At 48.1% G+C, this 144179-nt stretch overlaps 1 long non-coding RNA gene across 1 annotated transcript; it reads left to right on the forward strand.

Moving 5' to 3' along the window:
* The first annotated feature begins 33151 nt into the window (after positions 1 to 33151).
* On the forward strand, positions 33152 to 78860 carry LOC141220797 (uncharacterized). The gene is made up of 3 exons (XR_012288938.1): positions 33152 to 33487; positions 36474 to 36560; positions 78515 to 78860. It is a non-coding gene; the product is annotated as an uncharacterized lncRNA (long non-coding RNA).
* The last annotated feature ends 65319 nt before the right edge of the window (positions 78861 to 144179 follow it).

Here is a 144179-nt window from a genome sequence, read left to right on the forward strand (position 1 = left end):
TGTGGGGATGCTGCGGGCTGTGGTGGCATGTCTATGGCTCTGGTGTGGGCTCCGTGGGCATGCTACGGGCTGGTGGTGGCTCTGGAGGAATGCTGCGGGCTTGTGTGGGCATGCTGCGGACTGGTGGGGGCTATGGAGGGATGCTGCGGGCTTGTGAGGATGCTGGGGGCATGCTGCGGGCTGTGGTGGCTCTGGAGGAATGCTGCGGGCTTGTGGGGGCATGCTGCGGGCTGGTGGGGGCTCTGGGGGGAGGCTGATGATGCACGCGTGTGGGGGCTCTGGGAGCTCTGTGGGGATGCTGCGGGCTGTGGTGGCATGTCTATGGCTCTGGTGGGGGCTCTGTGGGCATGCTATGGGCTGGTGGTGGCTCTGGGGGGATGCTGCGGGCTCATGGTGGCTCTGGGGGGGATGCTGTGGGCTGGTGGGGATGCTGGGAGCATGCTGCGGTGGCATGTCTATTGCTCTGGTGGGGGCTGTGTGGGCATGCTGCGGGCTGGTGGTGGCTCTGGAGGAATGCTGCGGGCTGGTGGGGGCTGATGATGCATGCGTGTGGGGGCTCTGTGGGGATGCTGCGGGCTGTGGTGGCATGTCTATGGCTCTGGTGGGGGCATGCTGCAGGCTGGTGGTTGCTCCGGAGGGATGCTGCAGGCTTGTGGGGGCTCTGGGTGCATGCTGCAGGCTCTGGGTGCTCTGTGGGGAAGAGAACAGGCATTGCTGGTCGGACGGAGAGCTGGGTGGTATCACGGGCTGCGGTCATGATATCCATCATCCGAAAGAGCATATGCTGTGACTGCCAATATACCGGCGGGAGATACAAAAAGCTGTGGGCCAACCAAAAGTTGGGGGACAGTGGGTATCACCTGGTACGGGACAGTGGAACTACTGATCCCAGGTTGGAAACTCAAGGACTAAGAGAATTGCCTGTTGGACATTTACCAGGAATTGCTCTTCACCGAGGTCGGAAGGAATAAAACTAATTGCATCGATAACCTGCCTAGGTGATTATTAAAATCCACAACCCCACATCTTTACAGGGCGGGCAGATGATGCACGCTTGTGTGTGTGGGGGGGGTGATGCATGCTTGTGGGGGGGGTGGATGATGCACGCTTGTGTGGGGGGGGCGGATGATGCACGCTTGTGTGGGGGGGGCGGCGTCCCAGCAGATGGCCCCCTGCAAACATTATATCCCCCCAGAGACCCCATAAGGAGAGTGTGCCCACCCCCCTGCAGCCCCCTATTCAGCCCTGGTAGCCGGCAACATCACCATCCCCATGGCCTCATAGCTGAAATCATGAACGTGGATTCAGCTTCCAAAAAGTCCACCAGCCTCACCTTCCACGGCTCCCGCCTTTTCGAATAGCTAGATAAGATGATCTCTAATGCCATGGGGGGTAAGAGTATTTGGTTTCCGCAACAGAGGGCCAAATGCCCTCCTCCCAATAGACGCACAGTCCAGTTATGGTCCTTTCGGAAATTTTCAGTGTGGAAAAGCAACCAAAAGGACAACACTCCGGCCCACCAGGAAAAGAAGAGACCTTCCTTTAGGCTAGCCCCCTCCTGGCATCAATGAACCCACCAGCGCTGGTCTGCCAGGCCCGGATCTAGAAGATTCCCACCTGGGATGTTTCTTGGGGTGGGCGGCCGTCTCCTTTGGTTCCGGGATGAGTGGCTCTCGGTAGTCAACAACGCTTGGGTCTGAGACGTTGTCGCCTACAGCCACAAAATAGATTTTTCCACGCTGCCTTGTTTTCGAGACCAATTTCCCTAAAGACCCCCTTCCCTTATTCCTGGGTTTTTCAAGGCTATTGATTTGCTATCCAAAGCAGCATCATGATCTCAGTTCCAGGACGCTGAGACATCAGACACCGGAGGCAGGCCGAGGGGTCGGGGCAAAGCCAAAGACCTTACCCACAATCCTCCCATAAATGCACTTTTATAAAATTAGAATTATTTCTATACATAATGGTAAAATGTTATTTCTATAATATTTCTACAATTAAACGTTTGAGATTTCTGTGGTAATGGTTATTTTGTTTCTTTTAAACCTGTTCTGAATGTAAATAAAACATTTCTCTGATTAAGTTTCCACATTGTATTTTAGCCTTTCATTTTACTCATAGGGCAGGAAAAGCCCATGATGCACCTGTGTAAACCATATAAAAGGTACTATAATAACATGGCTTAGACAGGTAACCCACTTTTCAAACAATGAAGTTCACTTGTACAAGCTGCATAGATGAAAACCTGCTTTAGGCTGTGTGCCCACGATGCAGAAATGCTCAGGATTTTATCCTGAGCGTTTCTGCATCGCCCTGGCAGAAAAAAATGCATGAGGATTGTCCATGCGGATTGTCCATGCGGATTGTCCATGCGGATTGTCCATGCTGTAAGGCAGCACTAGTCATCATCCTGGGGAATACTCGTTGCAGCGCGTCAATTAATGCACACCAGCAATGTCTTTCCGGTTTTCACACTTCAGCAGTTTATTATACTTCATAAACCGCAGTTCACACATATAATGTCCACGAGCCCAAGTGGCAGACAGGCCCACTTGGCTTCAGATACAGCCTTCAGCAAGGTAATACTATAGCAATGTCCATATAACAAAGTGTATTACCTTTGTCAGGTTTTAGCTGCTTCAGTCCATTTGGTTCCACCACCACTGTGGCTCTAGAGCTTACCACACGTGGTCTCCAGCCCTTATCCCGTCCAAGGCCACTGGCATCTCTCACACACACAGATCCAGGCTCTGCCCTCCAGGACGCTTATCCTCCAAAACCTCTGGCTCTCCAAGGCTTACTGGCATCACTTACACACACAAGGATCCAGGCTTCTCCCTCCAGGAGTCCACCAAGCTTCATCAGGCCTCACCAGGCGCCACACACACAGGTAACAGGTAACAGGCCTCACGCCTATCACACCCCTTGCACACTTCTGTCTCAAATTACCAGGGTTTTTATATCCTATAGAAACAGCCACAGGACCTGTGCTTATCTCACAGTCACGTGTCCAGACCTTCTGTTGTGCAAAAGGACCTGTGTGATGTCACAGTCATGTGACCAGTCAGCTGAGGGAGGTACGTGGTCCGTCAAAACACACACTGAACCATTAAAGGGATGCCTGCTGCATCACAATGCAGACTGTACATGCGGATTGTGCATGCGTTTTGCTGCCAGGGACAAGCGGAAGTGAAGCGTTCTTCACTTGCATTTCCGCATGCGGGTTGTCAAGCGCTTTCCAAGCGATTTTAGCATCACTTGGAAAGTGTTTGACAACTTGGTCACACTAAATAAATCCATGCAACCGGCATGGATTTATATAGTGTGACCGAAAGAATGGTAAAAAATAAATATATACTTACCCTCTGATGGCCCCCGGTGTCCTGCTTTCCCTCCGTTCTCCCTTGCCAGCAACGATACACTGAAGGACCTGCCGACGTCAGCGTCGCGTGACCTGTCACATGACTATAACGTCAGCGCAGGTCCTTCAGTAAATCGCGAACTGTCGGCATGAGAGGAGGAGTGCAGCGGGTGGCCGCCAGAAGGTAAGTATATATTTATTTTTTATTTTATTCTTCTCCTCTCTAGACCTGGGTACCATCCGCACACTAGAACGCATGGAATGCGCATCTACATATAGAGTGATGCGTAATCCATGCGATCTAATGCAAGTCAATGGCGGCGAAAATGCAGCACTTCCGCAAAATAATTGGTAATGCTGCGTTTTTTTCCGCAATGATAATCCGCAGCGGAAATTTCCGCATGTGCACAGTCGGACGGTACTAGATAGTGCCTGCCGTGCTTCAGACCACACGGGAGGACGGTACTAGATAGTGCCTGCCGTGCTTCAGACCACACGGGAGGACGGTACTAGATAGTGCCTGCCGCTCTTCAGACCACACGGGAGGACGGTACTAGATAGTGCCTGCCGTGCTTCAGACCACACGGGAGGACGGTACTAGATAGTGCCTGCCGTGCTTCAGACCACATGAGAGGACGGTACTAGATAGTGCCTGCCGCTCTTCAGACCACACGGGAGGACGGTACTAGATAGTGCCTGCCGCTCTTCAGACCACACGGGAGGACGGTACTAGATAGTGCCTGCCGTGCTTCAGACCACACGGGAGGACGGTACTAGATAGTGCCTGCCGTGCTTCTGACCACATGCTGCAGATAAAAAAATAAATCAAGATATGACTGAAAGAGCACCACAGCAACAAAATATAGTACATTGATAAACAGTGTTATAATTATATCTATAATATAATCAGCTAAGCGTCCCTCTGTCTGAAGCCTCGATAGACTGCACATGTGCGACGCGTAGTCTGGCTCTAGACAGAAGAACGCATGGAGCCGTTACAGGTAAGAGGAGTGTATGGCGCCGGCGATCGCGGTATGCCTAAACACTGAACGCATACCGCGTTCTCCGGCGCCATACTTATATACTTACCTGACCGGGAGGAGCGTTGCCGCGGCGCCTCTCTCTTCGCCGGAGACCGGGACAGGAGTGAGGCGTCGTTTCGGCGCATGCGCATAGCACTATCCGGCGCCATTTTACTGAAGACACATTTGCAGTGTCTCTTCAGCAAAGTGGCACCGGACAGCGCAGTATGAGCACGCGCGTACTCCGGCACCGCACTCCTCCCCCGGCAGAACAGGACAGAGCAGCGCTGGAGCACAGGGAAGAAAGGTGAGTATAAGTGTTTATTTTTTTGTATGTGTGTGCAGCGTGAAAGGGATGAGGGGGCCACACATACCAGGATTGGGGGGTGAGGGACGCCATGCATACCAGGATTGGGGGATGAGGGACGCCATGCATACCAGGATTGGGGGATGAGGGACGCCATGCATACCAGGATTGGGGGATGAGGGACGCCATGCATACCAGGATTGGGGGATGAGGGACGCCATGCATACCAGGATTGGGGGATGAGGGGTACCATGCATACCAGGATTGGGGGATGAGGGGTACCATGCATACCAGGATTGGGGGATGAGGGGCGTCATACATACCAGGATTGGGGGATGAGGGGCTCCATACATACCAGAATAGGGATGAGGGGGCCACACATACCAGCATTGGGGGATGAGGGGCCCCATACATACCAGGATTGGGGGATGAGGGGCGTCATACATACCAGGATTGGGGGATGAGGGGCTCCATATATACCAGAATAGGGATGAGGGGGCCACACATACCAGCATTGGGGGATGAGGGGGGCCACGCATACCAGCAATGGGGATGAGTGGTGCCATGCATCCCAGTATAGGATGATGGGGGCAGCACAAATACCAGAAGGGGGGCAGCACATACCAGCATGGGAGTCCATATACCAATAAAGATGCTCGCCACCCGGGTGTAGAACGGATTCAGTAGTGTGAGACAAAAGAATCCATCTTGTTTCTCTGTGGTATCCATTTTGTTTTCACTCTTATGTAATGGTCACCAGGTAACACTGATGGGCATTGAGGTTTCACATTACTATTCACTCCCTTAAGGTTACTATTGGTTCATAGGTCAGAGGGAACTATTCCTTTGTCTCTGACCCTATTTAAAGTGCCACATGTGCTAATAAAGCAGAAGTCTTTTCTAGTCACCATACAAGGCTGTGCTGTATTGATTTCCCGAGCGCTCGTAAAACAAATCTTATTAATTTGGAGTTCGGAAGGCGTAGAAGAGAGCGTATTTCGCTCACAGTAGCTAGTTTATTTATACGGGGCTGTTCACCGTATCCGGGACAGTTGGAACTAGAGCTGAGAGGATCAATTCTTGGGACGCTGGATAGGAGGCCACGAATCTCTTACCTATAGTGTTGCACGAGCGTGCTCGGTTTACCCTTTCACCGAGCACGCTCGGGTGCTGCCCGAGTATTTTCGGCGTGCTCGGTATCTATGCTCGGGCCGCTGGGGCTGTTAGACAGCTGTGACACATGCAGGGATTGCCTAACAAACATACAATCCCTGCATGTGTCACAGCTGTCTAACAGCCGCGACACATGCAGCCGCGGCGGCTCGAGCATAGATGCCGAAAATACTCAGGCAGCACCTGAGCGTGCTCTGTGAGAGGGATAAGAGAACACGCTCATGCATCACTACTAACCTTACCTCATCCGGCGTGACTTTTGAGGAGGCTGGCATGGTGTCATCTGTGCGTCGTGCTTCTTTCTCTTGGGATCTATGGATTTATTTTCTGTCCATTCCACTTTCTCATCTTTATGTAGCTTCACTATTTGACATTGGCTTTTTTGTGTCTGCAAGGCCGTGTTCACATGTTGAATAAATACTGTATTTTTTTTTTGTTTTCTGCAGATGTCCGCACCAAACTACACAATAACAATCGTCTCTGATTATTGCGTACTTGCTGCATTTTTTTATGCCTTTTCCCCCTTATTTGATGTTTTTTGGTGCAGATGTGAAGCCGCATTGTTCATTTTTTGTTATAATACAGAATGGCTTTGATTCTGCTCTTAAGGTAACTGCAGTCTTTTTACCTGCGTTTTCTCTCTTTTTAGGCTCCACATAGAAGCCTCTAGACGTAAAATAAACCATAACCGTACAGATCAGCAGCGTCTTTAGACCACAGAGCCGTTTTCATGAAATCACATCCACTTTTCTTGGCCATTTAAATGCTGCAAAATGACTGTTCCAAAAAAACAGCTGAAAAAACACAGCACTTATGCTACATCTGAACACGGCCTAAATGTGCAAGTGCAGTGGATGTGATTTAATGAAATCTACGCCTGCAGTGAGTCTAAAGACGCTGCTGAACTGTGCGGATTTCATGCATTTTTTTTATTTTTTATATATAAGCCTCTGTGGAGCCTGTAAAAAAAAAAACATTTTTAAGCTCAAAAATCTAAGTTTTTCTGTAGTATTAAAAATGTAGATTCACAGCTTCACCAAAACACATTTTAAGGGGGAAAACTCAAAAGAAACTCAGCAAACACACAATAATAAGATTGTTATTTTGTTGTATGGTGCGGACACCTGCATAAAAAAATGCAGTCTTCATGTTGTGTGAACTTGGCTTTAGTGTTACATTTTATTCAACTTTTTATTTAATTTTTATGGCTTTAATAAAGACTAGCACACCTTTTCATTTTGTGGGATTGAAATTCAGCTGTTATACAGAGCTGAGTGCAGAACACAAAAATATATTTTTATAATTTGCCAGTGTGATAGCGCAAGCTATAGTAGCCCACCTTATCAGTTTTTGGGGGTGAAATTGATTTGTATGCACAGTAAAAAAAATATATATTTTTTTCTGTTGCTAGCCAGAGTCCACCTAGTCCTTTTGTGGTGGTAAAATTCAGCTGTATGCAGAGACACCTCGTACACGTGCGGCTCTGCTCCACACACCTCGTACACGCGCGGCTCCGCTCTGCACACCTCGTACACGCACTGCTCTGCTCCATACACTTTGTACACGCGCAGCTCCGCTCTGCACACCTCGTACATGCACGGCTCCGCTCCGTACAGCTCGTACACGCAGGCTCCGTTCCGTACAACTCGTACACGCGCGGCTCCGTTCCGTACAGCTCGTACACGCGCGACTCCGCTCCGTACACCTTGTACACGCGCGGTTCCCCTCCTTACACCTCGTACACGTGCAACTCCGCTCTGCACACTCGTACACGCGCTGCTCTGCTCTGTACACCTCGTACACATGCGGCTATCTTCCGCACACCTTGTACACGCGTGGCTCCTCTCCGTACATCTCGTACACGCGCGGCTCAGCTCCAGCTCCGCACACTCGTACACGCGCTGCTCTGCTCAGTACACTTCGTACACCCGCGGCTCCGCTCTGCCCATCTTGTACATACATGGCTCTGCTCTGCACACATCGTACACGCGTGGCTCTGCTCTGCACACATCGTACACGCGCGGCTCTGCTCCGCACACATCGTACACGCGCGACTCAGCTCCATACAACTCGTACATGTGCGGCTCCACTCTGTACACCTAGTACACATGCGGCTCCGCTCCGTACACCTCGTACATGCACTGCTCTGCTCTGTACACCTCGTACACGCGTGGCTCCGCACACCTCGTACACGCGCAGCTTCACTCCGCAGACTCGTAATTGCGCGGCTCTGCTCCATACACCTCGTACACGCGCGACTCCGCTCCGCACACATCATTCAAGCGCGACTCCGCTCCGTACAACTCGTGCAAACTACTCTGTACACCTCGTACACACGCGGCTCCGCTTCGCACACTCGTACACGCGCGACTCCGCTCCATACACCTCGTACACGCTCGGCTCCGCTCCTTACAGCTCGTACACGCGCGGCTCCTCTCCGTACAGCTCGTCCACGCGCGGTTCCGCTCCGTACACCTTATACACGTGCGGATCCGCTCCGCACACTCGTACACGCGCTGCTCTGCTCTGTACACCTCGTACACGCGCGGCTCCGCTCCGAACACCTCGTACACGCTCGGCTCTGCTCCGTACACCTCGTACACTTGTGGCTCCACTCTGTACAACTCATACACGCGTGGCTTCGCTCCATACATCTTGTACACGCTCGGCTCTGCTCCAGCTCCGCACACATCGTACAAGCGCTGCTCTGCTCCGCACACATCGTACACGCGCGACGCCGCTCCGTACACCTTGTACACATGATGATCCGCTCCGCACACTCGTACATTCGCGGCTCTGCTCCGTACACCTCGTACACATGTGGCACCACTCCGTACACCTCGTACACACGTGGCTTCGCTCTGTACATTTCGTACACGCCACGCTCCGCTCCAGCTCTGCACACTTGTACACGCTCTGCTCTGTACACCTCGAACACGGGCGGCTCCGTACACCTTGTACACGTGCGGCTCCTCTCCAGCTCGGCACACTCGTACACGTGCTGCTCTGCTCTGTACACCTCGAACATGCGCGGCTCCGCTCTGCACATCTCGTACACGGGCGGCTCTGCTCCGCACACATCGTACACGTGCGACGCCGCTCCGTACGCCTTGTACACGCGCGGCTCAGCTCCGTACAATTCGTACATGTGCGGCTCCGCTCCGTACACCTCGTACACGGGCGGCTCCGCTCCACACACTCGTACACGCGCGGCTCTGCTTCGTACACCTCGTACACTCGCAGCTCTGCTTTGTACACGCGTGACTCTGCTCTTACATCTCGTACACACGCGGCTCCGCTCCGCACACTCGTACACGCGCGGCTCCGCTCTGTACACCTCGAACACGCGCGGCTCTGCTCCGTACACTTCGTAAACGCGTGGCTCCGGTCCGTACTCCTCATATAAGCGTGGCTCCGCTCCGTACACCTCGTACATGCGCGGCTCCGCTCCACTCTGAACACTCGTATATGCGCTGCTCTGCACACCTTGTACACGCGCGTCTACGCTCCGTACACCTCGTACTTGCGCAGCTTTGCTCCGTACACCTCGTACTTGGCGGCGTCTCTCCATACACCTTGTACACGTGCGGCTCCACTCTGCTCCGCACACATCGTACACGTCCGGTTCGCTCCGTACACCTTGTACACGCGCTGCTCTGCTCTGCACACCTTGTAAATGCGCGACTCTGCTCCGCACACCTCATACACGTGCGGCTCCGCTCCATACACCTCGTACACGCGTGGCTCCGCTCCTTACACGTCGTACACTCGCTGCTCTGCTCTGTACACCGCGTACACGTGCGGCTCTGCTCTGCACACCTCGTACATGCGCGGCTCCGCTCTGCACACCTCATACACGTGCGGCTCCGCTCCATACACCTCGTACACGTGTGGCTCCGCTCCTTACACATCGTACACTCGCTGCTCTGCTCTGTACACCTCGTACACGTGCGGCTCTGCTCTGTACACCTCGTACACGCGCGGCTCCGCTCCGCACACTCGTACATGGGCGGCTCCGCTTCGCACACTCGTACACACGCGGCTCTGCTCCGTACACCTCGTACACGCGCGGCTCTGCACCGTACAACTCACACATGCGTGACTGCTCCGAACACCTCGTACACTCGCGGCTCCGCTCCGCACACTCATACACGCGCAGCTCTGCACCTTACATCTCGTACACACGCGGCTCCGCTCCGCACACTCGTACACGCGCGGCTCTGCTCTGTACACTTCGTACACCCGCGGCTCCGCACACTTGTACACGCGCGGCTCCGCTCCGCACACTCGTATACGCGCGTCTCTGCTCCGTACACCTCGTACACGCGCGTCTCTGCTCCGTACACCTCGTACACTCGCAGCTCCGCTCCGCACACTCGTACTCGCGTGGCTCCGCTCCGCACACTCGTACATGCGCGGCTCTGCTCCTTACATCTCGTACACACGCGGCTCCACTCCGCACACTCATACACTGGAGACTCTGCTCCATACACCTCCTACACGCGTGGCTCCGCTTTGTACACCTCGTACACACGCGGCTCCGCTCCGCACACTCGTACACTGGAGACTCTGCTCCATACACCTCCGACACGCGTGGCTCCGCTTTGAACACCTCGAACACGCGCGGCTCCGCTCCGCACACTCGTATACGCGCGTCTCTGCTCCGTACACCTCGTACACGCGCGTCTCTGCTCCGTACACCTCGTACACTCGCAGCTCCGCTCCGCACACTCGTACTCGCGTGGCTCCGCTCCGCACACTCGTACATGCGCGGCTCTGCTCCTTACATCTCGTACACACGCGGCTCCACTCCGCACACTCATACACTGGAGACTCTGCTCCATACACCTCCTACACGCGTGGCTCCGCTTTGTACACCTCGTACACACGCGGCTCCGCTCCGCACACTCGTACACTGGAGACTCTGCTCCATACACCTCCGACACGCGTGGCTCCGCTTTGAACACCTCGAACACGCGCGGCTCCGCTCCGTACACCTCGTACAAGCGTGGCTCCGCTCCGTACACCTCGTACACGCGCGGCTCTGCTCCTTGCACGTCGTTCACGTGCGGCTCCGCTCCGCACACCTCGTAAACGCGTGGCTTTGCTCCGTACACCTTGTACACGCGCGGATCCGCTCCGCACACTGGTACTAGCGCGGCTCTTCTCCGTACACTTCATACACGCGTGGCTCCGCTCTGCACATATCGTACACGCCCGACTCTGCTTCGTACACCTCGTACACGCGCGGCTCCGCTCGGCACACCTCATACACGCGTGGCTCAGCTCCACACACATCGCACACGCTCGACTCCGCTCCACACACCTCGTACACGTGTGGCTCTGCTCCACACACCTCGTACACGCGTGTCTCTGCTCCACACACCTCGTACACGTGCGGCTCCGCTCCGCACACCTCGTACACGCACGGTTCCGCTCCGTACAGCTCGTACACTTGCTGCTCCGCTCCGTACACCTCATACACGCGTGGCTCCGCTCCGTACACCTCGCACACGCACGGCTCCGCTCCGCACACCTCGTCCACGCGCGGCTCCGCTCCGCACACCTCGTACACGTGTGTTTCTGCTCCACAACCTCATACACGCTGGGCTCCGCTCTGCACACCTCGTACACGCACGGCTCCTCTCCCTACAGCTCGTACACGCACGGCTCCACTCCTTAAATGTCGTACACGTGCGGCTCCGCACACCTCGTACACACGCGGCTCCGCTCTGTAAACCTCGTAAATGCGTGGCTCCGCTCCGTACACCTCGTAAACTCGCGGCTCCACTCCGTACACCTCATACACGTGCGGCTCCGCTCCGCACACTCTCCGCACACATGCTCTGATCCGTACACCTCGTACACGCGCGGCTCCGATCCGTACGGCTCGTACACGCGTGGCTCCGCTCCGTACAGCTTGTACATGCGCGGCTCCGCTCCGTACACCTTGTACACGTGCGGATCCGCTCCGCAAACTCGTACACACGCTGCTCTGCTCTGTACACCTCGTACACGCGCGGCTCCGCTCTGCACACTCGTACACGTGCGGCTCTGCTCCGTACACCTCGTACATGCACAGCTCTGCTCCGTACAGCTAGTACACGTGCGGCTCCGCGCCGTGCACCTAGTACAAGCGCGGATCTGCTCCGCACACTCGTACACTCACTGCTCTGCTCTGTACACCTCGTACACATGCGGCTCCGCTCCGCACACCTTGTACATACGCGGCTCTGCTCCGTACACCTAGTACACATGTGGCTCCGCTCCGTACACCTCGTACACGCGTTGCTTCGCTCCGTACATCTCGTACACACGCGGCTCCGCTCCAGCTCTGCACACTCGTACACATGCTGCTCTGCTCTGTACACCTCGTACATGGGTGGCTCTGCTCCGCACACATCGTACACACGCGATGCTGCTCCGTACGCCTTGTACATGTGCTGCTCAACTCCGTACAACTCGTAGAAGCGCGGCTCCGCTCTATACACCTCGTACACGTGCGGCTCTGCTCCGTACACCTCATAGACGCGCAATACCCCTCCGTACACCTCGTACACGCGTGGCTCCGCTCCGCACACCTTGTACACGTGCGGATCTGCTCCGCACACCTCATACACGCGCGGATCTGCTCCGCACACCTCATACACGCGTGTCTCCGCTCTGCACACCTCGTACACGCACGGCTGTGCTCCACAACTCGTACACGTGCGGCTCCGCTCCGCACACCTCGTACACACGCGGCTCAGCTCCACACACCTCGTACACGCGTGTCTCCGCTCCACACACCTCGTACATGCGCGGCTCCGCTCTGCACATTTCGTACACGCGCGGCTCTGCTGCGCACACTCGTACATGCGCGGATCCGCTCCACACACTCGTACACGCGCTGCTCTGCTGTGTACACCTCATACACACACGGCTCCGCTCCACACACCTCGTACATGCGCGGCTCCGCTCCGCACACCTTGTACATGCGCGGCTCCGCTCCGCACACCTTGTACACGCACAACTCCGCTTTGCACACCTCGTACACGCGTGACTCCGCACACTCGTACATGCGCAGCTCTGCTCCGCACATCTCGTACACGCACGGTTCCGCTCCATACACTTTGTACACGCGCAGCTCCGTTCTGCACATCGTACACGCACGGCTCCGCTCCGTACAGCTTGTACACGCGCGGCTCCGCTCCGTACAGCTCGTACACGTGCGGCTCCACTCCGTACACCTTGTACACACACGGATCCGCTCCACACACCTCATACACGCGTGTCTCCGCTCTATACACCTCGTACACGCGCGGCTCCGCTCCGTACACCTTGTACACGAGCGGCTAAGCTCCGCACACTCGTACACTTGCGGCTCTGCTCTGCACACCTCGTACACGCGTGGGTCCACTCCGCACACCTCGTACACGCATGTCTGCGCTCTGCACACCTCGTACATGCACGGCTCCGCTCTGTACAGCTCGTACACATGCGGCTCCGCTCCATACAGCTCGTACACGCACGGCTCCGCTCCGTACAGCTCGCACACGCGCGGCTCCGCTCCGTACACTTTGTACACTCGCGGATCCGCTCCGCACACCTCGTACACGCGCGGCTCCGCTCCATACACTTTGTACACGCGCAGCTCTGCTCTGCACACCTCGTACATGCACGGCTCCGCTCCGTACAACTCATACACGCGCGGCTCCGCTCCATACACTTTGTACACGCGCGGATCCGCTCCGCACACCTCGTACACGATTGGCTCCGCTCCGCACACTCGTACATGTGCGGCTCTGCTCTGCACACCTCGTACACGCGCGACTCCGCTCCGCACACTTCGTACACGCGCGGCTGTACTCCACACACCTCGTACACGCGTGTCTCCTCTCCACACCTCGTACTTGCGCGGCTCTGCTCCACATACCCCGTACACGCACGGCTCCGCTCTGCACACCTCGTACACGCTAAGCTCCGCTCCGTACACCCTGTACATGCGTGGATCCGCTCCGCACACTCGTACACGCGCTGCTCTGCTCCGTACACCTCGTACACGTGCGGCCCGCTCCGTACAGCTCGTACACGCGCGGCTTTTCTCTGTACACTTTGTACATGCGCTGATCCGCTCCGCACACCTCGTACACATGCGGCTCCGCTCCATACAACTCATACACGATTGGCTCTGCTCCGTACACCTTGTACACGCATGGTTCCGCTCCATACACTTTCTACACGTGCAGCTCCGCTCTGCACACCTCGTACATGCACGGCTCCGCTCTGTACAGCTCATACACGCGCGGCTCCGCTCTGTACACTTTGTACACGTGTGGATCCGCTCCACTCCGCACACCTTGTACACGATTGGCTCCGCTCCGCACACTCGTACATGTGCGGCTCTGCTCCGCACACCTTGTACACGCGCGGCTCCGCTCAGCACACCTCTTACACGCGCGGCTCTGCTCCACACACCTCGTACACGCGCGGCTCTGCTCCACACACCTCGTACACGTACGGCTCTGCTCTGCACACCTTGTACACGCCTGTCTCCACTCCATACACCTCGTACACGCGCGGCTCCGCTCCACACACCTCATACACGCGCAGCTCCACTCCGCACACCTTGTACACGCGTGTCTCCGCTCCACACACCTCGTACACGCGCGGCTCCGCTCTGCACACCTCATACATGCTCGGCTCCGCACACTCTTACACGCGCGGCTCCGCTCCGCACACTCGTACACACGCTGCTCTGCTCCGTACACTCGTACACACGCTGCTCTGCTCCGTACAGCTCGTACACGCGCAGCTTTTCTCTGTACACTTTGAACATGCGCGGATCCGCTCCGCACACTCGTAAATGCGCAGCTCTGCTCCATACACCTCGTACACGCGCGGCTCCGTTTCGCACACATCATACACGCTCGGCTCCGCTCCGTACAACTCGTACACGCGCGTCTCCATTCCGTAAAACTCGTACATGCGCGGCCCCTCTCCGCACACCTCGTACACGCGCGGCTCTGCTCCGTACACGTCGTACACACGCGCCTCCGCTCCGTACACCTCGTACTTGCGCAGTTTCGCTCCGTACACCTCGTACTTGCGCGGCCTCGCTCCGTACACATTGTACACGTGTGGCTCCACTCCGCTCCGCACACCTCGGACACGTGCGGCTCCGCTCCGTACACCTCGTACATTCGCGGCTCTGCTCTGCACACCTCGTACACGCGCGTCTCCGCTCCTTACACGTTGTACATGCGCTGCTCTGCACACCTCGTAAACGCGCGACTCTGCTCCGCACACCTCGTACACGCGCGTCTCCGCTCCTTACACGTCGTACATGCGCTGCTCTGCTCTGCACACCTCGTACACGCGCGGCTCCGCTCCGCACACCTCGTACACGTGTGACTCTGCTCCGCACACCTCGTACACGCGCGTCTCCGCTCCTTACACGTCGTACATGCGCTGCTCTGCTCTGCACACCTCGTACACGCGCGGCTCCGCTCCGCACACCTCGTACACGTGTGGCTCTGCTCCGCACACCTCGTATACGCGTGGTTCCGCACACCTCGTACACGTGTGACTCTGCTCCGCACACCTCGTACACGCGCGTCTCCGCTCCTTACACGTCGTACATGCGCTGCTCTGCTCTGCACACCTCGTACACGCGCGGCTCCGCTCCGCACACCTCGTACACGTGTGGCTCTGCTCCGCACACCTCGTATACGCGTGGTTCCGCACACCTCGTACACGCTCGACTCCACTCCGCACACCTCGTACACGCACGGCTCCGCTCCACACACCTCGTACACGCGCGGCTCCGCTCCGCACACCTCGTACACGTGTGGCTCTGCTCCGCACACCTCGTATACGCGTGGTTCCGCACACCTCGTACACGCTCGACTCCACTCCGCACACCTCGTACACGCACGGCTCCGCTCCACACACCTCGTACACGCGCGGCTCCGCTCCGCACACCTTGTCCACGCGCGGCTCCGCTCCACACACCTCGTACACGCGTGTCTCCGCTCCACACACCTCATACACGCGCGGCTCCGCTCTGTACACCTCGTACACGCGGGGCTCTGCTCCGCACACCTCGTACACACGCGGCTCCGCTCCGCACACCCCGTCCACGCGCGGCTCCGCTTCATATACCTCGTACATTGTTGAGTTGATCAAAAATGTTGTGACGTTTGGTGTTTTCACGTCAGTTTTGCCCAGCTTCACCAAAATGGGCAGAGTTGGGGCAGGATGGAAGTGTGGCACCACAGCTTGTCTAATTCATAGCAAACTGTGGCTTCCCTTACACCAGAAATCTTACTCCAGTCCGTGACTGGAGTAAGATTTGTGGCAAGGTGCACACACCACTTGTCAGAAGTGCATAATTCATGCGCCACTTAATGAATCTGGACCGTCTGACTCCAGCACGCTCCCTCATCAAGAGCAGCTTGAATATGGCCAGTCTTAATGAATCCGTGTCCTAAGTGCTTTATTAGTTAAAGAATAACCGTTGTTTTCATTTTTGTTTTGTAAATTAATATTACACATGAAAATAAGTAATTTTATCATCTTATCAGAGAAGTCTTCTTTTTCCTGCTGGATTGATCTTTCAGTCTCAATTCGCGGAAACATCTGTAAAATCTGTATTCAGTGAAGACAAACTTTCCTATTAGTGAGATAGATGACAGTTAGTGCTATTAATACTCTTTACAGAAGGAAGGGGAGGAGCTAGCGGAAGGGGGAGGAGCTAGCGGAAGGCACAGACCTTCTGCTGCAAGTTCTCCTGAAACCACAGTTACTTCTCCATGGAAGATTGCAGCTGGTGTTTATACATAGAATCCTAGAACATTAGAATTGGAGGAACCTCCAGGGTCCTAGTGTCCAACCCCTGCTCAATGCAGGATTCACTAAAGAATCTCAGACAAATGTCTGTCCAGCCTCTGTTTGAAGACTTCCATTGAAGGAGAACTCACCACCTCTCGTGGCAGCCTGTTCCATTGAAAAACGCACCAAATCTGCAGTGTGTGCACACAGCCTTGTTGTTCTTTTGGTCACAGGCAGGTCTTTGCACAGTCCTGAATGATAAGTACAGCACATACACGCTAAGGCTATGTGCACACGTAGCAGATTTACATGCATTTTTTCTGCCAGAGAGAAGTGTTTTTTCAGCATTTTTTCAGCATTTTTTCAGCGTTTTTTCAAGCACTTTTCCAAGTGATTTTGAGCATCACCTGGAAAGTGCTTGACAAGTTGGTCACACAATATAAATCCATGCAACCGGCATAGACTTATATTGTGTGACCAACTTAGATGCTTTAAATTCATCATCTATAGTAAAAATAAAAAACCCTGTATACTCACCTCTCCAGTCTCCTCCCGGCGGCGTCCTCTCTCTTCAGCGTCCCGCGGTATACTGGCAGGACCTGCGGTGACGTCATCTAGTCAGCTGATGGTCACGCGACCATCACCTGAATGCTGACGTCAGCGGTCAGGTGACCATCAGCTGACTAAATAACGTCACCGCAGGTCCTGCAAGTACACCGCTGGACGCCGAGGAGAGAGGACGCCGCCGGGAGCAGACCGGAGAGGTGAGTATACAGGGTTTTTTTATTTTTACCTTATTTATTTCTTTTTTTCACGGCTTGGTAGCCGGGATGAAGAGGAGTTGTAGTCTCTTCTTCATCCTGGGTGCCACACGCACCCCGATTACGCTGCAAATTCTCGGCCATTGAATTTAATTGAAATGCAGTAAATCCACATATACCTGCGGGTTTGCTGCTTTTCAATGGCCGCGTAATCGCGGTAGAAATGGTCATGCTGCGTTTTGCAGCGCAATGTGAATTTGGCGCGCTAATTAGCGCATCATGTGCACAGCACATCCCAATTCACATTGCTTTGCATGGCAGACGGTTTTACATGGGCACATAGCCTAAGAGCGGGGAGCGGCTCTAGTGTCACCTGCTGGGATGGCACAATCACTGTCAGCAGGATACAGGGGACATTATCAGAAAGGAGGAGATGACGTCTCTGCCCTCTCGCCTATCAGAGAATAGATTACTGTATACGGGGGGCCTTATCCTCCTCTATTACACAGCACTCAGCTCCTAAAGGGAATGATTTGACCATAATACAATATATTTGAGTGGGGCCAGTGCTCCAGGTTTACCTTCATAATGTTGAATGGAGATTGATCAGTTGCAGTGTGTCTGAACAGGGTCCGAGCCCACATCTCCTGAGCTCAGGCTTTACACTGAGCACCACTGTCACGGAGGTCAGATTAGAAGGGCATGGAGCACGATGTGGATGGTTGCCTCCGTATCCGCCATTACCTGGACTGCTAGCTTTCCCTGGACACTCTGGATCAGCTCCTCCGTCTTGTCGAGACCTCTAAGGGCCTGTTCACACAAGCAGATAAAATATCATTCAGAGTTTCATCCAGAAAAGTGGGAGAATTCTTTTCTCACTTGTCGTCCATGTGCAGTCCAGATCTAATCTGGCTTTTTAACCATTTACAGTTTCCAGGGCTACAGGATTGCAATGTATCTGTAAAAAGCAGATTTTTTTCTGTACCCATAGACTTGAATGGGTGAATCTTGTCTGACGGATGAAACGAGGACATGCTGCCATTTTCTTTCTTTATTTTTTGCTCACACACAGATTCGATCAGTGACAAAAAAGAAAAATGACTCCTCTGCACTTTCCCATTGAATCCCATTGGTCTGAGTGCCGTCCATTTGTTCCACAGACAACTTTCCTACTGAAAATACATTTGTGTGAACGAGTCCTAAGAAAGACATTGTAATTGGTTATTAGATGTTCACTGAAGTTTGGCTCTGAAAATGCCGGGCTCTTAAAGACGTTCTCTAATACTTTAATGCTGATGATTTATGCATAAAATAGGTGGTCTATATCAGATCGGTGTAGGTCCGACTCTTGGCTCCCCACCAATAAGCTGTTTATAGCTCTGGCAACGGCCGGATGTAACCTGTGAACAGAGCGCACCCCAGTGGCCACTGCCTGGTACTGCAGATCACCTCCGGTACTCCGCAATAGCTGGTCTGCACCCGGCAGCGGCCGCAGTGTACGGAGCGGTTTTGTTCCACTTTGAACATTGCCTGCATCTTGCCAGAGGTGATGACAGCTGATCATCGGGGGGCCGATGGTTGGACCCCACCTATCTTATATTAATGACCTATCCAGTGGAGTATAAAAGTGTTTGATAACTCCTTTTAAAATCTTGTTTCCATCCCATTGTCTTATACAGCGTGTATCTGTGTTCTTTCTGTAACCAGATGGGCCTGACCTCTGATGGTTCTTCTAGGCTTCTATTACAGCTCTTACAGTCCCAGCATGCATCATTTGTGCTGGAGAGGAAAATGAAGACGCAGGAGCAAATAGAAGAACAATTAGGAAAGCTTGGATTATTAGAAGAGCAAAAAATGCTCATAGTGGAGGTGAGACTATTATTATTTTTTATTTTTTAACTTTTTTTTATATTTTTTTATTTTTAGGACATTTGTTTCCTCTCTTCAGAAAATAACAGCAGATAAGATTGATTAAAGCTTCTGGAAAGGTGTTCAATAACGTCTGATCAGGTGGCTGGTTTGTAATGGTTGTCCCATCTTACCAATCCCTCTCTTCTACCATGAATGGGACATTGTGGGATGAATATATATATATGTATATGTGTATGTGTGAAAAGTTGTTTGCCCCTTCCTGATTTCTCATTCTTTTGCATGTTTGTCATACTTAAATATTTCAGATGTCAAAACAAATTTTAATATTAGACAAAGATAACACAAGTAACCACAAAATGCAGTTTTTAAATGAAGATCCTAATTATTAAGGGAAAAAGAAATCCAAACCTACAGGGCCCTGTGTGAAAAAGTGATTGCCCTCTAAACCTAATAACTGGTTGAAGCACCCTCAGCAACAACAACTACAATCAAGTGTTTGGGATAATTGGCAATGAGTCTTTTACAACACTCTGGAGGAATTTTTGCCCACTCATCTTTGCAAAATTGTTGTAATTTAGCCACATTGGAGGGTTTCCGAGCATGAACTTCTTTCTTAAGGTCAGGACTTTGACTAAGCCACTGCAAAGTCTTAATTTTGTTTTCCTTAAGCCATTCAGAGGTGGACTTAATGGTGTGTTTTGGATCATTGTCCTGCTGCATAACCCAAGTGCACTTCAGCTTGAGGTCATGAACAGATGGCCGGACATTCTCTTTCAGGATTTTTTGGTTAACCAGCAGAATTCTTGGTTCCTTTTACCACAGCAAGTCTTCCAGGTCCTGAAGCAGCATAACAGTCCCAGACCATCACGCTACCGCCACCATATTTTACTGTTGGTATGATGTTCCTTTTTTAAAATGCAGTGTTACTTCTACGCCAGATGTAATGGGACATGCACCTTCCAAAAAGTTCAACTTTTGTCTTGTCAGTCCACAGAGTATTCTCCCAAAAGTCTTGGCGATCATCAAGATGTTTTCTGACAAAACTGAGATGAGCCTTTGTTCTTATTGCTCAGCAATGGTTTTCGTCTTGGAACTCTGCTATGCGTGTCATTTTTGCCCAGTCTCTTTCTTTTGGTGTAGTCATGAACACTGTCCTTAACTGAGGCAAGTGAGACCTGCAGTTCTCTGGATGTTGTTGTGGGGTCTTTTGTGACCTCTTGGATGAGTCGTTGCTGCGCTCTTGGGGTAATTTTGATCAGCCGGCCACGCCTAGGAAAGTTCACCATTGTTCCATATTTTTGCCTATTGTGGATAATGACTTCCACTGTGATTCGCTGGAGTCCCAAATCTTTAGAAATGGGTTTAGAACTTTTTCCAGACTGATAGATCTCAATTACTTTGTTTCTCATTTGGTCCTGAATTTCTTTGGATCGCAGCATGATGTCTAGCTTTAGAGGATCTTTTGTTCTACTTCACTTTGTCAGGCATGTCCTATTTAAGTGATTTCTTGATTGAGAACACGTGTGGCAGTAAACAGGGCTGTGTGGGGCTACGGAAATTGAACTCAGCTTCCCAAAGATGTGACAAATCACAGTTAATTTATGTTTTAAGGAGGGAGGGGCATCACTTTTTCACACAGGGCCCTTTAGGTTTGGATTTCCTTTTCCCTTAATTATAAAAACCTTCCTTTTAAAAACTGCATTTTGTGTATACTTGTGCTATCTTTGTCTAATAGGAGTCTGCTGCTGACATTGGTATTGGGGTAATGTCCCCCAATTCTGTTACTATCCTCCATCCTGGTATGTATGGTCCCTCCTTCCTGGTATATGTGGCCCCCATCACATCTTGGTATACGTGACCCTCATCCCCATCCTGGAATGCATGGCACCCCTTGAGCCCCCAGTATTCATGGCACCCCTTTGATCAACCATCCCGGTATGTATGGCACCCCCTGATCCCCATCCTAGTTTTCATGGCACCCCTTGATCCCCCATCCTGGTATGCATGGCATCCCTTGATCACCCATCCTGGTATGCATGACACCCCTTGATCTCCCATTCTGGTATGTATGGCACCCCGTGATCACACATCCTGGATATATACAGTAACAGACCAAAAGTTTGGACACACCTTCTCATTTAAAGATTTTTCTGTATTTTCAATGACAATGAAAATTGTACATTCACACTGAAGGCATCAAAACTATGAATTAACACATGTGGAATTATATACTTAACAAAAAAGTGTGAAACAACTGAAAATATGTCTTATATTCTAGGTTCTTCAAAGTAGCCACCTTTTGCTTTGATGATTGCTTTGCACACTCTTGACATTCTCTTGATGAGCTTCAAGAGGTAGTCACCGGAAATGGTTTTCACTTCACAGGTGTGCCCTGTCAGGTTTAAAAAGTCTGGTGGATACACAGCTGATAGTCCTACTGAATAGAATTTGTACTATGGCAAGAAAAAAAGCAGAAAAACATGTCCCCAGCATGAGACACCCATTCAGGGCCGGCGTAATGGCAAGCAGACTAGGCATCTGCCTGGGGCCTCCAGCCCGTGGCGTGCCTCTATAGGGTCCGTGAGTTCGTCCCCCCGCATCGCGCATTGAACTGTATCGGTAGCGGGGGAATGACTGTGCCTGCAGAGTGGAGCTGCTGAGACGCTCTGCAGAGCATGGAGCAGCTGGAGAACGAGGAGAGGTGAGTATTGTATGTATTTGTTTTTTATACGTGGTGACCATAATACTGCAGAACTGGGGGGCTGCATTATACTGTATGGAGTGGCTGAATTATACTCTATGGTTGGGGCCGAATTATACTTTACGAGGACTATGGGTTGCATTATATTATATGTACTATATGTTTGGCTGCATTATACTATAGGGAGGCTGCATTATACTCTATTAAGGACTGAGGAGAATGCATTATACTATATGAAGGACTATGGGGAGTGCATTATACACTATGAAGGACTATGGAGAGTGCATTATACTATAGGGAGGGCTATGGGGAGTGCATTATACTATAGGGAGGGCTATAGGGAGTGCATTATACTATATGGAGGGCTATAGGGAGTGCGTTATACTATATGGAGGACTATGAGGTGCATTCCATTATATGGAGGATTATGGGGAGTATATTATACTATATGGAGGGCTATGGGGAGTGTATTATACTATATGGAGGACTATGAGGTGCATTATACTATATGGAGGGCTATGGGGAGTGTATTATACTATATGGAGGACTATGAGGTGCATTATACTATATGGAGGGCTATGGGGAGTGTATTATACTATATGGAGGGCTATGGGGAGTGCATTATACTATATGGAGGGCTATGGGGAGTGTACTATACTATATGGAGGACTATGAGGTGCATTATACTATATGGAGGGCTATGGGGAATGTATTTACTATATTGAGGAAAATGGGCCACATTATACAATATGGAGGGCTGTGGGGCACATTATACAATATGAAAGACTATGGGGAGTGCATTATGCTATATGAAGGACTATGGGGAGTATATTATACTATATGGAGGGCTATGAGGTGCATTATACTATATGGAGGGCTATGAGGTGCATTATACTATATGGAGGACTATGAGGTGCATTATACTATATGGAGAACTATGAGGTGCATTAAACTATATAGAGAGCTATGGGGAGTGTATTATACTATTTGGAGGAATATGGGCCACATTATACAATATGGAGGGCTATGGGGAGTGCATTATACAATATGGAGGACTATGGGGAGTGCATTATACAATATGGAGGGCTGTGGGGCACATTATACAATATGGAGGACTATGGGGAGTATATTATACTATATAGAGGGTTATGGGGAGTGCATTATACAATATGGAGGACTATGGGGAGTGTATTATACTATATAGAGGGTTATGGGGAGTGCATTATACTATATGGAGGGCTATCGGGAGTGTATTATACTATATGGAGGACTATGGGGAGTGCATTATACAATATTGAGGGCTATGGGGAGTGCATTATACAATATGGAGGGCTGTGGGGCACATTATACAATATGGAGGACTATGGGGAGTATATTATACTATATAGAGGGTTATGGGGAGTGCATTATACTATATGGAGGGCTATCGGGAGTGTATTATACTATATGGAGGACTGTGGGCCTCATTATACAATATGGGGGGCTGTGGGGCACATTATAAAATATGGAGGACTATGGCATGTATTATACTAAACAAGCAAAATGCTGCCTATTCATCGAGTAATTGGATTGTTTATGCCAGAACAAAAATCCTTGTTCTCAGCAGCACATCGGCCGGTGTAACCTGCAGATGTGCTGCTGATAACATGATGCTGTATGGGGACAGATTGATCTATTAGTGATTGTTCTGTATCCATCATTCTTCCTCAGCTGGTGTAAAGAGGTCGGGAAACAAGCGTCGAACGGCTTCAGTATTGTGGATTGCGCTCGTTTAGCGGCCTGATCTCAGCGCATGTACATACAAGCTAAATGTTTGTGTGGTGCTGTATGTCAGCATTTGGGACCCCACTTTAAACTTTTCCCCAGGGCCCCACTTTATGTAAAATCGGCCCTGCACCCATTTAAATGGTTCCCGTCCGCTGCACAGACTGGGAGAGAGAGGGGAGACTATTTGGGGCTTATGTAGTGGCGCTCAGTTTTGTGGACATCGGAGGGAAAGTTTTCTTTTAGTTTATGAAATTCAATTCATGTGCTAAATTTACAAAAATATTAGTAACAATTCAACTTTATTTTCATCCTTAGGTTATGGCTGAGGATCTTTTGGCAGAAAGAACAGAGGAAGGACAAATGGACACAAAAAACACTCCGACATTGGCCTCTTACATAATGGCGTCTGACGCCGAGTTCAGAGTCAAATGCTTTCAGAAAGCGACCACTTTCCTAATGAGCAGCGAGTAAAGATGATCAGCTCTCCGCCATCACTGACTGTCTGCCAACTGGAGCTTGTCCATCTCTAATCATTCCTGCTCAATGGGGGCCACAATATTTTGACTTCACAGTAATCACTGACATCTTTTCGGAGTATATTGTATACATAGTGATCTTTATACGGCTGGAGCACTTACAGTAGCCAATCAGATGGCATGCAGGTAGCGTTGTGCGAGATCCAGTATGCCGTCCTGCTTCTATCATTAGAGGGTCCTGCTAGAGAACAGCGGCCACACTATTATACTGTGTCCAGAGTTACAGGACTCTGTCAGATGGGGACTGCTACGTTGCAAAAAATGCTTAATGAGTTATTTTTTTTCAAACTGGATTGATATGCAAAATATTTTTAATAAAATCATTTTCTTATACTTGCAGGGTTTCTGTTTATTCAGTAATGTTGTAGCTGTTTTCTCTCACGCTGTGGATGATTGTAAATGAATACAGTTTCCTACATAATCATTGCAGCGGATCAGTTAAAAACGGGTGCCGTATGTGTTGTACCCAGGGCCGGCATCACCACCCGGGCAAGTGCCTGGGCCCTGAGCGAGCAGGGGGCCCACTCACCCTCTGGGACACCAGTGTGCTATGGGGCCCATGAGTCAGCGGGGCCTGATGCCAGCGAATGGGCACCTGCACTGGGCCTTCCCCAGTGCTTTAAACTGTTTGCAATACTTACCTCTCCCTGTTCCTCTGCTGCTCCTCTGTCTTCTGCTTCTTCTTACTCTGTGACATCTCAGGGCAGAGGGCGCGATGACGTCACTACAGAGCGCCCTCTGCTGAGCAGTCCCAGTGCAGAGAGTCAGAAGACGCTGATGAGACAGGCCTGCTTCCAGCATGGAACGGTGAGTATTTCATAGAATCATAGAATCATAGAATGGTAGAGTTGGAAGGGACCTCCTGGGTCATCTGGTCCAACCCCCTGCTCAAAGCAGGATTCACTAGATCATCTCAGACAGATGTCTGTCCAGCCTCTGTTTGAAGACGTCCATTGAAGGGGAACTCACCACCTCTCGTGGCAGCCTGTTCCACTCATTAATCACCCTAACTGTCAAAAAGTTTTTTCTAATATCTAATCTGTGTCTCCTCCCATTTAGTTTCATTCCATTGCTTCTAGTCTTTCCTTGTGCAAATGAGAATAAAGATGATCCTTCTACAATGTGACAGCCCTTGACATATTTGTAGACAGCTATTAAGTCTCCTCTCAGTCTTCTTTTTTGCAAGCTAAACATTCCCAAATCCTGCAACCGTTCCTCATAGGACATGGTTTGCAGACCAGTCACCATTCTGGTCGCTCTTCTCTGAACTTGCTCCAGTTTGTCTATGTCTTTTTTAAAATGTGGTGCCCAAAACTGTACACAGTATTCCAGATGAGGTCTGACCAAAGAGGAGTAAAGACCGATAATGACTTCACGTGATCTAGACTGTATGCTTCTGTTAATACATCCCAGAATTGTATTTGCCTTTTTTGCTGCTGCATCACACTGTTGACTCATGTTCAGTCTATGATCTATTAGTATACCTAAGTCTTTTTCACATGTACTGTTGCTTAGCTCTATTCCTCCCATTCTGTATATGCTTTTTTCATTTTTATTGCCCAGATGTAGTACTTTGCATTTTTCCCTGTTAAAAACCATTCTGTTGGTTGCTGCCCATTTGATTTTTTTTTTTTATGTTATGAGTATTATATGGGGCTTATTATCTATTGAACAATATATGGGGCTCATTATGTATGGATTATTATATGGGGCTCATTATCTATTGAACAATATATGGGGCCCATTATGTATGGAGTATTATATAGGGCCCATTATCTATGGAGCATTATATGGGGCCTATTCTTTATGGAGCAATATATTGGTCCCACTATTTATGGAGCAATATATAGGGCCCATACTGTATGGAGCAATATTTGGGCTCCATTATTCTGTATGGAGCATTATATGGTGCCCATTATGTATGGAGCAATATATGGGGCTCATTTTACTTTATGGAGCAATATATGGGATCCATTATACTGAATGGAGCAATATATGGGGATCATACTGTATGGAGCATTATATACGGTCCGTTATTCTGTATGGAGCAATATATGGTGCCCATAGTACTGGATGCAGGACCATGTGGTGCCCATAATACTGTATATGGAGGACCACGTGGTGCCCATAATACTGTATGGAGGACCACGTGGTGTCCATAATACTGTATATGGAGGACCATGTGGTGCCCATAATACTGTATATGGAGGACCACGTGGAGCCCATAATACTGTATATGGAGGACCACGTGGTGTCCATAATATTGTATATGGAGGACCACGTGGGGCCCATAATACTGTATATGGAGGACTACGTGGGGCCCATAATACTGTATAGAGGACTATATTGTCTGGTCTGAACTGTGCGCTGGGAGGATTCGCGGGTTTCTGAGCTGTTGTAGACTTTACAATAGATATCACTCATGTAATGTGAGAAGTCAGTGAAATCTTTAGCATTGTACTATACCTATATTTCTGTGCATCATGAATCGTGGTAGGTGTGAATGGGGCCCACTGAGACTTTTGCCCGAGGCCCATGAAATCCTGGAGCCGGCCCTGGTTGTGGCATCTATTTCTTTTTGTACTGTATGCATGAGTTTTAATGGCGATTTTCTATCAAAAAACAGTGGGATAAACAGTGATCTGAACTTGTCCCTTAACTTACATTGGTCTGTGAGGTGATCTGAAAGCAGAAAATCCAATGCTGACTTCTAGAACATTTGGGTTAACTTCCCCGCATTGGTCTCTACATAATCTGTGAATTCAGGGAACTGCTCGATCTGCAGCAGATAAAAGAGGGATTATATCAAAATGCCATCATGCAGACCAGCAAGTGACACATCGCTGGGATAAGGTCCTCTGCCCGACTTGTTGCTTTTAGATTACATAGCAAAAACCTGATGACAGTTTCCCTGTAATAAAATCCCAGAGCTTCTCCCATGGGAAATCCAGCGGGTGGCAGATACTGGCCTGGAATCCTGCAGATACACAGCACTGCCGTCGCCTATACACTGCATTGTGAAAGGATTTGGCCCCCTTGAACTTTTCTACCTTTTGCCATATTTCTGGCTTTAAACATAAAGATATAAAATTCTATTTTTTGGGGGAAGAATCAACAACAAGTGGGACACAATCGTGAAGTGGAATGAAATTTATTTGCTATTTTAAACTTTTTTAACAAATTAAAAACTGAAAAGTGGGGCGTGCAATATTATTCGGCCCCCTTGAGTTAATACTTTGTAGTGCCACCTTTTGCTGCGATTACAGCTGCAATCGCTTGGGGTATGCCTCTATCAGTTTTGCACATTGAGTGGCTGAAATTCTTGCCCATACTTCCTTGCAAAACAGCTCGAGCTCATTGAGGTTGGATGGAGGGCGTTTGTGAACAGCAGTTTTCAGCTCTTTCCACAGATTCTCGATTGGATTCAGGTCTGGACTTTGACTTGGCCATTCTAACACCTGGATATGTTTATTTTTGAACCATTCCATTGTAGATTTTGCTTTATGTTTGGGATCATTGTCTTGTTGGAAGATAAATTTCCATCCCAGTCTCAGGTCTTTTGCAGACTCCAACAGGTTTTCTTCCAGAATGGTCCTGTATTTGGCTCCATCCATCTTCCCATCAATTTTAAGCATCTTCTCTGTCCCTGCTGAAGAAAAGCAGGCCCAAACCATGATGCTGCCACCACCATGTTCGACAGTGGGGATGGTGTTTTGAGGGTGATGAGCTGTGTTGCTTTTACGCCAAACATATCGTTTTGCATTGTGGCCAAAAAGTTTGATTTTGGTTTCATCTGACCAGAGCACCTTATTCCACATGTTTGGTGTGTCTCCCAGATGGCTTGTGGCAAACTTCAAACGAGACTTTTTATAGATATCTTTGAGAAATGGCTTTCTTCTTGCCATTCTTCCATAAAGCCCAGATTTGTGCAGTGTATAACTGATTGTTGTCCTATGGACAGACTAACCCACCTCAGCTCTAGATCTCTGCAGTTCATCCAGAGTGATCATGGGCCTTTTGGCGGCATCTCTGATCAGTCTTCTCCTTGTTCGAGATGAAAGTTTAGAGCAGTGTTTCCCATACTCCAGTCCTCACAGACCCCACAGGTCATGTTTTCAGGATTTCCATAGTATTGCACAGGTGAGAAAATTCCTGATGCCTTGATGATACTTCCATCACCTATGCAATACTAAGGAAATCCTGAAAACATGACCTGTGGTGGTCCGTGAGGACTGGAGTTTGGGAAACACTGGTTTAGAGGGACGGCCGGGTCTTGGTAGATTAGCATTGGTCTGATACTCCTTCCATTTCAATATGATCGCTTGCACAGTGACGCGCCCCTGGGCCTTCTGTGCCGTGCGGCATCGCGCGCACGGGGGCTTACCCGGAGCCGGATCTGGATAGGGGTAGTAGTCCTTGTGGCCGTGACCTGGTCAGTGCCCAGGGAGTCAAACTAAGTGGCAGTCTATGGCAGTAGATGTTAACTTGATCGACTACGCCACCCGTTGAGTGCGGCTTTGAAGCCGCCGCTGCAGAACAGTCCACTGAGGCCAGGTGTATAAGGATGTGCAGCGTGGTGGTATAACCCCCAACGGGAGGGGTATGGCCTCAGGGCAGCAGGTGTAGATGATGGGGGTTGTGATGATGCAGGAAGGAGAGTCAGAGTCAGGAGATGCAGTTTCAGGGTTTTTACTCACGGGTGTTCTCTCAGTCACTCTGGCCTTGAGCGACCACCCGATCCGTGCTGCGTCCACCAGGTCCTGGACTCGGCTAACCCCCAGGCAGTTCCGGAGCGTGGTCCTGAGCTCCCTTCTCTCTCTCTCTCTGTCTCTGGCCGTTCCCACCAGGGATCCACCTTTGGCCGGCTCCCTCGGGTCTCTTGGTGGTCAAACCTCCTCTGGGTTCCCTGACCCTATACTTGGTGTGCCTTTCTGGTGGATTTGGTGAGGGTCGTGGCAAATCTTGACCACGACCTCCGGTTCCTGGCTGAGGATAAGTGGCCTCCACCAGTTCGGGTTCCGGTACCCGTGTCCGCCAACCCTTCACCCTTTTTGGTCTGATTCTGTGTTCTTAGGGTTCCCTCTGGTCTTCCACTCTGGGCCTTTCTTTCTCCTCTCTCCTCTGCAGGCTTGGCTCTGGAGCTGGGCCCAGCCGGAGCCACAGCTCCCTGTCAGCCCTCCTGGCTGAACTCCTCTGCACTCCACTCCCCTACTACATGACAAGACCCTGTCCAAAGATGGTGCCCACCTTATATACTCCCTCTATGTGTGAGCCCTGGTGACTAGCACCCAATGAGCTCCTAGCTTTACCCAGAGTACTCCCCCTATCTGCCCCTACACTACTGGGATGTTCCACCCCCCTCCCACTCCAGCCAGGGACAGACGCTGTCGTACCTGCACATATACTTGGTGGGAGTACCGTAGTTCTGTCCCCCGGAAATGGGATGTATGTAGTGCATGCAGCCTACCGAGCTCAGTCCCACACTCCATCCTTACCCGGGAGTGGAATACCACACCTCTGGAGTGAGGTGCAATACCCCTGTAGCAGCCGAGTCCTCAGGGTGCTACACACAGTGCTCCTTGAGATGTTTAAAACTTGGGAAATCTTTTTGTATCCAAATCCGGCTTTGAACTTCGCCACAACAGTATCTCGGACTTGCCTGGTGTGTTCCTTGGTCTTCATGGTGCTCTCTGCTCTTGAAACAGAACCCTGAGACTATCACAGAGCAGGTGCATTTATACAGAGACTTGATTACACACAGGTGGATTCTAGTTATCGTTACCAGTCATTTAGGACAACATTGGATCAGTGGATTCTATTTATCATTACCAGTCATTTAGGACAACATTGGATCATTCAGAGATCCTCACTGAACTTCTGGAATGAGTTTGCTGCACTGAAAGTAAAGGGGCCGAATAATATTGCACGCCCCACTTTTCATTTTTTATTTTTAAGTTTAAAATATTCAATAAATTTCATTCCCACTTGTTGATTCTTCCCAAAAAAATTGGAATTTTATATCTTTATGTTTGGAGCCAGAAATGTGGCAAAAGGAGGAAAAGTTCAAGGGGGCCAAATCCTTTCACAATGCGCTGTATCTACCACTCGCTGATCTCCCTCTGTGAGAAGCTGATGGTTATTAATGATGGAATACAATGTTTTATTATAGCGGTGAGTGCTGCATTCACTTCTTACACTCATTCATGTGGATTTGTCTGATTAGTGACCTGCACCAGCTTATATCATGGGGCTGCTCAAAGTATAAAAATTTACCAAAAAGGTGTGGTCTGTTTATTTTCTTTTGGTTTCCATTTTTTTTTACTTTTCTTCTTTTTTTTCTTTACGTGGATCTTTCTGCAAAAAATAAATAAATAAAAAATAAAATATAGTCAACCTCTGGTATGCTCTACTACCATGAGATCCCCATAATAAAGGCAGAATTTAATAAAGGGTTACACATTTATCCAAGACATTGAAAGTTATGGTTAAAAAGGTAAAAAGACTTTTCTTTTTTTGCAGCAAAATTGGCTACAATTGCCCAGACAGGTTATATTTGCCCACAGCGTCGGACTGGGGAGACTGGGGCCCACCCTACAACTAGATGCAGATACCTGATAGCCGTTATCCCCGTTATAGTGGAACCTCGACTGTAAAACACAGGCGGCTCCTGCACATCTACTGTGCGCACAGCACAACTGGGATGGACAATTACGGTAGTTTGCATTAAAGGGCTTCTTTGGTGAAAACAAGTTATCACCGATCCCTGGGCTCCTCAGGATTGGTGATAACTTAATGATCGTTTGGGTCCGAACATTGGAAACTGCACTGATCAGAATTGGGAAGTTTTATCCCCGACAGGACACTTTTATCCCCATTTTAAAATGCAGCGGCAGGTGGGATGTCTGACCGCAGATCCATTCATTCTCTTTGGGGCTTCCAGAAAAAAACAAGAGCAGCGCTCGCAGCCATTGAGGAAATCAATGGATCAGTGGTGAAGTCGCACATGCTGCTCCAGTCTAGTGGGGATAAAAGCTCCACATTCTACCAATCGGTGCGGGTCCCAGCAGTCAGACCCCCACCAATCAATACCTTATCACTTATCCTTTGGAAAGGTGATTACTTGTTTTCACAGTAGAATTCCTGTAAGTGCATCTTGTTCCAAGTATTTAATCACAAATCTAAATAAAGATTATTCTCCTAATATCAGAGAGAACAATTGACTGCTGTACACAACACACTCCACTTTTTCAAGACCAATAATACCACATTCAAGGGAGAACTAACGTGACACTGTGACCAGACCACATATTACCAGCATAAAGCGACCGAATAATCCCACGTAGAAGGGAGAAATACAGCCACACCGTGACCAGACCACATATTACCACCACATAGTGACCGAATAATACCACATATTGTATAAGGGACAAATATTGCCACACCATGATCAGACCAGATTTTAGCAGCATATAGCGACCAAATTATTCCACATAGAAGGGAGAACTACCGTCACACCGTGAGCAGACCACATATGACCACCACATAGTGACCGAACAATACCACATATTGTATTAGGGACAAATATCGCCACACCATGACCAGACCAGATTTTAGCAGCATATAGCGACCAAATTATTCCACATAGAAGGGAGAACTACCGTCACACCGTGAGCAGACCACATATGACCACCACATAGTGACCGAACAATACCTCATACTGTAAAAGGGACAAATAGTGCCACACCATGACCAGACCAGATTTTAGCAGCATATAGCGACCAAATTATTCCACATAGAAGGGAGAACTACCGTCACACCGTGAGCAGACCACATATGACCACCACATAGTGACCGAACAATACCTCATACTGTAAAAGGGAGAAATATCGCCACACCATGACCAGACCAGATATTACCAACATATAGCGACCAAATAATTCCACATACAAGGGAGAAATACCACCACACCATGTCCACACCACATAGTGACCAAATAATAACACATACAGGGATAAATACCACACCATGACCGGACCAGATATTACAACATAGTGACCGAATATTACAATACTGATCATTAATGAAATGTCCTCGGACGCACATTCAGTTGAAACCAGTGGGCCCCCTCTACGTCCTGCTCAGGGTCCTGCCAAGGACCCTGGGCCACCGGATAATCGTCCAGTGTCCCGGTGCTCCAGTCAGACCCTGTTTGCCCACCAAACTCATCCATTTAAATGTCTGATTTTAGAGTTTGCATTGTGTTTCTTTTCTTAGCTTATAAAAACATAATAATTATAGTCTATGGACCTTTTCTGATGCTGATGGTTCACAAAAGAAATTTGAGACATGTTTGATTGTAATCTGATTTGCAGATAAAGCTGGCCCATTCAAATGATTGGATTGCCAAAAAAAGATCCATTTGCATCCTTGTTCTGTATGTTTTTCACTGACTAATGTTAGAAGTTTGCAAATCTTCATCACTTTTTTTCTCTCATCAATAGGTGGCAGAAAATGTCATTTTTCAACATGAGGAGAGAAAACTTCATTCCATCACTTTACCTGATGGGCCCATGCAGGGTTGGACTGGCCTGGTGTGATAGCGCGAAAAATTCCCGTTAGGCCCCGATGAGAGAGTGAGAGAATTGGTAACGGGGGCTCTTAAAAAGTGCGGACCCTTTAAAAGCGCAGCCGAAGGAAATGTAGCGTCGCGTGCGGCGCTCCTACTATTCAGTGGTGACAGCGGGTGACGCGCATAGTCACATGACAGGAGAACGTGATCTTGGTGGGCGGTGACACGCACCGCGCTCTGCTTTCCCGCTGGTGGCTGGCAGTTGTGTGGTGTCAGGTGACACGCGGACGTCACGCTCTCCTCTCCCTGCTCCCCTGCCGGTTTTTGATACGCCGACGCCGCGCTCTGCTCTCCAGTCCCGGCTCCTGCTCCCTTGGAATTGGCCTTGTAACACCGGCTCCCGTCCGGGTATGGAACACCGCACCAGCACCGCGCACCGCCCTCTTCTCTCCTGCTCTCTTGGCCTTTTAAGCCGGCTCCTGGGCTTAGTATGCGGTGACCTGCACTCTGCTCTCTCACCATCACCCTGGAAACAAGGCTGCCGGCCCCGGCTACAGCTCTCCCTGCTTCAACTTCAAGTCAAGTGCAATATCCACGTTTTTCTGGGTGAGTGTTACCAGTATTGGTCATCATCCATATATGGAGGGGTCGCAGGCTGGTCACATGGGGACATGGATGGAGACATGGGGCTGAAGGGGGGGCTGGATGGACCCGTGGGGACATGTATGGAGACATGGGGCTGAAGGGGGGGGCTGGGTGGACCCGTGGCGACATGGATGGAGACATGGGGCTGAAGGGGGGGCTGGTTGGACCCGTGGGGACATGGATGGAGACATGGGGCTGAAGGGGGGGCTGGTTGCACCCGTGGGGACATGGATGGAGACATGGGGCTGAAGGGGGGGCTGGCTGGACCCATGGGGACAGGGATGGGGACATGGGGCTGAAGGGGGGGTTGGCTGGACCCATGGTGACATGGGGCTGAAGGGGGGGCTGGCTGGACCCATGGGGACATGGGGCTGAAGGGGGGGCTGGTTGGACCCATGGGGACATGGGGCTGAAGGGGGGGCTGGTTGGACCCATGGGGACATGGGGCTGAAGGGGGGGCTGGTTGGACCCATGGGGACATGGGGCTGAAGGGCGGGCTGGCTGGACTCATGGGGACATGGATGGGGCTGAAGGGGGGGCTGGCTGGACCCATGGAGACATGGATGGGGACTTGGGGCTGAAGGTGGAGGGCTGGCTGGACCCATGGGGCTGAAGGGGGGGCTGGCTGGACCCATGGTGACATGGATGGGGACATGGGACTGAAGGGGGGGCTGGCTGGACCCATGGGGACATGGATGGGGACATGGGGCTGAAGGAGGGGCTGGATGGACCCATGGGGACATGGATGGGGACATGGGGCTGAAGGAGGGGCTGGCTGGACCCATGGGGATGTGGATGGGGACATGGGGCTGAAGGGGCTGGCTGGACCCATGGGGACATGGATGGGGACATGGGGCTGAAGGGGGGGCTGGCTGGACCCATGGGGACATGGGGCTGAAGGGGGGGCTGGCTGGACCCATGGGGACATGGGGCTGAAGGGGGGGCTGGCTTTACCCATGGGGACATGGAGCTGAAGGGGGGGCTGGCTGGACCCATGGAGACATGGATGGAGACATGGGGCTGAAGGGGGGGCTGGATGGACCCATGGGGACATGGATGGAGACATGGGGCTGAAGGGGGGGCTGGCTGGACCCAAGGGGCCATGGATGGAGACATGGGGCTGAAGGGGGGGCTGGCTGGACCCGTGGCGACATGGATGGAGACATGGAGCTGAAGGGGGGGGCTGGTTGGACCCGTGGGGACATGGATGGAGACATGGGGCTGAAGGGGGGGCTGGTTGCACCCGTGGGGACATGGATGGAGACATGGGGCTGAAGGGGGGGCTGGCTGGACCCATGGGGACAGGGATGGGGACATGGGGCTGAAGGGGGGGCTGGCTGGACCCATGGTGACATGGGGCTGAAGGGGGGGCTGGCTGGACCCATGGGGACATGGGGCTGAAGGTGGGACTGGCTGGACCCATGGGGACATGGGGCTGAAGGGGGGGCTGGCTGGACCCATGGGGACATGGGGCTGAAGGGGGGGCTGGCTGGACCCATGGGGACATGGGGCTGAAGGGGGGGCTGGCTGGACCCATGGGGACATGGGGCTGAAGGGGGGCTGGCTGGACCCATGGGGACATGGATGGGGCTGAAGGGAGGGCTGGCTGGACCCATGGAGACATGGATGGGGACTTGGGGCTGAAAGGGGGGGGCTGGCTGGACCCATGGGGATGAAGGGGGGGGCTGACTGGACCCATGGTGACATGGATGGGGACATGGGACTGAAGGGGGGGCTGGCTGGACCCATGGGGGCATGGGTGGGGACATGGGGCTGAAGGAGGGGCTGGCTGGACCCATGGGGACATGGATGGGGACATGGGGCTGAAGGAGGGGCTGGCTGGACCCATGGGGACGTGGATGGGGACATGGGGCGGAAGGGGCTGGCTGGACCCATGGGGACATGGATGGGGACATGGGGCTGAAGGGGGGGCTGGCTGGACCCATGGGGACATGGGTCTGAAGGGGGGGCTGGCTTTACCCATGGGGACATAGGGCTGAAGGGGGGGCTGGCTGGACCGATGGAGACATGGATGGAGACATGGGGCTGAAGGGGGGGCTGGCTGGACCCATGAGGACATGGATGGAGACATGGGGCTGAAGGGGGGGCTGGCTGGACCCATGGGGCCATGGATGGAGACATGGGGCTGAAGGGGGGGCTGGCTGGACCCGTGGGGACATGGATGGAGACATGGGGCTGAAGGGGGGACTGGCTGGACCCGTGGTGACATGGAAGGAGACATGGGGCTGAAGGGGGGCTGGCTGGACGCATGGGAAGACATGGATTGAGGCATGGGGCTGAAGGGGGGGCTGGCTGGACGCATGGGGGGACTTATGGATGGAGGCACGGGGCTGAAGAGGGGGCTGGCTGGACGCATGTGGAGACACATGGAGGTGAAGGTGGCCAAGTTGGGGACCTGGATGGACACATGGAGGTGAAGGGCGGCAAGCTGGACACATGGGGACCTGGATAGATATATGGGGTGGGGTGGGATGCATATATGGGGGGGACAGGATGGATATATGAAGGGGGCGGGCTGGACACATGGAGGCCCGGATGGATATATGGGAGGGGCAGGCTGGACACATGGAGACCAGAATGGATATATGGGTGGGGGGGGTCAGGATGGATAGATGGGTGGCCTCGCTGGACAAGGGACTTTATTACTGTTTAGTGGCCAGATTGAGGAACTTTATTAGTTTATGATGGCGAGTGGGGAACATTATTACTTTAAAGTCCAATTAGGGACATTATTACTTCTGTAATATAATTTACTTTTTAGGAAACTGTTTTCCATAAGAGGGGACAAAAGGGGGGTCCTGTTACTGTGCAGGGCGCCACTATGTCGCTTTATTTCTTCAACTGGTGTAGTGTAGAAGCCTGGGGAAAAGTGGGAATGTGCTCTAAAAGAGATCAGTTATTGATAACTGTGTGTTATTTTCTGCAGAGATGATTCCTCGCTGGAAGAAGTGATGGCGGACTGTGCCAGATGAAGAAAAGTGAAGATGAAGAACTTCACCTAGAGACATCACTGGTGAGTCAGTGTATTACTGTACACTTACACTATATAGTATATTCAGAGCTCCTGTGTATGTCACTGGTGACCAGTGTATTACCTATACACTATATACAGAGCTCCTGTGTATAATGTCATCGGTAATCACTGTATTACCTGTACACTATATACAGAGCTCCTGTGTATAATGTCACCGGTGATCACTGTATTACCTGTACACTGACACTATATACAGAGCTCATATGTATAGTGACAGTGTTGTTAGTATTGTGGTTTGTATTCCTGATCAGTATTGTAGTATTTGGTCACTATGTGGTGGTAATATGTGGTCTGGTCATGGTGTGGCGATATTTGTCCCTTTTGTATGTGGTATTATTGGTGTTATTATAGTGGATTATGTTGTGTATGGCGGTCATTTGTTCTCGCTGAGATTAACTAGGAAAAGATTTTTTTCCATGAGGCCACGGCTTCTGACGCGCCCCCTGGGCCTGTGCTGCAGCTACTGTGCAGGGGGAATACCCGGAGCCGGATCGCTGGGGGTTGTAGTTCTCCGTGGCGGTGACCCGGTCCGTGCCCAGGGTGGTCAAACCAGTGGCAGTCTATTGGTATTGTAATTGTCCGACTACGCCACCCGTGGATTGCGGTCAGTGGGGACCGCCACTGCGCTGCAGACCGCTGAGGCTGATGTTGTTTGCGCAGCCGAGTATGGGATAACTCCCCACGGGAGAAGTATTGCCTCAGGGCAGCTAATGTGGATGATGGGAGTGATGGTGTGAGTGTCCCAGTACTGATGGTGCTGGTCCGGCGATGAAACACAGAGACTTGTAATTGCAGTTTCCAAAGCTTTACTCACGGTTGTTATTCAGGTCAATGCTGCAGGCGATGACTGCCCAAGCCGTGCTGCTTCCACCAGGTGAGGGACTCGGTCAACTCCCAGGCAATTCCAGAGTGTGGCTCAGAGCTCCCCTCTCTTCCTTTCTACTGGCCGTCCCCACCAGGGACCCACCTTTGTCCAGCTTCCTCGGGCCTTCTGTTGGCGAAACCTCTCTCCGGTTTCCCTGACCCTATACGGTATGCCTTTCTGGTGGATGTAGTGAGGGGTCGCACCAAGATGTGGTAACAACCTCCGGTCTTTGGCTGAGGAATCTGTTGCCTCCACCAATCTGGGTTCCGGTACCCTATTCTGCCAACCCTTCACCCAGTATCTCCTCTGGGCATATGGGGTTCCTTCTGCCTTCGTGTCTCTGGGCCTTTCTCTGTGTTCTTTGCTTCCTTTCTCCTCTGTTCCAGTTCCTTTCTTACTTTCCTTTCTGTTCCTCCTCCTCTCTCTCTCTGCTGCTTCTGGCCTCCACTCCAGGCCTGCCTCTGGAGCTGGGCCCAGACTGAGCCACAGCTCCCTGTCAGCCCTCTCTGGCTGAGCTCCTCTCCTCTTCTCCTCCTGCCTGAACTGAACCCTGATCTAAGATGGTGCCCACCTTATATACCTCCTTCTGACACCCGAGCCCAGGTGACTAGCAACCAATGGGCTCCTATCTATGCCCAGAAACCCACCCCTATCTGCTCCTACACCACTGGGTTTTCCACCCCCCTCCCCACTCCAGCCAGGAACAGAAGCTGTCGTGCCTGCACTCTGTCTAGTGGGAGCACCGTTGGTCTGTTCCTCGGAAATGGGGTGTGTGTGGTGCATGCAGCTTACTGAGTCCTGGTCCACACTCCATCCTTACCCGGGAGTGGAATATCACACCTCTGGACTGAGGTGCAATACCCCTGTAGCAGCCGAGCCCTCGGGGTGCTACATTCCCCCCTGGTAAATCACAGCACGTCCTCGGGCTGGAAAAGAGCAAAGACAATTTAAACATACAAGTTTTTAGAATATAAGACAATAACTTTTCACTCATCCCTTTATGGGAGGTATTCTTCTCTTTTTAACGTTACTGGTACTCCTTTTCATAAAACATCTTGCTAATGCCACTGGAACTCTTTTAGCATATAAAACATCACATAAAACATTTGCATTATTATTCTAGCAGCATATAAAACTTTTCAATATAAAACTTTTTCAAGTAGAACATTCTTGAGCTCTGGCCGCTGTGCAACTTGCGACCAAGTAAAGGTGCAACAGTCCATTTAATTCCTGAGGTAGACGTTGCGGTTTTTGTATAAAACCAGTAGGGGGCGCTTTATGAAGCGCAACTATGTACAAGGGTATGGCCGCTCTCAGTCCTCGGCCAGTGGGAATAGGGGGATGGCTGCTCACAGTCCTCAGCCTGGTTAGGGATTAGGGGCACACAGGTAACAGTTCTTTAACAGTTCCATACTAGTCCCAACGGGGACCACACTTCAATCAGCAAGAGTTCTTGTACCCTGACGGGTAACTATATACAGTTCCACTTTACCATTCTCTAATAATGGTGTCCTCCTTGTTCTTCCGGGTAGTCTTCAGGTCCGTCCGGACCCTCGGTGTACTCTGTTTCTGGGCGGTACTGTAGTTCCTCCTCCATGAGCCTGTGAACGTGGAGGGCGTACGGTCCCTTGGCACCCTTGTGCCGGGTGAAGGTGACCACATCACCCAGGTAGAGATCACGTCCGCGGTGTCCCTCCGGCAGGTGGCTCTCGACATCCCTGCGGGTGACAAAGACGTCGCCGGGGGTTCGATGGTCTCGGATAAAGCCCCAGCCATGCTCCAGCTGGAACTTTATTACGGTCCCGTTGACTCGGGGACCGCGGGCGGCTCGGGGATCTTGTCGGGCCCTGCGCTTCTGCTCCGCGCTCTGGGCCTGCAGCTGTTCTTCTCGGACTCGCCTCTCCCGCCGTTCCCTTTCAAATACCTCCAGCTGTTGACGGCAGCACTCTTCACGCCGGGCTGCGTCCGCCCGGGTCTCCTGGGTGAACCCTATGAGATTCTCACCGGTGGGGTCCCATGCAAACTGGGCCTGCTCCAGCGGAAGCGGAGCGATTTTGGCGGGCTCCGGAGCCGGGATCAGAGGTTCACACAGGGGCCGTTCCCTCCGGAGACGGGGGTTGACGTACTCCGGTGGCCACACGAAGGGCAGCCCGTCCGGGCTGGTATGTTGCGCATAGAGATCTGCGCCCAAGGGTGGCACCACGGGCCCCGATCGGGGAGCAGCGCCCCAGGTTACTTGGCTTGCGATCAGGCCGGGGAACTTCCGGTTGGGGCTGGGGGTGGCACTGTTGAGGAAGAGGGCGCTGGAGGGGCAGCAGCGCCCGGGTTCACCAGGCCTTGCGACCAGGCCGGTGGTACTTCCTCTTTTGCCGCGCCCGGGGTCGAGGGGCGTGGCGCGGAACGGGCGTGACCGCGGCTCCTGCCGCTTGAGGCCTAGTTGGGAGCAGTGGCGGCGCGGCAACGGGTGTGGTGAGTAGGGCTTCGGGTTCTGCGACGGGAGGTTGGGGCAGGCTTACGGCTGCTGGGCTCGGGGTGATGACGTCCCCATTACCTGCCTCAATCCTTGCGACTCCCTCCGCGGCGTCGTCTCCGGCCTTCGTCCCTCCTGCACCATCCTCAGAGGCAGACGTGCTCCATGTTGCGGGTGGCACCTCCTGCCGGCGGGTTCCAGCCTGCCGGGCCATCTCCCTTCTCCACTCGGCCAGCGCATCCTGCTGTGCCCGGGCCATCCTCCGGTCCAAGTCCTCCAGCGCAGCCTGTGCACGTTCCGGATCTCTGGGGAGCTGTGCCAGGATCTCCACTAGGCTGTCTGGCGGTGCGGCCTGCAGCAGGCTCCGGACCAAGGTGTTGGCACTGCTGGACGCTTCCTCCATTCCCGGGTGCGGTCTGTCCAGACTGATCCAGAGCGCGCCCTGCCCCACAGTTTTCTTCACTTCCCGCCCCCATTGGGGGTGGTCCTGGGGCAACTTGGTGACAGTCAGTTTCAAGGGCAGCCCTCCCACGCTGATGGACATCTCCACTGCTGCATTCATGGCTGGTGGGGGCGGGCTCCTTCTTTGGCGCCACTCTGGGACCTGGCCCACGATGGGAGGTGGCTTCCTGCTGTCCTTTGGTGTGCACATAATGGTGTCCGCTCTGCCAGGGCGGGAAAAACTGATGAAGATGGCGGGAAACGGTCCAAGATGGCGTCTGATGGCGGGAATCGGCTCTGGATGGCGGGAAACGACTCCGGACGGCGGGAAACTTCTGGAAATGGCGGGAGACTTCTTTTTAAGGTACATGTGCAGTTTTCTTCAGGCACGCAATACCCTCTTGTGGCGGGTTGGTAACGATCCTGCCGACTACGCCAAAGTTGACGCGCCCCCTGGGCCTGTGCTGCAGCTACTGTGCAGGGGGAATACCCGGAGCCGGATCGCTGGGGGTTGTAGTTCTCCGTGGTGGTGACCCGGTCCGTGCCCAGGGTGGTCAAACCAGTGGCAGTCTCTTGGTATTGTAATTGTCCGACTACGCCACCCGTGGATTGCGGTCAGTGGGGACCGCCGCTGCGCTGCAGACCGCTGAGGCTGATGTTGTTTGCGCAGCCGAGTATGGGATAACTCCCCACAGGAGAAGTATTGCCTCAGGGCAGCTAATGTGGATGATGGGAGTGATGTTGTGAGTGTCCCAGTACTGATGGTGCTGGTCCGGCGATGAAACACAGAGACTTGTAATTGCAGTTTCCAAAGCTTTACTCACGGTTGTTATTCAGGTCAATGCTGCAGGCGATGACTGCCCAAGCCGTGCTGCTTCCACCAGGTGAGGGACTCGGTCAACTCCCAGGCAATTCCAGAGTGTGGCTCAGAGCTCCCCTCTCTTCCTTTCTACTGGCCGTCCCCACCAGGGACCCACCTTTGTCCAGCTTCCTCGGGCCTTCTGTTGGCGAAACCTCTCTCCGGTTTCCCTGACCCTATACGGTATGCCTTTCTGGTGGATGTAGTGAGGGGTCGCACCAAGATGTGGTCACAACCTCCGGTCTTTGGCTGAGGAATCTGTTGCCTCCACCAATCTGGGTTCCGGAACCCTATTCTGCCAACCCTTCACCCAGTATCTCCTCTGGGCATATGGGGTTCCTTCTGCCTTCGTGTCTCTGGGCCTTTCTCTGTGTTCTTTGCTTCCTTTCTCCTCTGTTCCAGTTCCTTTCTTACTTTCCTTTCTGTTCCTCCTCCTCTCTCTCTCTGCTGCTTCTGGCCTCCACTCCAGGCCTGCCTCTGGAGCTGGGCCCAGACTGAGCCACAGCTCCCTGTCAGCCCTCTCTGGCTGAGCTCCTCTCCTCTTCTCCTCCTGCCTGAACTGAACCCTGATCTAAGATGGTGCCCACCTTATATACCTCCTTCTGACACCCGAGCCCAGGTGACTAGCAACCAATGGGCTCCTATCTATGCCCAGAAACCCACCCCTATCTGCTCCTACACCACTGGGTTTTCCACCCCCCTCCCCACTCCAGCCAGGAACAGAAGCTGTCGTGCCTGCACTCTGTCTAGTGGGAGCACCGTTGGTCTGTTCCTCGGAAATGGGGTGTGTGTGGTGCATGCAGCTTACTGAGTCCTGGTCCACACTCCATCCTTACCCGGGAGTGGAATATCACACCTCTGGACTGAGGTGCAATACCCCTGTAGCAGCCGAACCCTCGGGGTGCTACACTTCACTATCAGTATTTGGTCAGTATTTTTTCTCAGTAGTGAGAGGCAAAAGCAGGAGTGGGTGATAAATCCAGAATTGGTGACTTGTTTCTATTATACCTTTTCTCTGATTGTTCCTCACCTGGTTTTGGCTCCCACTCCTGAGAATAATCCTGACTGAATACTGATTGTGTGGCTGTGGCCTTAGAGATGAAATACTTGGAGCAGAGCGTCAGAGATGCACTTACAGGGGTTCTCCGGTGAAAACAAGTAATCACCTCTCCACAGGATCAGTGATAACTTATTGATTGGTGGGGGTCTGACTACTGGGACCTGCACCGATCGGCAGAATGTGGAGCTTTTCTCCCCATTAGACTGGAGCTCATGTGCGACTCGACCACTGATCCATTCATTCCCTCAGAGGCTGCGAGCGCTGCTCTTTTTTGGAAGCCCCCAAGAGAACGAATGAGGCTGTGGTCAGACGTCCCACCTGTCGCTGCATTTTAAAATGGGGATAAGTGTCCTGTCAGGGATGAAACTTCCCCATTCTTCCAATCAATAAGTGATCACCTATCCTGTGTAGCCCATGAATCTGTGATCACTTGTTTTAACCAAAGAAGCTCTTTCATGCAAACTCCAGAAATTGTCCATCCCTGTTCTAGTCTGTGCACAGTAGATGTGAGGAGCCGCCAGTCACTGCTCCACTATAACAGGGAGAGCAGAGAAGAGAGATCTGCATATTGCTGTAGGTGGCCCCTAGAGTCAATGTCCCCTGTGGGCCCCAGACACCCCAGTCCGACCCTGCTGACATCTGATTAAGGCCTAAGGCCCCGTTCACATGTCAGGTTTTAATCAGTGTTTTTTTCTAATTTTCATCTGATTTTGGTCAGTGTGGCAGTTTTTCTCCTCAGTGGGGCATATTTTTTTATATGTAAAGTAAAAAGCTAAAGGTTTCCTCGCCTCGCTTGCCCGGCCTATAGACACTGGAGAACAGGCAGTACAGGCAACATGGTTGGTTCTGGCCATTTTTCTGACAGACTCATTGACTTCAATAGATGATCTTTATCTATAAATCGCATGAAAATCGGACCGGTCTCAGTTCTGATTTGCAGATCAATCGTCCACAATAAATAGAGCTGTAAACCTGTCCCCGGTCTATAACGGAGCATATTCTACCTGTTACAGAAATAACCAGACGTGAAAAGAGCCATGTGCTATTCTTACAGGGAAGGGGCCACCATTTTATGTTTTGTATTAATAATTATGTAATCAATTATTTTTAATACAAAATTAAATATCCCACTTTATTAGTTTTTTATGTATTTATTTTTACATTGGCCACTAGGGGCTGCCATTTTTATTTGGGGGGGGGGGGGGGTGTAAGAAGCGCTCTTACACACCTCATTTACGGCAGCCCTGGCCATAAGAGACAGTAGTCTGTCACCGACCCTATCTCTAACACTAGAGGCCGCTCCTCCTGCCTCTAGCTGTGACCTGGGCACGCCCCCTTGGCTGTTCAGGTCGCAGCCGTGGGAGGAGATTGCAGCCATCTTTGTGGAGCCTGCAGTGTAAGCTGTACATTCCCCCTGTCGTCGCACGCACTGCTCAGTCAGAGCGTGCCATGACAGGAGCTGCCGGGGAGGAAATGCCTGGGAGTGGACGTCCCGAGTGAGTATCTGCGGCGGCGCCGTGCGGTGATCTCAGCTTCTCTGCTGTTATCACTGCCGACATCCTCAGGCACCACAGACACAGCGCTGCGTGGGAACATGGAAGGTGTGTAGAAGCGTTTATTGTTTTGTTTGTTTTTTTTCCTTTGCATTGAATATATGGGGGCATATACACACAAGGGTGTAGTTGGAGGCATATACCCACCAGGGTGGAGGGGGGGGGCATATACCCACCAGGATGGATGGAAGGGGCATATACCCACCAGGATGTAGGGAGTGTGCATATACCCACCAATGAAGGGGGGCATTTACCCACCAGGATGGATGAAGGGGGCATATATCCACCAGGATGGATGGAGGGGGGGCATATATCCACAAGGATGAAGGTGGGGCTTATGCCGACAAGGATGGAGGGGGGCATATACCCATCAGGATGGATGGAGGGGGGCATATACCCATCAGGATGGATGGAGGGGGGCATATACCCATCAGGATGGATGGAGGGGGGGCATATACCCACCAGGATGGATGTAGGGGGGCATATACCCACCAGGATGGATGGAGGGAGGCATATACCCACCAGGATGGATGGAGGGGGGGCATATACCCACCAGGATGGAGGGGGGCATATACCCACCAGGATGGAGAGGTGGCATATACCCACCAGGATGGAGAGGTGGCATATACTCACCAGAATAGAGGGAGTAGAGGGAGGGGGCATATACACCTACCCAGGATGGATGGATGGAGGGGCATATACACCTACCCAGGATAGATGGATGGAGGGGCATATACACCTACCCAAGATGGATGGATGGAAGGGCATATACACCTTCCCAGGATGGATGGATGGAGGGGCATATACACCTACCCAGGATAGATGGATGGAGGGGCATATACACCTACCCAAGATGGATGGATGGAAGGGCATATACACCTACCCAGGATGGATGGATGGAGGGGCATATACACCTCCCCAGGATGGATGGATGGAGGGGCATATACACCTACCCAGGATGGATGGATGGAGGGGCATATTCTCCTACCAAGGATGGATGGAGGGGCATATTCTCCTACCAAGGATGGAAGGAGGGGCATATACTCCTACCCAGGATGGATGGATTGATAAAGGGGCATCTACACCTAACGAGGATGGATAGATGATGGAGCATATATACTTACCCAGGATGGAGGGAGGGGCATATACACCTACCCAGGATGGATGGAGGGGCATATACACCTACCCAGGATGGATGGAGGGGCATATACACCTACCCAGGATGGATGGAGGGGCATATACACCTACCCAGGATGGATGGAGGGGCATATACACCTACCTAGGATGGATGGAGGGGCATATACACCTACCCAGGATGGATGGAGGGGCATATACACCTACCCAGGATAGATGGAGGGGCCGATACACCTACCCAGGATGGATTTATGGATGGAGGGGCATCTACACCTACCCAGGATGGATGGATGGAGGGGCATATACACCTACCCAGGATGGATGGATGGAGATGCATATACACCTACCCAGGCTGGATGGATGGAGGGGCATATACACCTACCCAGGATGGATGGATGGAGGGGAATATACACCTACGCAGGATGGATGGATGGAGGGGCATATACACCTACCCAGAATGGATGGATGAAGGGGCATATACACCTACCCATGATGGATGGATGGATGGATGAAGGGGCATATACACCTACCCAGGATGGATGGATGGAGGGGCATATACACCTACCCAGGATGGATGGATGGAGGGGCATATACACCTACCCAGGATGGATGGATGGAGGGGCATATACACCTACCCAGGATGGATGGATGGAGGGGCATATACACCTACCCAAGATGGATGGATGGAGGCGCATATACACCTACCCAGGATGGATGGATGGAGGGGCATATACACCTGCCCAGGATGGATAGATGGAGGGGTATATACACCTACCCAGGATGGATGGATGGAGGGGCATATTCTCCTACCAAGGATGCATGGAGGGGCATATGCTCCTACCCAGCATGGATGGATGGAGGGTCATCTACACCTAACCAGGATGGATGGAGGGGCATAAACACATACTAGAATAGACTACCCAGGATGGATGGATGGAGGGTCATCTACGCCTACCCAGAATGGATGGATGGAAGGTCATCTACGCCTACCCAGAATGGATGGATGGAGGGGCATATACACCTACCCATGATGGATGGATGGGCCGATACACCTACCCAGGATTGATGGATGGAGAGGCATATTCACCTACCCAGGATGGATGGATGGAGGGGCATATACACCTACCCAGGATGGATGGAGGGGCATATACACCTATCCAGTATGGATGGGGGGGGCGTATACACCTACCCAGGATGGATGGATGGAGGCGCATATACACCTACCCAGGATGGATGGATGGAGGGGCATATACACCTACCCAGGATGGATGGATGGAGGCGCATATACACCTACCCAGGATGGATGGATGGAGGGGCATATACACCTACCCAGGATGGATAGATGGAGGGGTATATACACCTACCCAGGATGGATGGATGGAGGGGCATATACACCTACCCAGAATGGATGGATGGAGGGGCATATTCTCCTACCAAGGATGGATGGAGGGGCATATACTCCTACCCAGCATGGATGGAGGAAGGGACATATACTGCTACCCAGGATGGATGGATGGAGGGGCATAAACACATACTAGAATAGACTACCCAGCATGGATGGATGGAGGGTCATCTACGCCTACCCAGAATGGATGGATGGAGGGCCATCTACGCCTACCCAGTATGGATGGATGGAGGGGCATAAACACATACTAGAATAGACTACCCAGGATGGATGGATGGAGGGTCATCTACGCCTACCCAGAATGGATGGATGGAGGGTCATCTACACCTACCCATGATGGATGGATGGGCCGAAACACCTACCCAGGATGGATTGATGGATGGAGGGGCATCTACAACTACCCAGAATTGATGGATGGAGAGGCATATACACCTACCCAGGATGGATGGATGGAGAGGCATATACACCTACCCAGGATGGATGGATGGAGAGGCATATACACCTACCCAGGTTGGATGGATGGAGAGGCATATACACCTACCCAGGATGGATGGAGGGGCCGAAACACCTACCCAGGATGGATTGATGGATGGAGGGGCATCTACAACTACCCAGAATTGATGGATGGAGAGGCATATACGCCTACCCAGGATTGATGGATGGAGAGGCATATTCACCTACCCAGGATGGATGGATGGAGGGGCATATACACCTACCCAGGATGGATGGAGGGGCCGAAACACCTACCCAGGATGGATTGATGGATGGAGGGGCATCTACAACTACCCAGAATTGATGGATGGAGAGGCATATACGCCTACCCAGGATTGATGGATGGAGGGGCATATTCACCTACCCAGGATGGATGGATGGAGGGGCATATACACCTACCCAGGATTGATGGATGGAGGGGCATATACACCTACCCAGGATTGATGGATGGAGAGGCATATTCACCTACCCAGGATGGATGGATGGAGGGGCATATGCTCCTACCCAGGATGGATAGATGGAGGGGCATATACACCTACCCAGGATTGATGGATGGAGGGGCATATACACCTACCCAGGATTGATGGATGGAGAGGCATATTCACCTACCCAGGATGGATGGATGGAGGGGCATATTCACCTACCCAGGATGGATGGATGGAGGGGCATATACACCTACCCAGGATGGATGGATGGAGGGGCATATACACTTACTCAGGATGGATGGATGGAGGGGCATATACACATACCCAGGATGGGGACCATATTCCATATACCAGGATGGGGCATATAGAAGGATGAGGGGCATATACTGTAGGGCGTATATTGGGCCATTACTCTTTGGCTTTTTTGATACCTGTGATACGTCTGACCTCATAGTATGTCCCCCCTTTTTACTCTTTTGAAGGAGGCTGTTTTACACTTGAAGCATATATGTGTTACAATCCATAACTAAATTGTGTATATTTTTTATTTTTCCTCTTTAGTGGTTAACTCTGGAATGAAGCACCGCTTTGTATTCATTTATATGAGATATTTTCATGTGCTGAGTGTCGGATTATTTGTTACCCCCCCTCTTTTTCTCAGATATGATTGTAATTTGATTTATCATGAGACGATGGATTTTCGTTTTTTATACAGTTCTTCCCATTTTTGTATTGTTTTAGATAAACCTTGATAAAGGCTGAGGCCGAAATGTTGGTCAAACATCTGTATCATGAACAATTTATTGTCTGAATAAATACCTTGATTTGCATCAATATCCATTGTGCCTAAAGGTTTATATATATATAAAATAAGTATTTTTGCATGTGAGTTTTCTTATAATGGTTTTAAATAGAAGACCGTATTGCGATATCATTAAGATACAAATGTTTCTGTTGCGATCCTCAGCTCTACCTGAGAACACAATCTGCGTGGGGGGCATCTGGCCAACATATAGCGGCGGGCACTCTGCAGCAACTCAGAACTGTTGACTTTGGAGGTCCTCTTCATTCCCTGGTGATCAGCGGCTGCATGCATCCCCTAGAACTGGATATGCTAAGACTGTTTGCTGTGGAGCCCTCTAGTTTCGATCAGATAAATGTGGAGGACAGCTCAACATATCTGTCATCATAGACAATCTGTGCCGAATCCGCACCCCTCACTGCTGAGCAGCTACCCTGTCTAGGTGGCAGCACACAGTGCTTTGTGTGTGTCCCATTGTGTTACTAGTGATATAGCAGTATACTAGGGATGCACCAACTCCACATTTTTATTAATATTACTCCAGATATGGACGAAACCCTCCAAGATGCAGGCTTTATTATACTACAGAATTTTGGTGCATCCATAATATATGCTCAAGCACTTTAATAGAAACCTGTTCCACCATGTCCATCCTTCACTGCGCTACTGGTATTTATTTGGAAACACAGGGATATTCCAGGAAAACGTGTTTTATGCTTAATAGAAATAAACTGATAACATTTTCAAAGAATTTCCATTGGTGTTTATCTCCTTTTTGTAATTTACCTGTCTGGTTAATTCACATTTTTCATGTTTTTTTGTACAACCAGTTAATGGGGTGGTCTCAGTTTCTTAAAGGGAGTCTGTCACCCCAATACTCAAATCATTTATGGATTTGTATAGGAATCTTGGCCCCTATAAAAAAAAATATACTTTAGGTACAGATGATATTTTTATGCAAAAACAGCATTTACACCCCACGCTTAATTACCATCCTCTGCCCCTTACGATGATTGACAGCACAACCTATATTGAATCCTCATCCCTGCACACACTGACACTGCAGGAGCTGAAAACTCAGTGTCACGAGCTTGTGGGCATCCTCTGATCCCCTTGTCCAGTCTACAGTTGTCTTGTTCAGTGGGCAGAAAAAAGCTTTTACTTAAAAATTGTAAGTCTCGATTTGAGTTTGCCAAAAAACATGTGGGAGACTCCCAAAATATATGGAGGAATGTGCTGTGGTCAGATGAGACCAAAATTGAACTTTTTGGCCACCAAGGTAAACGCTATGTCTGGCACCAAACCAACAGCTCATCACTCCAAGAACACCATCCCCACAGTGAAACATGGTGGTTGCAGTATCATGCTGTGGGTATGTTTTTCTGCAGCAGCCACCTCCATTATCTGAATGCAAGGAAGATTGTGAACTTGTGCTACTTGTGCAGTAACACTTTGTCATTTCTGCTCCATTCTGTCTTCAAGCACAGGGTTAACAATGCTCTGACTTCATATCCAGCTTCATGGCTTGATCATAGATGCTGGATCCTGATTCCCAAGAAAATCCCACCAACCCAAGATTGTGAAAGAAATGCACAAAACACTTTTAGTGAATGTTAAATAGACCAAATTTTATTACAAATCATATTATTTCATTCAGTGTCTGAAATTTAGAATCAGCCAATTGCTATGAAAAAGACACTGAAAATGGCAAACCTCCGACTCACGAAGAATCATCCGTCAGCACTCAGGAGAGGAAAACCCCCTGTGGAGGAAACCTCTAGGGAACCATGGCTGGAGGACTTGCCCATCCCTCGGGCTTAGAAGGATAGTGCCAACAAGTAACAGCAAATTGTACTAGAATTTGTACATTGTATCATATTTACAGTGAGACATGATATACATCCACTATAGATATGATAGCAGTGACATCACATAGTCACACAAGTTACACATTACATCATCAGAAAACAGACAGTAATGGAGAAGGTCAAAGTAGGTGCCCTGTGCGAGCACCATATGGAGAAGTCTAATGCGACATCTCCAGGCCGTACACATAAAGGTGAAGGCAACTAGTACCGGACGTGAGGGAGATCTGGCTGCAACATCTGTCACCCCATTGATCGCTAGGGTTAGTTTGATCTGGCTGGCTAGGCGATATGGCTGATCTGGCTGGCTAGGCAGTATGGCTGATCTGGCTGGCTAAGCGGTATGGCTGATCTGGCTGGCTAGGCGGTATGGCTGATCTGGCTGGCTAGGCCGTATCCCCTTCCTCCCTTACAGGTTGTGGAGTGATGAAGCTCCAGGTCTCCAGACACATCAAGTACGGCGCTTCATACGGCTGAATGACCTGTGGTTCCGGAATCATCTTTTATATCATAGATGTATGTGTTTATGACATCAGCACAGTTGCCGTAGTTACCACAGGTGTTCATTACTGGTGCTTCACTGGCTAGAAAGTCTCTCTCAGTGTTCCAAAGAATTAACCCTTGAATAACTGGCACTGTACATTTGTCCGGAATCCTGTAACATAATCTTGTCACTATGCAGGACCGTTATCAATATTATACTTTAAAATTGCCCTAAACAAAGTCTAATTAGTGAGCGCATCTACAGATTTGATGGGTAACAAGCACAATAATCCCCTTAAGCCCTACTAAATGCATAAATGTCCAATATGAGTACAGAGCAGTCCATACAGAATGGATGATATAGAGGGCAATACAGTTAGATAAAGAAGTAGAAAGCCAAACCAAGTAAATGTCTCCTGAGATCTTGGCTACTGAGGTCTCAATTGCGCATCTGCTGCCTCAGGCGGCCATTTGTGTAACACAAGCGATCGGAAGATCACAGCTTCTAGTCTGCTAAGGAGACTATTGAAGCATGTAAAAAGGAAAAAAAAAATATTTAAAAGTTTAAATCACCCCCCTTTTACCCCATTCAAAATAAAACAATCAAAAATACACGTTTGGTATCGCCGCATTTAGAATCGCCCGATCTATCAATATATAAAAAGAATGACTTCCATCAGTAAACCGTATAACGAGAAAAAAAACAAAACTCCAAAATTAAGTTGTTTTGGTCGCCGCAACATTGCATTAAAATGTAATAACAGGCGATGATAACATCATATCTACACCAAAACGGTATCAATAAAAATGTCAGCTCAGTGCGCAAAAAATAACCCCTGACCCGGCTCTAGATCACGAAAAATGGAGACGCTACGGGTCTCGGAAAAATTTTTTTTTTTTTTTACAAGCTTTGAATTTTGATTTCACCCCTTAAATAAAATAGAAGCTCCACATGTTTGGTAACTACGAATTCGTAATGACCTGGAGAATCATAATGGCCGGTCAGTGTTAGCATTTAGTGAACATGGTAAAAAAAAACCTTTTGTGGAATTGCACTTTTTTTTGCCATTTCACTGCACTTGGATATTTTTCCCATTTTCCAGTACACAATATGGTAAAATCAATGGTGGTGTTCAAAAGAATAACTCATCCCACAATAAAACAAGCCCTCACATGGCCATATTGACGGAAAAATAAAAAAGTTATGGCTCTGGGAAGAAGGGGAGCAAAAAATGAAAGCGCAAAAACGGAAAAACGTGAGGTGATAAAGGGGTTAACTGGAATTTTCTGCCACGGACTCATTGGCAAATCTGAAATAGATATTTCTCGCTCCCTTATCAGTGTGGAAACATATATCTTTGGCCTCATTCAGACGCCTGTTTTTCATGTTTGTGTCCTCTCCATATTTGTTACGGATAGATCACATACACAATATAATCTGTGGAGTCGTCCACATGTCATTTTTTTTTGTTGAAAACCATGTAGTGTCCGTTTTTTATCCTAGTGGTTGATGAAAATTCTCCAGTCAGATCTATGGGTCCATGACATCGCTGACAGCTGGCATTGCCATCCATGTGCTGTCTGGGATAACACTGTTACCATAGTAACATAGTAACATAGTTTGTAAAGCCGAATAAAGACTTGCGTCCATCAAGTTCGACCTGTTAGTTCTGTAATTGCTAAAGTTGATCCAGAGGAGGGCAAAAACCCCAAATGATTTAGCCAATCTTCACCTGAGGAAAAATTCCCTCCTGACTCTGAAACCAGCAGTCAGAATAAATCCCTGTATCAACCTACTATTTTATTTTATTTTTAAGTATACGCTGAAATCTGCCTGGTATCTAGAAATGCATCCAGTCCCCGCTTGAACTGGTGTAGTGAATCCGACATTACCGTCTCCTCACTCAGTGAATTCCATATTCTCACTGCTCTTACCGTAAAGAACCCCTTCCTATGCTGGTGCTGAAACCTTTTCTCTTCCAGTCTTAGTGAGTGCCCTCTTGTTACCGTAATATCCCTCCTTTTGAACAAATCCCTGGCAAGGTCTCTATACTGTCCCCTAACATATTTGTACACATTTATTATGTCCCCCCTCAACCTTCTCTTTTCTAGGCTGAATAGTCCTAGTTTTGCCAACCTCTCTGGGTATTGCAGTCCCTCCATTCCCTTTATTAATTTTGTTGCCCTCCTTTGTACCTTTTCAAGCTCATTTATATCCTTTCTATATATTGGGGCCCATAACTGAGCACAGTATTCCAAGTGTGGTCTGACCAGTGCTTTGTACAGTGGAAGAACAATGTTCTCCTCCTTTGCAGCTATACCTCTTCTGATACATCCCATTACCCTGTTTGCCCTTACAGCCTGACTTTGGGCACTCCAATTTAGTTTGCTATCAATCAAGATGCCCAAGTCCTTCTCCATCTCTGAATTCCCCAATGATTTCCCATTCAGTGAGTACTGGTGACTTCCATTTTTCCTTCCCATATGTATGACCTTACATTTCTCCTCGTTAAACCTCATTTGCCATTTAATGCTCCACCTACCCAGCTTATCCAAATCCCTCTGTAGGTCTGCACTGTCCTCTTTTGTATTAATTGTTTTACATAACTTTGTGTCATCTGCAAATATTGATATTTTACTATTTATGCCATTGACTATGTCGTTAATAAAGATATTAAATAACATTGGGCCTAGTACAGACCCCTGTGGTACCCCACTAGTGACGCTTACCCAATCTGAGTATATTCCATTTATAACCACCCTCTGCCTTCTATCCTTTAGCCAGTTAGCTACCCACTTGCAGACATTTTCCCCCAGCCCCATCATTCTCATTTTGTATACCAACCTATTATGTGGCACGCTATCGAAAGCTTTTGAGAAGTCGAGATACACGACATCCACTGGTTCCCCCTGATCTACTCGAGAGCTAACCTCCTCGTAGAAGTCAATCAGGTTTGTTTGGCAGGAGCGATTCCTCATGAATCCATGTTGGTTCGGGATTAAAAGATTATTAGCATCAAGATGCTCCATAATTGCCTCTTTAATGAAGCTTTCAAAAATTTTGCCCACAACGGACGTCAGACTCACCGGCCGATAGTTTCCGGCGTCACTTTTCGCTCCCTTTTTGAATATTGGCACTACATTCGCCTGTCGCCAATCAAGTGGCACAGACCCAGTCTCAACAGAGTCCTTAAATATAAGATATAACGGTCTGTCTATCACATTACTTAGTTCCCTTAGTACCCGTGGGTGTATGCCATCAGGTCCTGGTGATTTGTTTATTTTAATGTTACTGAGGCGTTTCTGTACCCCAGCTTGGGTTAGATTTGTCATACTTAGTGGAGGATTAAGTTTGTCACTTCTCATTTCTCCTGTTAGTTCGATTTCCTTTGTGAAAGTTGTCGAAAAAAAATTATTTAATAGATTAGCTTTATCCTCATCTTTCTCTATGATTTTGCCTTCCTCACTTTTTATCGGTCCAATATTATCCGATTTAATCCTTTTACTATTTATATACGTAAAGAACAGTTTGGGATTTGATCTACTTTCCCTAGCAATACGTCTCTCTGTTTCCTCCTTCGCTATTTTTATTTGTTTTTTGCAGGTTCTCATTTTTTCCTTGTAACACATTAGTGCCTCCTTACTGTTTTCCTGTTTTAATCTCTTGAATGCCTCTTTTTTGCTATTTAACGCCCCTTTTACGTTCTTGTTCAACCATATTGGTTTCCTCTTATTTCTGGCCCTTTTATTCCCATACGGTATATACCTCTCGCACTGAGTATTCAGAATTCTTTTGAAGGTTTCCCATTTACTATTCGTATTCCTTTGATTAAGAACTTTGTCCCAGTCAATAAGTTGAAGGCTTTCTTTCAGCTGATCAAACTTCGCCCTCCTAAAGTTTAATGTTTTTGTTGTTCCCTTATTGATAACCCTACTGAAGGGCATTTTGAAGTCGATAATATTATGGTCGCTATTACCTAGGTGACCCCCTATCTGTACCTCAGTTATTCTATCAGGCCTATTAGTCAATATTAAGTCTAACACGGCCTTCCCTCTCGTTGGTTCCTGCACTAGTTGGGAGAGATAATTATCCTTAATATTTGTCAAGAACCTTTTTCCTTTCTGAGATCTACAGGTTTCTGTTTCCCAGTCAATATCCGGGTAGTTGAAATCCCCCATTACAATCACTTCATTATGTTTTGCTACTTTGTCTATTTGTCCTAATAGCAGTTTCTCATTCTCCTCTGTTATATTGGGTGGCTTATAGCAGACCCCCAGTAATATTTTATTATTATTTTTAGTTCCCTCTATCTCTACCCACATGGACTCGACCCCCTCTTCTCCCTCTCCTATATCTTCCCTTAGTCTGGGATTTAGACATGACTTTACATATAAGCAGACTCCTCCGCCTTTCCCCTGTTTCCGGTCCCTTCTAAATAAACTATAATCTAATAAATTTACCGCCCAGTCGTAGCTATCGTCTAGCCAAGTCTCTGTTATACCTACGATGTCATACCTCTCCTCCCATATAAGCGCCCGCAGCTCATCCGCCTTATTGGTCAGGCTTCTTGCGTTGGTCAGCATGCAAGATAAAACTTTGTGGTTATTTAGCATCCTATTCTTCTCTAACGATCTAACTGTACTATCCCCACCCCCCTCTCCACCCTCATTATATTCACTTCTCCCCTTCCCCCTTGCTTGCCTCACATCCCACCTATTTCCTTGGTTCCCCCCCCTCGTCTCTAGTTTAAAAACTCCTCCAACCTATTAGCCATCTTCTTCCCCAGCACCGCTGCACCCTCCCCATTGAGGTGCAGCCCGTCCCTACGGTAGAGCCTGTAGCCGACCGCGAAGTCGGCCCAGTTCTCCATGAACCCAAACCCTTCTGCCTTGCACCAACTCTTTAGCCACTTATTCACCTCCCTAACCTCCTGTTGGCGTTCCTGTGTGGCTCGCGGGATTGGTAGTATTTCTGAGAAAACTACCTTGGAGGTCCTTGCCCTAAGCTTCCTACCTAGGTCCCTGAAATAATTTTTAAGGACCCTCCATCTACCACTCACTTTGTCATTGGTGCCAATGTGGACCATGACCGCTGGGTCTTCGCCAGCCCCACCCAGTAACCTGTCAACCCGATCCGCGATGTGCCGGACTCGAGCGCCAGGGAGGCAGCACACCGTTCGGCGATCCCGGTCTTTGTGACAGATTGCCCTGTCTGTCCCCCTAATAATAGAGTCACCCACTACCAGAACCTGTCTTGCCTGCCCTACACTTCCCCCCTCCCCCTCATTACTGGAGCATACACTCCCCCGGCGGTCAGAGGATCTGTCGTGCTCCAATAATGCCGGTTCTGAACCAGCCTTCCTATACTTCTTCCCTCTATCCCTCCTTACTGTTATCCAGCTCCCTGCCTGTTCAGCCTGCACTTCCCCTCTATGCTCCACCCCCAGTATTGACCCATTGAGTGTCTGCTCGGTGAGCAGCAAACTCCGTTCTATGTTGTCGATGCTCCTCAGTACCGCTATCTGAGCACTTAGATCCAGAATTTGGGCTTCCAAGTGCACGATATGCTCACATCTCTCGCAGCAGTATGGATCCTCGAGCGGGTGCTCACGGAATGCATACATTGCGCAAGATGTACACTGCACGGCTCCGTCCAACATGGACGTCATTCTAAATATGGGGATACAGTCAGTATATATATACAAGGACAAAACACAATTATTTATATATAGGTGTATGGACGGGGATCAATTAGGGATGTGCAAGTGTATCAATTAGATATCGGCGGGGGATCAGTTAAGTATGGACGGGGGATCAATTAAGTATCAAGTATGGACGGGGGAATCAGCTAAGTAGGTCAGGTGGATTAATTAAGTAAAAAGTAAAGTAAAGAAAGAATGAAATACAGTCAGCAATTCAGTCCTAAGTCCTCCCTTCCAAACTCCCTGAATCCAAAGTCACTGAAAAACAAGTCACACACTTACTTTCGTTCGCACTTACGCTCCGGACACACGCAGCTCGTTCACACTCGCAAACTAAGAGATTTAAAGTGGTTTTTTTTTTTTGTTTTTTTTTTTCCTTTTCCAGCAATGTACCCTTCACCTCAATGCACTTCCAAAGGACTTGATGCCCAACCAGCTGCCCCTTATAAACCCTTAATTATGACCCCTTCCCCTTAATTAACCCCTTGTGAGTAAATCTACACCTCAGGATTTTAGTGCAATGTAGTTAACCCTTAAATACACAGGTAGTAAACTAAGAAACTAAAACTGTAGTGAGAAAATAGATTTTTAATAGCCCAATAAATCTAAACAGGTAGAAAAGCACTCAGCAGATCACAATGCAGCACTCACCGCAATTCACACAGGTATTTTCTGCAGGATTCCCAATACCTCTTCACTAGTGTTGAGCATTCCGATACTGTAATATCGGGTATCGGCCGATATTCGCGGTATCGGAATTCCGATACTTAATTCCGATACTTTTACAATATCGGATACCGGAATCGGAAGTTCCCATAATGCCTGCGCTCTGCAGTGTCTGTGAAGGATGACAAGTTGGATGGCAGCGCGATCCAGCCTGTCATCAGAATGCCATCCCAGCGGGGGAAAATTCTCCTGATTGTTTAAAAGCCGGCGGGCGGTATAAAGCCGCCGGCTTTTAAACAATCACACAGCCCCATACTGCTTCCCCGCAGCCTCCCACCCCGATCCTCCGCTCCCCTCGCCACCTCCCATCCCGATCGTAAGTTAGGACCGGGCGGGGAGCGCAGCTCCAAGGAGCGGGGAGTGAAGGACCCGGGCGGGGAAGCCGGCAGTGAAAAGACTTCACCGCCGGCTTTCCCGTTCTGTGCTGCGCTTTCCCGCCGGTTATTTCAAATGAACAGCTGAGGTATCAGCTGATGCCGATCAGCTGTTCATTTGAAGTCGCCGCGTTGCCCTCAGAGGGTTCATGTGAGTTCATGCTTGACTGCATGAACTCACATGAACTTTCCCACGGCCGCACAGGTCAGCCTCACCTCCCAGACCCGTCATGATTAGTGTGTGTGCGGGGTGTGTGTGCGGGGTGTGTGCGCGATGTTTGTGCGGGGTGTGTGTGTGCGGGGTGTGTGTGTGCGGGGTGTGTGTGTGCGGGGTGTGTGTGTGCGGGGTGTGTGTGTGCGGGTGTGTGTGCGGGTGTGTGTGCGGGGTGTGTGTGCGGGTGTCTGTGCGATGTGTGCGGGTGTGTGTGCGGTGTGTGTGCGTGCAGGCAGACATAGGCCGATGTGACACTACTACTCCCATCGGCCTATGTCTGTCCCCCGTCCACTCCTGCCAGCAGGATCAGCTCGATGGGAGCAGTAGTTCCCATCAGCCTGATCCTGCTATTTAAATTGCCCTACTGTGTCCCCAATAAATGTTAAATACATGTCATTGGTGGCCAGTGGTTACCTAAAAGAAATTAGTTCATACATTACCTGTCCCCGCCGATCGCCACCTAAAATAAAGTAAAAAATAAAAAACTACACCTATACTCACCAAGACACCTAATTCCCCGAAGCCATCGATCTCCTGTAATAAAATATAAAATAATAAACCACAACCTTATCCTTACCCCTCCGTAGCAGTCCACGAGTGTCCCACGAAGATCTCCAGTTCAGAGCAGCCACATAGAATGTGACCGCTCTGAACCGCTGCCGCCGCTAGAATGACGGGGCTGTAAGGGTTCACCGGAGTTCAGGCAGCGCTGCTCCGGTTAGCTCCTTTACGGCCCTGCTGTATCGTGAGAAATTCCCACGGTACAGCAGTGCCGTAAAGGAGGTCTCCGGAGCTGCGCTGCCTGAATGCACTCCGGTGACCTCAGTCAGTGGCTCCCGCTGCCGGGAGCGGACGTGTTCCCGGCAGCGTGAGCTTACAGCAGCCATGCACAGCTGTCACCATCTCCAGATGTGACAGCTGTGCATGGGAGATCAGCGCAGGAACGTGGACAGGTAACTATTATTTTTAGTAAACTAAGAATTAAATAAAATTGTGTGTTTTATTTCAAATAAATTATTTTTTTCTGGGTGTAGTGTGTGTTTTTTTTTTTTAACACTTTGTAGGTTAGTAATGGGGGTGTCTTATAGACGCCCATCATTACTAACCTGGGCTTCATGGCAGCTGGCGCTGACATCAACCCCAACCCTATTACCCCCTGCCACCGCACCAGGGCAGCGTGGAAGAGCGAGGCTAAGTGCCAGAATTGGCGCATCCTATGGATGCGCCATTTCTGGGGCGGCTGACGGCTGGTGTTTCTAGCCTGGGAGGGGGCCAATATTCATGGCACCCTTCCTGGGCTATTAATATCAGCCCCCAGCTGTCTGCCTAGCCTTTGCTAGCTATTAAATTAGGGGGGACCCCACGTCATTTTTTTGGGGGGGTCCCCCATTTTAATAGCTAGTAAAGGCTAGGTATTCAGCTGGGGGCTGATATTAGTAGCCTGGGAAGCTCCGTGGGTTTTACCCCCTTCCCAGGCTTCAAACATCTGCCCCAGCCGTCTGCTTAACCTCCGCTAGAGACTAAAATTATGGGGGATCCCACGCTATTTTTTTTTTAAATAAATCCATTATTTTAACACTAAATGACATTTGAGGAGTTAATAAAGATGCAGTCCCTAAATTATTATTTATTTTTTAATTAATTTTTCCCAAAACTTTTGACGTGGGCTTCGCCATATTTTTGTATGCCAGCCAGGTACAGCATCCAGCTTCTATGAACGTGCCATTTTCCGGGGCGGCTGCGGACTGCAATTTTCAGCGGGGGGCAGAAAGCTTGGGCCTCCCTGCGCTGCAGATTCCATCCCCCAGCTGCCTAGTTGTACCTGGCTGGACACAAAAATAGGGAGAAGCTCCACGTTTTTTTTTTTTTAATTATTTCATGAAATTCATGGAATAATTAAGATAAAAAGGGCTTCCCTATATTGTTGTGTCCAACCAGGTACAAATAGGCAGCTGGTGGTTGGAGGCAGCCCGTTCCTGCCTGCTGTACCTGGCTGGACCCAAATATAGTGCAAAGCCCCACGTCAATTTTTTTTAAATTATTTCAGGAAATTCATGAAATAATTAAAAAAAAATTATGTGGGGCTTCGCCCTATATTTGTGTCCAGTCAGGTACAGCAGGCAGGAACGGGCTGCCCCCAACCACCAGCTGCCTATTTGTACCTAGCCGGACACAACAATATAGGGAAGCCCTTTTTTTCTTAATTATTCCATGAATTTCATGAAATAATTAAAAAAAAAAAAACGTGGGGCTTCGCCCTATTTTTGTGTCCAGCCAGGTACAACAAGGCAGCTGGGGGCTGGAATCCGCAGCGCAGGGAGGCCCAAGCTTTCTGGGCCCCACCCGCTGCAAATTGCAGTCCGCAGCCGCCCCGGAAAATGGCGCGTTCATAGAAGCGCCATCTTCTGGCGCTGTACCCAACTCATCCAGGGCCCTGGTGCGGTGGCTCACTGGGTAATAAAGGGGTTAAGGCCAGCTTGGCATTATCAGCTGGCCCTAAGCCCGAAATTCATGGGGTCACGCCAATATTAGACATGACCACCATGAATTTCTAGTAAAGTATTTAAAAAAAACACAAACACCCAGAAAAAAGTCCTTTAATTGAAATAAAGACACAATTCTTTATTGTTCTAAATTAAACCATACTTACAGTCACGCCCATTCCAGCTGAAGCCAACGATCTCCTGCAATAAAAGTAAAATAATAAAGCAACCTCATCCTTACCTTTCCATGGTTCCCAGGACAGCTTCAGCTCTGCTACATCGAGATGACAGGCTGGACCGCAGCAGAACGCTGCCATCCAGCCTGTCATCCCGCAGACACTGAGAAGCGCAGGCATGCTTGCGCTCCTCAGTGTCTCGCTGTGACGGCATCCAGATGAGCCGAGGTCATGTCCAATGAACTCAGCTCACCTCATGCACGTCACTGACAGCGTGGGAAAATTCTCCTGCACTCAGCGCTTCAGCGTGAGAATTTTCCCACGCTGTCAGTGACGTGCATGAGGTGCGCCGAGTTCATTGGACATGACCTCACCTCATGCACGTCACTGACAGCGTGGGAAAATTCTCACGCTGAAGCGCTGAGTGCAGGAGAATTCTCCCACGCTGTCAGTGACGTACATGAGGTGAGCCGAGTTCATTGTCGGCTCATCTGGATGCCGTCACAGCCAGACACTGAGGAGTGGAAGTATGCCTGCGCTTCTCAGTGTCTGCGGGATGACAGGCTGGATGGCAGCGTTCTGCTGCGGTCCAGCCTGTCATCTCGATGTAGCAGAGCTGGAGCCGTCGTGGGAGCCATGGAAAGGTAAGGATGAGGTTGTTTTATTATTTTTCTTTTATTTCAGGAGATCGTTGGCTTCAGCTGGAATGGGCGTGATGGTAAGTATGGTTTAATTTAGAACAATAAAGAATTGTGTGTTTATTTCAATTAAAGGACTTTTTTCTGGGTGTTTGTGTTTTTTTTAAATACTTTACTAGAAATTCATGGTGGTCATGTCTAATATTGGCGTGACCCCATGAATTTCGGGCTTAGGGCCAGCTGATAATGCCAAGCTGGCCTTAACCCCTTTATTACCCAGTGAGCCACCGCACCAGGGCCCTGGATGAGTTGGGTACAGCGCCAGAAGATGGCGCTTCTATGAACGCGCCATTTTCCGGGGCGGCTGCGGACTGCAATTTGCAGCGGGTGGGGCCCAGAAAGCTTGGGCCTCCCTGCGCTGCAGATTCCAGCCCCCAGCTGCCTAGTTGTACCTGGCTGGACACAAAAATAGGGCGAAGCTCCACGTTTTTTTTTTTTAAATTCATGAAATTCATGGAATAATTAAGAAAAAAAGGGCTTCCCTATATTGTTGTGTCCGGCTAGGTACAAATAGGCAGCTGGTGGTTGGGGGCAGCCCGTTCCTGCCTGCTGTACCTGACTGGACACAAATATAGGGCGAAGCCCCACATCAATTTTTTTAAATTATTTCATGAATTTCCTGAAATGATTTAAAAAAAATTGACGTGGGGCTTCGCACTATATTTGTGTCCAGTCAGGTACAGCAGGCAGGAACTGGCTGCCCCCAACCACCAGCTGCCTATTTGTACCTGGTTGGACACAACAATATAGGGAAGCCCTTTTTTTCTTAATTATTTCATGAATTTCATGAAATAATTAAAAAAAAAAAATACGTGAAGCTTCTCCCTATTTTTGTGTCCAGCCAGGTACAACTAGGCAGCTGGGGGCTGGAATCTGCAGCGCAGGGAGACCCAAGCTTTCTGCCCCCCCCCCCGCCCCGCTGAAAATTGCAGTCCGCAGCCACCCCGGAAAATGGCGCGTTCATAGAAGCTGGATGCTGTACCTGGCTGGCATACAAAAATATGGCGAAGCCCACGTCAAAAGTTTTGGGAAAAATTAATTAAAAAATAAATAATAATTTAGGGACTGCATCTTTATTAACTCCTCAAATGTCATTTAGTGTTAAAATAAAGGATTTATTTTAAAAAAAATTGACGTGGGGCTTCGCCCTATATTTGTGTCCAGTCAGGTACAGCAGGCAGGAACAGGCTGCCCCCAACCACCAGCTGCCTATTTGTACCTGGCCGGACACAACAATATAGGGAAGCCCTTTTTTAAAAAAATTATTTCATGAAATAATTAAAAAAAAATTGACGTGAGGCTTCGCACTATATTTGTGTCCAGCCAGGTACAGCAGGCAGGAATGGGCTGCCCCCAACCACCAGCTGCCTATTTGTACCTGGTTGGACACAACAATATAGGGAAGCCCTTTTTTAAAAAAATTATTTCATGAAATAATTAAAAAAAAATTGACGTGGGGCTTCGCACTATATTTGTGTCCAGTCAGGTACAGCAGGCAGGAACGGGCTGCCCCCAACCACCAGCTGCCTATTTGTACCTGGTTGGACACAACAATATAGGGAAGCCCTTTTTTTCTTAATTATTCCATGAATTTCATGAAATAATTTAAAAAAAAAATGCGTGGGGCTTCGCCCTATTTTTCTGCCCAGCCAGATACAACTAGGCAACTGGGGGCTGGAATTCGCAGCGCAGGGAGACCCAAGCTTTCTGGGCCCCACCCGCTGCAAATTGCAGTCCGCAGCCGCCCCAGAAAATGGCGCGTTCATAGAAGCGCCATCTTCTGGCGCTGTACCCAACTCATCCAGGGCCCTGGTGCGGTGGCTCACTGGGTAATAAAGGGGTTAAGGCCAGCTTGGCATTATCAGCTGGCCCTAAGGCCGAAATTCATGGGGTCACGCCAATATTAGACATGACCACCATGAATTTCTAGTAAAGTATTTAAAAAAGCACAACACCCAGAAAAAAGTCCTTTAATTGAAATAAACACACAATTCTTTATTGTTCTAAATTAAACCATACTTACCATCACGCCCATTCCAGCTGAAGCCAACGATCTCCTGCAATAAAAGTAAAATAATAAAGCAACATCATCCTTACCTTTCCATGGCTCGCACGACAGCTTCAGCTCTGCTACATCGAGATGACAGGCTGGACCGCAGCAGAACGCTGCCATCCAGTCTGTCATCCCGCAGACACTGAGAAGCGCAGGCATACTTCCACTCCTCAGTGTCTGGCTGTGACGGCATCCAGATGAGCCGAGGTCATGTCCAATGAACTCAGCTCACCTCATGTACGTCACTGACAGCGTGGGAAAATTCTCCTGCACTCAGCACTTCAGCGTGAGAATTTTCCCACGCTGTCAGTGACGTGCATGAGGTGAGCTGAGTTCATTGGACATGACCTCACCTCATGTATGTCACTGACACCGTGGGAGAATTCTCACGCTGAAGCGCTGAGTGCAGGAGAATTTTCCCACGCTGTCAGTGACGTGCATGAGGTGAGCTGAGTTCATTGGACATGAACTCGGCTCATCTGGATGACGTCACAGAGAGACACTGAGGAGCGCAAGCATGCCTGCGCTTCTCAGTGTCTGCGGGATGACAGGCTGGATGGCAGCTTTCTCCTGCGGTCCAGCCTGTCATCTCGATGTAGCAGAGCTGAAGCTGTCGTGGGAACCATGGAAAGGTAAGGATGAGGTTGCTTTATTATTTTACTTTTATTGCAGGAGATCGTTGGCTTCAGCTGGAATGGGCGTGATGGTAAGTATGGTTTAATTTAGAACAATAAAGAATTGTGTCTTTATTTCAATTAAAGGACTTTATTCTGGGTGTTTGTGTTTTCTTTTAACTTTGACTATGGGGTTAGTAATGGGGGTGTCTTATAGACGCCTCTCCATTACTAACCTGGGCTTGATGTCAGCTGGCATTATAAGCTGACATCAACCCCAACCCTATTACCCCCTGCCACCGCACCAGGGCAGCGTGGAAGAGCGAGGCTAAGTGCCAGAATTGGCGCATCCTATGGATGCGCCATTTCTGGGGCGGCTGACGGCTGGTGTTTCTAGCCTGGGAGGGGGCCAATATTCATGGCACCCTTCCTGGGCTATTAATATCAGCCCCCAGCTGTCTGCCTAGCCTTTGCTAGCTATTAAATTAGGGGGGACCCCACGTCATTTTTTTGGGGGGGTTCCCCCATTTTAATAGCTAGTAAAGGCTAGGTATTCAGCTGGGGGCTGATATTAGTAGCCTGGGAAGCTCCGTGGGTATTACCCACTTCCCAGGCTTCAAACATTTGCCCCAGCTGTCTGCTTAACCTCCGCTAGAGCCTAAAATTAAGGGGAACCCCACGCCAATTTTTTTTTAAATAAATCCTTTATTTTAACACTAAATGACAAGTACAGTAAGCAACACTGTCACTGTACTTCATATATATGTGACTGACATGTTTCTATCTATCTAATCTATGTGTGATTCTCTATTCTTTCTATTCTAAATTGTCGGGTACAGATGCTGAATTGCCGGCCGGCTTTCTTAAAGAGACGGTGCATGAAAACACTATTATTTTTTTAAATAAATCCTTTACACTAAATGACAAGTACAGTAAGCAACACTGTCACTGTACTTCATATATATGTGACTGACATGTTTCTATCTATCTAATCTATGTGTGAAGCTCTATTCTGTCTGTTATAAATTGTCGGGTACCGCTGCTGAATTGCCGGCCGGCTTTTTTAAAGAGACGGTGCACGAAAACACTAATATTTTTTTTAATAAATCCTTTACACTAAATGACAAGTACAGTAAGCAACACTGTCACTGTACTTCATATATATGTGACTGACATGTTTCTATCTATCTAATCTATGTGTGAAGCTCTATTCTTTCTATTGTAAATTGTCGGGTACCGGTGAATGCCGCTGATGAATTGCCGGCTTTTCATGTCATTCTACATTATTCTTAGTTGTTTTACTTCATGTAGAATTAACCTACAAGGAAAGAAAGGGTTTATTTTCATTCCGATATTTGTGTCCCATTGACTTGCATTGGTTTCCGGTATCGGAATCGGCGATATCCGATACTTTTTGGGTATCGGCCCGATCCAATCCGATACGATATTTCCTGATATCGGAAGGTATCGCTCAACACTACTCTTCACTGAAAAACAAGTCACACACTTACTTTCGTTCGCACTTACGCTCCGGACACACGCAGCTCGTTCACACTCGCAAACTAAGAGATTTAAAGTGTTTTTTTTTTTTTTTTTTTCCTTTTCCAGCAATGTACCCTTCACCTCAATGCACTTCCAAAGGACTTTATGCCCAACCAGCTGCCCCTTATAAACCCTTAATTATGACCCCTTCCCCTTAATTAACCCCTTGTGAGTAAATCTACACCTCAGGATTTTAGTGCAATGTAGTTAACCCTTAAATACACAGGTAGTAAACTAAGAAACTAAAACTGTAGTGAGAAAATAGATTTTAAAAAGCCCAATCAATCTAAACAGGTAGAAAAGCACTCAGCAGATCACAATGCAGCACTCACCGCAATTCACACAGGTATTTTCTGCAGGATTCCCAATACCTCTTCACGCAATTCACACAGGTATTTTCTGCAGGATTCCCAATACCTCTTCACGCAATTCACACAGGTATTTTCTGCAGGATTCCCAATACCTCTTCACGCAATTCACACAGGTATTTTCTGCAGGATTCCCAATACCTCTTCACCTTCACCTCAATGCACTTCCAGTTTTAGGCTTTATCAGGTAAGTTTTGGCAAACTCCAGCCTGGCTTTTTTATGTCTCGGGGTAAGAAGTGGGGTCTTCCTGGGTATCCTACCATACAGTCCCTTTTCATTCAGACGCCGACGGATAGTACGGGTTGACACTGTTGTAGCCTCGGACTGCAGGGCAGCTTGAACTTGTTTGGATGTTAGTCGAGGTTCTTTATCCACCATCCGCACAATCTTGCGTTGAAATCTCTCGTCAATTTTTCTTTTCCGTCCACATGTAGGGAGGTTAGCCACAGTGCCATGGGCTTTAAACTTCTTGATGACACTGCGTACGGAAGACACAGGAACATTCAGGTCTTTGGAGACGGACTTGTAGCCTTCAGATTGCTCATGCTTCCTCACAATTTGGTTTCACAAGTCCGCAAACAGTTCTTTGGTCTTCTTTCTTTTCTCCATGCTCAATGTGGTACACACAAGGACACAGGACAGAAGTTGAGTCAACTTTAATCCATGTTAACTGGCTGCAAGTGTGATTTAGTTATTGCCAACACCTGTTAGGTGCCACAGGTGCTCTTTCAGCTGCTCATAAAACCCGGCCCTGTAATCCGGACCCATTAAATTCCTCTCAGCACTATGTGTGCTGGAGCCTGCTTCTCCGGATCCTACATCACCGAAGCATGGCACTTCGAGGACACATACCTCCCGTCCACGATCTGTCCGGCAGCAACCTTACATACACCCCCCCTCTGTCCAAAGCCGTAGGGCTTGGCACCTTCTGTCACCATACAATAAACCCTTGACAAGGCAGCGGCATTCCCATGTTGTTTCCCAGGCCTATGCTCTACCCGGAAACTAAAATCTTGTAGAGCCAGGAACCACCTAGTCACTCTGGCATTGTTTCCCTTCTTTTCTCGCATCCACCTCAATGGGGCATGGTCTGACACTAACCTGAACCTTCTACCTAATAGGTAATACCTCAGAGTGTTTAACGCCCACTTAATGGCCAAACATTCTTTTTCTACAATGGAGTAGTCCTTCTCACAAGCGGAGAGCTTCAGACTGAGGTATTTTACAGGGTGTTCTTCTCCGTTAATCTCCTGGGACAAGACTGCTCCCAGCCCGACATCCGATGCATCCATCTGGACCACAAACTCCTTGGAGAAGCTGGGTGCCACCAAGACTGGTTGTTTACAGAGGACCAGTTTCAATTCCTGGCAGGTCGCTTCTGCTTCCGGGGACCACTTGGCCATAGCTGACTTCATCCCTTTCAGAAGATCCATCAGTGGGGCTGCTATCAGGGCAAAGTTAGGGACAAATCTTCGATAGTAGCCCACAATGCCTAGAAACGCCATGACCTGCTTCTTCGAGAGGGGCTGTGGCCAGTTCAAGATCGCCTCGACCTTATTTATTTGTGGTTTTATTTCCCCTCTACCAACCACGTACCCTAGGTACTTGGCTTCCTCCATCCCCATGGCACATTTCTTCGGGTTGATAGTAAAGCCCGCCTTCCTTAGGGCATCAAGTATGGCTTGAACTTTGTCCAGATGACTTTCCCAGTCCTGGCTAAATATGACGATGGCATCTAGGTAGGCCGCTGCATACTGTTTGTGGGGTGCTAAGATCCGGTCCATGGCTCTCTGGAAGGTGGCCGGAGCTCCCTTCAACCCAAACGGCATCCTGACGTATTGGCGTTGAGAAGGCTGTCTTCTCCTTAGCCTCTTTGGACAGGGGAATTTGCCAATATCCTTTGGTGAGGTCCAGAGTGGTGATGTACCGAGCGGGTCCTAGCCTTTCGATAAGCTCATCTACCCTAGGCATTGGGTAGGCGTCGAACTTTGAGACCTCGTTCAGCTTCCTATAGTCGTTGCAAAACCGCCATTCCCCATCTGGTTTCGGCACTAAGACTATAGGACTGGACCATCCACTTTTGGACTCTTCAATGACTCCCAGGTTTAGCATCCGCCTTACTTCTTTAGAGATCACCTCTCTGCGGGCTTCGGGGATCCGGTATGGTTTTAGATTGACGCGAACATGAGGCTCTGTGAGAACCTCATGCTCTATGACCTGAGTGAGTCCTGGCAACTCCGAAAACATGTCTTTATTTCGCTGTAACAACTCTTTGCACTGTTGCTTTTGGGCATGTGACAGTGACTCTGCCACCTTGACCTCTTTCACATCGGCCTCAGCCATTAAACAGGGAGCTTCCGCAGGCTCTCTATCTTGCCATGGCTTAATCAAGTTAACATGGTAAATTTGGTAGGGCTTCCTCTTCCCTGGTTGGTGGATCTTAAAGTTGACTTCCCCCACTTTCTCTACCACCTCATAGGGGCCCTGCCACTTGGCCATGAACTTGTCTCCACTGTGGGACTAGCACAAGCACTCGATCTCCTGGGTTGAACGATCTCACCCTGGCCGACCTATTATACACCCTGGACTGTGCCTTTTGTGCCTTAAGGAGGTGCTCCCTCACAATGGGCATCACATGGGCAATCCTCTCTTGCATCTGGGCAACGTGCTCCACCACTCTCCTATAGGGAGTGGTCTCAGCTTCCCAGGACTCTTTCTCCACCTCCAGGAGTCCTGAGGGTGTCGTCCATAGAGTGGTTCAAACGGGGAGAAACCTGTGGAAGCTTTGGGAACTTCCCTCATGGCGAACAACATATAGTCCCAGTCTCGGCCATCCTTTTCCACTGCTTTCCTCAACATTGCTTTCAAGGTTTTGTTAAACCTCTCTACCAGTCCGTCCGTCTGGGGAGAGTACACGGAGGTTCTCAGTTGTGCAATCTGCAGTGTCTTGCACAATTCCCTCATGACCTTCGACATAAATGGAGTTCCTTGGTCTGTTAGGATCTCGTTAGGCAACCCAGTTCTTGAAAACATGTGGACTAACTCCCGGGCTATACACCTGGTGGAGGAGTTTCGTAGTGGTACGGCCTCCAGATACCATGTAGCATAATCTAATACCACCAGGATATACTGATGCACTTGGGCGGACTTGACCAGAGGCCCCACTAGATCCATTGCTATGCGTTCGAATGGAACCTCGATGACTGGTAGTGGCACTAGGGGACTGCGGAAGTGGGCCACTGGGGAGGTTATCTGGCATGTGGGGCAGGAACGACAATAACTCTATATTTCTCTATAGCAACCTGGCCAGTAGAATCTTTGGAGGATCCGTTCTTGAATCTTGTCTGCACCCAGGTGACCACCCAACACATGAGAATGAGCCATGTCTAACACCCTGCGTCTATAGGGCCCTGGCACCAGCAACTGTTCTATTACCTCACCCCTTGGCTTGGTTATTCTGTACAGCAAATCCCCATTCACAGCAAAATGAGGGAACCGAGTGTCAGCCCCCGGTTCCTGAGGCATCCCATTTAACACAGTAACATTTTCAAAGGCCCCTTTCAGAGTTAAATCCCTGAGTTGGGCAGTTCCAAAGTTTCCCTCGGACACCTAAAGCTCAGGGATATTGGACTCAGGGGATGCTACTTCAGCCTCATTGCCCACCAGCACACACATGGGAAACTCATCTACTATGTTCTGCGGGTAAGTTTCCTTAGGGGCGATCTGGCTGTCGTCCAAGCAACCAGGTGTCCCCGCTTTCCCCCACATTTCCCAGAATAATGCAAAGTAACGTCCAATTATTATGGGATGCAATAGGTCCTTAACGACCGCCACTTCATGAGATGTGGTGCCACAGTCTGTGTTTACATCCACCTGGGCCACAGGATAGTTCTTAGCGTCCCCATTGATACACCGGACACCCACCACCTTCCCAGAAACCAGCCGATGAGGGAGTGTGGCCCTTATCAGGGTCACCAAACTTCCTGAGACCAATAGTCCAGAGACTTGTGCCCCGTTAACTGACACTGAGCATCCCTGAGGGCCCTCGCCATGTTGACGAACCGCGCTGCAGGCGGGGTAGGCAAAATAAGAGCAACGCCGGCCCATGTTACAGTCCATTGGTTCAGAGGTTATGGGACACCGGGAGGCAATATGGCCAGGGGTATGACATCTCCAACACACTATATTATGGGGTGGGACCTTGGGCAGCAACTCAGACCCCTCCTGAACTCTAGGATGCCCCCCAGGTGTGGCGCTAGCTCCCTTCTTTTGGGTGTCCGCCTCCTTTTGGGAACCCCAGTATTGAGAGGCTACGACCCCTTGTTTTCCCAACGGACTCTCAACCGCCTGGTATCTTTCCACCAACCCCACCAAGTCATCAGCATTATAGGGATCTCCCTGGGCAACCCAGGATTTTACCGACTTCGGGAGAGAGTGTATAAACCTGTCTATAACGACCTCTATCTCATATCATAGGACTATCTATCATCTATCTATTATCTATATGACGCGCCCCCTGGGCCATGGGGCACCCGGGACCGGACTTCAGGGCAATGCTGGGAGTAGTTGTGGCGACCTGGTCCCGTGGCTCAGGGTGGCCAGACCAATATTGTGGCAGTCTCTGTATCAGTATAATGCAATGTCCGACTACGCCACCCGTGGATTGCGGTCAATAAGAACGGCCGCTGCTGAGCAGACCTCTGAGGCTGATGTTGTGAGGGCAGCAGAGTGTAGTATAACTCCCCACGGGAGGAGTATAGCCTCAGGCTAGTGAGTGTGGATGATAGGAGTGATGGTACACGAGCGCAGCAGGAACGACTCAGAGGCTTTGCAGTGCAGTTCAGGGTCTTTACTGATGGTGATAAGGCAGACCCTCCCGGGAGTACTGGCTAGCATAAGAGGCCTGGTCAGTCTGTGAGCAAACTGGAGTTCCCCTGGCCAGGTGGAGTTGTAGGCCTCCCCGACTATCTGCACTCTTCCTGGCTACCTTGCTGTAAGCGAGTGGAAGTAGCCCACGTCCCTGAGTGTTCCATGTGGTGCTCACCTGTATGGCTGGTGACTTGGGGCCTTCTGATAGCCCCCGCTCCTCGATTGCAGTGCTGGTCCCTTGCTCGTGACTGAGCCTCCGGGCTTCTATGGCCAGAGGACTTGAAATCCCCTGCCGGCGGGTTTCTGCTGCTGGGTATATATAAGTCCCCGCAACCTCGGACTCCTGTGTCCGGTTCTCAGAGTCTTCTGCCAGGACGAACTCCACTTAGCTCAAGTCCCTGGTCTTCAGCTCCTGCTCCTACAGAGCTCCTCGCTGTTACTTTCCCTGTGTCTGGAACTAACTCCAGGCTCTGACTTCACTAACCCCGCCCCAGATCCAGTTTATATAGGGCAGGTTCCTCCCCTATCTGGTCTGGGACAGGAGGTGTTGAATGTTTAAGGGCTCCGAACCAGGAAACCTCCCACTTGCTCTCAGACATAATATTTCTATTACAGTGGTAACCAGACCCCTGGGGTGCCACATATCCATCTATCTATCTCATATCTATCAATCTCATATCTATCTATCTTCTCCACTTTTTATCTGGTCTCAGGTATGACTTTCATATTACCCACGACTGTTACTTGCCACAGGTGAGTTTTAACGAGCATCACATGCTTGAAGCAAAGTTGTTTTTCCACAATTTTGGAAAAGTGCCAACAATTTTGTCCGGCCCATTTTTGGAGTTTTGTGTGAAATTATGTCCAATTTGCCTTTTTTTCCCATTTTTTTGTGCTGTTTCAATACACACAAAGGAAATAAATATTATAACAAATGTATAACAAAACATGTGTAATTGTAATAATTTTCTGGGAGAAATACTTCACTTTCTGGAACAATCTCAAGGTTGCTAAACACTTCCGGCCATGACTGTGTGTATATATGGGCCCTCAATAAACCATCCCTCTCAACGAAAAGGCCACAGCAAGGGTCAGGAATCGGTGGCCTTCCCTCTCCGAATCTTAGGGAGAGACGGTTGTGCTTCCAGCATCCACCTAGGCTGCCACCCCAGTGGAACTAATAGCAGGGTAGCCAACTGTCCAGAAATTCTTGGACAGTCCATAAAAATAGGGCACTTTTTTCCCTGTCCGTAAAAAAAAATGTGATGCGTCCATAATCTTTCTGAAGTTGGAGAGACTTGTTCAGATGGAGGGAGATGTAGGGGCATCATATTGTGTATAGGGAGATGTAGGGGCATCATATTGTGTATAGGTATCATATTGTGTATCTGCATGTGTGGGGACATCATACGGTGTATATGGAGCTGTGAGCACATCATACTGTATTTAGGGAACAATGAGGGAATCATACTGTATACAAGGAGCTGTGGAAACATAATGCTGTGTAAAGGGTCTGTGGGGTCATCATCTAATATACAGTACAGACCAAAAGTTTGGACACACCTTCTCATTTAAAGATTTTTCTGTATTTTCATGACTATGAAAATTGTACATTCACACTGAAGGCATCAAAACTATGAATTAACACATGTGAAATTATATACTTAACAAAAAAAGTGTAAAACAACTGAAAATATGTCTTATATTCTAGGTTCTTCAAAGTAGCCACCTTTTGCTTTGATGACTGCTTTGCACACTCTTGGCATTCTCTTGATGAGCTTCAAGAGGTAGTCACCGGAAATGGTTTTCACTTCACAGGTGTGCCCTGTCAGGTTTAATAAGTGGGAGTTCTTGCCTTATAAATGGGGTTCGGATCATCAGCTGTGTTGTGCAGAAGTCTGGTGGATACACAGCTGATAGTCCTACTAAATAGACTGTTAGAATTTGTATTATGGCAAGAAAAAAGCAGCTAAGTAAAGAAAAATGAGTGGCCATCATTACTTTAAGAAATGAAGGTCAGTCAATGCAAAAAATTGGTAAAACTTTGAAAGTGTCCCCAAGTGCAGATGCAAAAACCATCAAGCGCTGCAAGAAACTGGCTCACATGAGGACTGCCCCAGGAAAGGAAGACCAAGAGTCACCTCTGCTTCTGAGGATAAGTTTATCCGAGTCACCAGCCTCAGAAATCGCAGGTTAACAGCAGCTCAGATTAGAGACCAGGTCAATGCCACACAGAGTTCTAGCAGCAGACACATCTCTTCAACAACTGTTAAGAGGAGACTTTGTGCAGCAGGCCTTCATGGTAAAATAGCTGCTAGGAAACCACTGCTAAGGACAGGCAACAAGCAGAAGAGACTTATTTGGGCTAAAGAACACAAGGAATGGACATTAGACCAGTGGAAATCTGTGCTTTGGTCTGATGAGTCTAAATTTGAGATCTTTGGTTCCAACCACCGTGTCTTTGTGCGATGCAGAAAAGGTGAACGGATGGACTCTACATGTCTGGTTCCCACCGAGAAGCATGGAGGAGGAGGTGTGATGGTGTGGGGGTGCTTTGCTGGTGACACTGTTGGGGATTTATTCAAAATTGAAGGCATACTGAACCAGCATGGCTACAACAGCATCTTGCAGCGGCATGCTATTCCATCCGGTTTGCGTTTAGTTGGACCATCATTTATTTTTCAACAGGACAATGACCCCAAACACACCTCCAGGCTGTGTAAGGGCTATTTGACCAAGAAGGAGAATGATGGGGTGCTACGCCAGATGACCTGGCCTCCACAGTCACCAGACCTGAACCCAATCGAGATGATTTGGGGTGAGCTGGACCGCAGAGTGAAGGCAAAAGGGCCAACAAGAGCTAAGCATCTCTGGGAACTCCTTCAAGATTGTTGGAAGACCATTTCCATTGACTACCTCTTGAAGCTCATCAAGAGAATGCCAAGAGTGTGCAAAGCAGTCATCAAAGCAAAAGGTGGCTACTTTGAAGAACCTAGAATATAAGACATATTTTCAGTTGTTTCACACTTTTTTGTTAAGTATATAATTCCACATGTGTTAATTCATAGTTTTGATGCCTTCAGTGTGAATGTACAATTTTCATAGTCATGAAAATACAGAAAAATCTTGAAATGAGAAGGTGTGTCCAAACTTTTGGTCTGTACTGTATATAATCGTCTAATCCCGTCTGTCTGTCTGTCCTTCTGTCCAGGAAATCCTGCGTCGCTGATTGGTCCAGCCGCGGCCAATCAGCGACGCGGGATTTCAGAAAAAGATGGCGGCCGTTAGCAGCTCATCTGCCGCACGGAGGTCAGCGGCGATGCAGCCGGGAGATGACCGGCGCTAGCCGCTCATCTCCCGGCTGCTCGCAGCAGAAGTACCGCGACCGGCGGCGCTGCTGACCTCCATGCGGCTACCGTCGGGAGATCAATGGCTAGGGCCGCTGATCTCCCGACGGCAAGTGTGAAGCGAGGACCGGGGAGCGGCGCCGCCAGTCGGGATACTTCGGCTGTGAGCAGCCGGCCATCTCCCGGTTCCTCGCAGCGGAAGTACCCGCACAGGTAGCGTCGCTGCCCGTTCCTCAGTAATACGATTCGCTGATTGGTCGGAATCAGCGATATTGGCGCCGCGACCAATCAGCGATTTTGGCGCCACATTTAAACACCACTCTGTTGATTGCGCCTGGTCGGCCGCATACAGATTCTAGAATACCCGATGCGTTAGAATCGGGACACCATCTAGTACTGTATATAAAGAGCTGTGGGAGCCATCACACTATATATAGAGACCTGTGAAAAGCTAATGTGTTGATCCAGAGGAAGTCAAAAAACCCCATGAGGCAGATGCTGCTTGCCCAAAATTAGGGGAAAAATTCCTTCCCGACTCCACATATGGCAATCAGACTAGTTGCTTGGATCAACGTCCCATAACAAAATCTAGTATGAATAACCTGTAATGTTATTCAAGAAAGTCACACAGGACCTCCTTGAACTTTTTTTTAGAGAATTAAGTATTACAAGGTCATGTGGTAGAGAGTTCCATACCTCACACAATAAAACATTGCCATCTAACTTCCTTTAGACAAAGCGAATTAGGAGCTTGATGCTAGAGTAGTTGAATTAAAACTGAAAAAAATTATTAACACAGCAAAAAAGAGGAACAGTATTTATTCACCTGCCCAGGTCTCAAAACGAATGCACTAATCAGGATGAAGCAAACCATATAATAAAGGCAGGGGCAGCACAGGTGCAAAATACTGATGAGACAACCAACTCATAACCTACCAATTCTTGGAGGGGGTCATTGCTTAGTATTAAAACTGCACACAAAAAATGGCTTGTATAGGTCACTGGTCACACACAGATTGTTAGGGGAATGGTTGCAAACAACTTTATTAAATAATGGAAAGCAAACGAACCCGGGGTCCGCGATGCAGCCTGGAGGACTGCGGACGAACACCTTCCGGGTAAGAAGGTAAAACAACCAACTGAAATAACAATCCCCCCCCGTGTTACTGCACACCGGAACGGGAATAGGGATTCGCACTATCTCCGTTAACTGCACGAGAGATGTGCGACAAATAATGGAGCCGTAGCCCTGTTAACTGCACAGAGGCTACGCAGCAGGCGCTCGGATGCGTGTGTGATTCACGCCGGCTTATACGTGCTCCCAGCCAGCGTGCTACCGGACTGAGGAGTATCTCTCCACGTGGCTAACAGGCGGTGCCGGGAATACGGAGTCCGCAGTCTGCTCGGGGTGTATAGCGACCCCCTTGTTGGAGCCAGAGTGTCAGACGAAGCTACCTGCCTCCCTCCATCTAAGGCTGTCTATCCCCTGCTAAACCTGCCTGTCAGAAGCTATAACAGCAAAAGCACACGTGGAGCCGAAACGACCAAGCGTCCACACAGTAACACCAACTCAGCTCAATGATCAGAGCGCGCCGCCATGTTTGTGGGCGTGCTATTTAAATATTAAGCCCTGCCCACCGTCACATTATTGGTGACGTCACCCGCGACCAATCAGGCGGTGCCAGGTCACCGGATCAGCTGACTCCCAAACCACTAATCACGGTCCGCCATGTCACGGGCATGCTCAGTGCAGTGTATCCTGGACTTAGGCTGTAACAGCCCTGTTTCCCTCCGCAATCTATCCTTCATGTTGCTAGGAACAAAGACCCAAGAGACAGCTTGTACATCTCGTGCACCAGCTAGGCGTTGGGACCAATGACGATGCTGAGCAGCATCTGCCCTGGCTGGACTGGAATAGGAGACCACAGAATCCACTGATGATTCTGAACCCATTTCAGATCCAGAAAACACCTAACACAGATAGTGCTCAATATAGGGCTTACAGCCTATTAGTGACACTCATACTGTTAGATTAGGCAGGCTGCAAAGCACTATCTAAGTGCACCCCATGAGGACAGACCCCCTAGTTTACAAATCCAGCATTGATGGGCTTGTCTGAACCCTGAATAAAAATAACGTGCAAAATCTATATATGAGGTTCTGGTAGATATTTTGGCGCTGGTCACGCACAGTGTCTGGTTTACAGCCTATTAGTGACGCCCATACTATTAGATTAGGCGGGCTATGCTCCCCTCATACACCTTACCACGGTGTGTAGTGTGACATGGAGCTAAACCCCCTGTCTTCTTAAGAATAAGGCTGCGAAAAACCTTCTCTTTATTGATAGTAGAGAAACCTCCATACAGTAGATGCGGAAAACATACGATGAACCCCAGTATTGTACCACATAGATAGGGCTCTTACCGGCTAAGCTTGGAGCAGGCTGTGTGCACAGAGCCCAAGATACAAAACTGTAGGGATGTGGACTGTCTTACCCTGTTCCTGCCCCTGAAGACAACAAACACCTCATGTGAATACTGTCTTGCGGTTTTATATCTAAAAGTGATATGTGTCTTATGTAATGTATAATGGTGATGTAACAGCATGTGAAGTGTTAATGCATAATGTGAGTATAGCATAAGATAAGCTTAGGATACCATAAGACATAAGTATAACATAAACCCTAAAATACAAATTTTATTAAATCTCTTTAAAATCGGGACATGCGGCATAAAGATGATCCGCATCAGTATTGCACTTTATCAAGATAAGTTCCTTTTATTGTTTAGTCTTGTGATCATTTATGTCATTGATACCTCTATGGGTGATTAATTCCAGGGCTGGCTAGGGTTATCCAGGGATAGCCGCCGTGGAGCGGGGCGCCACAGTGTCAACATTAACTAGGGTGTCACCCTCCACTATAAGGCAGGTAATCAGCATCTAGGGTGTTGAACAGGGCTGATTGTAGCCTTTGTTTGGATGCCCGAATGTATCCTTTGGCTTGGAGGTCCAAAGATATTAGGAACGTTCTTGGGTGTTTTTATAAATTTGCACATTGTCACTTTATTCACTGTTGTCACTTTAATCATTTAGTACACACTGAGGATTGATTGTTTGATGTGATATCTGTACCAGTTTCTGGTAGACTGTCAGATCTTTGGTCTATGTAAGTACGAATAAGGGACTTTTAGGGTCTAGGGGCAGCTGCCGTTCAGCAAGGGTGCCATTGTCATCTATATGTAGGATGCCCATCTCCGTTGACATGCAGGTTCAGGCTAGGGTATCTATAGGGTGAGTTTTATTGAAGTACAGTGGGTACGGAAAGCATTCAGACCCCTTTAAATTTTTCACTCTTTGTTTCATTGCAGCCATTTGGTAAATTCTAAAAAGTTCATTTTTTCCTCTTTAAAGTACACTCTGCACCCCATGTTGACTGAAAAAAACAGAAATGTAGAAATTTTTGCAAATTTATTAAAAAAGGAAAACTGAAATATCACATGGTCATAAGTATTCAGACCCTTTGCTCATATTTAAGTCACATGCTGTCCATTTCCTTGTGATCCTCCTTGAGATGGTTCTACTCTTTCATTGGAGTCCAGCTGTGTTTAATTAAACTGATAGGACTTGATTTGGAAAGGCACACACCTGTCTATATAAGACCTCACAGCTCACAGTGCATGTCAGACCAAATGACCAGTATTGAGTAGAAGCCCCCTTTTGAGCTAGTGCATCCATGAGTCATCTTGGGAATGATGCAACAAGTTTTTCACACCTGGATTTGGGGTTCCTCTGCCATTCTTCCTTGCAGATCCTCTCCAGTTCTGTCAGGTTGGATGGTGAACGTTGGTGGACAGCCATTTTCAGGTCTCTCCAGAGATGTTCAATTGGGTTTAGGTCAGGGCTCTGGCTGGGCCAGTCTAGAATGGTCACAAAGTTGTTCTGAAGCCACTCCTTTGTTATTTTAACTGTGTGCATAGGGTCATTGTCTTGTTGGAAGGTGGACCTTCGGCCAAGTCTGAGGTCCAGAGCACTCTGGAAGAGGTTTTCATCCAGGATATCTGTGTACTTGGCCACATTCATGTTTCTTTCAATTCCAACCAGTCGTCCTGTCCCTGCAGCTGAAAAACACCCCCATGATGCTGCCACCACCATGTTTCACTGTTGGGATTGTATTGGGCAGGTGATGAGCAGTGCCTGGTTTTCTCCACACATACCCCTTAGAATTATCACCAAAAAGTTCTATCTTAGTCTCATCAGACCAAAGAATCTTATTTCTCATAGACTGGGAGTCCTTCATGTGTTTTTAAGCAAACTCTGTGCAGGCTTCCATATGTCTTGCACTGAGGAGAGGCTTCCGTTGGGCCACTCTGCCATAAAGGCTCGACTTGTGGAGGGCTGCAGTGATAGTTGACTTTATGCAACTTTCTCCCATCCCCCTACTGCATCTTTGGAGCTCAGCCACAGTGATCTTGGGGTTCATCTTTACCTCTCTCACCAAGGCTCTTCTCCCACGATTGCTCAGTTGAGCTGGACGGCCAGGTCTAGGAAGACTTCTGGTGGTCCCAAACTTTTTCCACTTAAGGATTATGGAGGCCACTGTGTTCTTAGGACCCTTGACTAATGCAGAAATTCTTTTGTAAACTTGGCCAGATCTGTGCCTTGCCACAATTCTGTCTCTAAGCTCCTTTGGCAGTGTCAGGATGCCAGGTTTAATTTTACTTTGCCAGTAGTTTTTCCCTTAGCCAAGATGGCTTCCATTGCCTCACTGGGGTCATGTGTTTCCTGCCTGTGGACCTACTTAAACTGCATGTGTTGCAATCATGCCTTGCCTGAGTATTGTGTGCTTTTAGCTTTCTACTCACCTGTGCTAGCCCTCTGAATAGAGTCTTGCTGACTTTGTGTTTACTCCTAGTCATCCGCTGAAAGGATTGCTGCCTGAATCCTCTGCTAAGGGGACTTCTGCTGAAAGGAACCGCTGGCTGTTGTTCACTCACGCTGGGATCTCTGAACTTTTGTCTTCCTGAAGAAAACTTCTCCTGGATCTCTACACCTCTGGTATAGTCACCATCTTGCTCTGTGTTTAAATACCCGGCTCCAGCTCTGCTTAAGACATCGCTGTTTCCTCCTCTGCACCTCCTGCATTCTTCAATATCCAGATCCATATTCCAGTTTGTCTTCTCTTCTGCACTACGTGAGTCCACAATCAACTGAGGAATGCCTACGTCTGCTTACTATCCTTATTTCTGTTTGCATATTACTGTACCTAAGTAAACTTGGACTATCGTTAACGTTTACATACCCTAATAGTAATGAAGGCCGTGCCTTACAGATTAGGTTCTAAGAAGTATTGTTTGGAATGAACTTACCTTCATAAACTGTTTGCTGTGATCTTTTGCACTTGAGTTTAAAATAGACTTTCACACTACTCTTGTCTCAGTCTCTGCTTTTGGCCCACGCCTTTGGACTTCAGGGTATCTACTAACATCGTAACAGGCAGTTCCTTTGAGCTCATGATTCTCATTTGGTCTGACATGCACTGTGAGCTGTGAGGTCTTATATAGACAGGTGTGTGCCTTTCCAAATCAAGTCCTATCAGTTTAATTAAACACAGCTGGACTCCAATGAAAGAGTAGAACCATCTCAAGGAGGATCACAAGGAAATGGACAGCATGTGACTTAAATATGAGCAAAGGGTCTGAATACTTATGACCATGTGATATTTCAGTTTTCCTTTTTTAATAAATTTGCAAAAATTTCTACATTTCTGTTTTTTTTTCAGTCAAGATGGGGTGCACAGTGTACTTTAATGAGAAAAAAAATGAACTTTTTAGAATTTACCAAATGGCTGCAATGAAACAAAGAGTGAAAGATGTAAAGGGGTCTGAATGCTTTCCGTACCCACTGTATATAGTACTCAATGTTCCAGGCAGTGGGAGGCATTACTGGGATCCAGAGCAGTCGCTCCAGTCACGTCCAGAGCCTAAGGTCTGGCATAGGAGCTGCCGGACACTTTGTGTGCTCTGAAGTACAAAGGAAGATGGACAGGGACCTGCATAGATGGAAGTTGAAGGCCAGTCCCGGGTGCACTGCAGAGGTGGACGAGAAATACAGGATGAGCTAGCAACAGGGCTGAAGAGGAGTTATGCTAAGAAGGAGGATAATGTGAATTGCTGTGCCTTATCCCATCTGTACCCACCTGATGAACTTGAACTGTCAAGTATATGTTTGACTGTTACAAAGAACTTCGTGTCCCCTAAATTGTGTGCGGCGGCTTCTGAGGACAGAAGCCTGAAGGCAGTGGAGGCCTGCGGCCTACAAGAGAGTGTGCTGCACCCCACACCCTAGAGCACACTGGGACTGGGACACCCATTGTCTGTAAAGTGCCAGAGCGAAATCAGACCGACGTTCAGTCACGACTACCGCTCTGTGCCACTTTACAAGATGAGTGATAAGGGAACTTCTCCATCAGAAGAGAAGAGGAAATAATGGTCGCTGCCCAAACTGTGACAAGAACAGGACCACAATGCAACAAGAACTGTCTCACAATGCTCTTGGAACTTTCCCATAATGCATTGCAAATTGAAACTAGAGCAAATACATTAAATCACTAGCAGACAGTGCAGTTATCAAACAATAAAAAAGAGACAGGATTCAAATGCAAGCAACATAATGTCAGAACTGATATACACATAAAGTGACTAGATTCCCTGGATAGCTAAATTCGCTGCTGAGGCAAGAACACGGGCTGCCCAGCACTATTTAAGTGCACCCCATGAAGATAGACACTCTAATTTACAAGGCCATAACATATAGGTGCATCTCACAAAATTAGAATATCATCAAAAAGTTAATTTATTTCAGTTCTTCAATGCAAAAAGTGAACCTCATATATTATATAGAGTCATTACAAACACAGTGATCTATTTCAAGTGTTTATTTCTGTTAATGTTGATGATTATGGCTTATAGCCAATGAAAACACAAAAGTCATTAACTCAGTAAATTAAAATAATTACCAAAAAACACCTGCAAAGACTTCCTAAGCATTTAAAAAGGTCCCTTAGTCTGTTTTAGTAGGCTCCACAATCATGACAATCATGATGAAGACTGCTGGCTTGACAGATGTCCAGAGTTCCAATTTTCATTTGAAATCAAGGTCCCAGAGTCTGGAAGAAGAGTGGAGAGGCCACAATCCAAGCTGCTTGAGGTCTAGTGTGAAGTTTCCACAATCAGTGATGGTTTGGGGAGCCGTGTCATCTGCTGGTGTAGGTCCACTGTGTTTTTTCAACACAAAAGTCAGCGCAGCCGTCTACCAGGAAATTTTAGAGCACTTCATGCTTCCCTCTGCCACAGTATCAAGCTACCAGGGGGGCAAAGGGGGCGGTGGCCCCGGGCCCCTCGCTCTTAGGGGGCCCATCCAGGGCTACGCCAGTGTAACTGTATCTAGCATGCCCCTGGTGTCAGCATCGGGCCCCACTGCCCGCCACCGCCGCAAGTTTACTGATGAGAGAGGGAGCGCGGATCTCTCTCCCATTAGTCCCTTCTGTGACTGACGTCTCTGACATCATCACTTGGCGCCCAGCCCGCTGTGCTGAAGATGTGTGCGTGCTGGGTGCTCTGAGCAGCGAGGGAACCAGGAGGAGAGATGAGTACTGTTTATTTATTTTTTGCCGGGTGGGGGGCGGCATTATATTACAGACTCTGCCTATGGGAAGGGGGAGGTGCATTATACTACAGACTCTGCCTATGGGGGAGCATTATCCTAAAGACTCTGCCCACAGAGAGGGGGGGGCATTATAGTAAAGACTCTGCCTATGGGGAGGGGGGGCATTATACTACAGACTGTCTATGGGGAGGGGGGGAGCATTATACTAAAGCCTCTGTCTATGGGGGGGCATTCTACTACAGACTCTGCCTATGGGGGGCATTATACTACAGACTCTGTTTATGAGCAGGGGAGAGCAGTAGACTACAGACTCTGCCTATGGGGGGACATTGTACTACAGACTCTACCTATAAGAGGGGGAGCATTATACTACAGACTCTGCCTATGGGGGGTGCATTTTACTACAGACTCTGCCTATAGGTGGGGCATTATACTACAGATGCTGCCTATGAGATGGGGGGGGGCATTATATCACAGACTCTGCCTATGAGGAGGGGGGGCACATTATACTACAGACTCTGCCTATGGGGGCGCATTATACTATACGAAGGACTATGGGGAGTGCATTATACTATATTGAGGACTATCTGGTGCATTATACTATATGTACTCTATTTATACAGTGTGGGAGATAATGTGGGTTCTTTGAACAGTGTGGGGGCCATCATACAGTGTGGGAGATAATGTGGGATCTTTGTATGGTGTGGAGGCCATCATACAGTGTGGGAGCCATCAGCTTGGGGGCTACTAAGGGGTCAGTATACTGTGTGGGGGTACTATACAGTGAGGGGGAATTATATAGTGAATAGGAGAACATCATACTGGTTAGAGCGGAGCTCTACATGGGGGGAGACTCAGGACATTATTAAATCTTAGGTGGGCACTTATTGTTATAGGGGAACTCAGGTTATCGTGACTGTCGAAGGGGCACTATTACTTTCTAGGGGGCACAATGTGGGCACTGTTTTCTAGGACACTTGCACACGGCATTACTTTATTTTAGAGGTTTGTTTTACCATCTAGAGGGCACACAGTAGGTGCAGTAATAGGGACACATTTTGCAGCAGAGGCTCAGTATTGGGGTATCAGCAGGACGAGAAGTTTGTGCAGGTTGGGGATAGATGTGGTCAGTGCCTGAAATGTAAGGAGTCAAATGTGTCTTTGTTGTGATCTCTGCATACCTGAGACTCTGAGTCCTGGCTGGAGAAGTTGTCGTGTCGGTCTGGGCCAGATGGAAAAGACGGGAAAAGTGAACAATTTAATCAGAAAGAACGTCAGCTGTAAGGTACTATATATAACTGAGCTGTGATCTCTTATATGTTCTGCAGGACTGGCATCTATCAATATATGTCACCATATGGCGGTAATATCAGTGCTGGTCTTTGTATAGAGATTATTTTTAGTAACAGCGCGGTCATCTGCTGAGGTTTTCCTACATCAACTATCTGGGTGCGCCGCTATAGTTGGAATCAGGGTTACCTGGTTAGAGGCCCACTCAGAAGTTTCGGCCCCCTGAACCAAAACCTTAGCTACGCCAAGCTTTTTGGAGATGGACATTTCATTTTCCAGCAGGACTTGGCCCCTGTCCACACTGACAAAAGTACTAATACCTGGTTTAAAACAACAGTATCACTGTGCTTGATTGGCCAGCAAACTCACCTGACCTTAACCCCATAAAGAATCTATGGGGTATTGTCAAGAGGAAAATGAGAGACACCAGACCCAACAATGCAGACGAGCTGAAGGCTTCTATCAAAGCCACCTGGGCTTCCATAACCCCTCAGCAGTGCCACAGGCTGATCCCTCCATGCCACATTGCCGCATTGATGCAGTAATTGATGTAAAAGGAGCCCCGACCAAGTATTGACGGCATTTATTGAACATACATTTCAGTAGGACAACATTTTGGATTTTGAAAACATTTTTCAAGCTGTTGTTATAAGGTATTCTAATTAATTGAAATAATGACTTTTGAGTTTTCATTGGCTGTAAGCCATAATCATCAACATTAACAGAAATAAACACGTGAAATAGATCACTCTGTTTGTAATGGCTCTATATAATATATGAGTTTCACGTTTTGTATTGAAGAACTGAAATAAATTAACTTTTATGGTGATATTCTAATTTTGTGAGATGCACCTGTAGATGGGCTTGGCTGCACCCTGAATAAAAATAGCATGTAAAAAATATATATGATATATATGAGGTATTGGTCGATATTTTGGCCAAAATATACAAGCTCGCAACCTGCTCAAGGGTCCTCATACTTGCGAGTCCCTACACTAACATTAAAAGCAAAGTCACAAAAACAAGGAATTAAAGTTCCCACCAAAATTCAAGAATTAACACCGCAAATACAGCAACAATAATTACAAGGATGCAGCAAACCCATATAATGAAGAAGTCAGCAACACAGGTGCAAAATATTGATGAGACAACCACTCACAACCTACCAATTCATGGAGGGGGTGATAGCTTAGTATTAAAACTGCACACAAATAAGCCTTGTATAGGGCACTGGTCACACATAGGTAGTGCACAATATCTGGCTTACAGCCTATTAGTGAAGCCCAAACTATTAGATTAGGCGGGCTGCCCAGCACTTTTTAAGTACACCCCATGAAGACAGACACCCTAGTTTACAAGGCCAACATTGATGGGTCTGGCTGCACCCTGAATAAAAATAACGTGCAAAAAATATATATGATATATATGAGGTATTAGTAAATATTTTGGCCAAAATACACAAGCTCGCAACCCGCGTCAAGGGTCCTCATACTTGCGAGTCCCTACACTAACATTAAAAGCAAAGACAAATTTAAATTCCCACCAAAATTCAAGAATTAACACAGGAAAAAAGGGCAACAGTGTTTACCTGCCTAGGTCTCAGTACTAATCATACCATATAATAACGATGACAGCAACACAGGTGCAAAATACTGATGCGACAACCACTCACATATTACCAATTAATGGAGGGGGGTGATTACATAGTATTAAAACTGCACACAAAATTATATGGGATTGCTACATCCTAATAGTGCATTAGTTCTGAGATCTGGGCAGGTAAATGCTATATTAATAATTGATTTTTTGGGGAAAGTTAAATTCTCTTTTGTTGGCTTTACTTTTAATCTAACTGAAATACACATAAGCTTTTTTCCTAAACATTAGGATCTGTTTAGAGCCATCAGCTCAAAAAGGCTTCCTTTGACAGACTTGGCATAAGCAGGTCAAAAGGAACCCTGATCTTTACCATTACACCCCTTTACAGGAATGGAGACTTACCACATGCTCAGGGTTGCATCTACAGAGTAGCTGCTGGCCAGAGGAGCGAGCTTGAGGCTATAACTCTAACTAAAGCTTTTTTATTACTAAATGATGGGTTCTGTCTAAGGCCATTGGCTCAAAAAGACTTCCTCGGACAGACTTGGCGCAAGCTACTCCATTCTGCAGATCCCAAGGGAACCCTGGCCTTTACCATTACACCCCTGTACAGGGATAGATACTTACCATAGGCCCAGGGCTGCATCTACAGAGTAGCTGCTGGCCGGAGGAGCGAGCTTGAGGCTATAGTGGTTGATTCAACTCTAACTAGAGCTTTTTTTTCCTAAATACTGGGATCTGTTTAAGGCTGTTGGCTCAAACAGACTTCCTCGGACAGACTTGGCGCAAGCTACTCCATTCTGCAGATCCCAAGGGAACCCTGGTTTTTACCATTACACACCTGTACAGGGATAGATACTTACCATAGGCCCAGGGTTGCATCTACAGAGTAGCTGCTGCCCGGAGGAGTGCGCTTGAGGCTTGAGTAGTTGAATCAATCCTAACTAAAGAAAAACCTATCTAATGACACTTTCTTGTTAGGACCTGTCTGAGGCCTATGGCTCAAAAAAGATTCTTTGGAAAGACTTGGCAAAAGCCAGTCTATCCTACAGGTTCCAAAGGAACTCTTGCCTTCACTCTTACAGCCCTGTACAGTGATAAAGACTTATTACAGGGCCTTGATTGCATCTACATAGTAGATGCTGACTGGAGGGGCAAACTTAAAGTTAGAATGGTTCAGCCAACCCTAACTATTGCTACTTTCTTAAATGTTAGGATATTTCTGAGGCCATTGGCTCAAACAGGCTTCCTTGGACAGACTTGGCGCAAAACACACCATTTCTGATGTTTCCAAATGAACCCTGGGCTTCACCCTTGAACCTCTATACAGGGACCGTTTCATAGTTTTAAGGTTGAAAGACACAAGTCTGTCAAGTTCAACCTAAAAGCTAATGTGTTGATCCAGAGGAAGGCAAAAACCCCATGAGGCAGATGCTAATTGCCCCATATTAGGGGAAAAATTCCTTCCCGACTCCACATATGGCAATCAGACTAGTTCCCTGGATCAACGTCCCATAACAAAATCTAGTACGGATAACCTGCAATTTTATATTATTTAAGAAAGGCACACACATGCCCTCCTTGAATTTTTTTTAGAAAATTAAGTATTTCAATTTCATGTGGTAGAGAGTTTCATAACCTCATTGCTCACACAATAAAAATTTGCCAACTAACTTCCTTTAGACAAAGTGAATTAGGATCTTTATGCTAGAGTAATTGAATTAACTCTAACTGAAATAGATTAATGCTTTTTTCCTAAATGTTGAAATTTGTTTAAATCCATCAGCTCAAAAAGGCTTTCTCGGACAGACTTGGCGCAAGCTACTCCATTCTGCAGATCCCAAGGGAATCCTGGCCTTTACCATTACACCCCTGTACAGGGATAGATACTTACCATAGGCCCAGGGCTGCATCTACAGAGTAGCTGCTGGCCGGAGGAGCGAGCTTGAGGCTATAGTGGTTGATTCAACTCTAACTAAAGCTTTTTTTTCCTAAATACTGGGATCTGTTTAAGGCTGTTGGCTCAAACAGACTTCCTCGGACAGACTTGGCGCAAGCTACTCCATTCTGCAGATCCCAAGGGAACCCTGGTTTTTACCATTACACACCTGTACAGGGATAGATACTTACCATAGGCCCAGGGTTGCATCTACAGAGTAGCTGCTGGCCGGAGGAGTGCGCTTGAGGCTTGAGTAGTTGAATCAATCCTAACTAAAGAAAAACCTATCTAATGCCACTTTCTTGTTAGGACCTGTCTGAGGCCTATGGCTCAAAAAAGCTTCTTTGGAAAGACTTGGCAAAAGCCAGTCTATCCTACAGGTTCCAGAGGAACTCTGGCCTTCACTCTTACAGCCCTGTACAGCGATAAAGACTTATTACAGGGCCTTGATTGCATCTACATAGTAGATGCTGACTGGAGGGGCAAACTTAAGGCTAGAATGGTTCAGCCAACCCTAACTATTGCTACTTTCTAAAATGTTAAGATATTTCTGAGGCCGTTGGCTCAAACAGGCTTCCTTGGACAGACTGGGCGCAAAACACACCATTTCTGATGTTTCCAAATGAACCCTGGGCTTCACCCTTGAACCTCTATACAGGGACCGTTTCATAGTTTTAAGGTTGAAAGACACAAGTCCATCAAGTTCAACCTAAAAGCTAATGTGTTGATCCAGAGGAAGGCAAAAACCCCATGAGGCAGATGCTAATTGCCCCATATTAGGGGAAAAATTCCTTCCCGACTCCACATATGGCAATCAGACTAGTTCCCTGGATCAACGTCCCATAACAAAATCTAGTACGGATAACCTGCAATTTTATATTATTCAAGAAAGGCACACACATGCCCTCCTTGAATTTTTTTTAGAAAATTAAGTATTTCAATTTCATGTGGTAGAGAGTTTCATAACCTCATTGCTCACACAAAAAAAATTTGCCAACTAACTTCCTTTAGACAAAGTGAATTAGGATCTTTATGCTAGAGTAATTGAATTAACTCTAACTGAAATAGATTAATGCTTTTTTCCTAAATGTTGAAATTTGTTTAAATCCATCAGCTCAAAAAGGCTTTCTCGGACAGACTTGGCGCAAGCTACTCCATTCTGCAGATCCCAAGGGAACCCTGGCCTTTACCATTACACCCCTGTACAGGGATAGATACTTACCATAGGCCCAGGGCTGCATCTACAGAGTAGCTGCTGGCCGGAGGAGCGAGCTTGAGGCTATAGTGGTTGATTCAACTCTAACTAAAGCTTTTTTTTCCTAAATACTGGGATCTGTTTAAGGCTGTTGGCTCAAACAGACTTCCTCGGACAGACTTGGCGCAAGCTACTCCATTCTGCAGATCCCAAGGGAACCCTGTTTTTTACCATTACACCCCTGTACAGGGATAGATACTTACCATAGGCCCAGGGTTGCATCTACAGAGTAGCTGCTGGCCGGAGGAGTGCGCTTGAGGCTTGAGTAGTTGAATCAATCCTAACTAAAGAAAAACCTATCTAATGCCACTTTCTTGTTAGGACCTGTCTGAGGCCTATGGCTCAAAAAAGCTTCTTTGGAAAGACTTGGCAAAAGCCAGTCTATCCTACAGGTTCCAAAGGAACTCTGGCCTTCACTCTTTCAGCTCTGTACAGCGATAAAGACTTATTGCAGGGCCTTGATTGCATCTACATAGTAGATACTGACTGGAGGGGCAAACTTAAGGCTAGAATGGTTCAGCCAACCCTAACTATTGCTACTTTCTTTAATGTTAGGATATTTCTGAGGCCGTTGGCTCAAACAGGCTTCCTTGGACAGACTGGGCGCAAAACACACCATTTCTGATGTTTCCAAATGAACCCTGGGCTTCACCCTTGAACCTCAATACATGGACAGTTTCATAGTTTTAAGGTTGAAAGACACAAGTCCATCAAGTTCAACCTAAAAGCTAATGTGTTGATCCAGAGGAAGGCAAAAACCCCATGAGGCAGATGCTAATTGCCCCATTTTAGGGGAAAAATTCCTTCCCGACTCCACATATGGCAATCAGACTAGTTCCCTGGATCAACGTCCCATAATAAGATCTATTACCACTAACCTGAAATGTTATATTATTCAAGGAACATTTTTCATCAAGCAGTTTTCACCGGAAATGTGTTGCACAACTGTTTGAATCTCAGTAAATTCCTGCACAACTTACATTTAAATACTCTGACCTTTTTACACCCACTCTTTTAACTTCTTAAATAGTGAACAGAGCTTATCTGGACCGCTTGTGGCTTAGCTTTACCTGAAAACTTATTACAAATTAGGCTGGAAAAGTGGTGTAAACTAGGACTGAAATTGACTCCATCTTTTGACTGGAGTACATTTCTTGAGGTGTAGTACGTCAGCTTTAAGGGGATATTTCAATAAATGAATGACCCTGGCTGCAGGTATAAAGAATCAAACTGTGCTGTCCTGACCCATTCCTGGGATTGTGTATGGCACTGACATCACCTCAATACTGCCGCAGCCAACAAATGTAATCAGACGGACTGCCCAGCTGAGCGCACTGAGCTGCTGCAGCTCTGAGATGGTGGAACCTCTTTTTTTTAATTAAATGACCTGCAGCTAGGGACATTCATTTATTGAAAGGGAACAACCCCTTTAAGGATGAGTCAAGTTCATTAAGAGGTTTAGTCTTTTTAATGAATTTGGTGCACGTTCCTCCAATAGGCGCTTCATGAATGCTGGTATAGAAATCCACCAGCCTTGATGAATCGGCCACCATAGGTTTACATGGCATGAGCATATACAGAACAGTTGTGTAGTATACGTTACCAGGCCCTCATGATGCTCTTGGTCCTGGATGGCCTTCCACAGTCTGCTTTCTTGCTTCATCATCTTGAAGGGCTCCACTTTCTTTTCTTCTGGCTGGCATGGTGCGGCTCTATCATCCTGCTCCTTTAACACGAAGGGACGAATGACTGTAAAGCTGCCAGGAGCGTTTTTTTATCCCCTTAGATCATTGTGACACCACAAAGTGATGACATAGACAAGTGGGTGAGGCGCCTTTATTCAGTCATCGGGTGTGGTCAGAAGAAATTAGCATATTCCATGATGTTACTACAATGAGAACAGACATGAACATTCTATTCGGAACCCGACCGCCATTATCAGCGGAACCTTCACTGCTGTCAGATTGGCACTAAAAACAAAAAGAGACCGCGGTGAACCTGGACAGTAACAATCTACAGGGACAGTGACTGCTAAGCGGACTTCATGTCAGATGTTATGCAGTTTTGTCAGAAAAAAAAACAATAAAATATATAAAAGACAGGCTCCAATAAACCTTAAACACTGGGCTGTAGTCACAGATTCTCCTTCCACCTGCAGCACATTGCTCCCCTGCCTAACCCTCCCCGTCCTGCAGCATGTTTCTCACCGCTTAATTCTCCCACTCCTGCAGCACATCACTCCCCTGTCTAAACCTCCCCCTCTTGCGGCACATTGCTCCCGTCTAATCCTCCCCTCCTTGCAGCACATTGTGCCCTTTCTAAATCTCCCCCTTCCTGCACCACATCACCCACTGCCAAATCCCCTCTTGCACCACATCGCCCTCTGCCAAATCCTGCACTTCCTGCAGCATATCGCTCCCTGCCTAATCCTCTCCTATTGCATTACATCACTCCCCTGCATAAGCCACCTCTTCCTGCAGCACATCGCTTCCCTGCCTAAGCCTCCCCCTCCTGCATTACATCACTCCCCTGCATAATCCTCCTCTCCCTGCAGCACAGCGCTCCCTGCCTAATCCTCCTCTCCCTGCAGCACACCACTCCCCTGGCTAATCTTCCCCCTCCTGCAGCACATCGCTCCCCTGACCCCCTCTTACGTGACATCTTTTCTATCAGTTACATTTGTGAAGTAACTGCTGTCTCCTGTGAGCAGTGGAGAGCGAAGCTGAGAGCCAGGAGGCTCTGCCCCTCTGCCCCTTCTTGCCACATCATCATCCATCTACATCAGGGCTGTCAAACTCAAATATATAGAGGGCCAAAAGGAAGAGTTTAACTCAGAAAAATAAGTCAACACTTTATCAGATGTTTCTGTGAAAACTTGAGTACAACAAATAAGATTTTGTTATTTTCCCTCAGTTATAAAAAAAATAGTTATGAGAAAAGTGTGACAAAAAGGAGTCATAAAATGCACCAAAATGAAATATCACAATTTATGGCTCAAATTGAGGTGAAGCAAGGAAGAGGTTGAGCTTAGCTAATGAGATGCATCAAACATACAGGTGCTTCTCACAAAATTAGAATATCATCAAAAAGTTTATTTATTTCAGTTCTTCAATCCAAAAAGTGAAACTCATATATTATACAGAGTCATTACAGAGTGATCTATTTCAAGTGTTTATTTCTGTTAATGTTGATAATGATGGCTTACAGCCAATGAAAACACAAAAGTCATTATCTCAGTAAATTAGAATAATTAACAAAAAACACCTGCAAAGGCTTCTTACGCATTTAAAAAGGTCCCTTTGTCTGTTTCAGTAGGCTCCACAATCATGGGGAAGACTGATGACTTGACAGATGTCCAGAAGGCAGTCATTGACACACTCCACAAGGAGTGTAAACCACAAAAGGTCATTGCTAAAGAAGCTGGCTGTTAACAGAGTGCTGTATCCAAGCATATTTATGGAAAGTTGAGTGGAAAGAAAAAGTGTGGTAGGAAGAGGTGCACAAGCAACCGGGATAACCGCAGCCTTGAAAAGATTGTTAAGGAAAGGCCATTCAAACATTTGGGGAAGATTCACAAGGAGTGGACTGCTGCTGGAGTCATTGCTTCAAGAGCCACCACACACAGACGTATCCAAGACATGGGCTACAAGTGTCACATTCCTTGTGTCGAGCCACTCATGACCAATAGACAACGCCAGAAGCATCTTACCTGGGCCAAGGAGAAAAACACCTGGACTGTTGCTCAGTGGTCCAAGGTGTTGTTTTCCGATGAAAGTAAATGTTGCATTTAATTTGGAAATCAAGGTCCCAGAGTCTGGAGGAAGAGTGGAGAGGCCACAATCCAAGCTGCTGGAGGTCTCGTGTGAAGTTTCCACAATCGGTGATGGTTTGGGGAGCCATGTCATCTGCTGGTGTAGGTCCACTGTGTTTTATCAAGACCAAAGTCAGCGCACCCGTCTACCAGGACATTGTAGAGCACTTCATGCTTCCCTCTGCCCACAAGCTTTATGGAGATGGAAATGTCATTTTCCAGCAGGACTTGGCACCTGTCCACACTGCCAAAAGTACCAATACCTGGTTTACACAACAGTATCACTGTGCTTGATTGGCAGCAAACTCACCTGACCTTAACCCCATAGAGAATCTATTATAGAGAATCTATGGGGTATTGTCAAGAGAAAGATGAGAGACACCAGACCCAACAATGCAGACGAGCTGAAGGCTTCTATCAAAGCCACCTGGGCTTCCATAACCCCTCAGCAGTGTCACAGGCTGATCGCCTCCATGCCACATTGCCGCATTGATGCAGTAATTGATGCAAAAGGAGCCTGGCCAAGTATTGAGGGCATTTACTGAACATATATTTCAGTAGGATAACATTTCAGATTTTAAAAACATTTTTCAAGCTGGTGTTATAAAGTATTCTAATTTACTGAGATAATAACATTAACAGAAATAAACACTTGAAATAGATCACTCTGTCTGTAATGACTCTATATAATATGAGTTTTACTATTTGTATTGAAGAACTGAAATAAATTAACTTTTTGATGATATTCTAATTTTGTGAGAAGCACCTATAGTATGCTATATGCCCAATTTTAACAAATGTACTGCAATTTTTCCTGAATGTGTTCAGAAATGTACAGATGTGTAAGCAGACAAATGCAGAGACTTAGGCTATGTGCCCACGATGCACAAAAGCTCCGGATTTTTCCTGAGCGTTTCTGCATCTCGCTGGCAGAAAAAACGCATGCGGATTGTACATGCGGATTGTACACGCGGATTGTACATGCGGATTGTACATGCGGATTGTACACGCGGATTGTACACGCGGATTGTACACGCGGATTGTACATGCGGATTGTATATGCGGATTGTACACGCGGATTGTACATGCGGATTGTATATGCGGATTGTACACGCGGATTGTACATGCGGATTGTACATGCGGATTGTATATGCGGATTGTACACGCGGATTGTACACGCAGATTGTACATGCGGATTGTACATGCGGATTGTATATGCGGATTGTACATGCGGATTGTATATGCGGATTGTACATGCGGATTGTATATGCGGATTGTACACGCGGATTGTATACGCGCATTGTACACGCGGATTGTACATGCGGATTGTACATGCGGATTGTACATGCGGATTGTATATGCGGATTGTATATGCGGATTGTACACGCGGATTGTACACGCAGATTGTACATGCGGATTGTACATGCGGATTGTATATGCGGATTGTACACGCGGATTGTACATGCGGATTGTACATGCGGATTGTATATGCGGATTGTACACGCGGATTGTACACGCAGATTGTACATGCGGATTGTACATGCGGATTGTATATGCGGATTGTACATGCGGATTGTATATGCGGATTGTACATGCGGATTGTATATGCGGATTGTACACGCGGATTGTACACGCGGATTGTACACGCGGATTGTACATGCGGATTGTACATGCGGATTGTATATGCGGATTGTATATGCGGATTGTACACGCGGATTGTACATGCGGATTGTATATGCGGATTGTACACGCGGATTGTACACGCAGATTGTACACGCGGATTGTACATGCGGATTGTACATGCGGATTGTACACGCGGATTGTACATGCGGATTGTATATGCGGATTGTACATGCGGATTGTACATGCGTTTTTCCTGCCAGGGACATGCAGAAGTGGAGCGTTCTTCACATGCATTTCCGCATGCAGGTTGACAAGCGCTTTACAAGCGATTTTAGCATCACTTGGAAAGTGCTTGTCAACTTGGTCACACTATAGAAATCCATGAAAACGGCATGGATTTATATAGTGTGACCCCAACGACTGGTTAAAAATAAAAAAATAAATCTATACTTACCTTCCGATGGCCCCCGCAGTCTCGCTTCGCTCCGTCCTGGCTGCCGGCAGATCGCGGTACACTGAAGGACCTGCCGTCACATGACTATGACGTCAGCGCTGGTCCTTCAGTCCATCGCGAGCTGCCGACATGGGAGGACGAGCGCAGCGGGGGCCGTCAGAAGGTAAATATAACATTTATTTTTTATTTTATTCTTTATTTTGACAGGTTCTATGGTACCCGGGTCCGGAGGAGAGTCTCCCATCCTCCACACCCGGGTACCATCCGCACATTGAACGCATGTATTCCGCATGTGCTTATCTAGTGAAGCAGAATCCATTTGTTCCAATGCAAGTCAATGGCCAGGAAAACGCTGCGCTTCCGCAAAATAATTGGTAGTGCTGCGTTTTTTTCCGCAATGATAATCCGCAGCGGAAATTTCCGCAGCATGTGCACAGCACATGCGGACTATCATTGGGGAACATGGCAGACCTTCTAACATGCGTCTTTAAGCGTTTCTGCAGCGTTTTTGCCATGCGGAAACGCTTAAAATACGCGTCGTGGGCACACAGTCTTAGGCTATGTGCCCACGTAGCGTTTTTGTAGCGTTTTTGCGTCGTTTTTACGGCCGCGAAAACGCTTGTAAAACAGTCTGCCATGCAAAGCCATGTGAATTCGGATGTGCTGTGCACATGATGCGCTAATTTGCGCGCCGAATTCGCACTACTTTGCAAAACGCAGCATGACCATTTCTACTGCGATTACGCTGAAGCTTATTCGCGATGCGTGTGGTATCTGGGAGGAAGACGAGACTACAACTCCTCTTCATCCCGGCTACCACGCGGTGAAAAAAAGAAATAAAAAAGTTAAAAACAAACAAAACCTGTATATTCACCTCTCCGGCGGCCCCCGGTCTGCTCTCCGGTCTCCTCCGGTCTGCTGTCTGTACTGTCAGGACCTGCGCTGACGTCATTTAGTCAGGTGATGGTCGCATGACCGCTGACGTCGGTATCAGGTGATGGTCGCGTGGCCATCAGCTGACTAAATGACGTCACCGCAGGTCCTGACCGTACACTGCGGGACGCTGAAGAGAGAAGACGCGGCCGGGAGCAGACCGGAGGAGACCGGAGAGCAGACCGGGGACCGCCGGAGAGGTGAATATACCGTTGTTTTTTTTTATTTATTAACGTTTTCTTTTTTTTACTATAGATGCTGCATTTAAAGCATCTAACTTGTTCACACATTATAGATCCATGTCGGTTGCATGGATTTATATTGTGTGATCAACTTGTCAAGCACTTTTCCAAGTGATGCTCAAAATCGCTTGGAAAATTGCTTGAAAAAATGCATGTGAAAACGCTTCTCTCTGGCAGAAAAAACGCATGTAAATCTGCATCAAATCTGCTAGGTGTGCACACAGCCTTATAGCTGGTTTTGCTCTGAGCTGAGATGTCCAGGCTGAATAATGCTCTGGGTGCAGAACCCATCAGCAGAATCTGTCTGTTTCCTGCCTTGTAGCAGTGGATCCCGGCTATTTAGCTCACAGAGCATTGTCTACACAAGATACAATTGTATCCAATTTTCAGCTGGGAACAGGACTATGGACAAGTTTTGCAGCAACTGCATTTGTGATAGGAAATGTTGATCAATCTAGATTTTCTTCAGTGTTCTTATTCATTGCAGAAAATCTTAAAAAAGCCGAGGAATGTGGGCAACATGGTGGGTCAATGATTAACGCTGTGGGGCTGGGTTCATATAATAGCAAGGACAACATCTGCAAGGAGTTTGTATGTTCTCCCCGTGTTTGTATGGGTTTCCTCCGGGTTCTCCGGTTTCCTCCCACACTCCAAAGACATACTGATAGGGAATTCATATTGTGAGCCCCAATGGGGACAGTGATGATAATGTCTGTAAGGTGCTACAAAATCTAACGGCGCTATATAAGAGAGTAAAATAAATATATAACTAAATAAAATGAATGTATTAAAAGGCTAAGATTGCAGAGAGCTTGTAAAAACAAGAAACTTTGCAATTTCCTTCTTATTCAAAATCTTCTCTGTTCTCAAGAAGGAAAAGATTTTTAATTCTGCAGTGTACAGCTCATTGCTATGGTTACTGACCACCTGAGAAGTGGCCGGTCTCCTTGGCAAGAAGTGCTCACTTGCAGACTGGTGGACTTCAGCGCCCCTGTGCCTGTCCCATTCTGCAGAGGCAAAGCCGCCTCTGCCCGCAGAATGCAAGAGGGCACAATTCAGACAAGCGGCTCAGCCAAGCCACCGGCCAGAACTGTAAATCTTCAGCTTCTGATGAGAGGAACACAAGAGCACCCCTTTAATAAAGGAGTAGAGCAGAACTCATACAGTGATTAGTGGGGGTCTGACACCTGAAATCCCCAGACATCAGCTACTTCTGCAAGATGATGTACACAGTGTTAAGAGCTGGAATAGCACAGCTCCGCACACTGTGCAATGGCTGGTTTCAGGTACTACAGCTCAGATCACAATCATTTCAATAGGAGCTGCAGTACCAAGATCGGCCACTACACAGTGTACAGCGCTGTGCTGTTTGGTCTCTACGCTGAGTATTTCCAGCTGCTGTCTTATTGGTGAGGGGGCCGTGTGTTGGAACCTCACTGATCTGATATTGATGACCAGGGTCGGACTGCGGTGTCTGGGGCCCACAGGGGAAATTAACTCTAGGGGCCCACCTACAGCAAGATGCAAATATCTGTTATCCGCTCTCGCTGTTATAGTGGAGCATTGACTGGCGGCTCCTGCACATCTACTGGGCGACACTCTAACTGGGATGGACATGTTTGCATTAAAGGGCTTCTTTGGTTAAAACTAGTGTTGAGCGAGTATGTTCTGTTAACCCTTTCGGCGAGTATGCTCGGGCCGAGCTCCGAGTATTTATAGCTGCTCGGTGATATGGTTGAATCGCTCCCGTGTGCATGATTTGCAACTGTTTGACGGTTTTAATACATGTGAGGAATGTGTAAGAAATAGACATTCCTCACATGTATTAACCCCTTAAGCCGCGGAGCATTTTCCGTTTTTGCATTTTCGCTTTTTGCTCCACTTGTTCCCAGAGCCATAGCGTTTTTATTTTTTAGTCAATATGGCCATGTTAGGGCTTATTTTTTGCGGGACGAGTTGTACTTTTTAACGCCATTACTAGTTTTACCATGCCGTGTACGGGAAAACGGGAAAAAAATTCCAAGCGCCGTGAAATTGCAAAAAAAGTGCAATACCACTGAGGTTTTTTTTAATTTTTTTTACCACGTTCACTGAATGCTAAAACTGACCTGCCATTATTATTCTCCAGGTCATTACGAGTTCGTAGACACCAAACATGTATAGGTTCTTTTTTATTTAAGTGATGAAAAAAAATTCCAAAGTTTGGTAAAAAAAAAAAATGGTGCCATTTTCCGAGACCCGTAGCGTCTCCATTTTTCGGGATCTGGGGCAGGGTGAGGGCTTATTTTTTGTGAACCGAGCTGAAGTTTTAATAGATGCTATTTTGGGGTAGATCCGATGTTTTGATCGCCCGTTATTGCATTTTATTGCAATTTTACGGTGACCAAAAAACGTAATTCTGGCGTTTAGAATTTTTTTCTCATTACGCCATTTACCGATCGCATTAATTCTATTTTTATATTGATAGATCAGGCGATTCTGAACGCGGCAATGCCAAATATGTGTATGTGGGGTTTATTTTATGATTTTAGGGGGTGATTTAAACTTTTACATTTTTTTATTTTTTTTCATATTTTTTAAAACTTTTTTTTTTCACTTTTTGCTTGCTTCTGTAGTCTCCATAGGAGACTTGAAGCAGCAACTGTCCGATCGCCTCTGCTACATACAGGGGACCAGCAGTTCCCCTGTATGCAGCAGAAATGGTCCTGTCCTATGAGCGCCGACCACTAGATGGCGCTCATAGCGACAGGATCATTACAACCACTGGTGTCTGCTGCAGACCCAGGGTTGTCATGACCACACATCGCCGACCCGCGATCATGTGACGGGGTCGCCGATGGGCGGGGTAAGTGACGCGCTTCCAGGAAGCGCGCATTAAATGCCGCTGTCGGAGATTGACAGCGGCATTTAATATGTTAACAGCCGCTGGTGGATCGCGATTCCACCCGCGCCTGTTGCGGGCACATGTCAGCTGTAATAATCAGCTGACATGTGCTTGGTTCAGTGCGGGCTCAGCGCCGGAGCCCTCACTGAACCGGAGGATAACGACATGCGCGTACTAATACGTGACATGTCGTTAAGGGGTTAAAGCTGTCAAACAGTTGCAAATCATGCACACGGGAGCGATTCAACCATATCACCGAGCAGCTGTAAATACTCGGCGCTCGGCCCGAGCATACTCGGACAGAACATACTCGCTCAACACTAGTTAAAACAAGTTATCACCGATCCATGGGCTCTACAGGATAGGTGATCACTTATTGAGCATTTGTGTCCGAACATTGGAAAACGCACCTATCGGAAGAATGGGGAAGTTTTATCCCTGACAGAACACTTATCCCTATTTTAAAATGCTGCGGCAGGTGGGACGTCTGACCGCAGCTCTATTCATTCTCTTAGAGACTTGCAAAAAAGAGCAGCGCTCACAGCCACTGAGAGAATGAATGGATCAGTGGTCGCATCTCACATGCCGCTCCAGTCTAATGGGGAGAAAAGCTCCACATTCTGCCGGTGTGTGCAAGCAGTCAGACCCCCACCAATCAATATTATCAATGATCCTGTGGAGAGGTGATTACTTGTTTTCACCGGAGAACCCCTGTAAGTGCATCTCTGCCGCTCTGGTCCAAGTATTTAATCGCTAAGGCCACGGCCCTACTATCAGTATTCGGTCAGTGTCCAGTCAGTATTTTTTCTCAGGAGTGGGAGCCAAAACAGGTGATGAACAATCAGAGAAAAGGTATAATAGAAACAAGTCACCAATTCTGCATTAATCAACCATTCCTGGTTTCGGCAGCCACTCCTGAGAAAAATACTGACCAAATACTGATGGTGGGGCTGTGGCCTAATGGAAAAAAATCTTTTCGTAGTTAAGATCAGCGAGAATAAAATGACCGCCATACACAGCACAGTCCACTATATCAACACCAATAATACCACATACAAAAGGGACAAATATCGCCACACCTTGACTAGATCACATATTACCACTACATAGTGACCGAATAATACCACATACAAGGAACAAATATGGCCAAACTATGACCAGACCATATATTACCACCCCAAGGTGACCAAATACTACAATACTGATCATGAATACAAAACCACAATACTAACAACACTGTTATTACCACCAGCAACATTATACACAGGAGCTCTGTATATAGTGTCAGTGTACAGGTAACACAGTGATCACCAGTGACATTATAGACAGGAGCTCTGTATATAGTGTATAGGTAATACAGTGATCACCAGTGACATACACAGGAGCTCTGTATATACTATATACACACGTGGTCAAAATTGTTGGTACCCCTCGTTTAATGAAAGAAAAACCCACAATGGTCACAGAAAAAACTTGAATCTGACAAAAGTAATAATAAATTAAAAATCGATGAAAATGAACAAATGAAAGACAGACATTGCTTTTCAACCCTGCTTCCACAGAATTTTAAAAAAAATTAAACTCTTGAAATAGGCCTGGACAGAAATGATGGTACCCCTGAAAATAATGTGACAAAAGGGACATGTTAAATCAAGTTGTGTCCACTAATTAGCATCACAGGTGTCGACAATCTTGTAATCAGTCAGTGGGCCTGTATATAGGGCTACAGATACTCACTGTGCTGTTTGGTGACATGGTGTGTACCACACTCAACATGGACCAAAGGAAGCAAAGGAAAGAGTTGTCTCAGGAGATTAGAAAGAAAATTATAGACAAGCATGTTAAAGGTAAAGGTTATAAGACCATCTCCAAGCAGCTTGATGTTCCTGTAACTACAGTTGCACATATTATTCAGAAATTTAAGATCCATGGGACTGTAGCCAACCTCCCTGGACGTGGCCGCAGGAGGAAAATTGATAACAAATCAAAGAGACGAATAATATGAATGGTAACAAAAGAGCCCAGGAAAACTTCTAAAGAGATTAAAGGTGAACTTCAAGCTCAAGGAACATCAGTGTCAGATCGCACCATCCGTCGTTGTTTGATCTAAAGTGGACTTCATGGGAGACGACCAAGGAGTACACCATTGTTGAAAAAAAATCATAAAAAAGCCAGACTGGAATTTGCCAAACTACATGTTCACAAGTCACAAAGCTTTTAGGAGAATGCCCTATGGACAGATGAGACAAAAATGGAAGTTTTTGGCAAGGCACATCAGATCTATGTTCACAGATGGAAAAATGAAGCATATCAAGATAAGAACACTGTCCCTACTGTGAAACATGGAGGAGTCTCTTTTATGTTTTGGGGCTGGTCTGCCGCATCTGGCACAGGCTGTCTTAAATCTGTGCAGGGCACAATGAAATCTCAAGACTATCAAGGGATTCTAGAGAGAAATGTGCTGCCCAGTGTCAGAAAGCGTTGTCTCAGTCGCAGGTCATGGGTCTTGCAACAGTATTATGACCCAAAACACACAGCTAAAAACACCCAACAATGGCTAAGAGGAAAACATTGGACTATTCTGAAGTGGCTTCTATGAGCCCTGACCTAAATCCTATTGAGCATCTTTGGAAAGAGCTGAAACATGACGTCTGGAAAAGGCAACCTTCAACCATGAGACAACTGGAGCAGTTTGCTCATGAGGAGTGGCCAAAATACCTGTGGAGAGGTGCAGAAGTTTCATTGACAGTTACAGGAGTCGTTTGATTGCAGTGATTGCCTCAAAAGGTTGTTCAGCAAAATATTAAGTTAAGAAGAACCATCATTTCTGTCCAGGCCTGTTTCATCAGTTTATTTTATTTTTTTTATTCTGTGGAAGCAGAAAAGCAATGTCTGACTTTCATTTGTTCATTTTCATAGATTTTTAATTTATTATTACTTTTGTCAGATTCAAGTTATTTCTGTGACCATTGTGGGTTTTTCTTTCATTAAACGAGGAGTACCAACAGTTTTGACCACGTGTGTAGTGTAAGTGTACATGTGTGTCACCCTGGCCCGGATGCCACAAGTGTAATTAAAGCTGTGTCTGAGAGCAGGGGGGAGGTTCTCTAGTCAGGGGAACATTAGCATGCAATGCCTCCTGTCTCAGGCCAGTAGGGGGAGCAGGCTGCCCCTATAAAAGCTGGTGCTGAGGTCAGGGTTAGAGAGAACCCAGATGACCTGTCTCAGGACTGAGACGTGTCTCAGCAGAGCAGGGACAGACAGTTGCACTGCACCTAAGAGGAAGTGTGGCAGGAGGAGAGCCACAAGCCAGAGACAAGAGGCGAAGAGAGCCTGTCTTGGCAGATAACAGACTTAATCTACCAGACTTTGGTGTCTGAGGCTGGAAGGATTCCACATCCCCCAGCAGAGAACCAGTCCGCAAGGGACTGTATATTCCTTGGCCTAAGAAGCCTGGAGGCCCTGCCACAACAGAAGGGACCAGTAAAGCCATACAAGGCTGGGAGCAGAAAGGAACCCACGTCGCAGGCCATACAGGCGAGAATACACGGAAAGCTCGGAAACGTGGGCTGTTACCCTATCAGGAGGAGATAGCCAGAAGGAGCGCAGAAAGCACGGTAGGCCTACACCCTCACCCTGACCAGGGCCAATTTCCCCGTTGCTCTCAGACATCCAGGTCCCCTCCTTGCCGGGACTGTTTGTGGGTCAGTTTACCTGTTTAGTAAAGACCCTAGACTGCAACCTGTTGTCTGTGTGCTCCTTGCTCCTCCAGCACTATCAGCACTGGGACTCCCACTACCATCACTCCCAACATCCATTATACTGCCCTGGGGCCGCACTCTTCCCGTGGAGAGTCACACTACCCTAGCTGCACACCTCATCAGCCCCAGCGGTCTGCATGCAGCGGCGGTTCCTAATAACCGCAATCCACGGGTGGCGTAGTCGGACATTATCAGCAGAACATAGCAGACTACCATTGGCCTGACCACCCTGAGCCACGGAACCGGGTCGCGACTACTACCCCCATCGTCTCCCTATTGCCCGGATCCGAGTGCCGCACGGCCCAGGGGGTGAGTCAGCTTTGGCGTAGTCGGCAGGATTTCGTGCCCGCAACCACCGGGTACTGCGTGCCTGAAAAAGACTTTTGTAACTTACCTGTGGCAAAGTTTCCCGCCGTCCGGAGTCTTTTCCCGCCATCCGGAGCCGATTCCCGCCATCGGACGCCATCTTGGACCGTTTCCCGCCATCTTCTGCCGCCTTCCCGCCATCCGCAGCTGCTTCCCGCCATCGGACGCCATTTTCAGGACGCCGCGCGGGAAGAAGAGGGGCGTGGACGTCAAAACCGCGCGAGATCCGAAGCTCCGCCCCACGCACCGACGCTGCGCAAGGTCCTGGAAGGGAGAGAGAGCGACGCTGACGTCATCAGGACGCGACGCCAGGTCCTCGTCCATAGCAGCAGCAGCGGAGCCGCGGCCTACAGAAGAGGATCGTCGGAAGGTAGGCCACGCGTAACTAGGGGGGGAGGAAGATGACGGACACAGAGGCGCCCACTACCACCAACGCAACTGCAGCAGCGGTGATGCCCTTTTCCTTGCCCTACATCCCTGGAGCGGCCTGGCTGCCCAAATACTCAGGGGAGCCCCATGCCCTAACTGACTTCAAGGAAAGGCTATACAGTTTGTTCCACGTTTACCCCCTGACAGAGGAACAGAAGGTCAGCATATTAACAGGGCAGTTAACTGGCGCAGCCCAGCGGGAGGTAAAATCATGGCCCACTGAGGAGAAAAGGACTGTGAAGGGTATTCTGGCCCGGCTGCGGGGTACCTTTGACACACGTACCTCCGCTGAGATTAAAATGAGGTTCTATGGATGTAAGCAGCGGGCACAGGACAGCATCAGAGACTATGCCCTAAATCTGCAGGAAGCCTTGAGGGCTATTCAACAAACTGACCCTGGCAGTGTGCAGGAAACGGATAAGCTGCTAACAGAACAATTCATAGAAGGTCTGCTGTCTAGCGCCCACAGGGCCCAACTGCGCCTCATGTTCTTTCAGAACCTCGACCTGACCTTTGCCCAATTTAAGGACAGGGCCATAAGGGTGCTCAGTGAATCTGCAACCAGTGGCGCTATAAACCCCCGGCGCCCTGCTATCACTTACCACCAGGAGGCGGCGCCCTCCTCTATGGACTCCGTGGAGGCTGATGCACAGGCCCTGAACCAAGCCCCGTCGAAAGATCTGCACCAACAAGTCCAGGAGCTGACCAGGAGCGTCGCGGCGTTGACCAGGACCGTCCAGGCGTTGCAAGTGGACCCGTCAAGACCCATCGAGCTGGCTTCAAGTCCGGAGGATGTCCCATGGCGTCGACAGAGGAGGATCCCGTCGTTCCGAGGGAGGCCCACAGACCGCTACGCAGAGGATGGACAGCCCATTTGCCGTCGATGCAACCAGCCCTGACACATTTCCAGGTACTGTAATTTAAACGGGTCCAACCTGGGGCAGAGGGCCAACCCCCAGGCATAAGATCACCAGGCCCTTACAATTGGCGTAATAAGTACGTTGGGGGGCGCCCGGTTTTACCCGTGGTGCTGGACGGTATCCCCATGAGCGCCTTGCTGGATACTGGGTCACAAGTAACCACTATCCCTTATGTACTTTTTAAGCAGTATTGGACTGATGCTGATATCACACGGTATCCAGACGGTAACTTGAGCATCATCGCCAGTAATGGCTTACCCGTGCCGCAGATGGGGTTCAAGGAGATGACCATTAAGATTGGTAAAGTTGAACTACCGGCACAGGGAGTGATTATTGTGGACATTGACCGTCGTGAAAGTCACCCTAAAATAACTGTGGGTACTAATGTAATTGAAAATTGTCTTTCAGAGGTAATTGTAATCTTACAACAGGTGGCGGTGAATGCTAGTTCCAGCCAACAGAGAGTTCTCAACAAGGAGATAAAGGCCCTGATGAGACGGCAGCAGGTAGAACTGTCTGGTGGTGAGATCGGTAGCGTAAGACTGAGTGACCCATTCCCCATTTCCATGCCTCCCAAAAGTGAAATGATGATCTGGTGTCGGACTGCAATCGGGTTGAGAGGTAGAGACTACCAAGCCATGGTAGAACCCGTGTACTCAGACAGCAGGCCCACCATTTTGACAGCCCGGGGGGTGGTTGATGTCCGTCATGGGAGGGTGCCCGTCCGCATCCTCAACATTGGGGAGAGGGAGGTACACTTACCCAGGTACGCTACACTCGCCAAGCTGTTTGTGGTCGAACACAAAGCTATCAGGGCCGTGGAACCCTTGCCTCCATCTCCTCAGGCGGAGGGTAATGGCTCCCAGAAACAAAAGGAGGACTGGTGCCAGAAACTCCACGTGGGTGCTGACTCCACTCCCCTGCACCAAAAACAAGGAGTCTACCGGGTGGTACAGGAGTACGAGAGAGTCTTTAGTAAGCACCCGCTAGACTTCGGCAGAGTAAAGGGGATAGAACACCACATCCCCACAGGGAGCCACCCACCGATAAAAGAGAGGCACAGACCTGTACCCCCTGCACATTATCAGAACGCAAGGGGCATGCTAAGAGAGATGAAAGAAGCTGGGGTTATTAGAGACAGCTGTAGCCCCTGGGCAGCCCCCTTGGTTCTGGTCAAAAAGAAAGACGGCACCATGAGAATGTGCGTCGACTATAGACAAATCAACCGTATCACTCACAAAGACGCATATCCGCTGCCTAGAATAGAGGAGTCTTTAGCCGCACTAAAATCAGCTAACTTCTTTTCTACTTTGGACCTTACTAGCGGGTACTGGCAGGTTCCTGTGGCAGAGGCTGACAAGGAGAAGACCGCCTTCACCACCCCGATGGGACTGAGCGAATTCAACTGCATGCCTTTCGGGCTCTGCAACGCACCAGGGACCTTCCAGCGGCTGATGGAATGCTGTCTAGGGCACCGAAACTTCGAGACGGTCCTCCTTTACCTGGACGACGTGATCGTCTATTCGAAGACCTACGAGGACCATCTGAAGCACCTGGCCGAGGTGTTCGAAGCCCTGGCAGGCTATGGCCTGAAGGTGAAACCATCGAAGTGTCACCTGCTGAAACCAAAGGTCCAGTACCTAGGGCACGTGGTAAGCGCGGAAGGAGTGGCCCCCGACCCTGACAAGGTCACGGCAATCAAGAGCTGGCCAAGCCCCTCGAACATCAAAGAGGTGAGACAGTTTCTCGGGTTGGTAGGCTACTACCGAAGATTCATCCCCGGGTTCACCAAGATGGCAGCTCCTATGCAGGACCTCCTGATCGGACAGTCTAAGTCCAGGAGGCAAAAGCCGCCCTTCAAGTGGGATAAACCGGAAGAGGAGTCCTTCCGCCAGCTAAAGATGGCCCTCACAGGGGATGAGATCCTGGCCTACCCTGATTATGGCCAGCCTTTCATTCTCCACACAGATGCCAGTAATGTGGGACTGGGAGCCGTATTGTCCCAAAACCAACAGGGCAGAGAACGGGTGATCGCATACGCCAGCCGGAAGCTGAGGCCCACCGAGAGGAACCCGGAGAATTACAGCTCCTTCAAGCTAGAATTCTTGGCGGTGGTGTGGGCCGTGACGGAACGCTTCAAGCATTACCTGGCCTCCGCAAAGTTCACCGTGTACACGGACAACAACCCGTTGACACACCTGGACAATGCAAGACTGGGTGCCCTGGAACAGCGGTGGATGGCCCGTCTCTCCAACTATGACTTCGTGATCAAGTACCGGGCAGGCAAAACCAACTCCAACGCGGACGCCCTATCAAGGATGCCTCACTTACCTGAAGGTGACGAAGACCCAGAAGAGCTGGAGGAGGTAGAACTCCCCGCGTTTCACCGGTATGGAGCCGCTCAACACTCTCACCGCGTGAAGGAGGAGGATCTAACAACTGTGATGATGAATCCCCTACCTCACCACAGCTGGGCCGAGACCCAAGATAGTGACCCTGCAGTCCGCCTGGTGAAAGATCTGCTGACCCGGGAAGACGCCCGCTTAGATCCAGATGCCCCAGAGGAAGCCAAGCAGCTATGGAAGGAGAAGAGCAAGCTGTTCCTCTACGAAGGCAAGTTGTGCAGAAGGATTGTCAACCACCGGACGCACGAGCTGACCTGGCAAGTCGTGGTCCCAAGGAGGGATGCAGCTATGGTCCTGGGGGCTTACCATGACAGAGCGGGACACTTCGGTTGGAAGAAACTGGAGTTCCTACTAAGAGGAAGATTCTTTTGGGTCGGCATGAGAGGAGCTGTAGAAAAATGGTGCAGAGACTGTGGCCCTTGTCACCTAAGGAGGAAGGACCGTGCCAGCCAGAAGACACCCTTGAGGCCCATCGTCACCACGCAGCCTCTTGAGCTGGTAGCTCTGGACCACGTCAAATTGGCTCCCAGCCGGTCAGGATACATCTATGCCCTGACAATCGTGGACCACTATTCCCGTTTTCTAGTGGTGGTCCCGGTAAAGGACTTGACAGCCCAAACAGCGGCCAGAGCCTTCCAGCAATATTTCTGCCGTCCACACGGGTATCCGGAACAGGTCCTGACAGACCAGGGTCCAGCATTCGAGGCTGAAATCTTCCAGGAGTTCTGCAACCTCTATGGCTGTAAGAAGATTCGTACAACGCCTTACCACCCCCAAACCAACGGGATGTGTGAGAAGATGAACAATATAGTCATTGATCTCCTGAAGAAGTTGCCCCTGGAGGAACGCAGCCTGTGGCCAGAAAAACTGCCGGACCTGATAGACCTATACAACAATATCCCGGTGAATGCTACAAACTGCACCCCGGCTTACCTGATGCGAGCTAGACCAGGAAAGCTGCCCGTAGACCTGGAGATGGGAGTCCTAATACCTGAGGACACCTCCCCGGATGCGGACTGGGATACGGAAAGGCAACTGCAGTACAAGAAGGTACAGGAGAGTGTGGAGAAGAGCCTGGCCCAGGTGAGAGAGAAGCAAGAAAGACTCTTCAATCAACACGCCCCTGCTAGTCCCCTAGAACCTGGTGAGCAAGTCCTAAAGCGAAAAAGAAGGCTACATAAGTTGGACGACCAGTGGGAAAGGGAACCCTACCACGACAACCCAAAGGTGTGCGTAATCACCAAGGACGGAGGAGAAACCACTAGTGTCGTCTCCAGAGACCATCTCAAAAGGTGCCCTGAGCAACTCCGTAGTGCAGAAGAGGATCAGAGTGACCTTGAACCCGCAGAGGACAAAGAAGAAATGATCAGCACCGTTCTCGGAGAGTTCCCTCAGTCCTGGACTCGCATAAATGATGCCATAGTGGTACCTGTCCTGCATTTCCTGCAACCGGCACAGCAACAACCAACACCAGAGCCGGAAGGTGAAGAGGAGCAAGCAGTTCCAGAGGCAGAAGAGCCTGTACCAGCAGCCCAGGAGAGTCAACCCTCTGCTGACAGTGAGCCTGCCATGCCTGCGGTAAGCCAAAGGACCCGCAGACAGCTGCCTGCCCTACCTGTACACCCAGCTGGTAGCTGCACCCCTAACGCTAGTGGGGAAAGCCAAGTCAGTCCACCACCAGACAGTGGGCTACATAGGTCAACCAGGAGCACAAAGGGACAGATACCCGCTCGCTGGAAAATATAGAGTGTACTAAAATTGTAAATAACCCTGTTGCCAAATGTTGAATTGTTTGCAAAGTTACATGCATGTTTGGTAATACTCTGTTTCAGTTTCTTGCAGCTACCGTAATGACTCACAGGTTATGGACTTTTTATAACCGGGACCTTGTATGGACTGCGTTCAGAGCCTAACCCAGGAATGAACTAAGACTGTGAAGGACTTGGGGTAGGACAGACCCCCACCTGGTTAAGGCTCCCCGTTGTGCTGGTGATATGGACACCCGGTCACAGGCCACACTGTGACCTTAAGAACTCAATTTGTGCGTCGTCTGTCTATTAATGTTTTATTGTTATGCATATTGTCTTTGTTTACTGTTTAGTCCCGGAGTACTAAATTTCACTAGGGGGGAATGTGTCACCCTGGCCTGGATGCCACAAGTGTAATTAAAGCTGTGTCTGAGAGCAGGGGGGAGGTTCTCTAGTCAGGGGAACATTAGAATGCAATGCCTCCTGTCTCAGGCCAGTAGGGGGAGCAGGCTGCCCCTATAAAAGCTGGTGCTGGGGGCAGGGTTAGAGAGAACCCAGATGACCTGTCTCAGGACTGAGACGTGTCTCAGCAGAGCAGGGACAGACAGTTGCACTGCACCTAAGAGGAAGTGTGGCAGGAGGAGAGCCACAAGCCAGAGACAAGAGGCGAAGCAAGCCTGTCTTGGCAGATAACAGACTTAATCTACCAGACTTTGGTGTCTGAGGCTGGAAGGATTCCACATCCCCCAGCAGAGAACCAGTCCGCAAGGGACTGTATATTCCTTGGCCTAAGAAGCCTGGAGGCCCTGCCACAACAGAAGGGACCAGTAAAGCCATACAAGGCTGGGAGCAGAAAGGAACCCACGTCGCAGGCCATACAGGCGAGAAAACACGGAAAGCTCGGAAACGTGGGCTGTTACCCTATCAGGAGGAGATAGCCAGAAGGAGTGCAGAAAGCACGGTAGGCCTACACCCTCACCCTGACCAGGGCCAATTTCCCCGTTGCTCTCAGACATCCAGGTCCCCTCCTAGCCGGGACTGTTTGTGGGTCAGTTTACCTGTTTAGTAAAGACCCTGGACTGCAACCTGTTGTCTGTGTGCTCCTTGCTCCTCCAGGACAATCAGCACTGGGACTCCCACTACCATCACTCCCAACATCCATTATACTGCCCTGGGGCCGCACTCTTCCCGTGGAGAGTCACACTACCCTAGCTGCACACCTCATCAGCCCCAGCGGTCTGCATGCAGCGGCGGTTCCTAATAACCGCAATCCACGGGTGGCGTAGTCGGACATTATCAGCAGAACATAGCAGACTACCATTGGCCTGACCACCCTGAGCCACAGAACCGGGTCGCCACTACTACCCCCATCGTCTCCCTATTGCATGGATCCGAGTGCCCCACGGCCCAGGGGGCGAGTCACATGTAATACACTGACTCACCAGTGACGTCTCTAGGTGAAGTCCTTCATCTTCGCTTTTCTTCTTCATCTGGCACAGACGGCCATCACTTCTTCCAGCCAGGAATCATCTCTGCAGAAAATAACACACAGTTATCAATAACTGATCTCTTCTAGGGAATATTCCCACTCCACCCCCCGACTTCTACACTACACCAGTTGAAGAAAAAAAGCGATATAGTGCCGCCCTGCACAGTAACAGGAGCCTGCTTTTGTCCTATCCCATGGAAAACAATTTCCTAAAAAGTAAATTATATTACAGAAGTAATAATGTCTCTAATTGGACTCTAAAATAATAATGTTCCTCACTGGCCACCATAAACTAATAAAGTATGTTCCTCAATCTGGCACCAAACAGTAATTAAGTCCCTTGTTCAGCCTGGCACCCCCATATATCCATCCTGGCCCCCCCCTTCCCTGCATATATCCATCCTGACACCCCCCATATATCCCTTCTGGCCCCCATATGTCCAGTGTGACCCCTCCATATATTTATCCTAGCCCACGTGTATCGAGCCTGCCACCTCCCATATACCCATCCTAGTCCCCCGTGTGGCCCTCCTGTTCCCCCCATATATCCATCCTGGCCTCCATGTGTCCAGCCTGCCCCCCCACATATCCATCCTGGCCTCCATGTTTCCAGCCTGCCCCCCCATATATCTGTCCTGGCCTCCATGTGTCCAGCCTGCCCCCTCCCATATATCTGTCCTAAAGCCCCATGTGTCAAGCCTGCCCCCCCATATATCCATCCTGGCCTCCATGTGTCCAGCATGCCCCCCCTACATATCCATCCTGGCCTCCATGTGTCCAGCCTGCCCCCCCCAATATATCCATCCTGGCCTCCATGTTTCCAGCCTGCCCCCCATATATCCATCCTGGCCTCCATGTGTTCAGCCTGCCCCCTCATATATCCATCCTGCCCTTCCCCCCTGCATATATCCATCCTGACACCCCCCCATATATCCATACTGGCCCCCATATGTCCAGCGTGGCCCCTCCATATATTTATCCTAGCCCACGTGTATCGAGCCTGCCCCCCCGCATACCTATCCTAGCCCCCCATGTGTCCAGCCTGCCCCCCACATATCCATCCTGGCCATCATGTGTCCAGCCTGCCCCGCCCCCCATATATCCGGCCCCCCATATATCCATCCCCCTCACATATCCATCCTGGCCTCCATGTGTCCAGCCTGCCCCACCATATAGCCATCCTGCCCACCCTTTCCCATGTGTCCAGCCAGGCTCCCCCTTATGTGTCCAGCCAGGCTCCCCCCCTTGTGTGTCCAGCCAGGGTTCCCCCTTGTGTGTCCAGCCAGGCTCTCACCCTTGTGTGTCCAGCCAGTGTTCCCCCTTGTGTGTCCAGCCAGGGTTCCCCCTTGTGTGTCCAGCCAGGGTTCCCTCTTGTGTGTCCAGTCAGGGCTTCCCCTTGTGTGTCCAGCCAGGGCTCCCCCTTGTGGGTCCAGCCAGGGTTCCCCCTTGTGTGTCCATCCAGCTCCCCCCTTATGTGTCCAGCCAGGGCTCCCCCTTGTGTGTCCAGTCAGGGCTCCCCCTTGTGTGTCCAGTCAGGGCTCCCCCTTGTGTGTCCAGCCAGGGCTTCTCCTTGTGTGTCCAGCCAGGGCTCCCCCTTGTGTGTCCAGCCAGGGTTCCCCCTTGTGTGTCCAGCCAGGGCTCCCCCTTGTGTGTCCAGCAAGGCCCCCCTTGTGTGTCCATCCGGTCCCCCCCTTGTGTGTCCAGCCAGGGTCCCCCCTTGTGTGTCTAGCCGGGCCCCCCCTTGTGTGTCCAGCCAGGGGCCCATCCCATTCTGCATCCACTCATATACACACAGACACACACACAGACACCTCTTACCTTCCTGCTCTCCCGTGCGGTGTCCTCCTTCTCCGGCGGCTGAGTTGCGCGCCTCCTTCACTGCAGGCGCATGACGATGACGTCATACGCCGGCCGGGGAAGGGAGACGCGCAGCTTCAGCTGCTTCACTGGGACGTGTGTCACGGCGGTTCAGGTAATGAACGCCGCGTGAGCGCGTCCCTGCATACACTGTGCCTGCGCTTTTAAAGGGCCCGTGCCCCTTAAAACCGCAGGTTTTTTTATTTTTTCATTCTCTTCTCCCCCTCTCCTCTGCAGAAGGGTACCCCGCCAGCCCAGTCCCTCCCTGTTGATGACTTATCCTAAAATCGGTCATTAATATATAAGTCCTGGACAGTCCCGTTAAGCTTGTTTTACCTAGTTATAAAAGCCCTTTAAGTCCTCATTATAAGGTAAGGTATGAATGGATCTAATTAAATTCTCCAAAGAGAACTATTTATACATTTTAGTCACTGTGAGCTTTCTACAAGATATTGCGGGCAGTATATAGCGAATATACGGACACAGAGCCATTCGCCGGCTCAGATTGCCAATAAGCACCTTGTAAATATGAGACCTTGACATCATAGGTTACTTGGCTTAATATGAAATTGTCCCTCATGTGTACCGCATTGTGGGCAGGGACTATATGTACATCACTGCAGAATATGTTGGCAATAAAAAGTCAACAGAAATGAATATCATGCAGATCCTCACCAGGACTCCAGCAGTGTCACCATCCTGCCACCATACAGCTATAGAAGGACAATAAACCTGCAGGGTTCTCCCCTCAGTTATTTTTTCCTTTAATTTTATTATCTGTTTCTTACTCACAGTGAAAGAACAGTCATCAGATATTTTATTGTTCACTTTTTATTTTACAGTCTCAGCTCTGAAGAATAGAACGTCTTATGAATAAATGACAGCTCACTTATTACAGTGGTGGCCAAAAGTATTGGCACCCCTGCAATTCTAACAGATAATACTCAGTTTCTTCCTGAAAATGATTGCAATCACAAATTCTTTGGTATTATTATCTTCATTTAATTTGCTTGCAAGGAAAAAACACAAAAGAGAATGAAGCAAAAATCAAAACCTTGATCATTTCACACAAAACTCCAAAAATGGGCCGGACAAAAGTATTGGCACCCTCAGCCTAATACTTGGTTGCACAACCTTTAGCCAAAATAACTGCGAACAACCGCTTCCGGTAACCATCAATGAGTTTCTTACAATGCTCTGCTGGAATCGTAGACCATTCTTCTTTGGCAAACTGCTCCAGGTCCCTGATATTTGAAGGGTGCCTTCTCCAAACTGCCATTTTGTGATCTCTCCACAGGTGTTCTATGGGATTCAGGTCTGGACTCATTGCTGGCCACCTTAGAAGTCTCCAGTGCTTTCTCTAAAACCATTTTATAGTGCTTTTGGAAGTGTGTTTTGGGTCATTGTCCTGCTGGAAGACCCATGATCTCTAAGGGCGACCCAGCTTTCTCACACTGGGCCCTACATTATGCTGCAAAATTTGTTGGTAGTCTTCAGACTTCATAATGCCATGCACACTGTCAAGCAGTCCAGTGCCAGAGGCAGCAAAGCAACCCCAAAACATCAGGGAACCTCCGCCATGTTTGACTGTAGGGACCATGTTCTTTTCTTTGAATGCCTCTTTTTTTTTCCTGTACACTCTATGTTGATGGTTTTTCCCAAAAAGCTCGACTTTTGTCTCATCTGACCAGAGAACATTCTTCCAAAACATAGTAACATAGTTTGTAAACATAGTTAGTAAAGCCGAATAAAGACTTGCGTCCATCAAGTTCGACCTGTTAGTTCTGTAATTGGTAAAGTTGATCCAGAGGAGGGCAAAAACCCCAAATGATTTGGCCAATCTTCACCTGAGGAAAAATTCCCTCCTGACTCTGAAACCAGCAGTCAGAATAAATCCCTGTATCAACTTACTATTTTATTTTATTTTTAAGTATATGCTGAAATCTGCCTGGCATCTAGAAATGCATCCAGTCCCCGCTTGAACTGGTGTAGTGAATCTGACATCACCGTCTCCTCACTCTGTGAATTCCATATTCTCACTGCTCTTACCGTAAAGAACCCCTCTAGTGACGCTTACCCAATCTGAGTATATTCCATTTATAACCACCCTCTGCCTTCTATCCCTTAGCCAGTTAGCTACCCACTTGCAGACATTTTCCCCCAGCCCCATCATTCTCATTTTGTATACCAACCTATTATGTGGCACGCTATCGAAAGCTTTTGAGAAGTCGAGATACACGACATCCACTGGTTCCCCCTGATCTACTCGAGAGCTAATCTCCTCGTAGAAGTCAATCAGGTTTGTTTGGCAGGAGCGATTCCTCATGATGCTCCGTAATTGCCTCTTTAATGAAGCTTTCAAAAATTTTGCCCACAACGGACGTCAGACTCACCGGCCGATAGTTTCCGGCGTCACTTTTCGCTCCCTTTTTGAATATTGGCACTACATTCGCCTGTCGCCAATCAAGTGGCACAGACCCAGTCTCAACAGAGTCCTTAAATATAAGATATAACGGTCTGTCTATCACATTACTTAGTTCCCTTAGTACCCGTGGGTGTATGCCATCAGGTCCTGGTGATTTGTTTATTTTAATGTTACTGAGGCGTTTCTGTACCCCAGCTTGGGTTAGATTTGTCATACTTAGTGGAGGATTAAGCTTGTCACTTCTCATTTCTCCTGTTAGTTTGATTTCCTTTGTGAAAGTTGTCGAAAAAAAATTATTTAATAGATTAGCTTTATCCTCATCTTTCTCTATGATTTTGCCTTCCTCACTTTTTATTGGTCCAATATTATCCGATTTAATCCTTTTACTATTTATATACGTAAAGAACAGTTTGGGATTTGATCTACTTTCCCTAGCAATACGTCTCTCTGTTTCCTCCTTCGCTATTTTTATTTGTTTTTAACAGGTTCTCGTTTTTTCCTTGTAACACATTAGTGCCTCCTTACTGTTTTCCTGTTTTAATCTCTTGAATGCCTCTTTTTTGCTATTTAACGCCCCTTTTACGTTCTTGTTCAACCATATTGGTTTCCTCTTATTTCTGGCCCTTTTATTCCCATACGGTATATACCTCTCGCACTGAGTATTCAGAATTCTTTTGAAGGTTTCCCATTTACTATTCGTATTCCTTTGATTAAGAACTTTGTCCCAGTCAATAAGTTGAAGGCTTTCTTTCAGCTGATCAAACTTCGCCCTCCTAAAGTTTAATGTTTTTGTTGTTCCCTTATTGATAACCCTACTGAAGGGCATTTTGAAGTCGATAATATTATGGTCGCTATTACCTAGGTGCCCCCCTATCTGTACCTCAGTTATTCTATCAGGCCTATTAGTCAATATTAAGTCCAACACGGCCTTCCCTCTCGTTGGTTCCTGCACTAGTTGGGAGAGATAATTATCCTTAATATTTGTCAAGAACCTTTTTCCTTTCTGAGATCTACAGGTTTCTGTTTCCCAGTCAATATCCGGGTAGTTGAAATCCCCCATTACAATCACTTCATTATGTTTTGCTACTTTGTCTATTTGTCCTAATAGCAGATTCTCATTCTCCTCTGTTATATTGGGTGGCTTATAGCAGACCCCCAGTAATATTTTATTATTATTTTTAGTTCCCTCTATCTCTACCCACATGGACTCGACCCCCTCTTCTCCCTCTCCTATATCTTCCCTTAGTCTGGGTTTTAGACATGACTTTACATATAAGCAGACTCCTCCGCCTTTCCCCTGTTTCCGGTCCCTTCTAAATAAACTATAATCTAATAAATTTACCGCCCAGTCGTAGCTATCGTCTAGCCAAGTCTCTGTTATACCTACGATGTCATACCTCTCCTCCCATATAAGCGCCCGCAGCTCATCCGCCTTATTGGTCAGGCTTCTTGCGTTGGTCAGCATGCAAGATAAAACTTTGGGGTTATTTAGCATCCTATTCTTCTCTAACGATCTAACTGTACTATCCCCACCCCCCTCTCCACCCTCATTATATTCACTTCTCCCCTTCCCCCTTGCTTGCCTCACATCCCACCTATTTCCTTGGTTTCCCCCCCCGTCTCTAGTTTAAAAACTCCTCCAACCTATTAGCTATCTTCTTCCCCAGCACCGCTGCACCCTCCCCATTGAGGTGCAGCCCGTCCCTACGGTAGAGCCTGTATATGACCGCGAAGTCGGCCCAGTTCTCCATGAACCCAAACCCTTCTGCCTTGCACCAACTCTTTAGCCACTTATTCACCTCCCTAACTTCCTGTTGGCGCTCCTGTGTGGCTCGCGGGATTGGTAGTATTTCTGAGAAAACTACCTTGGAGGTCCTTGCCCTAAGCTTCCTACCTAGGTCCCTGAAATAATTTTTAAGGACCCTCCATCTACCACTCACTTTGTCATTGGTGCCGATGTGGACCATGACCGCTGGGTCTTCGCCAGCCCCACCCAGTAACCTGTCAACCCGATCCGCGATGTGCCGGACTCGAGCGCCAGGGAGGCAGCACACCGTTCGGCGATCCCGGTCTTTGTGACAGATTGCCCTGTCTGTCCCCCTAATAATAGAGTCACCCACTACCAGAACCTGTCTTGCCTGCCCTACACTTCCCCCCTCCCCCTCATTACTGGAGCATACACTCCCCCGGCGGTCAGAGGATCTGTCATGCTCCAATAATGCCGGTTCTGAACCAGCCTTCCTATACTTCTTCCCTCTATCCCTCCTTACTGTTATCCAGCTCCCTGCCTGTTCAGCCTGCACTTCCCCTCTATGCTCCACCCCCAGTATTGACCCATTGAGTGTCTGCTCGGTGAGCAGCAAACTCCGTTCTATGTTGTCGATGCTCCTCAGTACCGCTATCTGAGCACTTAGATCCAGAATTTGGGCTTCCAAGTGCACGATATGCTCACATCTCTCGCAGCAGTATGGATCCTCGAGTGGGTGCTCACGGAATGCATACATTGCGCAAGATGTACACTGCACGGCTCCATCCAACATGGACGTCATTCTAAATATGGGGATACAGTCAGTATATATATACAAGTACAAAACACAATTATTTATATATAGGTGTATGGACGGGGATCAATTAGGGATGTGCAAGTGTATCAATTAGATATTGGCAGGGGATCAGTTAAGTATGGACGGGGGATCAATTAAGCATCAAGTATGGACGGGGGAATCAGCTAAGTAGGTCAGGTGGATTAATTAAGTAAAAAGTAAAGTAAAGAAAGAATGAAATACAGTCAGCAATTCAGTCCTAAGTCCTCCCTTCCAAACTCCCTGAATCCAAAGTCACTGAAAAACAAGTCACACACTTACTTTCGTTCGCACTTACGCTCCGGACACACGCAGCTCGTTCACACTCGCAAACTAAGAGATTTAAAGTGTTTTTTTTTTTTTTTCCTTTTCCAGCAATGTACCCTTCACCTCAATGCACTTCCAAAGGACTTTATGCCCAACCAGCTGCCCCTTATAAACCCTTAATTATGACCCCTTCCCCTTAATTAACCCCTTGTGAGTAAATCTACACCTCAGGATTTTAGTGCAATGTAGTTAACCTTTAAATACACAGGTAGTAAACTAAGAAACTAAAACTGTAGTGAGAAAATAGATTTTAAAAAGCCCAATAAATCTAAACAGGTAGAAAAGCACTCAGCAGATCACAATGCAGCACTTACCGCAATTCACACAGGTATTTTCTGCAGGATTCCCAATACCTCTTCACGCAATTCACACAGGTATTTTCTGCAGGATTCCCAATACCTCTTCACGCAATTCACACAGGTATTTTCTGCAGGATTCCCAATACCTCTTCACGCAATTCACACAGGTATTTTCTGCAGGATTCCCAATACCTCTTCACCTTCACCTCAATGCACTTCCAGTTCTAGGCTTTATCAGGTAAGTTTTGGCAAACTCCAGCCTGGCTTTTTTATGTCTCGGGGTAAGAAGTGGGGTCTTCCTGGGTATCCTACCATACAGTCCCTTTTCATTCAGACGCCGACGGATAGTACGGGTTGACACTGTTGTACCCTCAGACTGCAGGGCAGCTTGAACTTGTTTGGATGTTAGTCGAGGTTCTTTATCCACCATCCGCACAATCTTGCGTTGAAATCTCTCGTCAATTTTTCTTTTCCGTCCACATGTAGGGAGGTTAGCCACAGTGCCATGGGCTTTAAATTTCATGATGACACTGCGTACGGAAGACACAGGAACATTCAGGTCTTTGGAGACGGACTTGTAGCCTTCAGATTGCTCATGCTTCCTCACAATTTGGTTTCACAAGTCCTCAGACAATTCTTTGGTCTTCTTTCTTTTCTCCATGCTCAATGTGGTACACACAAGGACACAGGACAGAGGTTGAGTCAACTTTAATCCATGTTAACTGGCTGCAAGTGTGATTTAGTTATTGCCAACACCTGTTAGGTGCCACAGGTAAGTTACAGGTGCTGTTAATTACACGAATTAGAGAAGCATCACATGATTTTTCAAACAGTGCCAATACTTTTGTCCATCCCCTTTTTTAGGTTTGATGTGGAATTATATCCAATTTGGCTTTAGGACAATTCTATTTGTGTTTTTTCATTGAAGACAAATTAAATGAAGATAATAATACCAAAGAATTTGTGATTGCAATCATTTTCAGGAAGAAACTGAGTATTATCTGACAGAATTGCCGGGGTGCCAATACTTTTGGCCACCACTGTATTTCATGCGGCAGAAGTTAGCCTCCAGCAATGGAAGAGGGAACCGAGAAAGTGTAGAAAATGCTCTATCATGGCAGCAGTGGTAAGAGACATTGGAAATGCACGATCAAACCTATCATATCATAGGATTATCTATCATCTATCTATCCTTATATACTCTATTTCATATCTATCTATCCATCTATCTATCCATATATGTATCTATCTATCTTTCTATCTATCCATGTATGATGGATGGATAGATAGATGGATAGATGAATAAATAGATGGATAGATAGATGGATAGATAGATAAATAGATAGATAGATAGTGTAGGGATTTGTACTCACTGAGCCGCGTTGGAGGTAGGCACAGGTTCACACAGTGATGCAGTCCACGGGTTCAAACAAACTGGTGGCTTATTTTAGTGTCCATACACCAGTTAAGAAACAAAAGTTACAGCCTTTTCCTGGCACAAAAAGGAATAACAGAACAAAGCTCAAAATAACAAGTCCATGCAGCACGGCTTCAGCCGTTTAAACAAGGTGCTTTTCTCTGCCTCCTGCAGAGTCTAAGAAGCACCTGCAAGGTCTGCTCACCTTGCCCAGCAAACACAGACAGACAGAGACAGGCGCAGCTGTCTTAAATTAGCCTTCCAAGACCTGGACTGGAGGTAAGTGAGCAGCTGTTCCCCCCAGCTCTTTCAGCTGCTCATAAAACCCGGCCCTGTAATCCGGACCCATTAAATTCCTCTCAGCACTATGTGTGCTGGAGCCTGCTTCTCCGGATCCTACATCACCGAAGCATGGCACTTCGAGGACACATACCTCCCGTCCACGATCTGTCCGGCAGCAACCTTACATACACCCCCCCTCTGTCCAAAGCCGTAGGGCTTGGCACCTTCTGTCACCATACAATAAATCCTTGACAAGGCAGCGGCATTCCCATGTTGTTTCCCAGGTCTATGCTCTACCCGGAAACTAAAATCTTGTAGAGCCAGGAACCACCTAGTCACTCTGGCATTGTTTCCCTTCTTTTCTCGCATCCACCTCAATGGGGCATGGTCTGACACTAACCTGAACCTTCTACCTAATAGGTAATACCTCAGAGTGTCTAACGCCCACTTAATGGCCAAACATTCTTTTTCTACAATGGAGTAGTCCTTCTCACAAGCAGAGAGCTTCAGACTGAGGTATTTTACAGGGTGTTCTTCTCCGTTAATCTCCTGGGACAAGACTGCTCCCAGCCCGACATCCGATGCATCCATCTGGACCACAAACTCCTTGGAGAAGCTGGGTGCCACCAAGACTGGTTGTTTACAGAGGACCAGTTTCATTTCCTGGCAGGTCGCTTCTGCTTCCGGGGACCACTTGGCCATAGCTGACTTCATCCCTTTCAGAAGATCCATCAGTGGGGCTGCTATCAGGGCAAAGTTAGGGACAAATCTTCGATAGTAGCCCACAATGCCTAGAAACGCCCTGACCTGCTTCTTCGAGAGGGGCTGTGGCCAGTTCAAGATCGCCTCGACCTTATTTATTTGTGGTTTTATTTCCCCTCTACCAACCACGTACCCTAGGTATTTGGCTTCCTCCATCCCCATGGCACATTTCTTCGGGTTGATAGTAAAGCCCGCCTTCCTTAGGGCATCAAGTATGGCTTGAACTTTGTCCAGATGACTTTCCCAGTCCTGGCTAAATATGACGATAGCATCTAGGTAGGCCGCTGCATACTGTTTGTGGGGTGCTAAGATCCGGTCCATGGCTCTCTGGAAGGTGGCCGGAGCTCCCTTCAACCCAAACGGCATCCTGACGTATTGGCGTCGAGAAGGCTGTCTTCTCCTTAGCCTCTTTGGACAGGGGAATTTGCCAATATCCTTTGGTGAGGTCCAGAGTGGTGATGTACCGAGCGGGTCCTAGCCTTTCGATAAGCTCATCTACCCTAGGCATTGGGTAGGCGTCGAACTTTGAGACCTCCTTCAGCTTCCTATAGTCGTTGCAAAACCGCCATTCCCCATCTGGTTTCGGCACTAAGACTATAGGACTGGACCATCCACTTTTGGACTCTTCAATGACTCCCAGGTTTAGCATCCGCCTTACTTCTTTAGAGATCACCTCTCTGCGGGCTTCGGGGATCCGGTATGGTTTTAGATTGACGCGAACATGAGGCACTGTGAGAACCTCATGCTCTATGACCTGAGTGAGTCCTGGCAACTCCGAAAACATGTCTTTATTTCGCTGTAACAACTCTTTGCACTGTTGCTTTTGGGCATGTGACAGTGACTCTGCCACCTTGACCTCTTTCACATCGGCCTCAGCCTCAGCCACTAAACAGGGAGCTTCCGCAGGCTCTCTATCTTGCCATGGCTTAATCAAGTTAACATGGTAAATTTGGTAGGGCTTCCTCTTCCCTGGTTGGTGGATCTTAAAGTTGACTTCCCCCACTTTCTCTACCACCTCATAGGGGCCCTGCCACTTGGCCATGAACTTGCTCTCCACTGTGGGACTAGCACAAGCACTCGATCTCCTGGGTTGAACGATCTCACCCTGGCCGACCTATTATACACCCTGGACTGTGCCTCTTGTGCCTTGAGGAGGTGCTCCCTCACAATGGGCATCACATGGGCAATCCTCTCTTGCATCTGGGCAACGTGCTCCACCACTCTCCTATAGGGAGTGGTCTCAGCTTCCCAGGACTCTTTCTCCACCTCCAGGAGTCCTGAGGGTGTCGTCCATAGAGTGGTTCAAACGGGGAGAAACCTGTGGAAGCTTTGGGAACTTCCCTCATGGCGAACAACATATAGTCCCAGTCTCGGCCATCCTTTTCCACTGCTTTCCTCAACATTGCTTTCAAGGTTTTGTTAAACCTCTCTACCAGTCCGTCCGTCTGGGGAGAGTACACGGAGGTTCTCAGTTGTGCAATCTGCAGTGTCTTGCACAATTCTCTCATGACCTTCGACATAAATGGAGTTCCTTGGTCTGTTAGGATCTCGTTAGGCAACCCGGTTCTTGAAAACATGTGGACTAACTCCCGGGCTATACACCTGGTGGAGGAGTTTCGTAGTGGTACGGCCTCCAGATACCATGTAGCATAATCTAATACCACCAGGATATACTGATGCCCTTGGGCGGACTTGACCAGAGGCCCCACTAGATCCATTGCTATGCGTTCGAATGGAACCTCGATGACTGGTAGTGGCACTAGGGGACTGCGGAAGTGGGCCACTGGGGAGGTTATCTGGCATGTGGGGCAGGAACGACAATAACTCTATATTTCTCTATAGCAACCTGGCCAGTAGAATCTTTGGAGGATCCGTTCTTGAATCTTGTCTGCACCCAGGTGACCACCCAACACATGAGAATGAGCCATGTCTAACACCCTGCGTCTATAGGGCCCTGGCACCAGCAACTGTTCTATTACCTCACCCCTTGGCTTGGTTATTCTGTACAGCAAATCCCCATTCACAGCAAAATGAGGGAACCGAGTGTCAGCCCCCGGTTCCTGAGGCACCCCATTTAACACAGTAACATTTTCAAAGGCCCCTTTCAGAGTTAAATCCCTGAGTTGGGCAGTTCCAAAGTTTCCCTCGGACACCTCCAGCTCAGGGATATTGGACTCAGGGGATGCTACTTCATCCTCATTGCCCACCAGCACACACATGGGAAACTCATCTACTATGTTCTGCGGGTAAGTTTCCTTAGGGGCGATCTGGCTGTCGTCCAAGCAACCAGGTGTCCCCGCTTTCCCCCACATTTCCCAGAATAATGCAAAGTAACGTCCAATTATTATGGGATGCAATAGGTCCTTAACGACCGCCACTTCATGAGATGTGGTGCCACAGTCTGTGTTTACATCCACCTGGGCCACAGGATAGTTCTTAGCGTCCCCATGGATACACCGGACATCCACCACCTTCCCAGAAACCAGCCGATGAGGCAGTGTGGCCCTTATCAGGGTCACCAAACTTCCTGAGACCAATAGTCCAGAGACTTGTGCCCCGTTAACTGACACTGAGCATGCCTGAGGGCCCTCGCCATGTTGACGAACCGCGCTGCAGGCGGGGTAGGCAAAATAAGAGCAACGCCGGCCCATGTTACAGTCCATTGGTTCAGAGGTTATGGGACACTGGGAGGCAATATGGCCAGGGGTATGACATCTCCAACACACTATATTATGGGGTGGGACCTTGGGCAGCAACTCAGACCCCTCCTGAACTCTAGGATGCCCCCCAGATGTGGCGCTAGCTCGCTTCTTTTGGGTGTCCGCCACCTTTTGGGAACCCCAGTATTGAGAGGCTACGACCCCTTGTTTTCCCAACGGACTCTCAACCGCCTGGTATCTTTCCACCAACCCCACCAAGTCATCAGCATTATAGGGATCTCCCTGGGCAACCCAGGACTTCGGGAGAGAGTGTATAAACCTGTCTATAACGACCTCTATCTCATATCATAGGACTATCTATCATCTATCTCTATATGACGCGCCCCCTGGGCCATGGGGCACCCGGGACCGGACTTCAGGGCAATGCTGGGAGTAGTAGTGGCGACCCGGTCCCGTGGCTCAGGGTGGCCAGACCAATATTGTGGCAGTCTCTGTATCAGTATAATGCAATGTCCGACTACGCCACCCGTGGATTGCGGTCAATAAGAACCGCCGCTGCTGAGCAGACCTCTGAGGCTGATGTTGTGAGGGCAGCAGAGTGTAGTATAACTCCCCACGGGAGGAGTATAGCCTCAGGCTAGTGAGTGTGGATGATAGGAGTGATGGTGCACGAGCGCAGCAGGAACGACTCAGAGGCTTTGCAGTGCAGTTCAGGGTCTTTACTGATGGTGATAAGGCAGACCCTCCCGGGAGTACTGGCTAGCATAAGAGGCCTGGTCAGTCTGTGAGCAAACTGGAGTTCCCCTGGCCAGGTGGAGTTGTAGGCCTCCCTGACTATCTGCACTCTTCCTGGCTACCTTGCTGTAAGCGAGTGGAAGGTGCCCACGTCCCTGAGTGTTCCGTGTGGTGCTCACCTGTATGGCTGGTGACTTGGGGCCTTCTGATAGCCCCCGCTCCTCGATTGCAGTGCTGGTCCCTTGCTCGTGACTGAGCCTCCGGGCTTCTATGGCCAGAGGACTTGAAATCCCCTGCCGGCGGGTTTCTGCTGCTGGGTATATATAAGTCCCCGCAACCTCGGACTCCTGTGTCCGGTTCTCAGAGTCTTCTGCCAGGACGAACTCCGCTTAGCTCAAGTCCCTGGTCTTCAGCTCCTGCTCCTACAGAGCTCCTCGCTGTTACTTTCCCTGTGTCTGGAACTAACTCCAGGCTCTGACTTCACTAACCCCGCCCCAGATCCAGTTTATATAGGGCAGGTTCCTCCCCTATCTGGTCTGGGACAGGAGGTGTTGCATGTTTAAGGGCTCCGAACCAGGAAACCTCCCACTTGCTCTCAGACATAATATTTCTATTACAGTGGTAACCAGACCCTGGGGTGCCACATATCCATCTATCTATCTCATATCTATCTATCTATCAATCTCATATCTATCTATCTTCTCCACTTTTTATCTGGTCTCAGGTATGACTTTCATATTACCCACGACTGTTACTTGCCACAGGTGAGTTTTAACGAGCATCACATGCTTGAAGCAAAGTTGTTTTTCCACAATTTTGGAAAAGTGCCAACAATTTTGTCCGGCCCATTTTTGGAGTTTTGTGTGAAATTATGTCCAATTTGCCTTTTTTTCCCATTTTTTTGTGCTGTTTCAATACACACAAAGGAAATAAATATTATAACAAATGTGTAACAAAACATGTGTAATTGTAATAATTTTCTGGGAGAAATACTTCACTTTCTGGAACAATCTCAAGGTTGCTAAACACTTCCGGCCATGACTGTGTGTATATATGGGCCCTCAATAAACCATCCCTCTCAACGAAAAGGCCACAGCAAGGGTCAGGAATCGGTGGCCTTCCCTCTCCGAATCTTAGGGAGAGACGGTTGTGCTTCCAGCATCCACCTAGGCTGCCACCCCAGTGGAACTAATAGCAGGGTTGCCAACTGTCCAGAAATTCTTGGACAGTCCATAAAAATAGGGCACTTTTTTCCCTGTCCGTAAAAAAAAATGTGATGCGTCCATAATCTTTCTGAAGCTGGAGAGACTTGTTCAGATGGAGGGAGATGTAGGGGCATCATATTGTGTATAGGGAGATGTAGGGGCATCATATTGTGTATAGGTATCATATTGTGTATCTGCATGTGTGGGGACATCATACGGTGTATATGGAGCTGTGAGCACATCATACTGTATTTAGGGAACAATGAGGGAATCATACTGTATACAAGGAGCTGTGGAAACATAATGCTGTGTAAAGGGTCTGTGGGGTCATCATCTAATATACAGTACAGACCAAAAGTTTTGACACACCTTCTCATTTAAAGATTTTTCTGTATTTTCATGACTATGAAAATTGTACATTCACACTGAAGGCATCAAAACTATGAATTAACACATGTGGAATTATATACTTAACAAAAAAAGTGTGAAACAACTGAAAATATGTCTTATATTCTAGGTTCTTCAAAGTAGCCACCTTTTGCTTTGATGACTGCTTTGCACACTCTTGGCATTCTCTTGATGAGCTTCAAGAGGTAGTCACCGGAAATGGTTTTCACTTCACAGGTGTGCCCTGTCAGGTTTAATAAGTGGGAGTTCTTGCCTTATAAATGGGGTTCGGATCATCAGCTGTGTTGTGCAGAAGTCTGGTGGATACACAGCTGATAGTCCTACTAAATAGACTGTTAGAATTTGTATTATGGCAAGAAAAAAGCAGCTAAGTAAAGAAAAATGAGTGGCCATCATTACTTTAAGAAATGAAGGTCAGTCAATGCAAAAAATTGGTAAAACTTTGAAAGTGTCCCCAAGTGCAGATGCAAAAACCATCAAGCGCTGCAAGAAACTGGCTCACATGAGGACTGCCCCAGGAAAGGAAGACCAAGAGTCACCTCTGCTTCTGAGGATAAGTTTATCCGAGTCACCAGCCTCAGAAACCGCAGGTTAACAGCAGCTCAGATTAGAGACCAGGTCAATGCCACACAGAGTTCTAGCAGCAGACACATCTCTTCAACAACTGTTAAGAGGAGACTTTGTGCAGCAGGCCTTCATGGTAAAATAGCTGCTAGGAAACCACTGCTAAGGACAGGCAACAAGCAGAAGAGACTTATTTCGGCTAAAGAACACAAGGAATGGACATTAGACCAGTGGAAATCTGTGCTTTGGTCTGATGAGTCTAAATTTGAGATCTTTGGTTCCAACCACCGTGTCTTTGTGCGATGCAGAAAAGGTGAACGGATGGACTCTACATGTCTGGTTCCCACCGAGAAGCATGGAGGAGGAGGTGTGATGGTGTGGGGGTGCTTTGCTGGTGACACTGTTGGGGATTTATTCAAAATTGAAGGCATACTGAACCAGCATGGCTACAACAGCATCTTGCAGCGGCATGCTATTCCATCCGGTTTGCGTTTAGTTGGACCATCATTTATTTTTCAACAGGACAATGACCCCAAACACACCTCCAGGCTGTGTAAGGGATATTTGACCAAGAAGGAGAATGATGGGGTGCTACGCCAGATGACCTGGCCTCCACAGTCACCAGACCTGAACCCAATCGAGATGATTTGGGGTGAGCTGGACCGCAGAGTGAAGGCAAAGGGGCCAACAAGTGCTAAGCATCTCTGGGAACTCCTTCAAGATTGTTGGAAGACCATTTCCATTGACTACCTCTTGAAGCTCATCAAGAGAATGCCAAGAGTGTGCAAAGCAGTCATCAAAGCAAAAGGTGGCTACTTTGAAGAACCTAGAATATAAGACATATTTTCAGTTGTTTCACACTTTTTTGTTAAGTATATAATTCCACATGTGTTAATTCATAGTTTTGATGCCTTCAGTGTGAATGTACAATTTTCATAGTCATGAAAATACAGAAAAATCTTGAAATGAGAAGGTGTGTCCAAACTTTTGGTCTGTACTGTATATAATCGTCTTATCCCGTCTGTCTGTCTGTCCTTCTGTCCAGGAAATCCTGCGTCGCTGATTGGTCCAGCCGCGGCCAATCAGCGACGCGGGATTTCAGAAAAAGATGGCGGCCGTTAGCAGCTCATCTGCCGCACGGAGGTCAGCGGCGATGCAGCCGGGAGATGACCGGCGCTAGCCGCTCATCTCCCGGCTGCTCGCAGCAGAAGTACCGCGACCGGCGGCGCCGCTGACCTCCATGCGGCTACCGTCGGGAGATCAATGGCTAGGGCCGCTGATCTCCCGACGGCAAGTGTGAAGCGAGGACCGGGGAGCGGCGCCGCCAGTCGGGATACTTCGGCTGTGAGCAGCCGGCCATCTCCCGGTTCCTTGCAGCGGAAGTACCCGCACAGGTAGCGTCGCTGCCCGGTCCTCAGTAATACGATTCGCTGATTGGTCGGAATCAGCGATATTGGCGCCGCGACCAATCAGCGATACTGGCGCCAAATTTAAACACCGCTCTGCTGATTGGTCGTGGCCGGCGGCCGCGACCAATCAGCGATTTTGGCGCCACATTTAAACACCACTCTGTTGATTGCGCCTGGTCGGCCGCATACAGATTCTAGAATACCCGATGCGTTAGAATCGGGCCACCATCTAGTACTGTATATAAAGAGCTGTGGGAGCCATCACACTATATATAGAGACCTGTGAAAAGCTTATGTGTTGATCCAGAGGAAGTCAAAAAAAACCATGGGGCAGATGCTGCTTGCCCAAAATTAGGGGAAAAATTCCTTCCCGACTCCACATATGGCAATCAGACTAGTTGCTTGGATCAACGTCCCATAACAAAATCTAGTATGAATAACCTGTAATGTTATTCAAGAAAGTCACACAGGACCTCCTTGAACTTTTTTTTAGAGAATTAAGTATTACAAGGTCATGTGGTAGAGAGTTCCATACCTCACACAATAAAACATTGCCATCTAACTTCCTTTAGACAAAGCGAATTAGGAGCTTGATGCTAGAGTAGTTGAATTAAAACTGAAAAAAATTATTAACACTGCAAAAAAGAGGAACAGTATTTATTCACCTGCCCAGGTCTGAAAACGAATGCACTAATCAGGATGAAGCAAACCATATAATAAAGGCAGGGGCAGCACAGGTGCAAAATACTGATGAGACAACCAACTCATAACCTACCAATTCTTGGAGGGGGTCATTGCTTAGTATTAAAACTGCACACAAAAAATGGCTTGTATAGGTCACTGGTCACACACAGATTGTTAGGGGAATGGTTGCAAACAACTTTATTAAATAATGGAAAGCAAACGAACCCGGGGTCCGTGATGCAGCCTGGAGGACTGCGGACGAACACCTTCCGGGTAAGAAGGTAAAACAACCAACTGAAATAACAATCCCCCCCCCCGTGTTACTGCACACCGGAACGGGAATAGGGATTCGCACTATCTCCGTTAACTGCACGAGAGATGTGCGACACATAATGTAGCTGTAGCCCTGTTAACTGCACAGAGGCTACGCAGCAGGCGCTAGGATGCATGTGTGATTCACGTAGGCGTATACATGCTCCCAGCCGGCTTGCTACCGGACTGAGGAGTATCTCTCCACGTGGCTAACAGGCGGTGCCGGGAATACGGAGTCCGCAGTCTGCTCGGGGTGTATAGCGACCCCCTTGTTGGAACCAGACTGTCAGACGAAGCTACCTGCCTCCCTCCATCTAAGGCTGTCTATCCCCTGCTAAACCTGCCTGTCAGAAGCTATAACAGCAAAAGCACACGTGGAGCCGAAACGACCAAGCGTCCACACAATAACACCAACTCAGCTCAATGATCAGAGCGCGCCGCCATGTTTGTGGGCGTGCTATTTAAATATTAAGCCCTGCCCACCGTCACATTATTGGTGACGTCACCCGCGACCAATCAGGCGGTGCCAGGTCACCGGATCAGCTGACTCCCAAACCACTAATCACGGTCCGCCATGTCACGGGCATGCTCAGTGCAGTGTATCCTGGACTTAGGCTGTAACAGCCCTGTTTCCCTCCGCAACCTATCCTTCATGTTGCTAGGAACAAAGACCCAAGAGACAGCTTGTACATCTCGTGCACCAGCTAGGCGTTGGGACCGATGACGATGCTGAGAAGCATCTGGACCGGAATGGGAGACCACAGAATCCACTGATGATTCTGAACCCATTTCAGATCCAGAAAACACCTAACACAGATAGTGCTCAATATAGGGCTTACAGCCTATTAGTGACCCTCATACTGTTAGATTAGGCAGGCTGCAAAGCACTATCTAAGTGCACCCCATGAGGACAGACCCCCTAGTTTACAAATCCAGCATTGATGGGCTTGTCTGAACCCTGAATAAAAATAACATGCAAAATCTATATATGAGGTTCTGGTAAATATTTTGGCGCTGGTCACGCACAGTGTCTGGTTTACAGCCTATTAGTGACGCCCATACTATTAGATTAGGCGGGCTATGCTCCCCTCATACACCTTACCACGGTGTGTAGTGTGACATGGAGCTAAACCCCCTGTCTTCTTAAGAATAAGGCTGCGAAAAACCTTCTCTTTATTGATAGTAGAGAAACCTCCATACAGTAGATGCGGAAAACATACGATGAACCCCAGTATTGTACCACATAGATAGGGCTCTTACCGGCTAAGCTTGGAGCAGGCTGTGTGCACAGAGCTCAAGATACAAAACTGTAGGGATGTGGACTGTGTTACCCTGTTCCTGCCCCTGAAGACAACAAACACCTCATGTGAACACTCTCTTGCGGTTTTATATGTAAAAGTGATATGTGTCTTATGTAATGTATAATGGTGATGTAACAGCATGTGAAGTGTTAATGCATAGATGGAAGTTGAAGGCCAGTCCCGGGTGCACTGCAGAGGTGGACGAGAAATACAGGATGAGCTAGCAACAGGGCTGAAGAGGAGTTATGCTAAGAAGGAGGATAATGTGAATTGCTGTGCCTTATCCCATCTGTACCCACCTGATGAACTTGAACTGTCAAGTATATGTTTGACTGTTACAAAGAACTTCGTGTCCCCTAAATTGTGTGCGGCGGCTTCTGAGGACAGAAGCCTGAAGGCAGTGGAGGCCTGCGGCCTACAAGAGAGTGTGCTGCACCCCACACCCTAGAGCACACTGGGACTGGGACACCCATTGTCTGTAAAGTGCCAGAGTGAAATCAGACCGACGTTCAGTCACGACTACCGCTCTGTGCCACTTTACAAGATGAGTGATAAGGGAACTTCTCCATCAGAAGAGAAGAGGAAATAATGGTCGCTGCCCAAACTGTGACAAGAACAGGACCACAATGCAACAAGAACTGTCTCACAATGCTCTTGGAACTTTCCCATAATGCATTGCAAATTGAAACTAGAGCAAATACATTAAATCACTAGCAGACAGTGCAGTTATCAAACAATAAAAAAGAGACAGGATTCAAATGCAAGCAACATAATGTCAGAACTGATATACACATAAAGTGACTAGATTCCCTGGACAGCTAAATTCGCTGCTGAGGCAAGAACACGGGCTGCCCAGCACTATTTAAGTGCACCCCATGAAGATAGACACTCTAATTTACAAGGCCATAACATATAGGTGCATCTCACAAAATTAGAATATCATCAAAAAGTTAATTTATTTCAGTTCTTCAATGCAAAAAGTGAACCTCATATATTATATAGAGTCATTACAAACACAGTGATCTATTTCAAGTGTTTATTTCTGTTAATGTTGATGATTATGGCTTATAGCCAATGAAAACACAAAAGTCATTAACTCAGTAAATTAAAATAATTAACAAAAAACACCTGCAAAGACTTCCTAAGCATTTAAAAAGGTCCCTTAGTCTGTTTTAGTAGGCTCCACAATCATGACAATCATGATGAAGACTGCTGACTTGACAGATGTCCAGAGTTCCAATTTTCATTTGAAATCAAGGTCCCAGAGTCTGGAAGAAGAGTGGAGAGGCCACAATCCAAGCTGCTTGAGGTCTAGTGTGAAGTTTCCACAATCAGTGATGGTTTGGGGAGCCGTGTCATCTGCTGGTGTAGGTCCACTGTGTTTTTTCAACACAAAAGTCAGCGCAGCCGTCTACCAGGAAATTTTAGAGCACTTCATGCTTCCCTCTGCCACAGTATCAAGCTACCAGGGGGGCAAAGGGGGCGGTGGCCCCGGGCCCCTCGCTCTTAGGGGGCCCATCCAGGGCTACGCCAGTGTAACTGTATCTAGCATGCCCCTGGTGCCAGCATCGGGCCCCACTGCCCGCCACCGCCGCAAGTTTACTGATGAGAGAGGGAGCGCGGATCTCTCTCCCATTAGTCCCTTCTGTGACTGACGTCTCTGACATCATCACTTGGCGCCCGGCCCGCTGTGCTGAAGATGTGTGCGTGCTGGGTGCTCTGAGCAGCGAGGGAACCAGGAGGAGAAATGAGTACTGTTTATTTATTTTTTGCCGGGTGGGGGGCGGCATTATATTACAGACTCTGCCTATGGGAAGGGGGAGGTGCATTATACTACAGACTCTGCCTATGGGGGAGCATTATCCTAAAGACTCTGCCCACAGAGAGGGGGGGCATTATACTAAAGACTCTGCCTATGGGGAGGGGGGGCATTATACTACAGACTGTCTATGGGGAGGGGGGGAGCATTATACTAAAGCCTCTGTCTATGGGGGGGCATTCTACTACAGACTCTGCCTATGGGGGGCATTATACTACAGACTCTGTTTATGAGCAGGGGAGAGCAGTAGACTACAGACTCTGCCTATGGGGGGACATTGTACTACAGACTCTGCCTATAAGAGGGGGAGCATTATACTACAGACTCTGCCTATGGGGGTGCATTTTACTACAGACTCTGCCTATAGGTGGGGCATTATACTACAGACGCTGCCTATGAGATGGGGGGGGCATTATATCACAGACTCTGCCTATGAGGAGGGGGGGCACATTATACTACAGACTCTGCCTATGGGGGCGCATTATACTATACGAAGGACTATGGGGAGTGCATTATACTATATTGAGGACTATCTGGTGCATTATACTATATGTACTCTATTTATACAGTGTGGGAGATAATGTGGGTTCTTTGAACAGTGTGGGGGCCATCATACAGTGTGGGAGATAATGTGGGATCTTTGTATGGTGTGGAGGCCATCATACAGTGTTGGAGCCATCAGCTTGTGGGCTACTAAGGGGTCAGTATACTGTGTGGGGGTACTATACAGTGAGGGGGAATTATATAGTGAATAGGAGAACATCATACTGGTTAGAGCGGAGCTCTACATGGGGGGAGACTCAGGACATTATTAAATCTTAGGTGGGCACTTATTGTTATAGGGGAACTCAGGTTATCGTGACTGTCGAAGGGGCACTATTACTTTCTAGGGGGCACAATGCGGGCACTGTTTTCTAGGACACTTGCACACGGCATTACTTTATTTTAGAGGTTTGTTTTACCATCTAGAGGGCACACAGTAGGTGCAGTAATAGGGACACATTTTGCAGCAGAGGCTCAGTATTGGGGTATCAGCAGGATGAGAAGTTTGTGCAGGTTGGGGATAGATGTGGTCAGTGCCTGAAATGTAAGGAGTCAAATCTGTCTTTGTTGTGATCTCTGCATACCTGAGACTCTGAGCCCTGGCTGGAGAAGTTGTCGTGTCGGTCTGGGCCAGATGGAAAAGACGGGAAAAGTGAACAATTTAATCAGAAAGAACGTCAGCTGTAAGGTACTATATATAACTGAGCTGTGATCTCTTATATGTTCTGCAGGACTGGCATCTATCAATATATGTCACCATATGGCGGTAATATCAGTGCTGGTCTTTGTATAGAGATTATTTTTAGTAACAGCGCGGTCATCTGCTGAGGTTTTCCTACATCAACTATCTGGGTGCGCCGCTATAGTTGGAATCAGGGTTACCTGGTTAGAGGCCCACTCAGAAGTTTCGGCCCCCTGAACCAAAACCTTAGCTACGCCAAGCTTTTTGGAGATGGAAATTTCATTTTCCAGCAGGACTTGGCCCCTGTCCACACTGACAAAAGTACTAATACCTGGTTTAAAACAACAGTATCACTGTGCTTGATTGGCAGCAAACTCACCTGACCTTAACCCCATAAAGAATCTATGGGGTATTGTCAAGAGGAAAATGAGAGACACCAGACCCAACAATGCAGACGAGCTGAAGGCTTCTATCAAAGCCACCTGGGCTTCCATAACCCCTCAGCAGTGCCACAGGCTGATCCCTCCATGCCACATTGCCGCATTGATGCAGTAATTGATGTAAAAGGAGCCCCGACCAAGTATTGAGGGCATTTATTGAACATACATTTCAGTAGGATAACATTTTGGATTTTGAAAACATTTTTCAAGCTGTTGTTATAAGGTATTCTAATTAATTGAAATAATGACTTTTGAGTTTTCATTGGCTGTAAGCCATAATCATCAACATTAACAGAAAAAAACACGTGAAATAGATCACTCTGTGTGTAATGGCTCTATATAATATATGAGTTTCACGTTTTGTATTGAAGAACTGAAATAAATTAACTTTTATGGTGATTTTCTAATTTTGGGAGATGCACCTGTAGATGGGCTTGGCTGCACCCTGAATAAAAATAGCATGTAAAAAATATATATGATATATATGAGGTATTGGTCGATATTTTGGCCAAAATATACAAGCTCGCAACCTGCTCAAGGGTCCTCATACTTGCGAGTCCCTACACTAACATTAAAAGCAAAGTCACAAAAACAAGGAATTAAAGTTCCCACCAAAATTCAAGAATTAACACAGCAAATACAGCAACAATAATTACAAGGATGCAGCAAACCCATATAATGAAGAAGTCAGCAACACAGGTGCAAAATATTGATGAGACAACCACTCACAACCTACCAATTCATGGAGGGGGTGATAGCTTAGTATTAAAACTGCACACAAATAAGCCTTGTATAGGGCACTGGTCACACATAGGTAGTGCACAATGTCTGGCTTACAGCCTATTAGTGAAGCCCAAACTATTAGATTAGGCGGGCTGCCCAGCACTTTTTAAGTACACCCCATGAAGACAGACACCCTAGTTTACAAGGCCAACATTGATGGGTCTGGCTGCACCCTGAATAAAAATAACGTGCAAAAAATATATATGATATATATGAGGAATTAGTAAATATTTTGGCCAAAATACACAAGCTCGCAACCCGCGTCAAGGGTCCTCATACTTGCGAGTCCCTACACTAACATTAAAAGCAAAGACAAATTTAAATTCCCACCAAAATTCAAGAATTATCACAGCAAAAAAAGGGCAACAGTGTTTACCTGCCTAGGTCTCAGTACTAATCATACCATATAATAACGATGACAGCAACACAGGTGCAAAATACTGATGTGACAACCACTCACATATTACCAATTAATGGAGGGGGGTGATTACATAGTATTAAAACTGCACACAAAATTATATGGGATTGCTACATCCTAATAGTGCATTAGTTCTGAGATCTGGGCAGGTAAATGCTATATTAATAATTGATTTTTTGAGGAAAGTTAAATTCTCTTTTGTTGGCTTTACTTTTAATCTAACTGAAATACACATAAGCTTTTTTTCCTAAACATTAGGATCTGTGTAGAGCCATCAGCTCAAAAAGGCTTCCTTTGACAGACTTGGCATAAGCAGGTCAAAAGGAACCCTGATCTTTACCATTACACCCCTTTACAGGAATGGAGACTTACCACATGCTCAGGGTTGCATCTACAGAGTAGCTGCTGGCCAGAGGAGCGAGCTTGAGGCTATAACTCTAACTAAAGCTTTTTTATTACTAAATGATGGGTTCTGTCTAAGGCCATTGGCTCAAAAAGGCTTCCTCGGACAGACTTGGCGCAAGCTACTCCATTCTGCAGATCCCAAGGGAACCCTGGCCTTTACCATTACACCCCTGTACAGGGATAGATACTTACCATAGGCCCAGGGTTGCATCTATAGAGTAGCTGCTGGCCGGAGGAGCGAGCTTGAGGCTATAGTGGTTGATTCAACTCTAACTAAAGCTTTTTTTTCCTAAATACTGGGATCTGTTTAAGGCTGTTGGCTCAAACAGACTTCCTCGGACAGACTTGGCGCAAGCTACTCCATTCTGCAGATCCCAAGGGAACCCTGGTTTTTACCATTACACCCCTGTACAGGGATAGATACTTACCATAGACCCAGGGTTGCCTCTACAGAGTAGCTGCTGGCCGGAGGAGTGCGCTTGAGGCTTGAGTATTTGAGTCAATCCTAACTAAAGAAAAACCTATCTAATGACACTTTCTTGTTAGGACCTGTTTGAGGCCTATGGCTCAAAAAAGCTTCTTTGGAAAAACTTGGCAAAAGCCAGTCTATCCTACAGGTTCCAAAGGAACTCTGACCTTCACTCTTACAGCCCTGTACAGTGATAAAGACTTATTACAGGGCCTTGATTGCATCTACATAGTAGATGCTGACTGGAGGGGCAAACTTAAGGTTAGAATGGTTCAGCCAACCCTAACTATTGCTACTTTCTTAAATGTTAGGATATTTCTGAGGCCGTTGGCTCAAACAGGCTTCCTTGGACAGACTTGGCGCAAAACACACCATTTCTGATGTTTCCAAATGAACCCTGGGCTTCACCCTTGAACCTCTATACAGGGATCGTTTCATAGTTTTAAGGTTGAAAGACACAAGTCCATCAAGTTCAACCTAAAAGCTAATGTGTTGATCCAGAGGAAGGCAAAAACCCCATGAGGCAGATGCTAATTGCCCCATATTAGGGGAAAAATTCCTTCCCGACTCCACATATGGCAATCAGACTAGTTCCCTGGATCAACGTCCCATAACAAAATCTAGTACGGATAACCTGCAATTTTATATTATTCAAGAAAGGCACACACATGCCCTCCTTGAATTTTTTTTAGAAAATTAAGTATTTCAATTTCATGTGGTAGAGAGTTTCATAACCTCATTGCTCACACAATAAAAATTTGCCAACTAACTTCCTTTAGACAAAGTGAATTAGGATCTTTATGCCAGAGTAATTGAATTAACTCTAACTGAAATAGATTAATGCTTTTTTCCTAAATGTTGAAATTTGTTTAAATCCATCAGCTCAAAAAGGCTTTCTCGGACAGACTTGGCGCAAGCTACTCCATTCTGCAGATCCCAAGGGAACCCTGGCCTTTACCATTACACCCCTGTACAGGGATAGATACTTACCATAGGCCCAGGGCTGCATCTACAGAGTAGCTGCTGGCCGGAGGAGCGAGCTTGAGGCTATAGTGGTTGATTCAACTCTAACTAAAGCTTTTTTTTCCTAAATACTGGGATCTGTTTAAGGCTGTTGGCTCAAACAGACTTCCTCGGACAGACTTGGCGCAAGCTACTCCATTCTGCAGATCCCAAGGGAACCCTGGTTTTTACCATTACACACCTGTACAGGGATAGATACTTACCATAGGCCCAGGGTTGCTTCTACAGAGTAGCTGCTGGCCGGAGGAGTGCGCTTGAGGCTTGAGTAGTTGAATCAATCCTAACTAAAGAAAAACCTATCTAATGACACTTTCCTGTTAGGACCTGTCTGAGGCCTATGGCTCAAAAAAGCTTCTTTGCAAAGACTTGGCAAAAGCCAGTCTATCCTACAGGTTCCAAAGGAACTCTGACCTTCACTCTTACAGCCCTGTACAGTGATAAAGACTTATTACAGGGCCTTGATTGCATCTACATAGTAGATGCTGACTGGAGGGGCAAACTTATGGTTAGAATGGTTCAGCCAACCCTAACTATTGCTACTTTCTTAAATGTTAGGATATTTCTGAGGCCGTTGGCTCAAACAGGCTTCCTTGGACAGACTTGGCGCAAAACACACCATTTCTGATGTTTCCAAATGAACCCTGGGCTTCACCCTTGAACCTCTATACAGGGATCGTTTCATAGTTTTAAGGTTGAAAGACACAAGTCCATCAAGTTCAACCTAAAAGCTAATGTGTTGATCCAGAGGAAGGCAAAAACCCCATGAGGCAGATGCTAATTGCCCCATATTAGGGGAAAAATTCCTTCCCGACTCCACATATGGCAATCAGACTAGTTCCCTGGATCAACGTCCCATAACAAAATCTAGTACGGATAACCTGCAATTTTATATTATTCAAGAAAGGCACACACATGCCCTCCTTGAATTTTTTTTAGAAAATTAAGTATTTCAATTTCATGTGGTAGAGAGTTTCATAACCTCATTGCTCACACAATAAAAATTTGCCAACTAACTTCCTTTAGACAAAGTGAATTAGGATCTTTATGCTAGAGTAATTGAATTAACTCTAACTGAAATAGATTAATGCTTTTTTCCTAAATGTTGAAATTTGTTTAAATCCATCAGCTCAAAAAGGCTTTCTCGGACAGACTTGGCGCAAGCTACTCCATTCTGCAGATCCCAAGGGAACCCTGGCCTTTACCATTACACCCCTGTACAGGGATAGATACTTACCATAGGCCCAGGGCTGCATCTACAGAGTAGCTGCTGGCCGGAGGAGCGAGCTTGAGGCTATAGTGGTTGATTCAACTCTAACTAAAGCTTTTTTTTCCTAAATACTGGGATCTGTTTAAGGCTGTTGGCTCAAACAGACTTCCTCGGACAGACTTGGCGCAAGCTACTCCATTCTGCAGATCCCAAGGGAACCCTGGTTTTTACCATTACACACCTGTACAGGGATAGATACTTACCATAGGCCCAGGGTTGCTTCTACAGAGTAGCTGCTGGCCGGAGGAGTGCGCTTGAGGCTTGAGTAGTTGAATCAATCCTAACTAAAGAAAAACCTATCTAATGACACTTTCCTGTTAGGACCTGTCTGAGGCCTATGGCTCAAAAAAGCTTCTTTGCAAAGACTTGGCAAAAGCCAGTCTATCCTACAGGTTCCAAAGGAACTCTGACCTTCACTCTTACAGCCCTGTACAGTGATAAAGACTTATTACAGGGCCTTGATTGCATCTACATAGTAGATGCTGACTGGAGGGGCAAACTTATGGTTAGAATGGTTCAGCCAACCCTAACTATTGCTACTTTCTTAAATGTTAGGATATTTCTGAGGCCGTTGGCTCAAACAGGCTTCCTTGGACAGACTTGGCGCAAAACACACCATTTCTGATGTTTCCAAATGAACCCTGGGCTTCACCCTTGAACCTCTATACAGGGATCGTTTCATAGTTTTAAGGTTGAAAGACACAAGTCCATCAAGTTCAACCTAAAAGCTAATGTGTTGATCCAGAGGAAGGCAAAAACCCCATGAGGCAGATGCTAATTGCCCCATATTAGGGGAAAAATTCCTTCCCGACTCCACATATGGCAATCAGACTAGTTCCCTGGATCAACGTCCCATAACAAAATCTAGTACGGATAACCTGCAATTTTATATTATTCAAGAAAGGCACACACATGCCCTCCTTGAATTTTTTTTAGAAAATTAAGTATTTCAATTTCATGTGGTAGAGAGTTTCATAACCTCATTGCTCACACAATAAAAATTTGCCAACTAACTTCCTTTAGACAAAGTGAATTAGGATCTTTATGCTAGAGTAATTGAATTAACTCTAACTGAAATAGATTAATGCTTTTTTCCTAAATGTTGAAATTTGTTTAAATCCATCAGCTCAAAAAGGCTTTCTCGGACAGACTTGGCACAAGCTACTCCATTCTGCAGATCCCAAGGGAACCCTGGCCTTTACCATTACACCCCTGTACAGGGATAGATACTTACCATAGGCCCAGGGCTGCATCTACAGAGTAGCTGCTGGCCGGAGGAGCGAGCTTGAGGCTATAGTGGTTGATTCAACTCTAACTAAAGCTTTTTTTTCCTAAATACTGGGATCTGTTTAAGGCTGTTGGCTCAAACAGACTTCCTCGGACAGACTTGGTGCAAGCTACTCCATTCTGCAGATCCCAAGGTAACCCTGGTTTTTACCATTACACACCTGTACAGGGATAGATACTTACCATAGGCCCAGGGTTGCTTCTACAGAGTAGCTGCTGGCCGGAGGAGTGCGCTTGAGGCTTGAGTAGTTGAATCAATCCTAACTAAAGAAAAACCTATCTAATGCCACTTTCTTGTTAGGACCTGTCTGAGGCCTATGGCTCAAAAAAGCTTCTTTGGAAAGACTTGGCAAAAGCCAGTCTATCCTACAGGTTCCAAAGGAACTCTGGCCTTCACTCTTACAGCCCTGTACAGCGATAAAGACTTATTACAGGGCCTTGATTGCATCTACATAGTAGATGCTGACTGGAGGGGCAAACTTAAGGCTAGAATGGTTCAGCCAACCCTAACTATTGCAACTTTCTTAAATGTTAAGATATTTCTGAGGCCGTTGGCTCAAACAGGCTTCCTTGGACAGACTGGGCGCAAAACACACCATTTCTGATGGTTCCAAATGAACCCTGGGCTTCACCCTTGAACCTCAATACAGGGACAGTTTCATAGTTTTAAGGTTGAAAGACACAAGTCCATCAAGTTCAACCTAAAAGCTAATGTGTTGATCCAGAGGAAGGCAAAAACCCCATGAGGCAGATGCTAATTGCCCCATTTTAGGGGAAAAATTCCTTCCCGACTCCACATATGGCAATCAGACTAGTTCCCTGGATCAACGTCCCATAATAAAATCTATTACCACTAACCTGAAATGTTATATTATTCAAGGAACATTTTTCATCAAGCAGTTTTCACCGGAAATGTGTTGCACAACTGTTTGAATCTCAGTAAATTCCTGCGCAACTTACATTTGAATACTCTGACCTTTTTACACCCACTCTTTTAACTTCTTAAATAGTGAACAGAGCTTATCTGGACCGCTTGTGGCTTAGCTTTACCTGAAAACTTATTACAAATTAGGCTGGAAAAGTGGTGTAAATTAGGACTGAAATTGACTCCATCTTTTGACTGGAGTACATTTCTTGAGGTGTAGTACGTCAGCTTTAAGGTGATATTTCAATAAATGAATGACCCTGGCTGCAGGTATAAAGAATCAAACTGTGCTGTCCTGACCCATTCCTGGGATTGTGTATGGCACTGACATCACCTCAATACTGCCGCAACCAACAAATGTAATCAGACGGACTGCCCAGCTGAGCGCACTGAGCTGCTGCAGCTCTGAGATGGTGGAACCTCTTTTTTTTAATTAAATGACCTGCAGCTAGGGACATTCATTTATTGAAAGGGAACAACCCCTTTAAGGATGAGTCAAGTTCATTAAGAGGTTTAGTCTTTTTAATGAATTTGGTGCACGTTCCTCCAATAGGCGCTTCATGAATGCTGGTATAGAAATCCACCAGCCTTGATGAATCGGCCACCATAGGTTTACATGGCATGAGCATATACAGAACAGTTGTGTAGTATACGTTACCAGGCCCTCATGATGCTCTTGGTCCTGGATGGCCTTCCACAGTCTGCTTTCTTGCTTCATCATCTTGAAGGGCTCCACTTTCTTTTCTTCTGGCTGGCATGGTGCGGCTCTATCATCCTGCTCCTTTAACACGAAGGGACGAATGACTGTAAAGCTGCCAGGAGCGTTTTTTTATCCCCTTAGATCATTGTGACACCACAAAGTGATGACATAGACAAGTGGGTGAGGCGCCTTTATTCAGTCATCGGGTGTGGTCAGAAGAAATTAGCATATTCCGTGATGTTACTACAATGAGAACAGACATGAACATTCTATTCGGAACCCGACCGCCATTATCAGCGGAACCTTCACTGCTGTCAGATTGGCACTAAAAACAAAAAGAGACCGCGGTGAACCTGGACAGTAACAATCTACAGGGACAGTGACTGCTAAGCGGACTTCATGTCAGATGTTATGCAGTTTTGTCAGAAAAAAAAACAATAAAATATATAAAAGACAGGCTCCAATAAACCTTAAACACTGGGCTGTAGTCACAGATTCTCCTTCCACCTGCAGCACATTGCTCCCCTGCCTAACCCTCCCCGTCCTGCAGCATGTTTCTCACCGCTTAATTCTCCCACTCCTGCAGCACATCACTCCCCTGTCTAAACCTCCCCCTCTTGCGGCACATTGCTCCCGTCTAATCCTCCCCTCCTTGCAGCACATTGTGCCCTTTCTAAATCTCCCCCTTCCTGCACCACATCACCCACTGCCAAATCCCCTCTTGCACCACATCGCCCACTGCCAAATCCTGCACTTCCTGCAGCATATCGCTCCCTGCCTAATCCTCTCCTATTGCATTACATCACTCCCCTGCATAAGCCACCTCTTCCTGCAGCACATCGCTTCCCTGCCTAAGCCTCCCCCTCCTGCATTACATCACTCCCCTGCCTAATCCTCCTCTTCCTGCAGCACAGCGCTCCCTGCCTAATCCTCCTCTTCCTGCAGCACAGCGCTCCCTGCCTAATCCTCCTCTTCCTGCAGCACATCACTCCCCTGCCTAATCCTCCTCTTCCTGCAGCACAGCGCTCCCTGCCTAATCCTCCTCTTCCTGCAGCACATCGCTCCCTGCATAATCCTCCTCTCCCTGCAGCACATCGCTCCCCTGGCTAATCTTCCCCCTCCTGCAGCACATCGCTCCCCTGACCCCCTCTTACGTGACATCTTTTCTATCAGTTACATTTGTGAAGTAACTGCTGTCTCCTGTGAGCAGTGGAGAGCGAAGCTGAGAGCCAGGAGGCTCTGCCCCTCTGCCCCTTCTTGCCACATCATCATCCATCTACATCAGGGCTGTCAAACTCAAATATATAGAGGGCCAAAAGGAAGAGTTTAACTCAGAAAAATAAGTCAACACTTTATCAGATGTTTCTGTGAAAACTTGAGTACAACAAATAAGATTTTGTTATTTTCCCTCAGTTATAAAAAAATAGTTATGAGAAAAGTGTGACAAAAAGGAGTCATAAAATGCACCAAAATGAAATATCACAATTTATGGCTCAAATTGAGGTGAAGCAAGGAAGAGGTTGAGCTTAGCTAATGAGATGCATCAAACATACAGGTGCTTCTCACAAAATTAGAATATCATCAAAAAGTTAATTTATTTCAGTTCTTCAATCCAAAAAGTGAAACTCATATATTATACAGAGTCATTACAGAGTGATCTATTTCAAGTGTTTATTTCTGTTAATGTTGATAATGATGGCTTACAGCCAATGAAAACACAAAGTCATTATCTCAGTAAATTAGAATAATTAACAAAAATCACCTGCAAAGGCTTCTTACGCATTTAAAAAGGTCCCTTTGTCTGTTTCAGTAGGCTCCACAATCATGGGGAAGACTGCTGACTTGACAGATGTCCAGAAGGCAGTCATTGACACACTCCACAAGGAGTGTAAACCACAAAAGGTCATTGCTAAAGAAGCTGGCTGTTAACAGAGTGCTGTATCCAAGCATATTTATGGAAAGTTGAGTGGAAAGAAAAAGTGTGGTAGGAAGAGGTGCACAAGCAACCGGGATAACCGCAGCCTTGAAAAGATTGTTAAGGAAAGGCCATTCAAACATTTGGGGAAGATTCACAAGGAGTGGACTGCTGCTGGAGTCATTGCTTCAAGAGCCATCACACACAGACGTATCCAGGACATGGGCTACAAGTGTCACATTCCTTGTGTCGAGCCACTCATCACCAATAGACAACGCCAGAAGCATCTTACCTGGGCCAAGGAGAAAAACACCTGGACTGTTGCTCAGTGGTCCAAGGTGTTGTTTTCCGATGAAAGTAAATTTTGCATTTAATTTGGAAATCAAGGTCCCAGAGTCTGGAGGAAGAGTGGAGAGGCCACAATCCAAGCTGCTGGAGGTCTCGTGTGAAGTTTCCACAATCGGTGATGGTTTGGGGGCCATGTCATCTGCTGGTGTCGGTCCACTGTGTTTTATCAAGACCAAAGTCAGCGCACCCGTCTACCAGGACATTGTAGAGCCCTTCATGCTTCCCTCTGCCCACAAGCTTTATGGAGATGGAAATGTCATTTTCCAGCAGGACTTGGCCCCTGTCCACACTGCCAAAAGTACCAATACCTGGTTTACACAACAGTATCACTGTGCTTGATTGGCAGCAAACTCACCTGACCTTAACCCCATAGAGAATCTATTATAGAGAATCTATGGGGTATTGTCAAGAGAAAGATGAGAGACACCAGACCCAACAATGCAGACGAGCTGAAGGCTTCTATCAAAGCCACCTGGGCTTCCATAACACCTCAGCAGTGTCACAGGCTGATCGCCTCCATGCCACATTGCCGCATTGATGCAGTAATTGATGCAAAAGGAGCCTGGCCAAGTATTGAGGGCATTTACTGAACATATATTTCAGTAGGATAACATTTCAGATTTTAAAAACATTTTTCAAGCTGGTGTTATAAAGTATTCTAATTTACTGAGATAATAACATTAACAGAAATAAACACTTGAAATAGATCACTCTGTCTGTAATGACTCTATATAATATGAGTTTTACTTTTTGTATTGAAGAACTGAAATAAATTAACTTTTTGATGATATTCTAATTTTGTGAGAAGCACCTATAGTATGCTATATGCCCAATTTTAACAAATGTACTGCAATTTTTGCTGAATGTGTTCAGAAATGTACAGATGTGTAAGCAGACAAATGCAGAGACTTAGGCTATGTGCCCACGATGCACAAAAGCTCCGGATTTTTCCTGAGCGTTTCTGCATCTCCCTGGCAGAAAAAACGCATGCGGATTGTGCATGCGGATTGTACATGCGGATTGTACATGCGGATTGTATATGCGGATTGTACATGCGGATTGTGCATGCGGATTGTACATGCGGATTGTACATGCGGATTGTACATGCGGATTGTATATGCGGATTGTATATGCGGATTGTACATGCGGATTGTACATACGGATTGTACATGCGGATTGTATATGCGGATTGTATATGCGGATTGTACATGCGGATTGTACATGCGGATTGTACATGCGGATTGTATATGCGGATTGTACATGCGGATTGTACATGCGGATTGTACATGCGGATTGTATATGCGGATTGTATATGCGGATTGTACATGCGGATTGTACATACGGATTGTACATGCGAATTGTATATGCGGATTGTATATGCGGATTGTACATGCGGATTGTACATGCGGATTGTACATGCGGATTGTACATGCGGATTGTACATGCGTTTTTCCTGCCAGGGACATGCAGAAGTGAAGCGTTCTTCACATGCATTTCCACATGCGGGTTGACAAGCGCTTTACAAGCGATTTTAGCATCACTTGGAAAGTGCTTGTCAATTTGGTCACACTATAGAAATCCATGAAAACGGCATGGATTTATATAGTGTGACCCCAAAGACTGGTTAAAAATAAAAAAATCTACTGTGTAATTGTCTTATCCCGTCTGTCTGTCTGTCTGTTTGTCCGTCTGTCCTGGAAATCCCGCGTCGCTCATTGGTCCGGCAGCGGCCAATCAGCGCCGCGGGATTTCTGAAAAAAGATGGCGGCCGTTAGCGGCTCATCTGCGGGACGGAGCTCAGCGGCGATGCAGCCGGGAGATGAGCGCCGCGAGGCGCTCATCTCCCGGCCGGTACCAGCAGAAGGACATCGACCGCCGGACCCATCTGCGGGACGGAGATGCAGCCGGGAGCCAAAATCGTGTAGCCAAGATCGGTGATTGGTCGCGGCCGATATTTAAATTTGGCGCCCAAATCGGTGATTGGTCGCGGGCAGCGTCCGCGACCAATCAGTACAGTAGTGTTTAACTTTTGCGGCAAGATCAGTGATTGGTCGCGGGCCAAGACCGCGACCAATCACCGATTTGTGCGGCACATTTAAATAGCGGCCGCGACCAATTGGATGTCAGCGCCGCTCAACGGTCCTCCCTTCACACCCTAGCCGCATGGATGTCAGCGCCGCTCCCCGGTCCTCCCTTCACACCCTAGCCGCATGGATGTCAGCGCCGCTCCCCGGTCCTCCCTTCACACCCTAGCCGCTGATGTCCCCACAGTATCTGCATGGTGTTACAAAGGTCCGGACATTTGTGTTAAAAATCGCTGATTGGTCGCCGACGCTATTTAAATGTGGCGCCAAAATCGGTGATTGGTCGCGCCCAGCGTCGGCGACCAATCAGCGATTTTTAACACAATTGTCCGGACCTTTGTAACATCATGCGGATACTGTGGGGACATCAGCGGCTAGGGTGTGAAGGGAGGACCGGGGAGCGGCGCTGACATCCAATTGGTCGCAGCCGCTATTTAAATGTGCCGCACAAATCGGTGATTGGTCGCGGTCTTGGCCCGCGACCAATCACTGATCTTGCCGCAAAAGTTAAACACTACTGTGCTGATTGGTCGCGGACGCTGCCCGCGACCAATCACCGATTTGGGCGCCAAATTTAAATATCGGCCGCGACCAATCACCGATCTTGGCTCCACATTTAAACACCGCTGTACTGATTGGTCGCGGACGCTATTTAAATGTGGCGCCAAAATCGGTGATTGGTCGCGCCAAGCGTCGGCGACCAATCAGCACAGCGGTGTTTAAATGTGGAGCCAAGATCGGTGATTGGTCGCGGCCGATATTTAAATTTGGCGCCCAAATCGGTGATTGGTCGCGGGCAGCGCCAGCGACCAATCACCGATTTTTAACACAAATGTCCGGACCTTTGTAACACCATGCGGATACTGTGGGGACATCAGCGGCTAGGGTGTCAAGGGAGGACCGGGGAGCGGCGCTGCGGGTCCGGATACTTCTGCTGCGAGCAGTCGCTCATCTCCCGGCTTCTCGCAGCGGAAGTAGCCGCACAGGCAGCGGCGCTCCCCGGTCCTCACTAATACGATTCCGCTCCCCGGTCCTCACCAATACGATTCACTGATTGGTCTCGCTCTCCACACGCGACCAATCAGTGATCTTGGCGCTAAAGTTAAACACCGCTCTGCTGATTGGTCGCGGCCGCTGCCCGTGACCAATCACCGATTTGGGCGCCACATTTAAATAGCGGCCGCGACCAATCACCGATCTTGCCGCCACATTTAAACACTGCTGTGCTGATTGGTCGCGGACGCCAGACGCGACCAATCAGCGATTTTGGCGCCAAATTTAAACCCGCTCCGCTAGTTGGTCGCGGATGCCGGCCGCGACTAATCAGCATTACTGGCGCCAAATTTAAACACCGCTCTGCTGATTGATCGCGGTCGCTGGCCGAGATCAATCAGCAGTATTGGCGCCAAATTTAAACACCGCTCTGC

This window comes from Phyllobates terribilis, unplaced genomic scaffold, assembly GCF_046119375.1.
Source record: "Phyllobates terribilis strain yellow unplaced genomic scaffold, ASM4611937v1 Scaffold_299__1_contigs__length_2334479, whole genome shotgun sequence".
Classification (NCBI taxonomy): domain Eukaryota; kingdom Metazoa; phylum Chordata; class Amphibia; order Anura; family Dendrobatidae; genus Phyllobates; species Phyllobates terribilis.